Raw genomic sequence first — 111,858 nt, 5'->3', positions numbered from 1 at the left:
ACATTTTACACGTGTGACTCCGCACTGATCAGAGAGTGTACCAGCAACCTGAGAGAACTCGCTAGGAGCAATGATGTTACTCTATGGTGAGTTCTAGAGCACAGCAACATTGAGGGCAATGAGAAGGCGGACAAGTTGGCCAAAGAGACAGCGAACACGCCCTTCATCGAACCCAACCTGGCTGTGGAATACAAAAAAGCCACCTAAAACAAATAATCAACAATTAGGAGGTCTCAAAGGTAGCCTTACACTGGAAAGAACTTCCAGGTCACAGATGAGCGAAGAGTGTGATAACTCCGTCGCAAAACAAAACCAAAAAGGTTTTATTCCTCAGCAAAGGGGATCTAAGGACGCTCTAAGACCCAACATTTTCGGTAAAATTCTCTTGACACCTACCAACATAAAGGTTCAAGACCTCAGGGCAATATTAAAGTTTATCAAGGACCTACATTTACCCTAAACCTTTGGAGGGCTAAAGTTACAATAGTTCTTATAGGTCGCGGTAACAAGCCCGGATGCAATAATAATAATTAATGTCATTGGAAAGTTATACTTCAGAATCCTGGAGAGGCGTCTAAGCATTTGCATTGAAGAAGAACTGGATGAGAAGCAGGCTAGACACAACATCTTATTTTCGCCTTGCATTGCACAACTGATAACAAGATCAGCAGAGAGATCTGTATACCTTGCCTTTTTGGATATGCCCTCTGCGTTTGATGAGCTGCCAAGGCAAAATATCCGGAAAGCACTAGAGAGGAAAGGGACTCCCCCAGAACTGATGCAAGCCATAGACCAAGTCTATGTTCCAGTGAGTGGAGGGAGTTAGGCTTAAAGGGAAAACCTCTAGCGTGTTTCTCATGGAAAAAGGACAGTTTATCCCCATTGCTTGATGAAGTGGTGAAAACATGCAAGAGAACAACAAAAACTTCGGAGACATTAAAAAAAAAATGGAAGTATGCCCATATTGTAATAATAACTAGCTACAACTGATAACTCGTTAATATTCGTATATGCACGAATAATGTACTCCAATGCCTGCTTTCGTTTAGCTTCAAACAAGGACTCAACAAGCCATCAACTCCGGAGATTAGATATAGATATTTCTGGATATCATCCCATTCTGGATTAAGACTGTTTAAGAGTGGTTCCACTTCTAAAAATTCTTTCAGAAGTATATTCTACAATATAATTTATGTAACGAGTTTGACGTGGAGATTTTTCTGAATCGCCAAGAATCTTACATAACCAAAAATCTACAAAAAATCATCTTTAATACCATACTTCACCGTTGCTGACAAATCAAAACATTCAGGATTACTTTTTCTGCAAATCACGATTTAGAGGAAGTGTTCTGTCCCCAAAAGATGCAGGATTGCATTTGCGAATTGGAACCTGTCCTAACCCAACTCTATGATCAATATAGCCGAAGAGATCAAGATACACGAGATTGATAATTTTGTAATTTAGGAGATATGATCAACTCTATAGATGAATACAGAACGGGATAAACTTAATTATACTGTATCCATAATTTGAACAAAACCCAAGCTCAACCTCAAACCTAAACTTAATCTCAATCCCAAATTTAAGCTTTACTTAAACTTAAAGGGAAATGAACATATTAACAAGATGGTGCTTTTATAACAACTCGCACGACGAAGTCAACTGTAATTATTGTTAATTGTAAGGCAATCAGCTGACCTTGACATTTTCATTAGTGGAGAGAACTGACAGGTATTAAAACGTGCCATTGGGATAAAAAACAAAATATTAATATGCAAAGTCTCGGTGACACAGTTCATAGCACCAACTCGGCACAGTCATATTTATTGTTAATTATTAGATATAGATATATCTGTTTAGATTTAAAACTCAAGTACCTAAAAAACCTTTTTTGTATTTTCCCAACGCCCACGAGCCATGAGCTTCGTGTTTGCTCGGCTCAGCCCGTTTAGCGAGCGGCATGTCGGATCTCACAACAGCGCTTGACCTTGAGTGTGCATTTCCCGTGAACATGACTGTACCATTCCATCAATGTGTTCATCAAATAAAAGTGTCGTGTCAAACGTTGCACCAGAGGGGACCGGATTCGGAATAATATCAATTCACTGATATACTCTGTATCCTTTCGCTAAAATAGAAGGCTATCCAGCACAACAAATTACCACTAATTTCAAATTTAGCAAGTGTAGCCAAAAGATATATGCAGATGATGTAGTCCTCATTGCAGACTCTGCGAGGAAATTGTAACGGACGATGTTGAACAAGGTGTAGAGTCAAGTTATGGTAGTGACAAGGACAGAAAAACAAGTGGATAACATCCACATCGAATGTGATGACTAACATCTCACCTAGGTTCAGCAGGTATCAATATCTGAGCACCACACTCCACCTTACTGAAGAAGCCAGGAACAGAGTGAACAAGGCTTACTATGACAAGAATGGGTGTGGGTTTGGAAAGAATGAATTAAACTAGAAGGCCTAGACAAAGTTCATGAAGGGGTTAATGCGGTCCAAATGAAATGCCTCTGGAGGGTTGCAGAACAGACGCGATTCCAGAAGAGCTCAATATGCAGCCAGGACAGGCAGCTATCCTGGTTTGGCCACGTAAGACGTGGTGAGGAAATAACGAATGTAGATGGAGGGCAGAACGCAAAACAGGCGACCTATAGGGAGAACTAAAACAACATAATAATAATTAATTGTTATTAATACCGTTTTGAGCACTTCCACCAAACGACTTTGACTAAACGGAGTAATCCGTTGAGTTGAGATCCGGCAAATTGAGATCCCAAAAGCCAAAAATCGAAAATGGCGATGGTCGAATTGGCCGAATATGCTGAAGAATAAATTCTTCTTGATCGAAGTGTTCCAGAACGCTGTTGATAGCTGACGGGGTTGATCTTGGTCAGCCCAAACCATCACAAGCAAGGAAATGGATTTTTTGCAGCAGCCGATCCTTGTTGAGTAGTTAATGTTGAATTTTACAATCATTTCAGTTTCATTGTACCGTTGAGGAAGTGAAGATGACCAATATTGTTAAGCTTTCTTTTGACAAGTTCTACCAATATTGACACCAATCACAACCTTCGGAGTCATGGCAGTGATTAGATGTACTGCCAACCTCAATTAACGTCTAAAAAAAAGTATAGGAACTTTTTGAACATCCTCTATGTTTCAAGTTATTGAAGAAATCAAAAGACACATTATTTATTTATGCATTTCTTGGAAACAAATAATTCCTAATACCGCAACCAATCCTGATTAAATTAGCTTCGATTTCCTGACATTCCAGATTAATCCCTAAGGTGTTTTGTAGAACGAAAACCTTCCAAATAATAGACCTTAAAAGACATCTTTGGTTCTGCAACTTCTAAAGAAACTGAAATTATGGAAAATAATACAGAATAGTACATCAAAGGAACTACACCATGTAAAGATGTGACAAAATGACTTAAAAGAAATTGTAGTTTGCGGAAAATTGCATTCATTGATGAACATGACCTATTTTATATTACCTTTTTTTTAAGGATAAATCAAAAAATAAATCCCCATACATCATTCCTTTCTTATAATTCATCATTAAAGTATCAAACATAGGTGAAAAAGGTGATAAATAACGAAGATGAATGACACATAAACATATCTCCCCGAAGGATTTTTCCACTCGACGCCGACCAGAAAAATAAATAATAAGGGGAAAAAGTAATAGGAAACGAGTAAAAGGGAGCAAAAAGAAAAAGCGTCGTCGTGAGAAGGAGACGATCCGGAAATCCGTGAGATTAAAAAAGAAACTGCAAAAAGAAAGGTGAAATATCGCCGTAGGGCTTAAATCCACCACATCGTTGTAACCTTCATGTACTTACTTCGACCTACACTTTTATTTCAATGTTTTAAAGTTTTTATTTTAATTTTGCGCGAATTGATTTTTCAATTTTCTCGTTTCCTTTTCAAACGGGCCGCATTGGGGAACCTAATTCCCAGGAGGAAGTCGTCCGAATGTGTCTTACCGCAGGATGTAAAATCTGGGATTCCTTTCTTTGCGCGATGAACTCGTCCTCGCCCCCGTTGTGTTAGATGTTTTTTTTTATCTCAGTTGGAAATAACCTACGAACCGCATCGATCTCTATTCATCTGAACCATTTATCGGAAATTCAAATTAGATCCTATTCCTCTCCTTTTGAAGAAAAGAAAAAGAGTTTTTTTTTCTAAAAACACGTACTTCTTAACGTTTAATAAGAAAAAACTATAGAACCTATAAAAAACGTATTACTTATTTAAATAAAATATAGAAAATATATGTTAATTGAACTATAAACTAGAATAACTTGAATAATAAATAAAACTGCAAGCTGCTGTGCTAAACCTATGGTCACTAAAAACGGTGCATAATGATAGTTGCTAGAATAAAAGAAGAAGAAAAGGAAGAAGAAGTTCCCAGGAAGATACTTGGAGAGCAAATAAATGACGTTTTCGATGGTTTTTAAATGTCACAAAGTGAGGAATATTACGGATCTCAGTAGGCAGACTATTTCAAATGATTATCGCCTGCACAATAAACGATTTATGGTAAATCTCGATACTATGAGTCGGGAACATAAGCAAAGAATCTAACTAAGATCTAGTGGGTCAACCATGCGACGACAAGCGTGAAATATACAGTACAGATACTCTGGTGTTTGATTGTGAAGAACAGTATATAACATAGTTAATATACGAAACGATCTACGGTTCTGACAGCTTAATATCTGTAAATAATTACGGTATGGAGTTATGTGTTGAGATCTCTCGAGATCAAAGGTAAGATCAAGATATGCCGTGTCAGCATAATCTATATGGGGGAAAAACAGAGAAAAAGATTACTAGGCACAATGGGAGGAAGGAAGCAACAGAGACTTTTCAGCGAGTGGAAACAATGATAGACCTTTCTGCAAACGGATTGAATTTGAGATTTCCAGGACATTGTAGAATCCATAACCACCCCAATGATTCTAACTGTGTCTGACAGCTGAATAATGTCTCCGTCAATGGATGAAAAATCATTCAGCTTTGCCAGTAAAGGTCGACTGCCAAATGCAATTGCTTGAGTTTTAACAGTAGTTAATTAAAGGCCATAACGTTTAGACAAATCCAAAATATTAGAAAGATCATGATTAAGACGTGCAATTGCTTCCGGAAAATCATCAATAGTTGTCGTAGTGTAAATTTGGAGGTCATCAGCATACACATGATAATTAGAAGAAATGCAATAGGTGACGGCATTAATAAATACACAACAATCTAGAACTAGAACTAAGACCAGCACTAGAACTAACACTAGACCTAGAACTAGAATCATTCGGGTTTAGCCGTGTGTCTTTTGAACCCGAATTAATTATAAGGTAGTTGTTAATCATTTAGACAAGTATTAAGCGATGGCCAATAAGTTTTCTATGATTTTGAACAACATGAGATAGCTATACCCATTTCTAATCTTATTGGACAATTTTGCTACCTTATAAACCAATCTGAGCAAGTCGGACTTGCTATGAACTAGTCCTCATATGTGACCTGGACTACGGAAAGAGGGTTTATGTGCGAAAATTTTATTTTATTTCTACGAAAAAAAAATCTAAAATTAAATATTACATTTTGCGTTTCTAATTTAAAGACATTAAACTTTCGATGCAAATAACTCAGTCGCGAAGATAGTTGCTGAGGTTAAGTTCATTGAAAAGACCGCACTTTACACTATTAGAAGATTCAAAATCTCAAAATCGACCTCTTGACACCTAAACCCCCTTTCCATAGTCCAGGTCACATATATCTAGATAAGTTTTCAATTACTACCAACTAGTTCTCAGTCATTTTGAGCAACATGGATTGTTAACAAACTAGTTTTTGATCATTTAGACAAATATTAAACGATGCGCAATCAGTATTCTATGATTTTGAACAACATGAGATAGTTATGAACCCATTTCTAATCATTTTGGACAATTTTGCTACTTTATAAACCAATTTTGGACAATGTTGGTGTAGTTTTCGGTAGTTCTGAGCAACTTGAACTTGCTATGAACTAGTCTTTATATATTTAGACAAGTTTTCAATTATTACCATCTAGTTCTCAGTCATTTTGAGCAACATGGATTGTTAACAAACTAGTTTTTGATCATTTAGACAAGTATTAAACGATGCGCAAATAGTATTCTATGATTTTGAACAACATGAGATAGCTATGAACCCATTTTTAATCATTTTGGACAATTTTGCTGCTTTATAAACCAATTTTGGACAATGTTGGTGTAGTTTTCAGTAGTTCTGAGCAACTTGAACTTGCTATGAACTAGTCTATATATTTAGACAAGTTTCAATTATTATCAATCAGTTTTTAGTCATTTTTAGCAACATGCATTGTTTACAAACTAGTTGTTAATCATTTAGACAAGTATTAAACGATGCCTAATCAGTTTTCAATAATTTTGATCAACACGAAATAGCTGTAATCTCATTTTTAATCATTTTGGACAATTTTGCTTTCTTATAACCCAATTTTGGACAATGTTGGTGTAGTTTTCAGTAGTTCTGAGCAACTTGGTCTTGCTATGCACTAGTTGTTATATATTTAGACAAGTTTTCAATTGCTATCAACTAGTTTTTAGTCATTTTGGGCAACATGGATTGTTTACAAACTAGTTGGCAATCATTTAGACAAGTGTTAAACGATGCCCAATCACTTTTCTATGATTCTGAACAACATGAGATAGCTATGAACCCATTTCTAATCATTTTTAGCAATTTAGCTACCTTATAAATCAATTTTGGACAATGTTGGTGCAGTTTTCAGTAGTTCTGAGTATCTTGGACTTGCTATAAACTAGTCCTTATATATTTAAACCAGTTTTCAATGACTATCAACTAGTTTTCAGACATTTTGAGCAACATGAATCGTTTACAAACTAGTTGTTAATCATTTAGACAAGTATTAAACGATGCCTAATCAGTTTTCAATAATTTTGATCAACACGAGATAGCTATAAACCCATTTTTAATCATTTTGGACAATTTTGCTTTCTTATAACCCAATTTTGTACAATGTTGGTGTAGTTTTCAGTAGTTTTGAGCAACTTGGTCTTGCTATGAACTAGTCCTTATATATTTAGACAAGTTTTCAGTAACTATTAACTAGTTTTTAGTCATTTTGACCAACATGGATCGTTTATAAACTAGTTGTCAATCATTTAGACAAGTATTAAACGATGCCCAATCAGTTTTCTATGATTCTAAACAACATGAGATAGCTATGAACCCATTTCCAATCATTTTGGACAATACTGCTACCTTATAAATCAATTTTGGACAATATTGGTGCAGTTTTTAGTCATTTTAAGTAACTTCGACTTGCTATGAATTAGTCCTTATATATTTAGACAAGTTTGCAATGATTATCAACTAGTTTTCAGTCATTTTGAACATCATGCATTCTTTGCAAACTTGTTGTTAATGATTTAGACAAGTATTAAACGATGCCCAATTAATTTTCAATGATTTGGAACAACATGAGATAGCTGTGAACCCATTTTCAATCATTTTGGACAATTTTGCTACCTTTTAAATCAATTTTGGACAATGTTGGTTTAATTTTCAGTAATTCTGAGCATCTTAGGCTTGCTATGAAATAGTCCTTATATATTTAGACAAGTTTTCAATTACTATCAACTAGTTTTCAGTCATTTATAGCTACATGGATCGTTTAAAAACTAGTTGTTAATCATTTAGACAAGTATTAAACGATGCCCAATCAGATTTCTATGATTCTGAACAACATGAGATAGCTATGAACCCGTTTCTAATCATTTTTAACAATTTAGTTACCTTATAAATCAATTTTGGACAATGTTGGTGTAGTTTTCAGTAGTTCTGAGCATCTTGGACTTGCTATGAACTAGTCCTTATATATTTAGACAAGTTTTCAATTACTATCAGTTAGTTTTCAGTCATTTTGAACAACATGGGTCGTTTACAAACTAGTTGTTAATTATTTAGACAAGTATTAAACGATGCCTAATCAGTTTTTAATAATTTTGATCAACACGAGATAGCTATAAACCCATTTTTAATCATTTTGGACAATTTTGCTACCTTATAAACCAATTTTGGACAATCTTGGTGCAGTTTTCAGTAGTTCTGAGCATCTTGGACTTGCTATGAACTACATCTTATATATTTAGACAAGTTTTCAACGACTACCAACTAGGTTTTAGTCATTTTCCAAAAGTTATCATCCAATTTTGAATCATTCTGAACAATTTTGCGACGTTATAAATCTATTTTGTACATTTATGGGGGCAGTTTTAGGTCCAGTGTTAGTTCTTGTGCTAGTGTTAGATCTAGTTGTAGTTGTTATTCTGTTGTGCTCTTTATTAACTAAACAATGTGTATTGATCTAATCTGTATACTTTATTATTAATAGTATTGTATAAGTCGTGTTACCACTAGAACTGTTTGAGTGTTTCTTGTCAACCCAGGGTTGCCAACTTGTTAGTTAACTTCACCACTGTCTTTTTCAATGCTTGGATATCGTTATTATCAATAAACTTAAATCTTGGTTTCTTCTCTACTCTCTGTTATAGTCTCTTACAATGTAAGATCTAGGAATCTCAGCATTAGCAGTCACTTTTTGTGCAACCCATTCTTGTCAGTTCTTATAGTTATGTTGTCTTCAGGATTAAATCTTTTTTTAATCCTCTATCATAGGATTCTTTCATTTTTACGAGTCGGTTTTCTATTACTTTATTAATATCTTCATTTCAGATTTTCTAAATCTAATCGGTTGGAATGGTGATAAATTCAATTCTGGTATTGGCATCACTCTATAAAATTTTTTTACATATTCCTACAGCCTTCTCAGCAAGACCATTCGAGTTATGGTATCTAGAACTAGATATAATGTCATATATTCCATTTCTTAGTAAAACTTTTAAGTCCTAGAACCAGTATAAGTGTTAATTCTAGTATTAGTTGTTATTCAACACTACCTTACTTTTACTATTGAATCATAGATGTCGCTACTCAAAAATATTTGTCATTTCAATAATTTCAAAAGAAAATGAGACATTTTTATTTACAAATAAAATCAAATTACATATCTACAAATGAAAATTAAAGAATCTCAACGTATTATCTATTAACTTTTATATTTACATAGTAAACTATAACGTTATTTAGTAATACATAAATTATTTACAAATTAACATTATATATCTTCTCCATTTTAAATTTTCTTTTTGGATACAACAATATAATAATTAAAAAAAAAATCATATCACATTTTTACAAAAATATTTATTAATACCTAAACTCTTCTTCAATAAATCTTGTTAATTAAAATCAAGTTATTTTCTTGATCTCAATCTCTTCAAAACGAGTCGAAAGCTCCCCCAGTTAATTTTGTTGCGTATAAATTTATTACCTAAAAAACATTTCAAATGTTGTTTAAAAAAATTAATAAAATTGAAATCTTTTACTTTGTAAATGAATGAGTATTGGTCCTTGGTCTGGACGGAACTCGCCCTATCCCTTCGAATTTTATACACAATTTTAGGAATATCCACCTGTCTGGATTGCTCAAACTCTCTTATCGCTATATCACATGATATCACCGTTCCCGTTCGACCAGTTCCCGGGCTACAATGAACAATAACCGGGGGATTTCTTGGAATTGTTCCTTGTATAAAACTTGTATTTGCTTCTCTTGCCTAAAAAAAAATCAAAAATTAATATATCATTAATAAGATTTTGAAAAAATGTGATTACTTTAATTTCATTGGCTTTCATATAACTTCGAGCTTCAATTAAAAATCGAATTAGAGAGTTTGCTTCGTCTGGAACTCCTTTATGGGGCCATTCGATGTACCAAATATGAGTTACTTCCCTCCAACTATTTGAAACCATATTCTAAAAAAAAATATTTGTTGAATAAAAATATACAAGACCTTAGTGCTAGAACTAAGTAACTAAGCGATTTGAGAGAAACTAAAGAAAGTTGGTCTTTACAAAGGTACATAAGTGGGCGAGGCGCTGGATTTGATATATCAAGACAAAATTATCAACTTTGAAAGATTGTAGCGCCTCGCCCACAAGCGAGCTTGATGTTTCAAGAGTAAATGTATTCTTGTAAGAGATTTTGCCGCTTGCGGGCGAGGCGCTAGATTTGATGTATAAACACAAAATCGTCAGATTTGCAAGATTTGAGAGTAAATATCTTATAAGTGACTTTGTATCTTTACAAAGATATATAAGACACGATTTAGCCTCAAATCACCGACGTCGCTTGCGGGCGAGGCGCTGGAATTGATATATTAATTTTGAAAGATTGTAGCGCCTCGCCTGCTGCAAATGACCTTGACGACTCAAGAGCAAATATGTTCTTGTAAGAGACTTTCTATCTTTACAAAGATATATAAAACACGATTTAGTTTCAAATCGCCGAGGTCGCTTGCGAGCGAGGCGCTGGATTTGATATATAAACACAAAATCGTCAGATTTCTAGATTTAGCGCCTCGCCCGCAAGCGACCTCGGCGATTTCAGAGTAAATATCTTCTTATAAGGGACTTTATATCTTTACAAAGATATATAAAACACAATTTAGTCTCATATCGCCGAGGTCGCTTGCGGGCGAGGCGCTGGATTTGATATATTAATTTTGAAAGATTCTAGCGCCTCGCCTGCAAATGACCTTGACGATTTAAGAGTAAATATGTTCTTGTAAGATGATCTAGCACCATTCGATTTGTTCTCTTGGGGATTTCTGAAAAGTAGAGTGTATGCAACAAAACCAGAATCAATAAATGATTTGGAAAATCTCATATTTGAAAAAACCACCAATATCACTAGGGATATTCTCCTGATGGATGAGCGTTTGGGTCATTAGAAGAAGGTCGACAATTTGAACATTTGTTATAAAAATCGTAATAAACGTGTAAAAAAGCATGAAAACACTTTATTTTCCCATTTTGTAGTCAACCTCTCATATTTCTTGAAAGAATTAAGATATCGGGTTTTGGTTTATGGGGTTCTATTTCTTCTTTAATTACCTTTAAAATAAGGTAAAACTCGATAGGGGTTGCCATTTAAAAATGTAGGGGTGGTCATCCCCTAAAAAACTCCACATTGCATGGAAGTTCTAAACTATCTAGGAATGTAGTTTTTATGACTCTTTAGTGATCCCGAAATTTTCAAATTTTTTTTCTTCACTCGTTCAAAACTTATAGCTCCGTCCCGGGAGTTTTGGGAAACCCTTCTTGCCAAAATAAAAATGTGAGAATATTGATTTAAGTATTATCAATTGCGTTCTCTTCGACTAAAATATGTTCAAATTTCTAACACTTTCGGTTATACCGGAAGTCGCCACCAACTTTATTTTTTTAAATGGAACACCGTGTATATTTTTACAAGTTTGGATTTGTCTGTTTTCAAGACTTATGAATAACTTTACTTTTTGCAATTTGATTCAGCCGTTCTCGAGTTATTCGAATTTTTCTAGAAAAATCTGCTCCAGCAGACATTTGTTCAAAAAATCAGAAAACACTCGATTTTTGAGATATCAATTTAGAATTCAGAACATGCTTAAGCAACATGATGGAGTATGTTTTGGTGCCAAGAACTGCTGTCTAAATCGTTTGGTCACTTTACTATGGCACGTTAACGTTTCGAAATTTTGAAGTACCTTAACTTCATTTTTAAATGGCAGTGTCTCATATTACATCTTTTATACTTGATATGTCCAATACTTAACATTAATAGTTTGGGAAATAATTAGGGTTTTTTGACATGTGTGCATGTCATATCGATATTAACCTAGTGGCCATGGAAAACAAATGTTTAATGATCTATTGACAAACGTTAAAGTCTGATTTACGATGTCTAATGATTGTGAGTCTAAAGCCAATTAAAATGGATATTAATACCGTAAGTAATGTTTATACAACTGAAGAAATGAATTTATTTTTTATGCGCGGAAAATGTGACAAAGTTCTTAGTAGAACTTGCAGAATGTTTAATGAAAACTATCCACATTTACCTCCGATGACAAAATTTAGAAGAATAGACGGAATTATTTGCATTTTGGACGAATTAATCACGTGTTAAATTGACCAAAAAATGTAGTAGATAATGCAGCGAAAGAGTGAATACCTTGGCTTATTTCGCACCCAGTCTCAACGCCTCAATTCAAGCTGCCAAAGAAGATATGGGAATGATACTAAGAACTTTGCATGCATAAAAAATAAATCAAGAATTTCTTGATTTGTGTAACAGTTATTTAACCAACAAGTCTATTAATGAAGGCGATTAATTATTGAGATAATTAATCGCATTTTAATATACGAGTTAGTTACAATATTTTTCCGTTGACTGTCCTTTCAACAAAATAGAGAAAATCCATCGTTGAAAAATCTCCCAATTCTATCACTGGCAAAATAAAAACCTCACTCTTAATGTGTCAAAAGTCAAAACTTAATATTGTAGTCTTACCGAATAGATATAGTGGTCGATTGGGTAGGTATTACAGATTTCATTGGAGAAAAATTGACTACTATAGGTTCGTTCCAACCGCACAAATTTGACTCGTCGTGTACGCGTACACGACTAGTACAGGACTTTTTTCTGCGCATGTTCGTCTGTGGACACGTTCGTGTACGCGTACATTTCGTCAACGCTGTTGGAACGGTTTTCAATTTCTATGTACGTTTTATATCCAACCCTGCCGATAGTTAGCGCTGCAACCACAATTTACCTTAAATTTACCATTTCAAACAAAATCCATTTACTCATTTTTTTAACAATAATGAACTAAAGTAGCATTAATTAGAAATGTAAAAAAAACGTATTAACCCTTACTAGAAAAATGAAATAAAAATATGCATGTTTTTACACTTTTTTGATTAATTTGTCTATGAAACTTATCATAAAACATACATATGAAATAAAAGTTCTTAAAAATTTGTTAAACAAAACACCAGACACATGTAAAAAAGTAGAGAATAATCCGAATCCAAATGTACAGGGTGTCCAAATTTCGATGGGTTTGCAGGGTATTTCAGTTATTATGAAAGATAGAAAGTTGCGGTTTTCGCGAACCTGAGCTACTTTTTTGTGAAACTTACAATGTTGTTCAAAATCGTAAATTTTGAAACACTCCCTATATATCAAAAACGAAGAGAGCTATGAAAATTTGGTTTGCGCCATTGTAAGTTTCACAAAAAAGTAGCTCAGGTTCGCGAAAGCCGCAACTTTCTATCTTTCATAATAACTGAGATACCCTGCAAACCCATCGAAATTTGGACACCCTGTACAGGGTCTGTCACGACGAGCTGAGTCTTATATGTATATGACAAACTACTGGCACTATTTTTGTGAAAATTTGCATACGGGTTTACCTGAAGTGCTCGTTTCAGCTAAAATATTTTCAGATTTCTCCAACTTGCGGTTATACCGAAAATGGACCCCAACTTCGTTATTTTTTAACAATTTTTATTGAATTTTCGAGATCCCCGCCAAATTTTTAATATAATTTGATAAAGTCAGCACCATTTTTCAATTATTTCAGTCATTTCGAAAATTTGGGCAGATACAACCCTTCACAATAAAAATAACTTTTCGAAGTTACACTCGAGTCCGGCCAAACATTCCCAAAGTTTGCACAGAGACGACCCATAGCTTACATAATACTTCAAAAGCAACCCAGAAATTAGGGTTGCCATTTAAAAAAAAGAAGTTTTCGACTTTTCGAGATAGGGAAATTCGGGGAAAATTTCTGACCAATCTGTATAATTTTTTAAAAAACTTTTCTAGGGTTATCTAAACTATTGGTCCTCTCTGTGCAAACCCTGAGAATATTTGGCCGGACTCGAGTGTAATTTCGAAAAATTACTTTTATTGTGAAGGGTTGCATCTGCCATAATTTTCGAAAAAGCTGAAATAATCCATAAATGGTGCACTCTAGACATATGATGACTTATATTATTTAGTGGGGATCTCGAAAATTCAATAAAAATTGGTACATTCCATTTAAAATAATGAAGTTGGGGTCCATTTCCGGTATAACCGGAAGTTGGAGAACACTGAAAATATTTTAGCTGAAACGAGCACCTCGGATAAACGCTATATGCAAATTTTCAGAGAAATAGTGCCAGTAGTTTGCCACATAGATATAGACTCAGCTCGTCGTGACAAACCCGCTTGATGGTAAAGATACCCATAAGAGATACAAACAGACCGGCTGCACAATTGGAAATGAGTTATGCTCTGTTATGCGCAAGCGCTAAAGAACGTGACAAACCGTACATCGTCGAAACCAGGTACGCATTTGACTTGTCGCGGACGCGTACATGAACGCGTCCGACCAGTCCACGGCACGTCCACGGGTCCGATGGAACAGCACTTTTCAACTGCGCAGGCTGGTGACTGTCAATTGGCAGTCAAAAGTGCGGTTGGAACGAACCTTATATTAGTTCGGTCGGACTTTCTTAAAATCGTTTATTAATATAAGTTCGTTTTTTTTCTATAATACTTGTCAATGTAAATTATTTAGAGTTTCTGTTGGTATTATCTAGGACCCTTATAAAATTTATGTTGTTTTCCTGATTTTTAGTAACATTTTCAGTAACTAAATAGTTGAGGTTAAAATACTAATAAATTTTTAGATAAATACGATTTTAACGAAGTACATATTTGTTGTAAAAACGTGCTACAAAGTAATTAATAGAATAAAATACCTTTTCCAGGTAAATAAATGGCAAATAAACACCCCACAACACTTTTACTGCACCTTTTCTTTTTGAATAACGAAAGCTCAAACGTCAATGTGACATATTTACTTCAAAACATGATAAAACAAAACTCCCTGTTAATTTTGCCAACTTTACAACAAATTGACAGGTATTATAGAAAAAAAATGAACTATAGAAAATCATTTATTAATAGGTGTCATTAATGAATGATTTTGTATACATTTATAAATTATATAAATACACAGTCGACGGAAAATATTATTTTCGTTGAACTAAAATTAGAACTAAAACCAGAACTAACACTAGAAAGGTTTTGCCGTGCGTCTTTTAAGAAAAGATTTGACACTTCGAACCAGTTTCTGAAGAAGGTTGCAACATGGCACCCGAAACGTCAAAGTTTTTCTTAAAAGACGCACGGCAAAACCCGAAAGTTTCTAGTGTTAGTTCTAATTTTAGTTCAATCAACTCCGGCCGTGAAAGCCTTGGTACTTATATTATTTTCGTTATTGTTATCGATTTTAACTCTTTTTAGTACTAATATCAAGGGACCTAACACATAATTATTATACTCTGTTTTTAAACCAGGAGGAGCATTTTAAATTTGTCACCAGATTGACCTTGCATGTGATTGGTTGAATGCGAGGAAGGTTCACACACAGGCAATTTTGATTTTGAATTTGAAGGTTAGGTTATTGATCGTTCGACCGTTTCGTGTCATTATTGTAAATTTTGTGTTCTTAAACCCTTCTTTATTATATTTTAAAATAAATACACTCATAACTTCAATGTTAATTTGTATGTTTAGTGTTGACGATAACAAACGAAAATAAATACAATAATAAGTAATAAAATAAATAATAATAATTATTAATTTAAATTTACCGCCAAAATATCTAGTGATTTTTCCTAGCGCAAATCTGACTTTCACGTTTACTCCTCCTGGTTTAAAAACAGAGTATAGCTCACCTGCATCAAGTGACGTAAACAAGTGAGTCTTTGACAAGAACTCATTGAGAAGGCTTGTTTTCCATGGCACACCAGGCTAAAGGTGCCTTTAGTGCGAGGGAGATTTGGGTATTGGGAGATTTGAAGGAGGGAGAATGACACTGTCACGAAATCTATTTAACTGCGCAGGGTGTTTGGGTATTTGGTGATTCGGCGCAGATTCGGTGATCAGATCACGTGCCACAACGCGACCTAACCTAACAATAATTTGTAGTACAGTCATAGTACAGTCGAGTATTGTAGTATAGGTTTCCGATTTTTTTGCATCATATTAAATATGACAAACACACTACTGTTGTTAGCATTCTTGAAGAAACGACAAATTATTAGCAGTTATTACGCGTGCGCAAAATACATTTTACCTCCAAAACATAAACTTCAACCAACTTTCGGGTATTTGGAGAAACGGAGATTTACCCCCAACGTATTGGCGTCACGTGATCGTCATCAGCCAATCAGACGAATACCCAAATACCCTGCGCAGTAAATAGGCTTCGTGACAGTGTCATTCTCCCTCCTTCAAATCTCCCAATATCCAAATACCCAAATCTCCCTCGCACTAAAGGCACTTTAAATATCCATATGATGTGTGCATTTTTCAAAAAACCCTAATTATCTTCCAAACTATTAATGTTAGGTATGGTACATATGGGATATAAAAGATGACTAAATAATAATTGGTGCCATTTAAAAAAATGAAGTTATGGTACTTCCAAATTTCGAAAAGTTAACATGCCATAGTAAAGTGACCAAACGCTCCAGATAACCGTTCTCGGCACTAAAACATACTCCATCATGTTGCTTAAGCATTTTCTGAAATCTGAAAATATTGGCCAGAACTGCAGAAACATGTAATGATCGATCTCGCTGAGACACCCCTGTATAAAATACAATTGAGTCACAAATCGCCGAGGTCGCTTGCTGGCGAGGCGCTAGATTTGATATATTAAGTTTGAAAGATTCTAGCGCCTCGCTCGCAAACGACCTTGACGATTCAAGGGTAAATGTGTTTTTATAAAAGACCTTGTATCTTTACAAAGATACATAAGAAATAATTTCGTCTCAAATCGCCGAGGTTGCTTACAGGCGAGGCGCTCAATTTGATATAACAACACAAAATCGTCAGTTTTGGAAGATTTAGCGCAAGCGCCTCTCCCGCAAGCGACCTCGGCGATTTGAGAGTAAATATCTTCTTATAAGCGACTTTGTAACTTTATACTCTTCCACATCCAGATCGGTTTTTATGACAGTCATAAATAAAAGCCGGGGTTTTTTGCCCCCTCGAGTACCTGAAAAGACTTATGACAGTCATACAAGGACAGGGTAGATCTTAAATTTTTTTAAACTAAAATTTAATTAAAAACCAAAGTTTAGTTATAACAACTAAAATTTAATTATAAAAACTAGTATAAAAGTCTTAGAAAAAAATATTACTTTTAGGAATGTCTAAATAATAATAGAATAACAAAATTTTAAAGAATCTAATTATTCTCCGCCCTCTTTTGTAAGTAGACAATGCATGCCTTCTCAAAACATTTCTTAGAAAAAATATTTACTTATAATCTGTTTTTTATTTAAATCAATTGTCATTGCCAAATTTTTATAAAAAAACGGTCTGTACCACCCTAGATACCATGTTCTATGACCACGCTTTATAATATTTTCCACTAAATAATAAGTAAGGTTGTGTATATTCTAAACGAAGTTGTCACTTTAAAGACGAAGCCACTAATCTCTCGTCACTTGGCTAATATCTACGTTTTGAAATTAAAACTCGTGAGCAATATATTAAGATAACATAATTAAGTGCTATAATTAAAATTTGAATATTGTTTAAAAATCAGAATTACTGGAAGAATCTGAGTCTTCCGCTAGTTGGATGATGACAGGAGGTAAATCAGTTATTAATGAATTTCCCATTAATGTTGTCCAATCTTTTTTAATTAGTTCTTCACAGTGGCGAACACTATTTGCCCACATCTCCGGAGTGTAATGACCAAGAGCTTTTTGCCAAGTCTCCTTGACACGACAGATCTTTTTCTCCGAGCTGGACTGAACATGTTTATTGTAATAAGTTTTTAAGAACGCCCAACATAGTTCAATGGGATTATATTGGCAATTGTATGGAGGAAGGCGAAGAACAGTATGGCCATGGTCTCTTATTAATTTGTCAATTTCAAAGGATTTTTCAATTTGAGGCTTGTAATAACGGATTATTTCCCATAACGATTTTTTATTTAAGGTTGGTTCAAACTGTATATTATGTTCATTTTTTTTTGTGCAGAAACTTGGAGCTTTCTCGATTTGTTTTGAGTGATATGGAGCATTATCCATTACTACCGCACACTTCGCACCCAAATTATTTAATGCTGGAAGTAATTGATTTTTCACCCATTCCATAAAAATAATTGACGTCATATTTTTATGATAATCTCTGTGCTCCGTGTTGTCACTGAGCAAGAGATCGCAATTTGGCAAAAACCCTGACGAAGTGCCTGCGTGCAAGATTGTAAATCTTTTTCCTTCGCCTTCTGCTCTTTGCGGAATACCGAATTTTTCATTTTCATTTACCCATTGATAAACTTGGGTGCCATTTTCGTAAATCCAAGTTTCGTCAAGAAAAACAAAAGTATACTCTCCGGATTCTAGGTATTGCAAGTATGTCTTTAAAAATGTAATTCTTTTTGAAACTATATGTGGTTGTTCAATTAACACTTTTCTATTGCTAATCTTTTTATATCTATATCCCATAGATTTTATAATTTTATGTAATTTTGATCTACCATTAGTAAAATCACATTCATTTCTTGCAAAATTAAGTAAATCATTAAGATTAAAATACTGTTTCTTTTCATGCAATTTTTGTATTTGTCTTCCTAACTCTTCTTTAATAAAATATAAATTATTATCCGTTTTGTAGTTCATTTTACAACGCCCTTGTGTTTTTGGTTTTTTTACAGTTTGATATTTTTTGTAGGTTTGATTAATTGTAAAAACCGTCGTGCTGTGAACCTAATACAATTATGTTGAATATAAATTTAATTTTAAAACTCAAGTGCAATACACATAGATCAAAAATACGTGAGCTTTATCACATATATATTTTAAATTCGTATTTGGTGTCTCCGTCTGTACTTCTTCACAATACCTAATTATAGAGTTTTTTTCGCGTTTAGACAGTTGACATCCCGTTTCACCCTTTCTTAACATTTTTATGGTAGATTTAGCAGCAAAAAAATTATATGAAAATTGTTTTTTAATCAATCTTAACAAATTTGATAGACAGTGGTGGCACACAATTAAAGTAAAAGTCACGAAATGCGCTTTTACTTTCAATACCAACTTGACGACACTTTGACAATTGATTTAAATAAAAAACAGATTATACTTTTACTTTCAATACCAACTTGACGACACTTTGACAATTGATTTAAATAAAAAACAAATTATAATATTAAAAACACAACAAATAAGAGAATAATGAGTATTTATATATGACCTTATTATTTTTCTACAATTTGCCAGTAAAGTGTGGTCCTTAATGCCGCCCTGAGTGAGGAATCCCAGCATTTTACAATGGGGAACTACCTGTTACAACCCCGTCTTTGTTAGTTTTACAACTACAGTAGGAAAGTGACAGAGTCATAAAAACCGATCGCCGTGTGGAAGACTACAAAGATATATGAAACACGATTTAATCTCAAATCGCCGAGGTCGCTGGCGGGCGAGGCGCTGGATTTGATATATTAACATAAAATGTTAGTGTTGCAAGATTTAGCGCCTCGCCCGCAAGCGACCTCGGCAATTTGAAATTAAATATCTTCTTATAAGGGACTTTATATCTATACAAAAATACATAAAATACACTTTAGACTCAAATTTGTATCCTTACAAAGATATATAGAAAGCAATTTCGCCTCAAACAGCCGAGGCGCCGAATTTGATATATCAACACAGAATCTTCAGTTTTGGAAAATTTAGCGCCTCGCTCGCAAGCAACCTCGGCGATTTGATAATAAATATCTTCTTATAAGAGACTTTGTATCTTTACAATGATATATGACACGATTTAGCCTCAAATCGCCGAGGCGCTAGTTTTGATATATCAATTTTAAAGGATTCCAGCGCCTCGCCCGCAAATGACCTTGACAATTCAAGAGTAAATGCGTTCTTATAAGAGACTTTGCATCTTTACAAAGATATATAAGAACCGATTTAGCCTCAAATAAATTTGATATATCAACAACAAAATCATCAATCTTGGAAGATTTCATTCAGGTTTAGCCATCTTGAGAGACATAGGTCTAAACCCAAATATTTTTAGTTCTAAGTGATAATAAAAATCTTCATACTTATAACGATTTAAATATTTACCTTTAATTGTAAACTGGATATGATATATTTATCGCGAACTTCGCGTTTTTTTAATGTTACTTGGAAATCCCCGAAAAGTCGATTGCAATCTAAAACTTCTGAAGGTGGTAAATAATCTGAACATTTCTCCTAAAACAATCACATTGAACAAAAAAATTACTACTAAATTTTTTTTTCTTCATACAGCTCCTTGCTCATATAAATGAGTTAACATCAAAATAACTTTAGATTCTTGTTCCCAAATCATTCTCCAAAAATCGGCGATTGTTGATTGTAGAGGAGCTTGACAAGCGATGTAATATCTCCGTTCACTTTTAGCACCCTACCAAAAAAAATTTATTACACAATTTTTAATTTATTTATTTTTAAAATACTCACAGTGACATAATTTGCGTTAATATAATCGGAAGTTGGATCGCTTTCGAGAGTTTTCAAAAAAACTCGCGTTTCCGGTAAGGGAATAACGTTGGCGTATCTATTTTTTACTTCGCATCCTTCCGGTAATTCGCTGGTTTTTGCTTGAACTTGAGGGATCGTTTCAAATTCCGCGTGAATTTCTTCGGTATTGCTAGCAAATTTTACTAATTCGGAGAAGTTTAATGGATGTGATGGTGAATTCGGATCATCAAATGCAGCATTTCCATAAGCACGTTTTGAAGTCATCAGAACACCTTTTCTTCTAGTACTATTATGAATGGAGACGTTATCCATGCTGTAGGCGTCTAAACTTACTGGACGACATCTTTGGCCGTAATTAAATCGTTTTTGTCTTTTTCTCATAACAACCTAAAATATAAATTTCAAAGATTAGCAAAAAAGAAAATTATTTAAAAATAATAAACCTCGATATAACGAACTTCATTATAACGGACAAAAATTTTTAAGTCATACTATTAATTTTATAGCCATGCCGAGGCAGTGGTTCTAATACCTAAAATTAAGTAAAATTCGTTTTAATACAAATGCATTACTTAAAAGCCGAGGCAGCTATGCTGCCGAGGCAGTGGTTTTAGTAATTAAAATTAAGTAAAACTCCTTTTTAATACAAATGCATTACTTAAAAGCCGAGGCAGTGATTCTAGTACTTAAAATTTACTAACATTCTTTTTAATATTAATGTATTACTTAAAAGCCGAGGCAGCTATGCTGCCGAGGCAGTGGTTCTAGTAATTAAAATTAAGTAAAACTCCTTTTTAATACAAATGCATTACTTAAAAGCTGAGGCAGTGGTACTAGTACTTAAAATTTACTAACATTCTTTTTAATACAAATGTATTACTTAAAAGCCGAGGCAGCTATACTGCCGAGGCAGTGGTTCTAGTAATTAAAATAAAGTAAAACTCCTTTTTAATACAAATGCATTACTTAAAAGCCGAGGCAGTTGTACTAGTACTTAAAATTTACTAAAATTCTTTTTAATACAAGTGTATTACTTGAAAACTGAGGCAGCCTTGCTGCCGAGGCAGTGGTTCTAGTGATTAAAATTAAGTAAAACTCCTTTTTAATACAAATGCATTACTTAAAAGCCGAGGCAGTGGTACTAGTACTTAAAATTTACTAAAATTCTTTTTAATACAAATGTATTACTTAAAAGCCGAGGCAGCTATGCTGCCGAGGCAGTGGTTCTAGTAATTAAAATAAAGTAAAACTCCTTTTTAATACAAATGCATTACTTAAAAGCCGAGGCAGTTGTACTAGTACTTAAAATTTACTAAAATTCTTTTTAATACAAGTGTATTACTTGAAAACTGAGGCAGCCTTGCTGCCGAGGCTGTGGTTCTAGTGATTAAAATTAAGTAAAACTCCTTTTTAATACAAATGCATTACATAAAAGCCGAGGCAGTGGTACTAGTACTTAAAATTTACCAAAATTCTTTTTAATACAAGTGTATTACTTAAAAACCGAGGCAGCCTTGCTGCCGAGGCAGTGGTTCTAGTAATTAAAATTAAGTAAAACTCCTTTTTAATACAAATGCATTACTTAAAAGCCGAGGCAGTGGTACTAGTACTTAAAATTTACTAAAATTCTTTTTTGTACAAATGTATTACTTAAAAGCCGAGGTAGCTATGCTGCCGAGGCAGTGGTTCTAGTAATTAAAATTAAGTAAAACTCCTTTTTAATAGAAATGCATTACTTAAAAGCCGAGGCAGTGGTACTAGTACTTAAAATTTACTAAAATTCTTTTTAGTACAAATGTATTACTTAAAAGCCGAGGCAGTGGTTCTAGTAATTAAAATTAAGTAAAACTCCATTTTAATACAAATGCATTACTTAAAAGCCGAGGCAGTGGTACTAGTACTTAAAATTTACTAAAATTCTTTTTAATAGAAATGTATTACTTAAAAGCCGAGGCAGTGGTTCTAGTAATTAAAATTAAGTAAAACTCCTTTTTAATACAAATGCATTACTTTAAAGCCGAGGCAGTGGTACTAGTACTTAAAATTTACCAAAATTTTTTTTTAGTACAAATGTATTACTTAAAAGCCGAGGCAGTGGTTCTAGTAATTAAAATTAAGTAAAACTCCATTTTAATACAAATGCATTACTTAAAAGCCGAGGTAGTGGTACTAGTACTTAAAATTTACTAAAATTCTTTTTTATACAAATGTATTACTTAAAAGCCGAGGCAGTGGTTCTAGTAATTAAAATTAAGTAAAACTCCTTTTTAATACAAATGCATTGCTTAAAAGCCGAGGCAGTGGTACTAGTACTTAAAATTTACTAAAATTCTTTTTTGTACAAATGTATTACTTAAAAGCCGAGGTAGCTATGCTGCCGAGGCAGTGGTTCTAGTAATTAAAATTAAGTAAAACTCCTTTTTAATAGAAATGCATTACTTAAAAGCCGAGGCAGTGGTACTAGTACTTAAAATTTACTAAAATTCTTTTTAGTACAAATGTATTACTTAAAAGCCGAGGCAGTGGTTCTAGTAATTAAAATTAAGTAAAACTCCATTTTAATACAAATGCATTACTTAAAAGCCGAGGCAGTGGTACTAGTACTTAAAATTTACTAAAATTCTTTTTAATAGAAATGTATTACTTAAAAGCCGAGGCAGTGGTTCTAGTAATTAAAATTAAGTAAAACTCCTTTTTAATACAAATGCATTACTTTAAAGCCGAGGCAGTGGTACTAGTACTTAAAATTTACCAAAATTTTTTTTTAGTACAAATGTATTACTTAAAAGCCGAGGCAGTGGTTCTAGTAATTAAAATTAAGTAAAACTCCATTTTAATACAAATGCATTACTTAAAAGCCGAGGTAGTGGTACTAGTACTTAAAATTTACTAAAATTCTTTTTTATACAAATGTATTACTTAAAAGCCGAGGCAGTGGTTCTAGTAATTAAAATTAAGTAAAACTCCTTTTTAATACAAATGCATTGCTTAAAAGCCGAGGCAGTGGTACTAGTACTTAAAATTCACTAAAATTCTTTTTAATACAAATGTATTACTTAAAAGCCGAGGCAGCTATGCTGCCGAGGCAGTGGTTCTAGTAATTAAAATTAAATAAAACTCCTTTTTAATACAAATGCATTGCTTAAAAGCCGAGGCAGTTGTACTAGTACTTAAAATTTACTAAAATTCTTTTTAATACAAATGTATTACTTAAAAGCCGAGGAAGCCTTGCTGCCGAGGCAGTGGTTCTAGTACTTAAATTAAAGCAAAACGTCTTTGAATACAATTGTATTAATTAGAACTCGAGGCAGTGGTTCTAGTACTCAAAGTTAAGTAAAATTTCTTTTAATACAAATGTATCAGCTAGATGCCGAGGCAGCCATGCTACCGAGGCAGTGGTTCTAGTACTTAAAATAAAGTGAAGTTTTCTTTAATACAAATGCATTACTTAAAAGCCGAGGCAATGGTTCTAGTACTTAAAATAAAGCAAAACTTCTTTTAATACAATTGTATTAATTAGCTCGAGGCAATGGTTCTAGTACTTAAAGTTAAGTAAAACTCTTTTTAATAGAAATGTGTTGCTTAAAAGCCGAGGCAGTGGTTTTAGTACTTAAACTAAAGCAAAACGTCTTTGAATACAATTGTATTAATTAGAACTCGAGGCAGTGGTTCTAGTACTCAAAATTAAGTAAAATTTCTTTTAATACAAATGTATCAGCTAAAAGCCGAGGCAGCTATGCTGCCGAGGCAGTGGTTCTAGTACTTAAAGTTAAGTAAAACTCTTTTTAATAGAAATGTATTGCTTAAAAGCCGAGGCAGTGGTTCTAGTACTTTAAATAAAGTGATGTTTTCTTTAATACAAATGTATAACTTAAAAGCCGAGGCAGTGGTTCTAGTACTTAAAATAAAGCAAAAGTTCTTTTAATACAAATGGATCAGCTAGAAGCCGAGGCAGCTATGCTGCCGAGGTAGTGGTTCTAGTACTTAAAGTTATGTAAAACTCTTTTTAATAGAAATGTATTGCTTAAAAGCCGAGGCAGTGGTTCTAGTACTTAAAATAAAGTGATGTTTTCTTTAATACAAATGTATAACTTAAAAGCCGAGGCAGCTATGCTGCCGAGGCAGTGGTTCTAGTACTTAAAATGAAGCAAAACTTCTTTTAATACAATTGTATTACTTAGAACTCGAGGCAATGGTTCTAATACTTAAAATTAAGTAAAATTTCTTTTAATACAAATGTATCAGCTAGAAGCCGAGGCAGCTATGCTGCTGAGGCAGTGGTTCTAGTACTTAAAGTTAAGTAAAACTCTTTTTAATAGAAATGTATTGCTTAAAAGCCGAGGCAGTGGTTCTAGTACTTAAAATAAAGTGATGTTTTCTTTAATACAAATGCATTACTTAAAAGTCGAGGCAGCTATGCTGCCGAGGCAGTGGTTCTAGTACTTAAAATTAAGTAAAATTTCTTTTAATACAAATGTATCAGCTAGAAGCCGAGGCAGCTATGCTGCCGTGGCAGTGGTTCTAGTACTTAAAGTTAAGTAAAACTCTTTTTTAATAGAAATGTATTGCTTAAAAGCCGACGCAGTGGTTCTAGTACTTAAAATAAAGTGTTGTTTTCTTTAATACAAATGTATAACTTAAAAGCCGAGGCAGCTATGCTGCCGAGGCAGTGGTTCTAGTACTTAAAATAAAGCAAAACTTCTTTTAATACAATTGTATTACTTAGAACTCGAGGCAATGGTTCTAGTACTTAAAATTAAGTAAAATTTCTTTTAATACAAATGTATCAGCTAGAAGCCGAGGCAGTGGTTCTAGTACTTAAAGTTAAGTAAAACTCTTTTTAATAGAAATGTATTGCTTAAAAACCGAGGCAGTGGTTCTAGTACTTAAAATAAAGTGTTGTTTTCTTTAATACAAATGTATAACTTAAAAGCCGAGGCAGCTATGCTGCCAAGGCAGTGGTTCTAGTACTTAAAATAAAGCAAAACTTCTTTTAATAAAATTGTATTACTTAGAACTCGAGGCAATGGTTCTAGTACTTAAAATTAAGTAAAACTTCTTTTAATACAAATGTATCAGCTAGAAGCCAAGGCAGCTATGCTGCCGAGGCAATGGTTCTAGTACTTAAAGTTAAGTAAAACTCTTTTTAATAGAAATGTATTGCTTAAAAGCCGAGGCAGTGGTTCTAGTACTTAAAATAAAGTGATGTTTTCTTTAATACAAATGCATTACTTAAAAGTCGAGGCAGCTATGCTGCCGAGGCAGTGGTTCTAGTACTTAAAATTAAGTAAAATTTCTTTTAATACAAATGTATCAGCTAGAAGCCGAGGCAGCTATGCTGCCGTGGCAGTGGTTCTAGTACTTAAAGTTAAGTAAAACTCTTTTTTAATAGAAATGTATTGCTTAAAAGCCGACGCAGTGGTTCTAGTACTTAAAATAAAGTGTTGTTTTCTTTAATACAAATGTATAACTTAAAAGCCGAGGCAGCTATGCTGCCGAGGCAGTGGTTCTAGTACTTAAAATAAAGCAAAACTTCTTTTAATACAATTGTATTACTTAGAACTCGAGGCAATGGTTCTAGTACTTAAAATTAAGTAAAATTTCTTTTAATACAAATGTATCAGCTAGAAGCCGAGGCAGCTATGCTGCCGAGGCAGTGGTTCTAGTACTTAAAGTTAAGTAAAACTCTTTTTAATAGAAATGTATTGCTTAAAAACCGAGGCAGTGGTTCTAGTACTTAAAATAAAGTGTTGTTTTCTTTAATACAAATGTATAACTTAAAAGCCGAGGCAGCTATGCTGCCAAGGCAGTGGTTCTAGTACTTAAAATAAAGCAAAACTTCTTTTAATAAAATTGTATTACTTAGAACTCGAGGCAATGGTTCTAGTACTTAAAATTAAGTAAAACTTCTTTTAATACAAATGTATCAGCTAGAAGCCAAGGCAGCTATGCTGCCGAGGCAATGGTTCTAGTACTTAAAGTTAAGTAAAACTCTTTTTAATAGAAATGTATTGCTTAAAAGCCGAGGCAGTGGTTCTAGTACTTAAAATAAAGTGATGTTTTCTTTAATACAAATGCATTACTTAAAAGTCGAGGCAGCTATGCTGCCGAGGCAGTGATTCTAGTACTTAAAATTAAGTAAAATTTAAGTATTTTATGGAAATATAACATATGTTTTCGAAATTTTCCTCTCTATTTACTTCGATGTATCCTAATTTTTCAACACAAAATTGATATTATAAATATATCTATTATTTTGTTTCTTGTTTTCCGATTTTTGTAATGTAAAATAAAAATTAAAAAAAAAACGAAAGCAAATTTTACAAAATCATTGATAGTTTCATGAATTGTGAGCATAAATATATCCAAAATCAATCTTATATCTAGGGCAACAAAACCACTGTAGACCACCCTGTGTAACTAATCTCTGAATTAATTCACTTGAGCCTGTGTATTATTTTTTTTTTGGGATCAAACTAACAATTTTAGGAAAAAATGTCAAGAATCTCGCTATCTAAATCAAGTTTTTAAATAGTAAAAAATCACTCTTTAAAATCTTTCGCATCAATTTAGAAACACCTATATATATATCTCGGTAAATATTGACTTTATCAAAAAACTTTTTCTATGAAAGTTGTTTAACATTTTATTACAAATTAAGTTAAAAAGCTCGATATTTTCATAGAAATCGAAGAGAAGCTTAACACTTCAACTTGGATATATAGTTTAATGTTAAACACCTGTATATATATATATATCTCAGTAAATATTGACTTTATAAAAAAAATTTTTCTATAAAAGTTGTTTAACGTTTTATTACAAATTAAGTTAAAAAGCTCGATATTTTCATAGAAATCGAAGAGAAGCTAAACACTTCAACTTGGATATATAGTTTAATTTTAAACACCTGTATATATATATATCTCAGTAAATATTGACTTTATAAAAAAACTTATTCTATAAAAGTTGTTTAACATTTTATTACAAATTAAGTTAAAAAGCTCGATATTTTCATAGAAATCGAAGAGAAGCTAAACACTTCAACTTGGATATATAGTTTAATTTTAAACACCTGTATATATATATCTCAGTAAATATTGACTTTATAAAAAAACTTTTTTTATAAAAGTTGTTTAACATTTTATTACAAATTAAGTTAAAAAGCTCGATATTTTCATAGAAATCGAAGAGAAGCTAAACACTTCAACTTGGATATATAGTTTAATGTTAAACACCTGTATATATATATATATATATATCTCAGTAAATATTGACTTTATAAAAAAACTTTTTCTATAAAAGTTGTTTAACATTTTATTACAAATTAAGTTAAAAAGCTCGATATTTTCATAGAAATCGAAGAGAAGCTAAACACTTCAACTTGGATATATAGTTTAATTTTAAACACCTGTATATATATATCTCAGTAAATATTGACTTTATAAAAAAACTTTTTTTATAAAAGTTGTTTAACATTTTATTACAAATTAAGTTAAAAAGCTCGATATTTTCATAGAAATCGAAGAGAAGCTAAACACTTCAACTTGGATATATAGTTTAATGTTAAACCCCTGTATATATATATATATATATCTCAGTAAATATTGACTTTATAAAAAAACTTTTTCTATAAAAGTTGTTTAACATTTTATTACAAATTAAGTTAAAAAGCTCGATATTTTCATAGAAATCGAAGAGAAGCTAAACACTTCAACTTGGATATATAGTTTAATGTTAAACACCTATATATATATCTCAGTAAGCATTGACTTTATAAAAAAACTTTTCCTATAAAAGTGGTTTAACATTTTATTACAAATTAAGATAAAAAGTTCGATATTTTCATAGAAATCGAAGAGAAGCTAAACACTTCAACTTGGATATATAGTTTAATGTTAAACACCTGTATATATATATATATATATATATCTCAGTAAATATTGACTTTATAAAAAAACTTTTTCTATAAAACTTGTTTAACATTTTATTACAAATTAAATTAAAAAGCTCGATATTTTCATAGAAATCGAAGAGAAGCTTAACACTTCAACTTGGATATATAGTTTAATTTTAAACACCTGTATATATATATCTCAGTAAATATTGACTTTATAAAAAAACTTATTCTATAAAAGTTGTTTAACATTTTATTACAAATTAAGTTAAAAAGCTCGAAAAGTTTCATTCCTTAAATACCAAAACTTTCTTCTAAAACAATTTTTAAAGCTAATGACACAAAACTGATTGATTTTACGTTAAGTCGAGATTAAAACTTTGTATCTTCGGATTGAAAAGTGGTGGAGAATTCTAATTTTCACCAAAAGAAAGAGTAATTCTTGCTTTATAACCTCAAAAAGTTTCATTCCTTAAATACCAAAACTTTCTTCTAAAACAATTTTTGAAGCTAATGACACAAAACTGATTGATTTTAGGTTAACTCGAGATTAAAACTTTGTATCTTCGGATTGAAAAGTGGTGGAGAATTCTAATATTCACCAAAAGAAAGAGTAATTCTTGCTTTATAACCTCAAAAAGTTGCATTCCTTAAATACCAAAACTTTCTTCTAAAACAATTTTTAACGCTAATGACACAAAACTGATTAATTTTACGTTAAGTCGAGATTAAAACTTTGTATCTTCGGATTGAAAAGTGGTGGAGAGTTCAAATTTTCACCAAAAGGAAGAGTAATTCTTGCTTTATAACCTCAAAAAGTTTCATTCCTTAAATACCAAAACTTTCTTCTAAAACAATTTTTAAAGCTAATGACACAAAACTGATTGATTTTACGTTAAGTCGAGATTAAAACTTTGTATCTTCGGATTGAAAAGTGGTGGAGAGTTCTAATTTTCACCAAAAGAAAGAGTAATTCTTGCTTTATAACCTCAAAAAGTTTCATTCCTTAAATACCAAAACTTTCTTCTAAAACAATTTTTGAAGCTAATGACACAAAACTGATTGATTTTAGGTTAACTCGAGATTAAAACTTTGTATCTTCGGATTGAAAAGTGGTGGAGAATTCTAATATTCACCAAAAGAAAGAGTAATTCTTGCTTTATAACCTCAAAAAGTTGCATTCCTTAAATACCAAAACTTTCTTCTAAAACAATTTTTAAAGCTAATGACACAAAACTGATTGATTTTACGTTAAGTCGAGATTAAAACTTTGCATCTTCGGATTGAAAAGTGGTGGAGAGTTCTAATTTTCACCAAAAGAAAGAGTAATTCTTGCTTTATAACCTCAAAAAGTTTCATTCCTTAAATACCAAAACTTTCTTCTAAAACAATTTTTGAAGCTAATGACACAAAACTGATTGATTTTAGGTTAAGTCGAGATTAAAACTTTGTATCTTCGGATTGAAAAGTGGTGGAGAGTTCTAATTTTCACCAAAAGAAAGAGTAATTCTTGCTTTATAACCTCAAAAAGTTTCATTCCTTAAATACCAAAACTTTCTTCTAAAACAATTTTTAAAGCTAATGACACAAAACTGATTGATTTTAGGTTAAGTCGAGATTAAAACTTTGTATCTTCGGATTGAAAAGTGGTGGAGAGTTCAAATTTTCACCAAAAGAAAGAGTAATTCTTGCTTTATAACCTCAAAAAGTTTCATTCCTTAAATACCAAAACTTTCTTCTAAAACAATTTTTAAACCTAATGACACAAAACTGATTGATTTTAGGTTAAGTCGAGATTAAAACTTTGTATCTTCGGATTGAAAAGTGGTGGAGAGTTCTAATTTTCACCAAAAGAAAGAGTAATTTTTGCTTTAAAACTTTTTCTATAAAAGTTGTTTAACATTTTATTACAAATTAAGTTAAAAAGCTCGATATTTTCATAGAAATCGAAGAGAAGCTAAACACTTCAAATTGGATGTATAGTTTAATGTTAAACAACTTGTATATATATAAAAAGGTTTTTTTTATAAAGTCGATAATTACCACTATATTCACTATATAATAGGATTATTTATTTATTGAATACTCACCAACAATCCAACCAAAAGCAACAAACAAACCGCCCCAACCGTCGAAATAACAATAGCAGCAATTTTCCCCCCATTTCCTTCATCATCCTCCTCTTCACCACCAACTAACCCAGCCGGAGTTGTAGTAACCTCAACCTCAACCGGTTCTATCTCAGTCGTAACATTAACAAACCTCGGTTTACTCTCAACATTATTATTTTCATCAACCTCCCGCGAAATAGTCGTCGTCTTTAACACACTTTTCGTCGGCTTTACCGTTATTTTCGCATCAAGGGGAATCACCGCCGGTTTATCACCATCCTCCTCATGTTCATTATTATTTTCATCATCATCCGGATCCTCATAATCTTCAACCGGCGTCGATTTTATCTCATTTTGCTTGATTATATCAAAATTAAATCGCGACAAATTCTTTTCGGTCGAAATCGAATTCGTTTTAACCTCGTTACTTTCAGTCGAAGTTAAAGTTACATTTAAATTAGACGATTGAGTTGTTATCTTTAAAATTTCATTGGCAACATTTGAATTTGTCTCGTTCTTTTTAATTTCGTTCCGTTTCGGTTTTTCGGTCGCGTCGAAAAATTCGATTTTCGAAAAATCTTTTTCGATTAAATTTAATTTATCCGTTGTTACCTCGTAGAATGTGGTTGCGTTGTTTTCTTCGTAATCGTCGTCGTCGTATTTAATCGTTGTTGTTATGGTGGTGGTGGTGGTGCCTGGGGGAATTTCGGTTGAATTCGTTAATATGTCTATGTAAAGATCAACAATGTTCGTATTCGTTTCATCAAAACTACCGAATGTTGTTGTTTCGATTAAATCGTTTTGAGTTGATTCTTCTTGAGTTAATTTATTAATTTCTTGGGTTGTTGTTTCTTGGGGAATCGTTTCTTGATCGTTCAAAGTTGTTTCATCAATTTTTAATACATCATTTGTTGTTTCTTCTTGATTTATAGTCTCAGTTGTTGATTTTTCATTCATTTCTGTTGTTGAATCTTCACCGATTGTCGTTAAATCATCAATTTTTTTTGATTCATCATGGATGATCGTAGAATCATTTGCTGTTGCAGTGCCATCTATTAGTAAAATAATAAAATGAAAAAAAAGAAATCAATAGTACCGATATAATATATTATAGTTGTTATAAGAGGTTATGTCGAATTGTAGGTGTAAAATAAAGCGGTTAAAGTATGTGGTGCATAAGTAGATAAAGTTGAATCGAAGAAAAGTGTTATTAAAACAAAAAAGTGATTAAAATGGATAAAAAAAGGTTCGTATCGAACACAGACGGTGGAAAGGAAGGTGAAGAGGTTACGTTGGACGCAACTGGTGAATTTAATATTAACATCCAGTGAGAAAAACTACTTTTGCAGCAGGAACGTGAATTTGTTGAAGAAGGAAAGAGAATTATTTCAAAGAGAACGAAGATTAGACAATGCAGACGGCGCTAGAACTTCGGTACATTACCATAACACAATGCAGCAGGTTATTTCGGATTTTAATCCAGGTAAATATTAGCGATTTGTGAAAGGATTATAATAAAGAGTTGTTTAGTCATTCAGAGGAGTATGTTTAAATAGTTAACATATCAGAAGTGGGATAGGGAAAAGTTCTACTGTGAAGTGTCCAAAAGTCTGGATCTACTGTGAAGTGAAGTGCCCAAAAGTCTGGATCTACTATGAAGTGCCCAAAAGTCTGGATCTACTGTGAAGTGATGTGCCCAAATATCTGGATTTACAGTGAAGTGCCCAAAAGTCTGGATCTATTGTGAAGTGTCCAAAAGTCTGGAACTACTGTGAAGTGAAGTACCAAAATGTCTAGATCTACTGTGAAGTGATTTATTAACTATTTTGAGTTGCTGCCAAACAACACCGAACCAAATAAAGCAGAAACAGGAGGTTTTCGTTTTAATTTAAACGAAGCAGAAATTTCGACCATGACGGAAAGTCCAACTAGAGAAGACGGCGGAAATATGCAGAACGTGTTGATCGCACTGACCGAATGTTTGCGAGAAATGCGAGCAGAAACTAATATCACAAAGGCCGAACTTGTAAGTAATAAGCCAGAACAGTTCCAAATAACGCCTGACTTAAATAAAACCATTTCAACGTGTGATGGAGATGTTGATTTGCTGTGCGCCGCAGAATGGATACAAGGTATCGAAAATAGTGCTTCGATGTATAAGCGGCCGTTATCTATTAAAATCGAAACGGCGAGAAACACATACTGGTGGTCGTGGACGCGTTGACTAAAGACGTTTCGACAATTCGCGTATTGAAAAAGTTCATTGATCAATTCGGGATTCCGGATCAAATTATTACGAGAAAACGAACAAGCTTTAAGAAAACTTATTCAAGATTATGAGAGTTGCTTTGCAAGTTGTTTTGGTGAAATAGGACTAATCAACAAACTGGATATTGACATAGAATTAACGTCAAATGATGTGGTGAGATCTAGACCGTATAGACTACCATATGCTCAACGAGAAATTGTGAAAAAGACTGTAAATGAACTAATTGATGCCGAAATAGTATACGAATCGCAATCGGAGTATGCGAGTCCAGTCGTATTAGTTAGTAAGCGAGCCAGAGGTGAGAGAACATGTATTGACTATAGACGGTACCAAAAAGGAGTGTGTACCGTACATATTTTTAGACGAACAGTTCCGATGGACAATATGAATTTAATCGTATGCCGATTAATGAAAACTGTATTGGATGATTGGGAGTAATACAATCAATGACGGGCTTGAAAAACTAAAACGAGTGTTAAATGTACTGCGCGAAGAAGGACTTACGTTGAACTTGAAAAAGTGTCGATTTCTTTTAAAACGTGTAGAATGTCTTGGTTTCGAGATAGATGAAAATGGTGTGAGACCAGGTAAACGGAAAGTGGAAGCGGTTCAAGACTTTGGACAGCCAATGAATGCACGTCGATTCTTGGGATTGGCTGGTTTCTTCCGCAAATTCATAAAGAAGTACTCTTTGATTGTTAATTAAACTTTAAGAAAAGTTAACTTTACTGACGAGAAAGGATGCTATATGGACTTGGAGCGGAGACCAAGAGAGTGCATTTTAGCAAGTGAAAAGAGAGTTGTCTATATATTAACCTATATTAACGATATAGAACTCTGAAGGAAGTCTAGAAATTCATACGGATGCTTGTAAAATTGGCATCGCAGGAATATTATTTCAGAAACTACCAGGTGAAGACATGAAACCATTAGCTTACTTCAGTCGTCAGATAACTGATTTAGAAAGCCGTTATCATAGTTATGAATTTGAAGTTTTAGCCGTTACTGAGACATTAGAACGTTTCCGAATGTATCTACTAGGACGTAAATTTAAAATAGTGAGTGAAAGACTTGATACCTCGAATTGGACGATGGGTGTTAAAATTGCAAGAATTTGACTTTGATATTAAGTATAAGTGTTGACTCACATAATGAAAATGTTGACTCAGAATATCAAGAATTTCAACCGAAGAGCGACAAAGACCACTCTTCTCATGGACTTCTCACCATTTTATGCTAAGCATTCATCCTTTTGATGCATCGCATTGGGGCATTGACATTATAAACTTAATAGTGCAAGGAACAAATGCATACTATACAAAAGTTGTAGAAAGTGGTAGACTTAAACCGAATTCGCGACTTCAAAACTGGAATAATGTAAATGAAAACGAGGTGTACTTATTCATAACAGTGTCAATGCTGATGACAAGGATGAAGAAACTGAAAATAAGTGAATATTGGAGTCGTACTGCCCTTATACCCATTTCAATATTTGCCATATTGATGTCGAGAAATCGTTATATGTGCATTTTATCGATGTTGCACTTTTGCATGCCAGCCGAAGAGAAGAAGGCCAACAAACTTACAAAAATTCAATCATTTCTCGACAATATAAGAAGAAACTGTAAAGAAACTTTTTACCCGTTTGAAAAACTGTGTATTGAAGAATCTGTAGTTGAGTTCAAAGGTAGACTAAGCTTCAAGCAATATATCACTAGCAAACGCCATAGGTTTGGTATAAAACTTTTATTGTTGTGTTGTTCCGAAACGGACTATGTTTCAGATATCCACGAAATTCCCGATTTAGGAATATCTGAAAGTGTGGTCACAACACTTTTGGAACCATATAGAAAAAGGCCATAAATTATACGTTGACAACTGGTACACTAGTCCAATATTATTTGACACACTCCACCAACAAAAAACCAATGCTTGTGGTACAGTAAAAAAGAACAGGAAAGGAATGCCAACATTTCGAAAGAAAAAAATAAAAAAAGGCGAAACTGAGAGCTTCTGTACGGAAACTATGCTGAGCATCAAATAGAAAGACAAGCGGGAAGTACTAATGCTGACGACAATGCATGAGGACACTATGGTTGATACGGGGAAAGTTGATAGGATCACGAACCAGAAAAAACCATCTTGTATTGTCGATTATAACCATAACATGGGGCTGGTTGACAAATCAGACATGATGCTGAGCAAACTAAAGAGCATGAGAAAAAATGTTAAGTAGTACAAAAAACTAGCATTCCATTTCTTTGACATTATGTTGCTAAATGCTCATGTGTTATATCTTACGAAAACTGGAAAGAAACCTTACTTGGCTGATTTCCAGTCAACAGTAATAAGACAAATGTTACTGACCATGCAACTTCAGGACGAAACATTGAAAAAGATAAAGACAATTTTAGAACAAACGACAACGAAGCAAAACAGATTCACAGAGATCTATCAAAACAGAATTTACCGAAAAAGGCCGATAGGTCGAAGATGAGTGGTACCAAAAGCTATCATTTGGAAAATAATCAAAGGAAGTCATGATGACATGGGTCTGAAAACGAGGAGTGGAGAAAACACTAGATCTGAAGCGTTATTTTTGGTTTATAAAAATGCGAAAACGAGTCACGACTTATATTAACTCTTGTGTTGAGTGTGCATATTACAAAATATCTTGAAGGAAAGAAATTGATTTATACAACATAGAACGAATTCCTATCCCTTTTAATACAGTAAGCGACGAAATACTCATTTTTTGGTTGGTATGGATAATTTCACCAAGTACGTCTTTATCCGAGCAGTGAAGAGTTCGAAACCAACTATTGAGATATTACGAGAGATAACTGGTATATCTCAGGTAGGGCTCGGTAAAAGCCTCGGTAAAACTGTAAGGTAAATAAGCACCTTCAAAACATGAAGCTTACTGACGCCCCTCTCTGACCGATCTCAGAATGAGAACTTTCGGAGAGGAATGGCTAACCACAGATGACATCAGGAATGCACCTCTAGGAGCTGTCCTAGTCTTTGGCAAATGCTTAGGCTGGTTGATGTGACCAGAGTGTGTAATGGGAGGATGCACAAGGGGCCTAATGAGGCCTAAGTGTGGCGTGCGGTTTTGCATGCACTCTAGACCACATCTAGCAAGTTTTCACCGAATGGTTCTCTCACTGACATCAACAACATGCACCATTTGAAGACGACGCCGAGCTTCTACAGCTGTCGTTCTACGATAACTTAGAACAATAAAACGGTCATCAGCTACTATTGTCAATCGTCTTGTTTTCACAGGCATTCGCTTTAAAACACTGCATCTTCGTTAGTAACAGAGATAATAGAGTGAATAAAAAAACAAGATGTTCAGAAAAGATTGGGCTATCATTTAATTCCAGTTAACACCATCTGCTGTAGCAGCTGCACCCTACAGGGTTCTTGCAGCCCGTATATGCTCAAAATAAAATCTGAATGAAAATGTCTATCACAGGATTATTACCGGAGAATCAACCTTTCGATCAAAAAAGAATCATCAAAATAGATTAGAAAGTCAGCTTTGAAGTTTTAGCTAATTTATAGTGGAGGGTTTTTTTTGCCGGTCAGTTTACATACAACTGCTATATTTGGATGTCCGACAAGACTACTTACTAATCGAGGAATAGCGTTTACGTCACAAGATTTTGAAGATTTTTATAAAGAAATCAACACATAAAGAACGCCATAGCTACACCTAGAGCAAATGGACAGGTGGAAAGATTTAACCAAACGATCATGACAGCGATGAAAACAATGCATCATGATAATGAACGGGCTTGGGACACAAAATTGAGAGAAATTCAGTTTGCATTAAATAATCAAACGAATAAAACTACAAAGAAGACCCCGCATGAGTTACTGTTTGGTTTTCAACCGAGAAACATTCTACAGAATTATGTTATTATGGCCTTAGGCCCACTTTTACCATGTGTTACTCGAGTGAGTCAGTACTCAGTACGCTGCGATACTTCGAGTTAAGTAGCCGCATTTTTATCGTCAGTTTTAGCTGCATACTTGACAAAAATATCATGATTAAAAGACCAAGAACTTACTATTTTAATAAAGAGTGGGAAGGACAGTTCTTTTTTATTGAGTTTAGCGGAAAAAGTATTTGTTTATTATGCAACGCATAAAAAAAGTAACATTGAAAGATACTTCAATACCCTGCATGTGTCGTGTAACAGTAGTTTTCCCCCAAATACTGAAATCCGGAAGAAACGTGTCGGCGAATTGAAGACAAATTTAACAAAACAACAAAGTGTTTCCACCAGACTAGTTCAAATTTCGAAAAGTGCTACTATTGCATCTTTGAAGGTTTCTCATTTGTTGGCTAAGAAGGAAAAGCCTTTTGTAGATGGGTAAATAATAAAGGAATCCTTCTTATTAGCTGCTGATTCTGTCTTTCAGAATTTTATAAATAAAACTGTAAATATTGAAGCGATACCATTGTCAGCCAGAACAGTGTCGAGAAGAATCGAAGTTATCGCTACTGATATGAAATCGGAGTTGGAAAGTGATATTAAAAAGTGCAAGTTTTTTTCTTTTCAACTTAACGAGTCTACCGACATTTCCAACACTGCCAAGCTATGTGTTATTATTAAAATGGTATTTTATGATTTTACCACAAAGGGGGAATTTTTAAAATTGTTGCCGCTGAAGGGTCGCACACAAGATAAAGATATTTACGATGCATTTATAAACTTTGCTGAAGAAAGTCAGTTATCATTAAAAAAGTTAGCTGCCATAGTGATTGATGGTGCGCCTACAATGATAGCTAATAAAAATGGCTTCGTTGCACTTTGTATGGCAAATGATGTGTTTCCTCAATTCACCACTGCATCATCCACCAAGAGGCGTTGTGTGCCAAAAGTATTCGTTTTGGACACGTCATGAAAATTGTCGTAAAGATAATCAACTCTATTGGGGCTGCGGCAATGCAACACCGTTTATTTCGGCAGCTTTTGCAAGATGAAGATGCTGAGTACGCGGACTTGATATTGCATACAGAAGTTCGATGGCTGAGCAGAAGCAAAGTACGCTTTCTTAGTTTGATAAACGAAATCAAACAGTTCTTGTCAACGAGAAACGACGATTATCCACAGCTGAGTTATCCCTCATGGCTTGCAGATTTGGGGTTTCTCACTGAATGAATCGTCATGTTGCGAAAATGGTTGGATCGGTGAATACATTCAAAGCCAAATTAACACTATGGAAATCCCATTTACCGAGAAATTCAATTTCACACTTCCCAAACTTAAAGAAAATGTTCGATCACATGAATGTATGTGAAAAAAATATTAATACCAGTTCGCTTGCCCCACAATTAAATACACTTTTGGACGAATTTAATTCTCGTTTCCAACAATTTAAGAACCTTGAACCTATCTTGGAGTTCATAATTAACCCATTCGCAGAAGGTGATGTTTCGGAGAAGATCAAAAACTATTTTGACTTAAGAACGACTTGATCATACATGAGGAACGAAAACTTTTGGAATATTGTTGATGGAAATAAATATCCCATTTTAAGAGCATTATCTCTTAAGATACCCGCATATAGTGCTTTAACATACGCATGCGAATCCATAATTTCAACAATGAAGCACTTGAAATCAAAATATAGAAGCAGAATGGCAAATATCAATTTGGACCATTGATTGAGGACAGGTACGTCAAATTATGAGCCAGATTTCAACAAGATGTCGGAAGAAATGCAAGGTCAAGGATCACACTAACTGTTGAAATAACTGGCAACTGCTACTAACTTATGTATTATCTATACCTCATGTAGGTGCCTAATAATAATAATAATAATAATAATAATAATAATAATATTTATTGATCACAATGTACTACACTTCAGAATAAACAACTAAAAATGGTTTCCAATAAACAACTGATCAATCTTATGGTGAGATTCAATATATATTGTTCTTCCACCTCACCATAAAGTATATAAAGAGAAAAAAAAACAGTATAGCGTGTTAAATATAAAAAAAAAGAATCGCGACAACGGTATAAAGCTATAAACAAAACAAGAGTTTTAACTGCTAAGTTTTAACATATAATACTTAGGTGAATACTACCAAAGGCCACAACAAGTCGTTATCGATACCATGTCAGTACTCAAAAGGGTTCCCCAGAAATTAAGAACAAATTTAGGTAGAACAAAAAGATTACAAAAACATTCAAACGCAAAAGTAAGATCTGTGACTATTAAGAGATTTACAGGTATTGCGAACACTGCTGCCCAAACAGAAAATCAGCATAGCGCCTCCTGGCGGTGGCGACAGACCCACACTCTGTCAATGCGCAACCAGAAGGGAGCTCATTAATTACTTTGCATATCTGGTATGAGAAGCATTTTTTAAAACTCATAGTGTGGAATATTGGTGGAGATAGCCTTCCCTTAAACCTCACATTAACCGAGTGCACGTCACCCCGAAAAGACAACTTTTTTACAAGATACGCTGGTTTATGTAGAGTGAGTAATTTATGGCAAAAACCTACAGCATGCAACATTCTTCTCACCTGCATGTTCAACCACTTTAAAACCGGCAGCTTACAACTGACGTGATCTCTGCGTTTCAACCCAAAAATTAGTCTGATACAGGTGTTTTGTACCTTTTGAATTTTCCTCTTCAATGCATAGGACAGAAAGCGTGCATACAATGCATCGCCATAACTAAACATTGATAGTACTAAACTTTCGCATAGGCGCACTTTTGCACTATGATTAACAAAGGCTCTGTTAGTATAAATAATTCTAAGGCTACTGTAAGCTCTTTGAACGCATTTATTGACGTGTTCATTAAAAGTAAGGCCCTCATCGATTAAAATGCCTAAGTTTTTTACTGTTTTTTGAATAGGTAGTAATTCGTTATTTACACAAATTTGTAAGTCATTAATGACTTTTTGTTTTTGTTTCTGAGGACCAAACATAATAACGTTTGATTTTTTCTGATTAATTTTAAGTCCATGTCGGTTTGAGGTGATACGCAAATATTCTAGATCATTATTAATTCGCACACAAGCCTGTTTTATATCATGAGCCGGAAAAGAATAGTATATTTGCGTGTCGTCGGCGTAAAAATGGGTCTTGCAATGCATAACCCCTTGGTTAAAGTTTGATGTATATAAAGCATAAAGCAAAGGCGAGAGTATAGAACCCTGAGGAACGCCCGAACTAGTGTATTGATATTCAGATTGTTCATCACCCATAAATACGGCTTGTTGTCTATGTGTTAGAAAATCATATAATAAGCGGGTAGACTTATCATCAAAACCGGAATACCTCAAAATTGATGCCATTGTCTCATGATTGACCGTATCGAACGCCTTTGAATAATCTAGTAGGCAAAGAAACCGATAGAGGTAATTTAACAGTTACCTCTATCGGTTTCGCGAATTATATCATCAATGATATGTATCAATGCTGTCGTGCAACTGTAACCCCGTCTGAAACCCGATTGGTTCTGTGGTAGTACGTCATTCTCCTCCACAAAGGAGACCATTTGTTCATAAAGAATTTTTTCTGCAACCTTTGCTAATACTGGCAGAATACTAATGGGTCTCAGGTCGCTAAGTACCGTAGGTTTAGAGATTTTGGAAAGCGGTTTTATTACGGCTTTCTTCCATGTCATTGGAAAAACACATGTTTCGATGCACGCATTTATAGTATCGCGAATATAAGGTAATATATGTGGACAGCACAATTTTAAGCATTTCATATTGAGACGATCATGACCAAGCGCATTGCTCTTAATTGAATTAATTGCACGCTCCACATCCATATCCTCCACCACGCGAAAGCCAAAAGACAAGTTATTCCGTTTGTTGGAATTATAAAAGTTGACCAGTTCTAAGTCAGGAACACCTCCCCCCGATACCGCTGCAATAAAGTAATTATTGATATCATTGGGTGACCCAAGGTGAGGGACATCTTTTTTATCCTTGTCTAACATTTTATTTGATTCAATCATTCAGGAGTAAATTATTTTAGAATGAGCCCTTAGGCTGGATAAGGTTGACGACCGCTGATCTAGAGGATAGTTGCCATGGTTACGGCGGTTTTAAGCGCTCTCATTGGCTAAGAGCTGGATTTATCTATCGGATAAATATATCAAGAGGTGAGAAAAGTGGGCCTTAGGAGAAGATAATAGATTAGAAGACGATCAGTTATTTAAAGTACGAGAAATACAAAACATCGAAAAGATGCAGTAGATTCAAAAAGATATAAGAAACCACGAAGATATCAAGAAGGCGATCTAGCACTGATAAAACGCGAAGCTTCAGCTACAGGGCAATCACGAAAGATGATGCCACTCTACAAAGGACCCTACCTAGTTAATGAAGTGACGCAGCGTACTCAAAGGAAGTTTAACTCAATATTTGCAACAAACCTGATGAAACCTTGGTGTCAACTTCCGGAGGATTTTAAAGAGCGACGATTCAAACTGTAGCGAGGCCGAATGTAGTGCCATCTATTAGTAAAATAATAAAATGGAAAAAAAGAAATCAATATAACGGGCGCGAAAGGGTTATGTTATGTTATAAGAGGTTATGTCGAGTTGTAGGTGTGAAATAAAGAACTTTAATTAAATTACCATCAATTTTTGTTGAATCATCATCAATTTTCTTTGATTCCACAATTTTCGTCGAATCATCACCAATAATAGTTGATACCTCATCATTACTTCTCGTCGTTTCTTCATCTTGATCAAAAAATTGAGTACTTTTAATTGGTGATGTTAAATCTTCATCAACAATTCGTTTATTAATAAGAATATCATTATTCAAATTAACCGAATTAAAAACTTGTTGATTAGCACTCAAATCTTGGTCTAAATCGCCACTTTTAACCGTTTTTGCATCAATATCTTTAACTTCATTTTGTATATTCGTTTTATTATCATCAACAATTTTAGTTTGATTATAAATTTGAATACTTTCGCTCTTTTTTAAGCTCTCAACGCTGTGCTCCCACCGAGTTTTGTTGTTATTTTTATCGTTAAACTCGTTTACATCAACGTTTTTCATCTCTTCCATTCGAAATTGATCTTTTCCTTCAACGTCGTCTAAAAAGGGATTTTTCGGTGCTTCTCTTCCGTGGTTTAGGTAATAAATTCTTCTATCCTCCTCCATTTCTCCCGCGATAATCTTGCTTTTTTCGTCGATCTCTTTTAAAACGTCTTCTTGAATCTGCTTAAATCGGGAATCGCTTTCTGGTGTTGTTAAATCGTAAGTAAAATTTCTTTCGTAATCTCGTGTTCTACTCGCTTGTTCTTTTGCGTAATCATCGGAAAAAACGTTATTTTCGATTTGAAAATCAGCCAAAATATCTAAAGATCTCCCACCTTTCATGTCAATAGATCGAGAATCATCGTTTTTAAATTTTTCGTTTGGAATTTCTGTCGATGTCGTCCCCGAATGGAGATTGTAATCGTGTATTTCGGGTTTTGAAGTTGTTCTTGTACGATTTATTGTTGAAGTCGTTATTGTTGTATTTATATTTGTTGTTGAATTTGTTAACGACCATGTTGAAGAAATTAAGAGGACCAATCCTACAAAAATAAATAAACATTAATATCTAAAAGTAAGAAATGCTCTTTAAACTTAAGAATTGAAACCCAACAAAAAGAGAAATCCGGTCAATGAGCGCGTTTGCGGCCTCGCTTTGAGTTTTAATATGACTCATCTCAATGGCACTGCGGATTATTTTAAACAAAACAATCTTTTTTATCTTAATGAACCTCGTAAAATTATTGCGGCTTTATTTTCTGTTTAAAGTTTGTATTTTTTTTTAAGTTATTACGTTACTTAAATGTTTAATGGAGTCGTTGAGAAAGAGTTTCACTTTTCAAATTGGCGGTTAGTAACCGTTAGTTGTGGAACTGTGAGTCATGACGGGCAACTTTCAACGGTTCGTTTGACGACCGACGGGGATCTTGATGGAAGAAATCCAAGAAACCGTGAAGAAAACGGTGGTCTTGTTCTTTGAGCCTTCCTTAAAAGACATCAAACCGTGACCTAACTTAAAAGTCTTATTAAAATGTTATTTTTCCACTCTTTTTTTTGCATTAGTCATAATAGATTTCAACAGATGGCGCTTTATTTAGATTGAGATAAATTTATTTTAAAAATTCTCCGGATGATTTTTAAAGAAGCCAAAAGTCAATTGTCTCTGATGTAGTAGACTCAATTGACTACTTAAAAATTGGCATAAATACTTTACGAGGTATAATTGGGTTAACTTGACAATGAAAGATGATTTATTTAATCGATTGATTTTATCTTACCTAAAAATAGTCGGTTAATCAAAACCATACTAGCATTATCCCGATCAACATTGAGTTGGTATCTGCAAAAAAAGAAAATAAAACAATAAAAAATCGGTTCGTTTAAAGTTTGTTTTTATCTAAATTCCTTTTTATTGTTAATAGACGTTTAAAAAAAACAATGCCTTGTTAAGTTGTTAATTAAGTTATTAAAAACAAAAATAAATAACAAACGTAATAATACGTAGTTTAGGGTTTTATAACGTTGTATAACGTAGTTGGGTCAAGTAATTTTCTCCACTATGATCCAATCAGTGATAACAATCGTTTTAAATTTGCATTTGTATGATCCCAATTGGTCTTTGCCAATTAAGAAATTGTTGGACGACCTTCACTTAAAATAAAAGTAAGAAAAAAATCATAAACAACAATGATACCTACAGTAAAACCTCGATATAATGGATTATAATACTTTAAAGTGTTTCAAAATGACTCAAATTAATTTCAATTATTTCACCTACATTAAATACCCAACCTCGATTATTCCCTAGCTTTTTTTGAGATTGTTCGAAATCATTAAAAGCTTCCAGGTTGTTTAAAATTGGTTAATACTTATTGAAATCTTGTTTAAACGATTAAGAACAAGCTTATAAGCAACCTAGGTTGCTCAAAATGACTGAAAACTGCACCCATAAGTGAACAAAATTGATTTATAAAGTTGCAAAATTGTTCAGAATGATTCAAAATTGGATGGTAACTTTTGGAAATTTGTCTCAATGATTAAAAACAAGTTTATAAGCAACCTAGGTTGCTCAAAATGACTGAAAACTGCACCCATAAGTGAACAAAATAGATTTATAAAGTTGCAAAATTGTTCAGAATTATTCCAAATTGAATGGTATCTTTTGGAAATTTGTCTAAATGATTAATAACAGGTTTACAGCCATTACATGTTGTTCGAAATCATTGAAATCTGATTGGGCATCGTTTAATACTTGTCTAAAAGATTAAAAACTAGTTTTTAAACAATACATGTGCTCAAAATTACTGAAATGTAGATGATAGTCATTAAAAATTTGTCTAAATATATAAGGATTGGTTTATAGCAAGTCCAAATTGCTCAAAATGACTGAAAACTGCACCAACATTGTCCAAAATTATCTCGATATATTAGATTAATACTTTAAAGTGTTTCAAAGATGCCAAAAAAATTGAAACGGTGATTGGAACATGTCAAAATGACTCAAATTATTTCGCCTACATTAAATACCCAACCTCGATTATTCCCTAGCTTTTTTTGAGATTGTTCGAAATCATTAAAAGCTTCCAGGTTGTTTAAAATTGGTTAATACTTATTGAAATCTTGTTTAAACGATTAAGAACAAGCTTATAAGCAACCTAGGTTGCTCAAAATGACTGAAAACTGCACCCATAAGTGAACAAAATTGATTTATAAAGTTGCAAAATTGTTCAGAATGATTCAAAATTGGATGGTAACTTTTGGAAATTTGTCTCAATGATTAAAAACAAGTTTATAAGCAACCTAGGTTGCTCAAAATGACTGAAAACTGCACCCATAAGTGAACAAAATAGATTTATAAAGTTGCAAAATTGTTCAGAATTATTCCAAATTGAATGGTATCTTTTGGAAATTTGTCTAAATGATTAATAACAGGTTTACAGCCATTACATGTTGTTCGAAATCATTGAAATCTGATTGGGCATCGTTTAATACTTGTCTAAAAGATTAAAAACTAGTTTTTAAACAATACATGTGCTCAAAATTACTGAAATGTAGATGATAGTCATTAAAAATTTGTCTAAATATATAAGGATTGGTTTATAGCAAGTCCAAATTGCTCAAAATGACTGAAAACTGCACCAACATTGTCCAAAATTATCTCGATATATTAGATTAATACTTTAAAGTGTTTCAAAGATGCCAAAAAAATTGAAACGGTGATTGGAACATGTCAAAATGACTCAAATTATTTCGCCTACATTAAATACCCAACCTCGATTATTCCCTAGCTTTTTTTGAGATTGTTCGAAATCATTAAAAGCTTCCAGGTTGTTTAAAATTGGTTAATACTTATTGAAATCTTGTTTAAACGATTAAGAACAAGTTTATAAGCAACCTAGGTTGCTCAAAATGACTGAAAACTGCACTCATAAGTGAACAAAATAGATTTATAAAGTTGCTAAATTGTTCAGAATGATTCAAAATTGGATGGTAACTTTTGGAAATTTGTCTAAATGATTAAGAACAAGTTTATAAGCAACCTAGGTTGCTCAAAATGACTGAAAACTGCACCCATAAGTGAACAAAATTGATTTATAAAGTTGCAAAATTGTTCAGAATTATTCCAAATTGAATGGTATCTTTTGGAAATTTGTCTAAATAATTAATAACAGGTTTACAGCCAATCTATGTTGTTCGAAATCATTAAAAACCGATTGGGCATCGTTTAATACTTGTCTAAATGATTAGGAACTAGTTTTTAAACAATACATGTGCTCAAAATTACTGAAATCTAGATGATAGTCATTAAAAATTTGTCTAAATATACAGTGTGTCCCCGGATAGGTGAAACGACTCTTATAAAATGTAAATTTTTTTCGATATTAACTGTCATCTTTTGGGGTTCAGGCCTGCTTGATTAAAGACTAATTTTGAACATATTTTCAAATTTTAAAAAACAAGTGAGTGTTGATACTGAAGCTAAAACTTCTTGTGTGTCAGGTAAAGTACCTTTTCTGTTTACAGTATGGTAAAATGTTACTAAGAAATTTTATTCAGAATGAAAAGTTATGGCCATATGCAAATTTTCATCAGCCTACTTTGATAAAACCTATTGTTTATTATTTTCGTCAATAGTACCTTATTACGACTTTTTGTTTTGAGATTCAGATTATTAGGGAGAAATAAACAAACCGTTCTGAAAATGTTCACAAGAAATTAAGTGTGTGTTCGCCCACAAAGGAAAACAGTTGATCATAGTTAATCAGTTTCATCATAATTTTTTTTTCTTAGAGTGAATACTTCCCGCTGTAAGAAATCTTTTGATTAAACGCCAACAAGTACTTCTTTTAATTGCAGTATTTGGAAATTTTTCACAAAATAAAGCAATAATCGGTTTTTTCCCGGTTCCATAACACTGAATCACGTAAACTTTTTCCTCTAATGTTAACATTCTGTTTAAAAAACACTTTAAGTTTACTAAATTACAGTTTGAGAGATTAACAGTGACAGGAAAGCAATTTTGTTTTTCCATGGCAGTCTTTGTTAGAAATAAAATTGTTTGATATGGATTTTTTCAAAGTAGGCCGATCAATCCGAAAATTTGCATATGCCCATAGTTTTTCATTCTGAACAAAACTTCTTAGTAACACTTTCACGTACTGTAAACAGAAATGGTACTTTACCTGCCACAAAAAGAGTTTCTCTTTCACTGTCAAGGCTCACTTGTTTTTTAATAATTGATAATATGTTCAAAATTAGTCGTTAATCAAGCAGGGCTAAACCCCAAAAGATGACAATTAATATCGAAAAAATTTTACCTTTTATAAGAGTCGTTTCACCTATCCGGGGACACACTGTATAAGGACTGGTTTATAGCAAGTCCAAATTGCTCAAAATGATTGAAAACTGCACCAACATTGTCCAAAATTTTCTCGATATATTAGATTAATACTTTAAAGTGTTTCAAAGATGCCAAAAAAATTGAAACGGTGATTGGAGCATGTCAAAATGACTCAAATTATTTCGCCTACATTAAATACCCAACCTCGATTATTCCCTAGCTTTTTTTGAGATTGTTCGAAATCATTAAAAGCTTCCAGGTTGTTCAAAATTGGTTAATACTTATTGAAATCTTGTTTAAACGATTAAGAACAAGTTTATAAGCAACCTAGGTTGCTCAAAATGACTGAAAACTGCACCCATAAGTGAACAAAATTGATTTATAAAGTTGCAAAATTGTTCAGAATTATTCCAAATTGAATGGTATCTTTTGGAAATTTGTCTAAATAATTAATAACAGGTTTACAGCCAATCTATGTTGTTCGAAATCATTAAAAACCGATTGGGCATCGTTTAATACTTGTCTAAATGATTAGGAACTAGTTTTTAAACAATACATGTGCTCAAAATTACTGAAATCTAGATGATAGTCATTAAAAATTTGTCTAAATATATAAGGACTGGTTTATAGCAAGTCCAAGTTGCTCAAAATGATTGAAATCTGCACCAATATTGTTCAAAATTAGGTTACAAGGTAACAAAATTGTCCAAAATGATTGAAAATAGGTTTATAGCTATTTCATATTGTTCAAAATCATTGAAAACCGATTGGGCAACGTTTAATACTTGTCTAAATGATTAAGAACTAGTTTTTAAACAATCCATGTTACTCAAAATAACTGAAAACTAGTTGATTTTCATTAAAAACTTGTCTAAATATATAAGGACTGGTTTATAGCAAGTCCAAATTGCTTAAAATGACTGAAAACTGCACCAACATTGTCCAAAATTAGGTTATAAGGTAACAAAATTGTCCAAAATGATTGAAAATGGGTTTATAGCTATTTCATATTATTCAAAATCATTGAAAACCGATTGAGCAACGTTTAATACTTGTCTAAATGATTAAGAACTAGTTTTTAAACAATCCATGTTACTCAAAATAACTGAAAACTAGTTGATTTTCATTGAAAACTTGTCTAAATATATAAGGACTAGTTCATAGTAAGCCCAAGTTGCTCAGAATTACTGAAATCTAGATGATAGTAATTAAAAACTTGTCTAAATATATAAGGACTGGTTTATAGCAAGTCCAAATTGCTCAAAATGACTGAAAACTGCACCAACATTGTCCAAAATTAGGTTACAAGGTAACAAAATTGTCCAAAATGATTGAAAATGGGTTTATAGCTATTTCATATTGTTCAAAATCATTGAAAACCGATTGGACAACGTTTAATACTTGTCTAAATGATTAAGAACTAGTTTTTAAACAATACATGTGCTCAAAATTACTGAAATCTAGATGATAGTCTTTAAAAATTTGTCTAAATATATAAGGACTGGTTTATAGCAAGTCCAAGTTGCTCAAAATGATTGAAATCTGCACCAATATTGTCCAAAATTAGGTTATAAGGTAACAAAATTGTCCAAAATGATTGGAAATGGGTTTATAGCTATTTCATATTGTTCAAAATCATTGAAAACCGACTGGGCAACGTTTAATACGTGACTAAATGATTAACAACTAATTTACAAACAATCCATGTTGCTCAAAATAACTGAAAACTAGTTGATTTTCATTGAAAACTTGTCTAAATATATAAGGACTAGTTCATAGTAAGTCCAAGTTGCTCAGAATTACTGAAAATTGTATGAAATATGGTTTTTAAGAAAGTAAAATTATCCAAAATGATTAGAAATGAGTTTATAGCTATCTCATGTTGTTCAAAATCATTGAAAACCGATTGAATATCGTTTAATACTTGTCTAAATGATTAACAACTAGTTTGTATACAATCCATGTTGCTCAAAATAACAATAATAATAATAACCTTTATTTTTCTTTCTCTCTCTCCAATCTAATACAAGCTCAATCTAAATACAATTGTTACAAATCAATACATTCTATCGTGAACAAATAAAGACGACCACCAGGCTTGAGTGGATACACCACATAGCACAAAGTGCTGTGCGTGGCGTTAAATTTAAGTTAAGATCATGAACGACCCGTGCAGGAAAAAGTGATTAATTGAAAGTGAGATTATGACAAGTCTAAATGACTCTCAGTGTGAAACGATGTAACAGAAGGAAGACAAAAAAACCCAAAGTAAACAAAGCAGAGCGTGCAGAATGAAGAGCGAAAAGGGTATAGCAAAAGAAAAAGGGGAAGATATGAGTGCTAGGAGACCACTTGATACAAGGCAGACAATTGCTTATTGTTGAGAGATTTCAGCAACAATTTAATAAACTTATTTATGTTAGGTTAGTTAGTTGTTATGCCGTTTAACGAAAGAAATTCCATAAAACTATGGGATTTATGAAAATGAAATGAATGAAAAAATGATTAAGAACTAGTTGAGATAATCATTGAAAACTTGTCTAAATATATAAGGACTAGTTCATAGCAAGTTCAAGTTACTCAAAATGACTGAAAACTGCATCAACCTTGTCCAAAACGATTAAAAATGGGTTCATACTTATCTCATGTTGTTCAAAATCATACATAGTTTGTAAACAATCTATGTTGGTGAAAATGACTGAAAATTAGTTGATAGTCATTGAAAATTTGTCTAAACATATAAGGACTAGTTCATAGCAAGTCCAAGTTACTCAGAACTACAGAAAACTTCCAAAACATTGTTCAAAATTGGTTTATAAGGAACTAAAATTGTCCAAAATGATTGAACATGGGTTCATAGCTATCTCATTTTGATCAAAATCATTGAAAACTAATTGGGCAACGTTTAATACTTGTCTAAATCATTAACAACTAGTTTGTTAACGATCCATGTTGCTCAAAATGACTGAAAGCTAGTTGATAGTCATTGAAAAACTGTCTAAATGTATAAGAACTAGTTCATCGTAAGTCCAAGTTGCTCAGAATTACTGAAATCTAGATGATAGTCATTAAAAACTTGTCTAAATATATAAGGACTGGTTTATAGCAAGTCCAAATTGCTCAAAATGACTGAAAACTGCACCAACATTGTTCAAAATTGATTTATAAGGTAGCTAAATTGTTCAAAATGATTAGAAATGGGTTCATAGATATCTCATGTTGTTCAGACTCATAGAAAACTGATTGGGCACCATTTAATACTTGACTAAATGATTAACAACTAGTTTACAAACAATCCATGTTGCTCAAAATTACTGAAAACTAGTTGATTTTCATTGAAAACTTGTCTAAATATATAAGGATTAGTTCATAGCAAGTCCAAGTTACTCAGAACTACAGAAAACTTCCAAAACATTGTCCAAAATTGGTTTATAAGGAACTAAAATTGTCCAAAATGATTGAACATGGGTTCATAGCTATCTCATTTTGTTCAAAATCATTGAAAACTGATTGGGCAACGTTTAATACTTGTCTAAATCATTAACAACTAGTTTGTAAACGATCCATGTTGCTCAAAATGACTGAAAGCTAGTTGATAGTCATTGAAAAACTGTCTAAATGTATAAGGACTAGTTCATAGCAAGTACTAGATGCTCAGAACTCACCTTCCCTTTGTAAATATCGATAGAATGTGGCTACATTTAAAAACTGTTAACTGTAGTTACCCCTACAGAGAAACACTTTCTAAAAAGAACCCACTGGTAGAACACCGAAGTTAAATTAGAAATATCTAAGAAGAAAAAGCTGTGGAAAATATGTATTAGAACCCCAACAACAAGTAATCTCAATAATTATGAACAACAATGCAAACAAGCCAAGTCAACAGTGCTGCAACCAAAGAGAAACGGCTGGGATAAATTCGGAAAAACGCTGGAGAAAAACCAAAAAGAAAATCAAAAACTATTTTATAAAGCAATAAATGAAATAAAAAATAAAAAGGAACACTGCTTTATTAACAATAAAAATGGTAGACTATTAACAGATGGTAATGATATTATAGCAAAGGTGGAAGGAATACTACGATTATCTGCTACAAGCTAAAACAGATTTAAGAAATGAAGACAGAAGCTACAACCTAGAAACGACATCGAGAACTATGCAAGAGCTGGAAAAGGTGATACAAAAAATTAAATTGGGAAAGTCTGCTGGGTAAAATATATCGGTGTAAACGCTAAACAATATCTATTACAAATCTACAACACGGCATGGACTTCTAAAATGATTCCGGAGGAATAGGAAATTGCTCTCAAACTGCCTATCCACAAAAAGGTAGCACTGCACATTGTGAAAATTATAGGAGTATATCTTTGTTTTGCGTGGCAGTCAAAATTTATGAAAAAATACTGGAGGCTAGACTAAGATCCGAAATTGAACACAAACATTGTACGCAAGATTACTTCATCACTCTGCATCAAATAATAGAAAAAGGGCTATGTAAAAACAAAGTAATATACCTTGCGTTTATTGATACGGAAAAAGCTTTCGATACCATTAACAGAGAAACGATATGGCAGTCCGCTACAGGGAGAGAAGCTACAGTTCAATCTGAAAATTTGGAACGAGACTGTACGTCAAGCAGGATTGCAAATTAATATGGGCAAAACGGAAGTACTGATGATCACGCCTACAGATGACATTACCCGGGATATGGATGTCCACATAAACGAACAAAAATTAAAGCAAGTTGCTCAGTATAGGTACCTCGGTACCATTATAAATCACAGAGGAAACAATGAAGATGAAATAAGCAACAGAATCAAATTAGCCAACAGATAGTATTATGTCGTAAACAACAACAGGTTTTTACACAGCAAATTTATATCTAAAGAAACAAAAGTGAATGTATACAAGTGAACATATCTTCCGGTGGTTTTGTATGGAAACACAGAATCGAAGCAATTCAAATGAAGTACTTAAGAAGCGTCGAAAAGTCAAACGAACCGAAAGAATACGGAACTCCATTATTAATAACAGACATTATAACACGAAATGGCACTTAAATAGAATGGGACCATCAAAACCCGCAAAAGTGGTTTGGCACACCCGACCACAGGGTAAGAATTGCAGAGGAAGACTATGGAACGACAGCATAGTAGATTTTCGCTGAAAAAAATATTTCTGGAACGATGCAAGTTTACTAATCCAAGATCGTGATGCATGGAAAGAATTCGCAAGAGTTTAGTTAATTAATATTTATTTTATTTTTATTATATTAGAATTGAATATGTTATTTATTAATTACACCTCGACACCTCTGTGAGTAAAGAGGATTATTGATTATAAATAGTTCATAGCAAGTCCAACTTACTCAGAATTATTGAAAACTGCACCAACATTGTTCAAAATTAGTTTATAAGGTAGCAAAATTGTCCAAAATGATTGGAAATGGATTCATAGCTATCTCATGTTCAAAATCATTAAAAACCGATTGGCTATCGTTTGATACTTGTCTAAGTGATTAACTGCTACTTAGTATTAATTCCAGTTTTAGTTATGAGTCTCAAGAAGCTCAATTTTATCGTACAAGAAATGTTGTAGAAATCATCACGTACACTATTTTTTTATTCTTTGTAATCTTTCGATTTATTTATTATGAAAATTGATATTGAAGACGTTGAATATGTCAATCTAAAGAAAGGCTCGTGATCTGCACGTTTTGCTATTTACTGTTACTCCAACCGATTGACCTTTGAAGCCAAACCTCTATCTGCTACGTTTTAAACACAGCAAGAGAGTTTTAGAAGCCTTTCCAATAACCTTACTATAACAATCAACTAAAAAAAATGCGTTCCAACCTTTAATATCCATTTAAAACTAATCTCGCTAAAACTAACTCAAATATTTACATCTAATTTTTGTTGTCGTCATCAAGGTTTTAATATTTATTATCGCGATTTTTTTTGTGTTGAAACGAATTATCTTTTTGAGTGTGTTAACCACTTTCGGTTATCTAAAACCTTAACAAGTTTATCATAAAATCTTTTAAAATTTAAATAAAATTATTTCGCGGAATAATAATGAAATGATGGAAATGGTAAATACATTTTTTGCATATTATAATAAAACCTGTATGAATACAAGGTGAATAGACGAGGTCAAATTTGTAAAAAATAATGATTAGGTACTTCCTCGTAGCGAGAAATTTTTAATTTATTTTCTAATCGTTATTTATCGATAAACATTTTTAAATCAAATAATCTCGATATAATTCGTTTATTTATCTATTGATTCATAACTTTATTTAAGTGGATTATCATTTTTTTCTTTGTTAAGTGACCTTTCATTTATTTTATGCTTTTATCGACGTCGATTAAGATCATAACACAGTGTACTAAATACACTGTGTTAATTAACTATCGTACCCGACGTCATCATTGCAAATATGCAACCAATATCACAGTATACGTATTGAAATACGCGATTTGCGATGTTGGTTGCATATCTGCAATGATGATGTAGGGTACGATAATTATTTAACACACTGTAAGTACTAGGTGGTGCAAAATACGAATAAGTGGTGCTAAAATGTTTGTATTCTAGCATAAATAAGCAGTTTTGATGTATTTCGGATCCAAGATAAGATACAATAGAAATGTTTGATTTTTGTGATTTTAATATAACACAATTTCATTAAAATTTTCTTATAAACAATCTAATTTGAAACAAAGAAAACGGTTACTTAATTCAAATCTGGGTTAAATCGCTAAACCAATCTGTTCCTTTCACTCCTCAATAGTAATTGAATCGAACATATCGACGAGTTAAAATCTCGAAAGAAACAAAAAGTTGTAAATGAACGTAGCAACATTTATTTATGTAGTTCGTGCTGTTATGTATTGAACCGTTGCCGGTAAAAACCCTACGGGGAAAGTCGTTTCCGTCAATTTGATTTTAACAAGCCTCTACTCTGTAGGGCAGTGAACTGTAATCACGCAAACGATGATAGTTAAAATATTTTCACTTTAAACACAAAGTGTTGTGGAAAAATTTGTCTCACAAATAGCAAGAAATTTATTGAGGTTTTCTAAGAAGATTTTGTTTACGAAATTAATTAAAACTAATCGGAGGCGATTAAAACGTTGTGTTTAAAATTTATGCAGAATTTAATGGCGTTCATCTTGTGGTGAATTTTCAAGTGGTTATTATCCACATTACATAACGAGCACAATACCAAAACCAGTTTTATTATACACCAACGTTTACGGAGTGAGTTGTACGGTTTTCTAAACACGTGCTTATTCTTTAGATGGATGATATCTTGATGCGAATTCAGTTCCGCGATGTCAATTTCAAAAACAAACTCTTAGCAATGAAATACGTCAATACATACTTTCATATTTAACTATGCAAAGAATCGTAAATGTGAGCGATAAGAAAAAACTACTTATTCGAAAAAATGTTGCGTTTTACTATTCAATAAAAAACACATCAAAAATGTTTTGATTTCGTTTCGATTTCACCTTTGTTTTCGACTCTTAATATTCTTTAAAGTATTTTTGTTCTCTTTCACAACTAAGCGTTTTCCAACGAAGAATTTATTTAGGTTTACTATAAATTTTGCGCAATAAAACCATCCGCGTTTTCTAATTAAAAAATTATCCATCGTTATAAAAACCCATCACGTAATTCGAAACATCTTGATATGGATTAATGTGTAACAAAGAAAATAAAACATAATTAAACGTAGGTGCGAATGCGACTTGAATAATTTCATTAGCATTTTTATTTTAAATCGATTTTAAATTCATTAATGATGAATCTTTAATGTGTTTTTAATCGTATTTGTAACATTCTTTGTTACAGTAAAACCTCGGATATAACGACGTAATATTTCTAAGTTAATTATTATTATTATTTGTTTAAGACATCATCAGTATATTTAAATATAAATGTTAGCATAGATAGAATCCCACTCGGGGTATTCCCCTAGTTGTTCTAGTCTATGTTCATAGATAAACTTGAGGAATTCCCCGAGGAGCAACAGAGTCTAGACAAACTTGCTGCCATACATGGGTGCATATGTGACCTTAGACGAAAAATGAAAATCTAATAGCATTCGGTAATGATTCTGCGATCATCCATGATGAATCGAAAAAAATTGAAGAATTAACAACAATCGGTGAAGATTCAACAACTGAGTCTATAAATCACGAAAAAATAACAAATGATGCATCAAAAATTGATGAAACATTATGAACGATCATTGAGTATGAAGTTATTAATGATATTTACCGAGATATATATATACAGGGTGTTTCTAAATTGATGCGAAAGATATCAACGATTCCAAAGTGAAGATACTTTGTATCAGAACTTTTTAATGCGTTTACATTTTTCTATTTAAAAACTTGATTTAAATAGAGGAATTCAATACGTAACTTTTTTGTCTCTTGACATTTTCTCTTAAAATTGTTAGTTTGATCACAAAAAAATAACACACAAGCTCAAGTGAATTAATTCAGAGATTGATGAATTGATCTCAGCATTATTTTATTTTTGTGATCAAACTCACAATTTGTTAGTTGTAAAATGTCAAGAGATAAGAAAGTTGTAGATTTTTTCCCTTAAGTTTAGTGGGTTATAACTTGGAGAAGAAGCTGAAAAATCACCCCTTGAAATCTTTCGCATCAATTTAGAAACATCCTGTATATACTATATTCCATACCTAATGGTCATTAATAGTCAGTAAAATTTCGAAACCTCGATATAACGGATTAAACTGTTTGAATTAATAATTTTAATGCACAAAAATTCGAACAGCGATTAAGATCCACACCGTTGTTCAGTCTACCTGTCTTTATACAGGGTGATTCACTACCTATATGCATAAACTGAGGGATTTATTCCTCAGAACAAATAATGACTAATAGATGAAAAAAATTGCAGTAAAAGTTTTTTGGTTTCCTAGATATCCAATATAATCAGCGATCGAATCACTTCAATCCTCTTGATTTTGTCTTTTCAGTTCACTTAAAAAGCATAGTGTACGCTACGGAAGTTAATACTGAGCAAATATTGCAATATCAGATATTTGCTGCTGCCTTGACAATCTGCCAACACCTTGGTTTAGGCCGCGCTAGTGGAAGATCGTGGATTCGGGGAGCCCAATTGATAGAAAATATGAAAAATAACTTCGAACACTTGTTGTGATGTTACTTTAAAATGTTCTTTGTATTCTTGATTTGAAAGTAAATATCACGGATATTTATGAAACAGAAAATCTTTATTACAAATTTTTTCGCACATTAGTCATTATTCGTCATGAGGAGTAAATCCCCAAGTTTATGCGTATAGGTTCAGAATCACCCTGTATTTATATCAAGGACTAGAATCTAAGAGGACCGTTCGTGACGTCAGCGCGGAATAACAATTAAAACTACGGACATTTGGATTTAGCTTAGCAGCTTAGGACGGCTAAACCCGCATGTTTCTAGTTCTAGGTCTAAGTTGTAGCTTCCTTCTTCGAATCATTAGAACTAATACTCGTCGTTGAATTAGAAAGAGTCGGGTTTAGCAGTCTTTTGAGACGTACGGCTAAACCCGACTGTTTCTAATTCTAGGCCGAGTGTTAGATATAGTGACAGTGCTAAGTAGCGTTGATTAGCACTAGATAGCGCTAAATTATATATTATTATTGAGTTAAAACTAGAACTAACACTAGATCTAGTGTTAGTTCTAGTTTTACTTGTTATTTAGTGCTAGATTGTTGTATATTTTTAGAACTAGAATGTTTCTAGTTCTAGGTCTAGTGTTAGTTGTAGATTTAGTTGTTATTCAGCGCTAGATTGTAGATTTAGTTGTTGTTCAGCGCTAGATTGTAGAACCACTGCCTCGGCAGCATGGCTGCCTCGACTTCTAAGTAATGCATTTGTATTAAAAGAAGTTTTACTTCATTTTAAGTACTAGAACCATTGCCTCGACAGCATAGCTGCCTCGGCTTTTAAGTAATGCATTTGTATTAAAAAGAGTTTTACTTAATTTTAAGTACTAAAACCACTGCCTCGGCAGCATAGCTGCCTCGACTTCTAAGTAATGCATTTGTATTAAAAGAAGTTTTACTTCATTTTAAGTACTAGAACCATTGCCTCGACAGCATAGCTGCCTCGGCTTTTAAGTAATGCATTTGTATTAAAAAGAGTTTTACTTAATTTTAAGTACTAAAACCACTGCCTCGGCAGCATAGCTGCCTCGGCTTTTAAGTAATACATTTGTATTAAAACGAGTTTTACGTAATTTTAAGTATTAGGGTGTTTCTAAATTGATGCGAAAGATTTCAAGGAGTGATTTTTTCAGCAAGAATTAACTCCTATAATACTTTGCATCAAAACTTTTTAATGCGTCTACATTTTTCTATTTAAAAACTTGATTTAAATAGAGGGATTCAATACGTAACTTTTTTGTCTCTTGACATTGTTAGTTTAATCACAAAAACATAAAATAACACACACGCTCAAGTGAATTAATTCAGAGATTGATTATTATTAAGTGAAAGAAAAGATTTGATCTCATCATTATTTTATTTTTTGTGATCAAACTAACAATAACTTTGCAGGGCTATAACTTGGAGGAGAAGAGGTTTTGACCAAAAAGTTATATGAAAGACACCCCTTGAAATCTTTCGCATCAATTTAGAAACACCTGTATATCAAAATTATATATTTTTTGTGTTTATTGAACATTTTACTTTACGTTTACGCAAATATTTTTGTTATATTGTTTTCAATTTTTTTTTTATTTACAATTTTTTATGTAAAGTACGATAATGTAATATTTTTTCTAATAAACAATAACTCTTATTGTGTTATTATGGAAGGACTAAGCATCAAAGTTTGGGTCTGAGATACCTAATGTTAGTTCTAGTTTTAATTCAATAAAAGTATACAACAATCTAACGCTGAATAAGAACTAAGACCAGCACTAGAACTAACACTACACCTAGAAACATTTGGGTTTAACTCTGCGTCTTTTGAGGAACCTGGATTTGTTATAAAGTAGTTGTTAATTATTTAGACAAATATTAAACGATACCCAATTACTGTTTTTAATGATTTTGAACACCATGAGATAGCTATAAATCCATTTCCAATCATTTTGGACAATTTTTGCTACTTATAAACCAATTTTGGACAATGTTGGTACAGTTTTCAGTAGTTCTAAGTAATTTCGAGTAGATATAAACTACTGTTTATACATTTAGACAAGTTTTCAATGACTATCAATTAGTTTTCAGTCATTTTGAACAACATGAATAGCTTCAAATCTAGTTGTTAATCATTTAGACAAGTATTAAACGATACCCAATCGGTTTTTAATGATTTTGAACAACATAAGATAGCTATAAATCCATTTCCAATCATTTTGGACAATTTTGCTACTTATAAACCAATTTTGGACAATGTTGGTGCAGTTTTCAGTAGTTCTAAGTAATTTCGAGTAGATATGAACTAGTGTTTATACATTTAGACAAGTTTTCAATGACCATCAATTAGTTTTCAGTCATTTTGATCAACATGAATAGCTTCAAATCTAGTTATTAATCATTTAGACAAGTATTAAACGATACCCAATCGGTTTTCAATGATTTTGAACAACATAAGATAGCTATAAATCCATTTCCAATCATTTTGGACAATTTTGCTACTTATAAACCAATTTTGGACAATGTTGGTGCAGTTTTCAGTAGTTCTAAGTAATTTCGAGTAGATATGAACTAGTGTTTATACATTTAGACAAGTTTTCAATGACCATCAATTAGTTTTCAGTCATTTTGATCAACATGAATAGCTTCAAATCTAGTTATTAATCATTTAGACAAGTATTAAATGATACCCAATCGGTTTTCAATGATTTTGAACAACATAAGATAGCTATAAATCCATTTCCAATCATTTTGGACAATTTTGCTACTTATAAACCAATTTTGGACAATGTTGGTGCAGTTTTCAGTAGTTCTAAGTAATTTCGAGTAGATATGAACTAGTGTTTATACATTTAGACAAGTTTTCAATGACCATCAATTAGTTTTCAGTCATTTTGATCAACATGAATAGCTTCAAATCTAGTTATTAATCATTTAGACAAGTATTAAATGATACCCAATCGGTTTTCAATGATTTTGAACAACATAAGATAGCTATAAATCCATTTCCAATCATTTTGGACAATTTTGCTACTTATAAACCAATTTTGGACAATGTTGGTGCAGTTTTCAGTAGTTCTAAGTAATTTCGAGTAGATATGAACTAGTGTTTATACATTTAGACAAGTTTTCAATGACCATCAATTAGTTTTCAGTCATTTTGATCAACATGAATAGCTTCAAATCTAGTTATTAATCATTTAGACAAGTATTAAACGATACCCAATCGGTTTTCAATGATTTTGAACAACATAAGATAGCTATAAATCCATTTCCAATCATTTTGGACAATTTTGCTACTTATAAACCAATTTTGGACAATGTTGGTGCAGTTTTCAGTAGTTCTAAGTAATTTCGAGTAGATATGAACTAGTGTTTATACATTTAGACAAGTTTTCAATGACCATCAATTAATTTTCAGTCATTTTGATCAACATGAATAGCTTCAAATCTAGTTATTAATCATTTAGACAAGTATTAAACGATACCCAATCGGTTTTCAATGATTTTGAACAACATAAGATAGCTATAAATCCATTTCCAATCATTTTGGACAATTTTGCTACTTATAAACCAATTTTGGACAATGTTGGTGTAGTTTTCAGTAATTCTATGTAATTTCGACTAGCTATGAACTAGTGTTTATACATTTAGACAAGTTTTCAATGACTATCAATTAGTTTTCAGTCATTTTGAACAACATGAATAGCTTCAAATCTAGTTGTTAATCATTTAGACAAGTATTAAACGATACCCAATCGGTTTTCAATGATTTTGAACAACATAAGATAGCTATAAATCCATTTCCAACCATTTTGGACAATTTAGCTACTTATAAACCAATTTTGGACAATGTTGGTGCAATTTTCAGTAGTTCTAAGTAATTTGGACTTGCTATGAACTAGTCTTTATACCTTTAGACAAGTTTTCAATGACTATAACTAGTTTTCAAACTTTTTGAGCAACATGGATTGTTTACAAGCTAGTTGGTAATCATTTAGACAAGTATTAAATGATGCCTAATCGGTTTTCAATGATTTTGAACAACACGAGATAGCTATGAATCCATTTCTAATCATTTTGGACAATTTAGCTACCTTATCTATATTATGAAGAATGTTGGTGCAGTTAAATAATAAAAATATACAACAACCTAGCACTGAATAACAACTAAAGCCAGAATTAACACTAACACTACCACTACAATTAATACTAAACCTAGAACTAGAAACATTTGTTATTCAGCGCTAGATTGTTGTATAGTTTTATTGGACCAATACTAGATCAAGAACTAGAAACATTCAGGTTTAGCTGTACGTCTCTTAAAACAGCTAAACCTAAATGATTCTAGTTCTAGGTATAGTGTTAGTTCTAATTTTACACTAGTACTGTTACTATGTATGTAGAACTAACACTATACCTAGAACTAGAATCATTTGGGTTTAGCCACACGTCTTTTAAGACGGCTAAACCCAAATGATTCTAGTTTTAACCATAATGTTATTTCCAGTGCTAGTGTTAGTTCTAGTTTTAGTTCAATTAACACCGACCGCGAAAGTCTTTGAATTTATAGAGTAAGTAACGATTTCTAACCGGAAATCTTAGGAAGAAGATTTCTTGTACAATAAAATTAAGCTTCTTGAGACTCACTCAAGACTTCTTCTTTGTAGAAAGTGTAAAACCGGATCGATTGTATCTTGTATTTTTTTTTTTTAATTTCCTTATTTTTTCCTTTTTAATCAAGTAGAAAAAGCTATCTAGGATATCCGCTTATTAAAAACGAAATCGCAAAGCGCAATAATTTATTGCTAGATTCAAGAACGAATTAGAATTAAACAAGAAATTAGTTTCATTAAATTATTAAAATTAATGGAAATTTATAAATTGTTTTGAAATCGTTTTTGTTTTATTTTTTTTGTTTACTTCTCGCCCTAGATTCTTAAAATGAGTTAACGGTACAAAAACACACCAGTTTTATTATTATTAACCCAAGAAAAGAAAATTAAACAAAATTGCTAAAAAAAAAAAGTAAAGATTTAAAAATTAATGTCATTTTTAAATTGAACAAAGAAAGATTTAGAGCGAGTAATGAAACTTTCAAATCGTCACGGTTTCATTTTAACTCATCAATTATTTTTTTTTAATTTAATTAGTCTGTCTCCAAAACACTAATTAATCAAAACTGTTCTTATTTATTTATTTATGAAAATCGATTTATTTTCTAACTGCATCTCATTTTCATTTTGCCATTAAACATCGTTCCAATTTCATTTCACTCTTTAAATCCAATGAATACTAGATTTCACCTTTAAATGTAATGATTCAAATCATTACAATAATTTAACGATTTCACTTTGTTAGATTCACTTTTTAAAGAAAACAACTTAAAACATAATTTGTTTAAAAAAAAAAAGTCTTTCTTAGAATCTCGTCGGAATCGTTCTTCGTGGAACGTGACGAGAACACGTGATTAGGTATGTGAAGGAGTGTCTTTGAGACACGCTGAGTTGGTAATATTAAAGTTTAAACGAAGAAGAATTCGAAGAAAATTGTGTCATAAAATTGTTTTTGTTTCTGTGGTGGATTAAATGTATTAAATATGTATGTATAGAGGACGGTTTCTTCTTTAAAACGATATTAACGTCATAACTTTCTAAAAAGAGCACCACATACGGAATGTTTAAATGTATGAAACTAGTTAAGTAGGACAATTTTAAACATAGTAAGAAAAAATGAACTAATTTTATACACTAAAATTGGCAGTAACAATAAAATGTTGCAAAAATTTGTGGTGAAACTCAAAGTTTTAACTCAAATTAAATTGGGAACTTTTGGAGTTTTTATTTAAAAAAGTGGTAACCGTGGAAATTTATAATTTGGAGTAACCTAATCTCAAACGTTGCTTTACAAGCTCAAAAAGTTTCATTTGATGATTTTAAAGTCTATATACAAAAAAAGTTGCAAGCCTGGAAGCTTATAATTTTGTGTAATTTAACACCTGACTATGTTCTAGTTCCAACAAGACAACGATCCAAAACATACGTCGTACCTTATGAAACAGTCTCCTGGTCGTGAACCTGATATGTGAACCCCATTGAAGATTTGTGGGGAGAAGTTAAATTTCAGTTAAAAAACAGCAACTGCCAAAACTAAAGCGAATTGAGAAATTAAATTTGTACAATTTGGGATAGAATCTCGCCAAACTGCACCAAAAAGTTAGTGGACTCAATGCCACGGCGAATGTAGGCGATAGTTGACGCCAATGGAGGACCTATTCACTTTTCCTTTACTGTACACTCAATTTTGTGACGTGAATTTCGTATCATTTGTCATTATTATTAATACTGTGATTATTTTATTTGGAAAACTGGATTATTTTGTATTCAAATTAGTTAATAAGATTGTTGTCAATATATATATATCACAAACTTTAAAATAAATTAATAATTATTTGAAATATTCACAATTATCTATCTTCCATTCTCCTGTATACTCAATTTTGTATGTTTTTGACTGTAACTTTTTGATTTTCTGTTTTATGACATGTGAGTTTTTATAAATAATTTTTTTCTGATGTGGCATAATGGTTATTTCACGAAACCATATAATAAAAGAAAAAATACAGCGGATAAAAAAATAATCTATGTTCATTTTGTCACATTTGTTCAAATCGGGCATTTTTGAAGTTTTTATATAAAAAAGTGGCAACCGTGGAAGCTTATAACCCAACCCAGCCCAACCCAACCTCAAGAAGTTTCATTTCTTAATTAGTAACCGTTTTGGACAAAAAATTTTTTTCTAAAACCATGTTTTTAACAAACGTCAAAATTTATGATTTTTAAGTCTTTCTATAAAACAAAGTTGCAACCCTGGAAGCTTATAATTTGGTGTAACTTAACCTCAAACGTTCCTTTATAACCTCAAAAAGTGTCATTTCTTAATTCGTAACCGGGCTGGAGAAAAATTTGTTTCCTTAAACCACGTTGTTATTAGACGCCAAATGAAACTAGGGATTTTTTAAGTTTTTATATAAAAAAGTGGCAACCGTGGAAGTTTATATTTTGGAGTAATCTAACCTCAAACGTTCCTTTATAACCTCAAGAAGTTTCATTTCTTAATTCGTAACCGTTTTGGAGAAAAAAGTTTTTCCTAAAACTACGCTTTTAACAAATGTCAAAATTGATGATTTTTAAGTCTTTCTATAAAAAAAAGTTGCAACCCTGGAAGCTTATAATTTGGTGTAACTTAACCTCAAACGTTCCTTTATAACCTCAAAAAGTATCATTTCTTAATTCGTAACTGGGTTAGAGGAAAAAATTTTTCCTTAAACCAGGTTGTTATTACATGCCAAATTAAATTGGGGATTTTTGAAGTTTTTATATAAAAAAGTGGCAACCGTGGAAGTTTATAATTTGGTGTAATCTAGCCTCAAACGTTTCTTTACAACCTCAAGAAATTTCACTTCTTAATTCGTAACCGTTTTGGAGAAAAAATTTTTTCCTAAAACCACGTTTTTAACAAACGTCATAATTGATGATTTTTAAGTCTTTATATAAAAGAAAGTTGCAACCCTGGAAGCTTATAATTTGGTGTAACTTAACCTCAAACGTTCCTTTACAACCTCAAAAAGTATAATTTGTTAATTTGTAACCGGGTTGGAGATAAAAATTTTTCTTTAAATCACGTTGTTATTAAACGCCAAATTAATTTGGGGATTTTTGAAGTTTTTATATAAAAAAGTGGCAACCGTGGAAGTTTATAATTTGGTGTAATTTAACCTCAAACGTTACTTTACAACCTTAAGAAGTTTCATTTCTTAATTAGTAACCGTTTTGGAGAAAAAATTTTTTCTTAGAACCATGTTTTTAACAAACGTCAAAATTGATGATTTTTAAGACATTATATAAAAGAAAGTTGCAACCCTGGAAGCTTATAATTTGGTGTAACTTAACCTCAAACGTTCCCTTATAACCTCAAAAAGTGTCATTTCTTAATTCGTAATCGGGTTGGAGAAAAAAAGCTTTCCTTAAACCACGTTATTATTAGATGCCAAATTAAATTGGGGATTTTTGAAGTTTTTATATAAAAAGGTGGCAACCGTGGAAGTTTATAATTTGGTGTAATCTAACCTAAAACGTTTCTTGACAACCTCGAGAAGTTTCATTTCTTAATTCGTAACCGTTTTGGAGAAAGAATTTTTTCCTTAAACCACGTTTTTAACAAACGTCAAAATTGATGATTTTTAAGTCTTTCTATAAAAGAAAGTTGCAACCCCGGAAGCTTATAATTTGGTGTAACTTAACCTCAAACGTTCCTTTATAACCTCAAAAAGTGTCATTTCTTAATTCGTAACCGGGCTGGAGAAAAATTTGTTTCGTTAAACTACGTTGTTATTAGACGTCAAATGAAACAGGGGATTTTTGAATTTTTTATATAAAAAAGTGGCAACCGTGGAAGTTTATAATTTGGTGTAATTTAACCTCAAACGTTACTTTACAACCTTAAGAAGTTTCATTTCTTAATTAGTAACCGTTTTGGAGAAAAAAATTTTTCTTAAAACCATGTTTTTAACAAACGTCAAAATTGATGATTTTTAAGACTTTATATAAAAGAAAGTTGCAACCCTGGAAGCTTATAATTTGGTGTAACTTAACCTCAAACGGTCCTTTATAACCTCAAAAAGTATCATTTCTTAATTCGTAACTGGGTGGGAGAAAAAAATTTTCCTTAAACCACGTTGTTATTAGATGCCAAATAAAACTGGGGACTTTTGAAGTTATTATATAAAAAAGTGGCAACCGTGGAAGTTTATAATTTGGTGTAACCTAACCTCAAACGTTTCTTTACAACCTCAAGAAGTTTCATTTCTTAATTAGTAACCGTTTTGGAGAAAAATTTTTTTCCTAAAACCACGTTTTTGACAAACGTCAAAATTGATGATTTTTAAGTCTTTATATAAAAGAAAGTTGCAACCCTGGAAGCTTATAATTTGGTGTAATTTAACCTCAAACGTTCCTTTATAACCTCAAAAAGTATCATTTCTTAATTCGTAACTGGGTTGGAGGAAAAAATTTTTCCTTAAACCACGTTGTTATTACATGCCAAATTAAATTGGGGATTTTTGAAGTTTTTATATAAAAAAGTGGCAACCGTGGAAGTTTATAATTTGGTGTAATCTAACCTCAAACGTTTCTTTACAACCTCAAAACGTTTATTTCTTAATTTATAACCGGGTTGGAGGTTAAAAATTTTAAATCTAAATCACGTTATTAAACGCCAAATTAATTTGGGGACTTTTGAAGTTTTTTATAAAAAAGTGGCAACCCTGGAAGTTTATAATTTGATGTAACTTAAACGTCAAACGTTGCTTTATAAGCTCAAGAAGATTCAGTTCTTAATTTATAACCGTTTTAGAGAAAGAATTTTTTCCTTAATCCCCAAATTGGGGATTTTTAAGTTTTTATATAAAATAAAGTGGCAACCATGGTAGCTTACAATTTTGTATAACCTAACCTCAAACTATCCTCTATTTTATAACATTAATAAGTTTATTAATATTATTACTTCCCATCTTGTTATAATAATTAGGTGAATAAAAAACTTTGTTTTTGAGATGGGTAAATTTTATTTTCGGCTCAACCGGTTTCAACTATTTTTAGTCATCTTCAGCAGCTTTAGCCACCTAATACATATTAAAAATTAATTTACAAACTACACATTAAAATTGTTTGTCTTTTGATAGAAAACACATGCTTTTTAGGTTATCTTACATAAATTAACTTACGTCAATTTTACTTTTAATTTTCAAAATCTGGATTCATCTTCTTATTTATAATCGTTTTCTTAAATTCTTTGTTGTTAATTAGTGTCAAAAATGTTCAAGGAGATCTATCAAGGACATTTGAAAGCCACGAAGGTCTACGACAGAGAGATGGGCTGTCATGTCTGCTTTTTAGCATTGTCCTTGAAAAGGTAGTATGAGATGCAAGAACAATACTCAACAAGTCAACGACATAAATATTAAAAACGGGGGCGGAGAAGATAAATTTTACAAAGACTAAGTATATGGTGGCAAAGGCTGGTGGTGGAAACATAAAAGAACATTTTGAAGTTGGAGATGACAAGATAGAAACGGTTAGGAGTTTCTTATACCTACTTGGGATCTCTGATGAATAATAAAAATTCGGCCAGCGAATCAGTCCAACCTAACAAATGCTTCCATGGGCTTAAAAACGACTTCACCTCTAAGTTATCAAGAAAAAACAAATTAGTCCTATACAAGAGCTTAATACAACCAGTATTTATGTATGGGACAAAAACATGGAGTTTAATGCAGAAAGAATACAAGAGCTTAATTCGACCAGTATTTATCTATGGGACAAAAACATGGACCTTAATGCAAAAAGAATACAAGAACTTAATTCGACCAGTATTTATCTATGGGATAAAAACATGGACCTTAATGCAGAAAGAATACAAGAGCTTAATTCGACCAGTACTTATCTATGGGATAGAAGCATGGACCATAATTCAGAAAAACCGCGTCTGACGTTGGCGTTATAATTTCTAGTTGTATTGAGAACCAGAGATAATAAACTTTATTAAAGTGCAAAGGTTAAGGTGGATAGGCTTGACGATTTGTGGACGATGTGGAGGAGGACAAAAGAAGGCTGAAGGGATGGAGAAAACACACGCAGAATGGAGACGTTTGGAAGGAACTGTTAAGGCAGATCAATATTCAAACCAACTATAGAGTCAAGCATGATCATGTAGAAAGCCATGTATTGGCTTATTTCATATATTATACAATTTTGCCAAAAAAAAAGAGTTATGAAACTCTACCTACAATACCATATGATATGAACGCAATTTTATGGCTTTGATCCTTACACTTAGAAGTTTATAATCTGGCATAATGCTGTAACGAACCGCAAACCTTCCTTTATAACTTTAACAAACTTTTAGTTCTTAATTCCTAATCGTTTTGATGTGCTACATGCTTATATGATTACATAAAGGAATAAAATCTTTCAATTTTGACATTGACAGGTAAAAATTTGACGTCTAAATGACATCTTAAATTTGAACGTACCCCAAAAAATCAAAAATTAATTTAAATTACAAGATATTATTTGGAACATTTACACATTTAGTAAATTCCATTGATTTACATTATAAAATTACATCGAAATGAGTTGTATTGTGATGAATCATGTGAAATTGCCTACATTTCAAACCCAACGTACAACAATAGAAACGCATTACATGCACGAATCGTATGCAAAAACCTATTATCTTAAAAGAATTATAAAATCGAAAGTGTTTCCCATGATGTAAAAGGATATAAAACGTAATCGTTACATCTAACTTATTTATTATCTAAAAAAAAATTAATTAATATAAAAATTAATCTCACCCAAATCAAATTAATTTCTTTCCTTTAAAACGATTAATTTTAAACTCTCAATGTATTATTAACAACAAAATTTGACAAACATTTTAAACCACAAAGTCATCACGCATCGATAATTCGAAAAAATAACAAAACTGAAGTGTCTTTAAACTTATTAAATCATCACTTAAACAAATTTAATTTTAATATCGTTTATTTAGAAAAATCGTTCGTTTACACTCGAGTTATTTAAACAATTGTGCGTATTAACGTAACAATTTTAAAACACAACGACGCGAACCCCACGATTTCTAAACCTCAAGTGAACCGACGACCGAGTTCGCGTTGGGTTTATAATAACACAACCAAGTGAACGAAGTCAGCTTCTACGTCACTAAAAGCAACTAAAGCCATCGTGGTCGTCGATACACGTTAATAGAAAGCATCTCTAATCGAGTAACCATAGCGACGATATTTTATATATAAAGCTACCTTGAAAATTTTTTTATCTACTCGAAAAATTATCATCTTATCAGATACGGTTAGATATTATACTTATTATTATTGTTTTTGCAGATTAAGGTGATTCATGGTTTCGACAATCCAAATTTAAAGTTGCGATACTTTGTTATTGATTTGTTTAATAATTCGTTAGATTTGGTTTATTATTACATTTCGAATTATTAGAACGGAAATATTATACGGTGGGTTTTGCTAATCGAAATGGGCGTTGAATTTAGAAATATTAAATTACTGAAATTATTGATTATGGGGCAATATGGTTCTTTTCTCTTGTAATTTGTTATTTTTAATTTTATTGGGATTGCATCAAAAGGAAATTGAATTTATTTAAAATAATATGTAATACAAGTAAATAAAATCTTATTAAGAAATTTAATAGTTAAATTAATACACTTGGAAGAAAAATGTGTAAAAGTGGTTGCCTATAAAGTATGAATGAGTTATTGCTTAATGAATTGGGGAAATAACACAAATTTTGATGAAATCGGAATTAATCATTTAAAAGAATTTTTTTTAATCAATTTATTTCTCAATTTTAATGAAATAATGAAATTAAAAAATCTTCACGATGTAAGAATTAATAATATAAATAAAAATGCAAAAATTTGAGATATATGGAAAGTTTGTGTGGAAATTGGTTCTGAATACCGAGAAGAAGTAATTAATTATACTGCTCAGACTCCAAAATTTTAGATAAACCCTTTAATTACAATATCTGCATTTTAGACTGCTGCAAAATATCTGAAATCACCTTAACCACAATGCAATACCAACACATTCTGAACTAAAAAAATGCCTTAGACGCACATCTCTCAGTATGGGTAAATCCGAAACTTTCTAGTTCAAGGTCTAGTGTTAGTTCTAGTTTTAGTTGAATAAAAATATACAACATGGTAATATCTTATGATAATTAGCGCTACCTACCACTATTACTAGAACTAACACTAGACCAAGAAATAGAAACATTCGGATTTAGTCGCACGTCTCTCAAGACGGCTAAATCCAACTGATTCTAGTTCTAGGTCTAGTGTTAGTTCTAGTGGTAGGGCTAGTGTAAAACTAGAACTAACACTAGACCGAGAACTAGAAACACTCGGATTTAGCCACACGTCTCTCAAGACGGCTAAACCCGAATGATTCTAGTTCTAGGTTTTGTGTTAGTTCAAGTGATAGTGCTAGTGTAAAACTAGAACTAACACTAGAACTAGAAAGTTTCGAGTTTAGTCGCACGTCTCTCAAGACGGCTAAACCCGAATGATTCTAGGTCTAGTGTTAGTTCTAGTGGTAGTGCTAGTGTAAAACTAGAACTAACACTAGACTGAGAACTAGAAACATTCGGGTTTAGCCGCACGTCTCTCAAGACGGCTAAATCCGACTGATTCTAGTTCTAGGTCTAGTGTTAGTTCTAGTGGTAGGGCTAGTGTAAAACTAGAACTAACACTAGAACGAGAACTAGAAACATTCGGATTTAACCACACGTCTCTCAAGACGGCTAAACCCGAATGATTCTAGTTCTAGGTTTTGTGTTAGTTCAAGTGTTAGTGCTAGTGTAAAACTAGAACTAACACTAGAACTAGAAAGTTTCGGGTTTAGCCGCTCGTCTCTCAAGACGGCTAAACCCTACTGATTCTAGTTCTAGGTTTTGTGTTAGTTCAAGTGATAGTGCTAGTGTAAAACTAGAACTAACACTAGAACTAGAAAGTTTCGGGTTTAGCCGCACGTCTCTCAAGACGGCTAAACCCGAATGATTCTAGGTCTAGTGTTAGTTCTAGTGGTAGTGCTAGTGTAAAACTAGAACTAACACTAGACTGAGAACTAGAAACATTCGGGTTTAGCCGCACGTCTTTCAAGACGGCTAAACCCGACTGATTCTAGTTCTAGGTCTAGTGTTAGTTCTAGTGGTAGGGCTAGTGTAAAACTAGAACTAACACTAGACCGAGAACTAGAAACACTCGGATTTAGCCACACGTCTCTCAAGACGGCTAAACCCGAATGATTCTAGTTCTAGGTTTTGTGTTAGTTCAAGTGATAGTGCTAGTGTAAAACTAGAACTAACACTAGAACTAGAAAGTTTCGGGTTTAGCCGCACGTCTCTCAATACGGCTAAACCCGAATGATTCTAGGTCTAGTGTTAGTTCTAGTGGTAGTGCTAGTGTAAAACTAGAACTAACACTAGACTGAGAACTAGAAACATTCGGGTTTAGCCGCACGTCTCTCAAGACGGCTAAACCCGAATGATTCTAGGTCTAGTGTTAGTTCTAGTGGTAGTGCTAGTGTAAAACTAGAACTAACACTAGACTGAGAACTAGAAACATTCGGGTTTAGCCGCACGTCTCTCAAGACGGCTAAATCCGACTGATTCTAGTTCTAGGTCTAGTGTTAGTTCTAGTGGTAGGGCTAGTGTAAAACTAGAACGAACACTAGACTGAGAACTAGAAACATTCGGATTTAGCCACACGTCTCTCAAGACGGCTAAACCCGACTGATTCTAGTTCTAGGTTTTGTGTTAGTTCAAGTGCTAGTGTAAAACTAGAACTAACACTAGAACTAGAATGTTTCGGGTTTAGCCGCTCGTCTCTCAAGACGGCTAAACCCGAATGATTCTAGTTCTAGGTTTTGTGTTAGTTCAAGTGATAGTGCTAGTGTAAAACTAGAACTAACACTAGAACTAGAATGTTTCGGGTTTAGCCGCACGTCTCTCAAGACGGCTAAACCCGAATGATTCTAGTTCTAGGTTTTGTGTTAGTTCAAGTGATAGTGCTAGTGTAAAACTAGAACTAACACTAGAACTAGAATGTTTCGGGTTTAGCCGCTCGTCTCTCAAGACGGCTAAACCCGAATGATTCTAGTTCTAGGTTTTGTGTTAGTTCAAGTGATAGTGCTAGTGTAAAACTAGAACTAACACTAGAACTAGAATGTTTCGGGTTTAGCCGCTCGTCTCTCAAGACGGCTAAACCCGAATGATTCTAGTTCTAGGTTTTGTGTTAGTTCAAGTGATAGTGCTAGTGTAAAACTAGAACTAACACTAGAACTAGAAAGTTTCGGGTTTAGCCGCACGTCTCTCAAGACGGCTAAACCCGAATGATTCTAGTTCTAGGTCTAGTGTTAATTCTAGTGATAGTGCTAGTGTAAAACTAGAACTAACACTAGACTGAGAACTAGAAACATTCGGGTTTAGCCACACGTCTCTCAAGACGGCTAAACCCGACTGATTCTAGTTCTAGGTTTTGTGTTAGTTCAAGTGATAGTGCTAGTGTAAAACTAGAACTAACACTAGAACTAGAAAGTTTCGGGTTTAGCCGCACGTCTCTCAAGACGGCTAAACCCGAATGATTCTAGGTCTAGTGTTAGTTCTAGTGGTAGTGCTAGTGTAGAACTAGAACTAACACTAGACTGAGAACTAGAAACATTCGGGTTTAGCCGCACGTCTCTCAAGACGGTTAAACTCGAATGATTCTAGTTCTAATTCTTGTGTTAGTTCAAGTGATAGTGCTAGTGTTAGTTCTAGTGGTAGTGCTAGTGTAAAACTAGAACTAACACTAGACCGAGAACTAGAAACATTCGGATGTAGCCGCACGTCTCTTAAGACGGCTAAACCCGAATGATTCTAGTTCTAGGTCTTATGTTAGTTCAAGTGATAGTGAAAATATCGGGTTTAGCCGTGCGTCTTCAGACGCACGCTAACCAAGAGACTTTAATTCAATAAAGATATGCAACACTGTGATATATGTATAATGCTAACCAGTGCTTTGATTTCAAGAAAAAGTTTGGAATTGCATCAGTCAGACTACAACTTTATTAACCGGAGCTGTATAATGGAAGGATTTGGATTCCTGTGGAAGACTGATTTACCTCCCCACCTAGCTTATCCCGATAGTATGAACTTCTATTTCATCATACAATTTCTATCATACTTATCAATTAAATCCTTTACTCCTTTTACCTTCAAACAAGTGTCCGTGAATTCTATTGAGCGATTTCTGCTTTTGATTAAGTGTACTAGTGTTGTATGCCCGTTACAAGATCTTTTTAAAAACTATGTAAAAATGACATTTTTGCCGATTTTGCCTTTAAACTATGTCAGATAATAGTCAAAACCAATACGTAGATGATATTATCCAAAGATGATAGACTATTACATACAGCGTGTTCATGAAACATTGTAAATTTTGATGTTTATTAAATGACTTTTTCATAAGTTCTTTAAATGGAACACCTGTATATTATGTTCTGATTGAATTAAAAATAATAATTAAATTAAAAAATCTTCACGATGTAAGAAATTAATAATATGACCAAAAATTTTAGATATATGGAAACTCTGTGTGGAAATTGGTTCTAAACTTCGAGAAGAAGTTTTAAATTACACTGCCCAGACTCCAGATTTTTAGATAAATCCTATAATTACAATATTTACATTTTAGACTGATGCAAAATATCTGAAATCATCTTAACCACAATGCAGTACCTACGCATTCTAAACTAAAAACATATTGGATTTTCTTTTGAAATGTCAATCATCCCAGGAAAAATGTTGGGTATTTTTTAATTAGGAGGTGTGTTTTCAAATTGAAGCGCCAAAAAGAAGGGTTGCTATTGGTCAGTTTTAAGCGAAAATTACACCAGGAAAAGTTATCTTGGACAAAGGACTAACTTGAACATCACACATTAGTTGCAAAACCAAAAAAGCAACGATTGTACTGAACCAGTGCCGAAGGGCTATTGGAAATACTTGGGGACTAAAACCGAAAGTTACAATGTGGATCTACACTTCTGTGATAAGACCCATGGTAGCTCACGAAGCCATAGTTTGGTGGTCAGCACTAAAACATGTATGTAAAGCTAAATTGCTGCATCAATTGCAACGACTGGCCTGCCCGCTAATCAAAGGCGCTATGAAATCTACACCTACGATTGCGATGGCGAATGTATATGCTGAACGTGCTGCCCCTCGATATTTTTATCAAGTAGCCGGGATGGCGTTGCTTCGATTGCAATCAGTAAATGATAAGCAGGTTGTTAAAATGGAAATAGTCCTTTCTGTTCTATATTAACGTTCATGAAAAGATTAGGCTGCTTTTCTGACCATTGTCACTAAGAAAACTGGAGATGTTGCCGGCCGCCTAGAAACATTCGGGTTTAGCCGCACGTCTCTCAGTATGGCTAAACCCGAATGATTCTAGTTCTAGGTCTTATGTTAGTTCTAGTTTTAGTTGAATAAAAATATACAACATAGTAATATGATATGCTAACTAACGCTACCTACCACTGCCACTAGAACTATCACTAGACCTAGAACTAGAAACATTTGGGTCTGAAGACGCACGGCTAAACCCGAAACGTTCTAGTTCTAGGTCAAGTGTTAGTTCTAGTTTTAATTCTATAAAAATATGCAACACAGTGATATATGTATAATGCCAACTAGCACTTTGATTTCAAGAAAAAGTTTGGAATTGCATTAGTCAGACTACAACTTTATTAACCGGAGCTGTATGATGGAAGGATCTGGTTTCATGTGGAACACTGATTTACCTCCCCACATAGCCGATCCTGATAGTATCAACTTATTTTTTTCATATCTATCAAAAAGAAGTGTCCGTGAATTCTATTCAGTGATTTCTACTCTTGATTCAGTGTACTAGTTTTGGTTCGGATGATATTTCTTTAAATATGGTTAGGTTGTGTTATCCTCGTATTTAATACGAGGATAACACGTATTTTGAGTATTCATTGTCATATTTTCAATTTTTATCTATCAAAAGTGATGTTGAAAGATTTTACCATCCTTCCGGTTTTGTCTAAAGTGTTAGAAAAGATTATGGCGAAGCAATTAACATCCTTTTTAGATACTTATAACATATTACTTGACAAACAATCTGGTTTCAGGAGTCAGTATAGCTGTGCCACAGCGCTTCTTGACTTAACTGATGATATACAGGGTGAGTTATTAGTATTCCGGCAGTCGATAGAAATCATTATACATGGTGTTGCATTTGGGCGTAGCGGCAAGTATGTAAATTTTTTTAAATGGAACGTCCTGTAAATTTAGTTATCCAACCGTATATGTTGCTAACTAACAGTGTTAATAGTTCCTGACATATTCAATTGTTTTTCCAAATATGCCCGTTACAGGATCTTTTTAAAAACTATATAAAAATGACATTTTTTCCGACTTTGCCTTTAAACTATGCCAGATAATAGTCAAAACCAGTACGTGGATGATAGTATTCAAAGATGTTAGAAACATTGTAAATTTTGATGCTTTTTAAATGACTTTTTCATAAGTTTTTTAAATAGAACATCCTGTATATTATATGCTGATTGAATTGCCCATCAACTTCTCTTTAATTTGTATTAAGTATATCACATGTCCAATTTTAGTAGATTTCGTGATATTGAAAGAAAATTTTTTCATTTTGTATATTTTTGTCAGTTTTTCTTGTTCTTTCTGTTTTTGTTTGATTAATATTTTATAATATAAAACATGAATATCATAAAATTATGAGATTTACTTTTACTCTGTATTTTTATCACTTTTTGATTATTTATTTATGAAAAATAATATTTGCATAAATTTCAACATTCAAATATTCGTTTTATGAAAACTTAATTAATATTTGAATAACTCATTGTGTTTTAAGTCGGTTTGCCTATTAAGTTAATTAATAACTATTTGTTGTGCAATGTTTAGTAAGTGTTTATAGTTTGTGCTTTATTATCTCGACTACATAATGTTATTTATGTACTTTGCCGCTTACGTGCCACATCTTGTATATTGTGAAAACGGCACCTAAAATGTCAAAAAAAAGTACTCCTTGGATGTGCCTTAGTTCTTGGAGCTTTGCTGTCGTATCTTTAAGTAGGCCTTTAGCTTTTAACACTTGCGATAATTCTTCAAAACCAGAGTACTCAACTTTATTTAGCCGAGATACACATTTTTTTAGAGAAAAGTTGTAGGAAATTTACCACACTATAAACGAAAATATTTTTATACATACAGGGTGTTTCATAACGACGCCGACATACCGAAATAATCATATGTTATTTTAAATGAAATGATATCGTTTTTATTGCGTGTTGGAAGAAATGTGTATCTCGGCTCTTTAATCATTTATGTACTTTGCCGCTTATGTGGGACACTCCTATGTAAGTAAACCTACAATCCTCCACGTTATAAATTCTTCTGTTCTATAGCTATGTAGTTTGCTCTTCGGTATAATTACACAATACTTCTTTTATTATCTAGAATATCTAGATAATAAAGAAGCCAGCTAGTGGCTAGTAAAATTGACCGGTCTTCAACTTTACTCACTTACATATTTACTAGTAAACTATCTACATAGTTTACACGCTACCATAATTACATAGAGCTAGTTTACTAGCAGCTAGTAGCATATAAATCCTTTAGATCAAAGTAAATATAACTTTTATGTTGTACGACACTCTTAGAATCTGTGTGCAAAGAGATGTAGATACGTCTGGATATCGTGTTCTACACTGTTCTGACCTCCCACAACATTTTTTCATTTTAACATTATCCTTAACAACTTCCAATATCGAACTTAGCCTCATCAAGATTGTCAACGGCTTTTCTTGGTATCTAGTCTATCATTTATTAACATTACCCTTGTTATCTCTCAACATTGTCCTTGAAATCTTTCAATATCGTCTTTTACTTTTTTTAACATCGTCTACAGTATCTTTCTCGATTATCCTAGATATACAGTGTGTTAATTAATTATCGTACCCGACGTCATCATTGTAAGTATGCAACCAATATCGCACTATTAGTATTGCAATACGCAAATTAAGTAGAAATCGCGTATACTGTGATATTGGTTGCATACTTGCAATAATGACGTCGGGTACGATAATTAATTAACACACTGTATTTCAACATCTTAGCCTTCCCATCATTTATCAATCGAAACGTGCTGTCTCAATGTCTCAATATTGTGTGTTTTTGTATGTTTTGTCTAAAATATTTTGTGATATTGTAGATATTCTCTAATATCGTCTATGATTGTCATTAATATTCTCTATATTTCTACATTTCGCAAGATATCTCTTAATATCACTCTTATTTTCTGTTAGCACCGTTTCTAACTCCATTATTGATATTTTTGGGCAACATAATTGATATGCTTCAAAATATATATAAATTATTGCATCTAAAAGTTGTATTTTAAAACTTAAAATTTGTTAGAGTTGATAACCCAATATACACCATACTAAAAAAAAAAATTTGACATTGTATACATTCCACAGGTAATATAAAATAAAATCGAGGGAGAAGGTGTTGCTGCGCATGCATTTCGAAAATTCTCATAGAGGAGAGTTAGGGATACGCCCCAGAAGATCGTAACAACCCCCAGCACCGCCTTTCTGGACTTTCGACGACCAGGCAAGCAGAATATTAATGGGAAAACCACATTCCAACGGACCGGCTTCAGTTTAATTCGACACGATTTCAATCTGCGCCAATTTCTGTTCGCCCGATACCAAGAACACCAAGTGTCGCTACGCTAGAGCCCTTCTGGCAACTCTTGCTACGCCGTGCTATGCTCTACCACCAAAGCCACTCGATTGTCATTAAAATATAATTTAAATATAACGAAAAAAAAAAAAATTTAAGAAAAAAATTAATGGAAAAAAAGGAATCTGTAATATTTGAAATTTACAACAATAATTTTCTGGTGTCTTGATACTTGGTTTAATTCGAGACTACTCTTTAATTTATTATATCTGATTGTTCTAACATTTACTCCTTCGTTTAATGGTACCCTGATTAAAACCAGTTGGTGATTCCACCAACTTCGGTTTGATTGGAAACAAAAAAATTAATTTAAAAACAAAAATAATTTTTATCAATTCCATCAAAATAATTAAATTAAACATTAATGAAACTTTAATTTTTGTTTCATCTTAATTTCTCTTCATTTTTAATATTTATCGTTATTAATAATAATAAAATAATCCGTAATCTTAAAACGCATTTTACAATAGTAATAAATAAAATCGTACTCACCGGTTAATTTTTGTGGGATTTCTGGATTTTCCTATGCGGAAGTTGGGTTCCTAGAGGATTTTCTCAGGTTTCTCAACAAATTCCAAACGCCGGTTTACTGATTCCCTGGTGATCTTCTGCTTCCCTGGTAGCTTATATAAAAATTTTCTGGAAAAAGCCAGAAAATAGAATCGGTGTTCGGGGAAACGGACCAATTTTATTAATAATATAACTAATATGGGCGGGTGGATACTATAAAAATGTTCCACAACACATCAATGGATCCTTATATTACAAATGAGACGAAGATGGCGCTATTTTAAATGTACCAAGTTAAAAGGAGATGGAGATACGAATCTTTAGGATTAAAAAAGGGGATTAAAAACTCCTAGTTTTAATTAAAATTGTTTAAATAATGAATTATTTAGGATTAAAATCATTATTTAGTTATTATTAATCAATTAAATAATAAAAATTTAATTTTAAACGAAATTTCTACATAAAATCAATAGGTTACACATATTTCTCTTGTTATATTCTGATCTCCTGGTTTCCTTGCTCGAAATACTGCAACCATGTGTAACTTACATCATATGTGAGAGGATTTGATAAACTCACATGTTCTCTGTCTGTTTCACTTCGTTCATCTATTTCATCTCTCATTACGAAATTTTAATTTAAAGAAATAAGTATTGTGTATAAAGCAAAAAGGAGAAAAAAAATTAAAACACCTCCTGATGGTTCTTGATTTCCTGTTAGAAAAAAATAAAACTTTCTGAGTAAGAAAAAAAAGTTTTATATCAACTTGGAAAAAAAAATCTTTTAACCTTGACCATTTAGTTCTAAGCGACTGGTTTTCTTTAGAAATCTTTAATTTTAGGAAGTTGACCCTCAAAGTTGTCTCAAACATCTCGTCTTCATTCGTTTGTGTTGTTATAAAATTATAAAGGTTTTAAAAGTTATAAAAAATGTTTCGTGGAATATTTGGTGGAAAATTTCGTGGAAATCGACTTGAAAAACGATTTTATTCAATCGCACCAATTTTGGAACCAAAATTACCTCAATTAGGAGTAAGTAAAAATTTAATTCTCTCCTCGCTTCAGAGAGAGAGAGAAAATAACTTTTTTCAGCTATCGACCGTTATAGGGTTTTTCCGCTTACATTAATTATGAAATAACAGTATATTTATTTATTATTTTGAAGAAATTTTCTTTCAGTATTTTATACCTCACTGAGATTGGTTTTATTTCCGTTTTTGAATATAAATCCTCATTGTTTATATTGTGGAGTGGATGTTCAAGTGTTTAATTTTTGTCAAAATTCGTAAACATTTTCTTTCTGCTTTCCTGATTACTTCCTTTGTCGACTCCGGGGAACATATAGTCGTGAGATGTCCATAATCGAGGAGTGGTCGACATATACTTCTATCAATCTGTGTCGCCGATTTTACAGAAATACCCCTGTCTTTGTAGGTCAATGATCTAAAATGTTTTGCTCGTCTTGTTACCTCTGTTTGTATTTTTTTGTAGTGTGCTTTGAATTACAATTTATTATCCAGGGTTATGCCCAAATATTTGACCAAGTTTGTAGGTTTTGTAATTGATGTGCCTGTTGTGTTGTGCTGGGATTGATCGGTGATTCTGGAGTGTGGGATCAATAGTTGAAATTTGTCCGGATTGGGGGTGACTCTCCATTTGTGGAACCATGATGATATCTTGTTGCATAGCCTCTGGAATGATTCTATTGCTATTTGAAGGTTTTTTCCATGCGATATTAGTCTTGTGTCATCTACATATTGAAGTATGTAGCTATTCGGATCAATATAATTGGTGCCTGGATAGGTTGGATGGCATACAGTGTGTTAATTAATTATCGTACCCCACGTCATCATTGCAAGTATGCAACCAATATCACAGTATTTTTATTGCAATACGCGATTTGCGTATGATGCGTATTGCACTGTGATATTGGTTGCATACTTGCAATGATGACGTCGGGTACGATAATTAATTAACACTTTCGTGACCGATCACCTATTTTTACATTTTATATTGCCATCAGTGAGGACCCGCTCACGTATTTTTACGTTTTTATATTGTCTATAGTCAGGCGCCGCTAACGTATTTTTACGTTTATATGACATTATTTGCGGCTCCTGGCGTAACAATACGTAGTGAAGATGCCTGCCATTGACGTTACCCTAATTGTATATTGAACGGACACGAAAGTGTTAACACACTGTATATCATAGCAGTAGCCGTTTTACAGGGTAGGTGAGATAGGGGATCCTTGATGTACTCCTTGGAGAGGGGAGAAAGGGAAGGATGTAGCATTATATAGGGTGTAGGTATTCCTAATTTATCCATCTTGTATAGAAGGCCCTGGTGCCAGACTGTGTCGAAGGCTTTATTTATGTCAAGAAATAAAATCGCGGTTTTTCGGTGATGTAGATTCGTTACTTCTTTGTTATTTGTGAGAATAATGAGCGGATGAATTGTTCATTGTTTCTATTTGCAGCCGAATATGATACTTTCGTAGATTTTTTCAATTACAGGGAGTAGGGTGATAGGGCGGTAGCGTGGTGGAAGAGAATGCTTTGTTCCAGGTTTGGGGATTGTTATAATTGTAGCTTTTTTCCATGTTGATGGGAATATAAGGTTTCGTATGCAGAAATTGAAAATTTTACGGATTAAGTTATGTACAGGTGTCCAAATTTCGATGGGTTTGCAGGGTATCTGTTATTATGAAAGATAGAAAGTTGCAGCTTTCGCGAACCTGAGCTACTTTTTTCTGAAACTTACGATTTTCAGACACCTCCTGTATCTCGGCTATCCGGAAACGTAAAAACGGGTTCTAATAGATTTTTTCACGTGGAATCCAATGGTGCACGTAAATACTGAATACTCAACTTCTAAAATACTTAACTCTTTATAACTCAAAAACCGTGATGACTAGAAAAATTCTACGTGGGTTGGCATAGTTAGAATTCTTGTGTACCATTCGTTAATATATTCTTGGTGATGATTGTCGTAATCGTGGTTTGGTTTGGGGGTGAACGCACTTTGAAAGTGTTGGGCAAGTATATCGCATTTCTGTTGATCTGTTCTATATTCTATATTGATGTACGTTATTGTCGGAATGTAACAAAATACAAGAAGACCAGCGTTCTTGTATTTTGTCACTTTTTTGAATTTCTGCCAATATGTTCTGCCGCGATCCGTTTCTATTTCTTTGCATGTTTCTAACTAACGATCCAGTTGGTATTCCTGGATTAATTTTTCAATTTTTTTTGTTTTCTTTGTTTAGTTAATTTTTTAGTATTCTGTTGTTTATTAACACCCTGTATATGGAGAGTATCTTATTTTCGGTGAGTGGCGTATTATAGCCTGTGTAAGGGAGTTGTGAAAGTCTTGTATGAAGTTCTCGTTTATTTGTGTTGTTCTGGATTTGTTTATAAAGGTTGTCATATTTTCATTTCCTTTTTGTACGTTGGTTCTGGTTAGGTTATATTTTGACCTTTCGGACTGGGTTGGTGGGGTTTGATTTGTGCAGATTTTGAACATTATTTAGTGTAGATTAATATATCCGGGGTTATGTCGTTGTTTGCCGGCATCAGGAATGTAGGGTCTGTATGTATTTTTGCAATTGTTTGCGGTTAGATGGGTTAAGATTGAAATCGCCTATTATTATGACGTATTTGTATTGTGCTGTTTTAGAGAAAATGTTCTTTTCAAGAGACTGATGTAGATATATATACACAAGAAAGATGTGAATTTGTTCTTTATCGAAAGGGATGGTGAAGTGGAGACATTCATTGAGAGGTCTGTTAATCGATGGCGGGTTTGCTTTATCTAGAGTATTCTAGAGGTATTGTTGGCTTTAGCAATATGAGAGATCCGCCTCTTGTCTTATTAGTATATCTTGTTTTACTTTCTACAAATAGCATCTTCTCTATGTCATTGTTTGTAATAGTTGTAAATTATTTGCATATATGACTTTTATAAATTCTTTGGGAGCTGAGTAGTTGTTGATTTCCTCTCCGTTCGTCTCAATTTCTGATAATTGCTATATGTACCCAGGTTCTCTTGGTTCTGTCTCTGTTATTTCCATCGTATTTTGAATATCGCGGATTGAAGTCTTCATTCAACTGAATTAGTGTCTTCCATCTCCGGAGATGTTACTCTGTTGTAAGTGAGTGGGAATTGTTGTTGGTGGTGCGTTATTATCTAGGCGGTCCAACATTACTATATAAGCAGGGTTGCCAGATATATTGACAAAGGTATCTATCTGGAATTAGTCCGCGAAACTAATGAAGACTTCTGTTCCGATTTTCTGGTTTATTCAATTCGTATATGTATGTGTCAATTATGTAGTTATGGATTGACATCGGTTTATGAATTCTTGAAATTTTGACTACTTTTTCATTAATTTCCTCAGTTTTTTTGTTAGCGGATTTTATTTTAATTGTGGGGAGCCCTTAGACAGTCTATAGTACAGTTAGTAGTTTTGTGGTTTTCTTTGCATTTACCACATCGCTGTGATTATTTTGTAAAGTTTGTGTCTATAGTTCTTCTTGCACAAGTTTTTAGAAAGCGTTGACTTCATCTGTTATGATTCTTATTTTTCTCGTTGGATTGTTGGTGGCGCGTGATATTATTCGTTTACAATATCTATGAAAGATACGTTTGTCATTGAGGAAGTTACTAATATCTTCATCTAGAATATCTAGTTCCACATCACTTACAGTTTTGGATTAATTTTGAAAATCGTAATGAATTCTTTGTTTAGTTGTTTCATTTTGTCATTAAATGAGTAAGTAATATTTATTTGTATTTTCGTTTACTTTTTGCGTGTTATTTTATAAAATCCAGTTTTTGTGGTTTTCTGAATAACTCGCTTTGTCTTTGAGATGACATCCCTGGAACGCCATGTTGCAAATTTCTCATTGGTGTTGTTTTCAGATCAAGTCTTTTAGTTTGTGTTGATGTACAGTGTGTTAATTAATTATCGTACCCGACGTCATCGTTGCAAGTATGCAACCAACCTCGCAAATCGCGTATTGCAATACCAGCACTGTAATATTGGTTGCATACTCGCAACGATGACGTCCGTATTGGGTCAATTCCAATATCTGCTCCTCGCTTCATTATCTTTCTTTTAGATATTCATCAACAACGAGTACCTCCAATCGATTTCTGGGAAAACTTTCAAAACGATCAACCCATCAAGCGGAGAAATTATAGCGGAAATTCCAAGAAGCTCCAAAGAAGACGTCGATTTAGCGGTAAACGCAGCTTTTGAAGCTTTCAAACTAAACTCACCATGGCGAAAAATCGATGCTTCTCAACGAGGGTATTTATTAAATAAACTCGCCGATTTAATCGAAAGGGATTTCATCAATTTAGCCGTAAAATTTTTTATTTCATTTTTGTATTTATAATTTAATTTCGAATTTTTTGTTTATTAGTCTTTAGAAACTTTAGACATGGGGAGTCCGTTTCCAACAACATCGGCTTTTATTAACGTAGGAATAAAAAGTCTTCGTTATATGGCAGGATGGGCCGACAAAAATCACGGAAAAACCATCCCAATGGACGGGAATTATTTCGCGTATACAAAATTAGAACCGATTGGAGTTTGTGGACAAATCACCCCATGGAATGGTCCCTTACTAACATTTTGTTGGAAAATCGCTCCAGCTTTAGCAATGGGGAACACCGTTGTAATAAAACCAGCCGAACAAACCCCATTAACCGCTTTATACATGGGGCAATTAATAAAAGAAGCTGGATTTCCACCTGGTGTGGTTAATATAGTTCCGGGATACGGAGATGCTGGTGAAGCTTTGTGTAAAAATCAAAAAGTCGATAAAATCGCATTCACCGGCTCAACTGAAGTGGGGAAAAAAATTCAACAATCATCCGGAATTGGAAATCTAAAAAGAACAACTTTAGAATTAGGCGGGAAAAGCCCCAATATAATTTTAGACGACGTCGACTTACCAACAGCTGTAGAATGGGCCCATCAAGCCGTTTATATGAACCAAGGTCAAGTTTGTTGCGCTGGATCAAGAACTTTCGTACAATCAAAAATTTACGACGAATTTGTTGAAAAGTAAACAATTAAATCATTAATTAATCATAAAATCAATATTATTTTAATTCCAGATCTGTAGAACGCGCTAAAAACCGCGTTGTTGGAAACCCATTCGATATCAAAACAGAACAAGGCCCACAAATTGATCAAACCCAAATGGAAAAAATTTTAAATTTGATTCAAAGCGGAGTTAAAGACGGAGCTTGTTTAGCAACTGGAGGTGCAAGATTCGGTGATAAAGGATATTTCGTCCAACCAACCGTTTTCGCAGGCGTTCAAGACCACCACAAAATCGCCCAAGAAGAAATTTTCGGGCCAGTTCAAAACATTCTAAAATTCGACACATTAGAGGAATTAATCGAAAGAGCCAACAACACCAATTACGGCTTAGCGGCGGGAATTTTCAGCAAAGATGTTGATAAAATAAATTATTTAACCCAAGGAATTAGAGCTGGAACAGTTTGGGTTAATTGTTACAATGTGTTAAGTGCTCAAACTCCGTTTGGAGGGTTTAAAGATTCGGGATTGGGGAGAGAAATGGGGGAGGATGGGTTGCATCAATACAGCGAGGTTAAAAGTGTTATTGTTGGATTGGCACAAAAAAATTCTTAATAAGAAAATCTTTATAATTGTATTCTTTTTGAATATACTCTATATTCTATATTATTTAGATTTATTTCCAAAAGCATGAAACTAATTCAAAACATTTTTTGAAATCAATCAAAAGTATTAAGTTAGATCTCCATGACATCCTCGTAAATTTCGATGGGAAATCTCTATTTACCATCCATATTCCAGGGCTAGTGGTAATTCTACGAGCAATGCGTTGTCATCGATAACCTAAGCTATTTTGGCTTAGTTTGGTGATATCTTTATGATTAGGCAGCATGAAAAAGATCGCCTCCAAAAGAATACCATGATTAAATTTACCATGGAAATGGTAGCTGCAAATCAGGTACCTTTCCTAAAGTTTCTGTCATTAGGAAAACAGATCCAAACCTTGTTCCAACGAGCAGAAACGATATGCGATGGAAAGAATTTGAAAAAAGAAAAGTTTTTGAAAGCTGTACTCCAGAAGAACGGCTACGCTCTAAGACGTTTTTCTTTTTGTGGCTGTCAGGACTTCTAATCAAAATACAAATAACATTAGCTGCTTGGTGCTAGCTCAACATGTCTTAGTAACCAGATCTTGTACAAAACGAACTTTAGCTAGCTCAGTTACTGTACAGTGCATAACAGACTGGCATATTGAGTATGCCAAAGGTGCAGAGTCTGCGTATGATATGATAGAATTATTGAAGTCTGTTGCTGAGAGAATGAACAGAATTATTTTAGACGAAACGTACGTTGGAAAGCTTTGAATGGAGGTACACCTGCTATGAAACATTATGGTAGACTCGATTTAAATAAGTTAATGGTATTTCGAGCAAAAACTTGGGCATTGAGATTACCAAAAAAAGAAAAAATGAAAAAAAGAGCTTTGGAAATGAGATTGATAGGATATTTTGGAGAAATAGTAATATCTATAGATGCCACATTCGATGAAAATGATATTAAATATGTACAGGAAAGTAATGAACAAATAAGAATTCAAAATGTTACAAACAATGAAGAAAATGATGGAGAGAAGAAAATTAATCAAGAAATTGAACTAGACACAAATGAAAAAGAGAAAGAAAACGCAACAAACGAGATCAGGAAGAATATTGAAGATGGCAAAATACTTAGATGATTATGAAACACACATAGCATACTGTTTGTTAAGAAGTAATGAAGAACCACAAACATACAATGAAGCAAAAGAAGATAACGGCTGGAAGTTAGCTATAGAAAACGAATTAAATTCATTGAATCAATTTAATACATAGGTAGTCAATAATAAGAAAAAATTAATTGAAACAAAAGGGTATTTAAAATAAAACACAATGGTGTAAAGAAGGCGAGATTAGTATAGTAGAAACCACGAGAGCTGGCAGTGACTTGACCTTTAAAAATGGTATGAATCAAGATATGGACGTATGACTTAGATTATTTCACCACATACATTTAAATGTAGGTTATGTTAGTAATGGAGCTTATATGTCAAACATTGTCAAAGATACATAGGAGAGGTTAACCAGTGAAAAAGCGTTAATATTAATTTATAATAACTTAAAACGTTCCTTGCAAAGAAAACATCTTCGGCTTCTGAAAACACTAACAGATTCACGACAACGCTCACAAGACGTTTCGATTTGAGGTTAGAATTACGGTAGACGTACTTTTTCGACGTGGCTATTTGAATTGTACAGCAGACATATTAATCTAGTGCTATCTCTTTCTAACACACATTACTTTCTAGCGGTTTGTGAGTTTTAATTTACTACGTATGGCATTTGTAAGAGCAGAAAACGACGATTTACTGCCACCTCTCGTGGTTTCTACTATACAACTGTACCTCTGTTCATAGTGATATAGCATAAATCCCTAAAATATCAAAATTAGACGATTTTTCTTAATGAAATTTATTATTATGTAAGTGCTAAAACTGACTGAAGACGTTATGAATGAAAATGTTTCTAATCCATCAAGAAATCATAATCCATAATTATTTCATATTTACTTATCATCAGTTTCTAGTGATACAGCATAAATCACAAAATATCAAAATTGGACGACTCTTAATAAAATCAACTATAACGTAGGTACTAATACTGATGGAGAAAGACGTTATGAATAAAAAATATTCCTAATGTATCAAGAAATTATAGTCCATACTTATTTCATATTTATCTATCACCAGTTTCTAGTGATATGGCAAAAATCCGAAAAATGTCAAAATAGGATTTTTTCCTTCATAAAATCAACCATAACCTAAGTACTAAAACTGATGGAGAAAGACGTTATGAATAAAAAATATTCCTAATGTATCAAGAAATTATAGTGCATACTTATTTCATATTTATCTATCACCAGTTTCTAGTGATATGGAAAAAATCCCAAAAATGTCAAAATAGGACTTTTTTCTTCATAAAATCAACTATAACCTAAGTACTAAAACTGATGGAGAAAGACGTTATGAATAAAAAATATTCCTAATGTATCAAGAAATTATAGTCCATACTTATTTCATATTTATCTATCACCAGTTTCTAGTGATATGGCAAAAATCCCAAAAATGTCAAAATAGGACTTTTTTCTTAATAAAATCAACTATAACCTAAGTACTAAAACTGATGGAGAAAGACGTTATGAATAAAAAATATTCCTAATGTATCAAGAAATTATAGACCATACTTATTTCATATTTATATATCACCAGTTTCTAGTGATATGGCATAAATCCCAAAAATGTCAAAATAGGACTTTTTTCTTAATAAAATCAACTATAACCTAAGTACTAAAACTGATGGAGAAAGACGTTATGAATAAAAAATATTCCTAATGTATCAAGAAATTATAGTCCATACTTATTTCATATTTATCTATCACCAGTTTCTAGTGATATGGCATAAATCCCAAAAATGTCAAAATAGGACTTTTTCCTTAATAAAATCAATCATAACCTAAGTACTAAAACTGATGGAGAATGACGTTAGGAATAAAAAATATTCCTAATGTATCAAGAAATTATAGTCCATACTTATTTCATATTTATCTATCACCAGTTTCTAGTGATATGGCATAAATCCCAAAAATGTCAAAATAGGACTTTTTTCTTAATAAAATCAACCATAACCTAAGTACTAAAACTGATGGAGAAAGACGTTATGAATAAAAAATATTCCTAATGCATCAAGAAATTATAGTCCATACTTATTTCATATTTATCTATCACCAGTTTCTAGTGATATGGCATAAATCCCAAAAATGTCAAAATAGGACTTTTTCATTAATAAAATCAACCATAACCTAAGTACTAAAACTGATGGAGAAAGACGTTATGAATAAAAAATATTCCTAATGTATCAAGAAATTATAGTCCATACTTATTTCATATTTATCTATCACCAGTTTCTAGTGATATGGCATAAATCCCAAAAATGTCAAAATAGGACTTTTTCCTTAATAAAATCAATCATAACCTAAGTACTAAAACTGATGGAGAAAGACGTTAGGAATAAAAAATATTCCTAATGTATCAAGAAATTATAGTCCATACTTATTTCATATTTATCTATCACCAGTTTCTAGTGATATGGCAAAAATCCCAAAAATGTCAAAATAGGACTTTTTTCTTAATAAAATCAACTATAACCTAAGTACTAAAACTGATGGAGAAAGACGTTATGAATAAAAAATATTCCTAATGTATGAAGAAATTATAGACCATACTTATTTCATATTTATATATCACCAGTTTCTAGTGATATGGCATAAATCCCAAAAATGTCAAAATAGGACTTTTTTCTTAATAAAATCAACTATAACCTAAGTACTAAAACTGATGGAGAAAGACGTTATGAATAAAAAATATTCCTAATGTATCAAGAAATTATAGTCCATACTTATTTCATATTTATCTATCACCAGTTTCTAGTGATATGGCATAAATCCCAAAAATGTCAAAATAGGACTTTTTCCTTAATAAAATCAATCATAACCTAAGTACTAAAACTGATGGAGAAAGACGTTAGGAATAAAAAATATTCCTAATGTATCAAGAAATTATAGTCCATACTTATTTCATATTTATCTATCACCAGTTTCTAGTGATATGGCATAAATCCCAAAAATGTCAAAATAGGACTTTTTTCTTAATAAAATCAACCATAACCTAAGTACTAAAACTGATGGAGAAAGACGTTATGAATAAAAAATATTCCTAATGCATCAAGAAATTATAGTCCATACTTATTTCATATTTATCTATCACCAGTTTCTAGTGATATGGCATAAATCCCAAAAATGTCAAAATAGGACTTTTTCATTAATAAAATCAACCATAACCTAAGTACTAAAACTGATGGAGAAAGACGTTATGAATAAAAAATATTCCTAATGTATCAAGAAATTATAGTCCATACTTATTTCATATTTATCTATCACCAGTTTCTAGTGATATGGCATAAATCCCAAAAATGTCAAAATAGGACTTTTTCCTTAATAAAATCAATCATAACCTAAGTACTAAAACTGATGGAGAAAGACGTTAGGAATAAAAAATATTCCTAATGTATCAAGAAATTATAGTCCATACTTATTTCATATTTATCTATCACCAGTTTCTAGTGATATGGCATAAATCCCAAAAATGTCAAAATAGGACTTTTTCATTAATAAAATCAACCATAACCTAAGTACTAAAACTGATGGAGAAAGACGTTAGGAATAAAAAATATTCCTAATGTATCAAGAAATTATAGTCCATACTTATTTCATATTTATCTATCACCAGTTTCTAGTGATATGGCATAAATCCCAAAAATGTCAAAATAGGACTTTTTCCTTAATAAAATCAATCATAACCTAAGTACTAAAACTGATGGAGAAAGACGTTAGGAATAAAAAATATTCCTAATGTATCAAGAAATTATAGTCCATACTTATTTCATATTTATCTATCACCAGTTTCTAGTGATATGGCATAAATCCCAAAAATGTCAAAATAGGACTTTTTCATTAATAAAATCAACCATAACCTAAGTACTAAAACTGATGGAGAAAGACGTTATGAATAAAAAATATTCCTAATGTATCAAGAAATTATAGTCCATACTTATTTCATATTTATCTATCACCAGTTTCTAGTGATATGGCATAAATCCCAAAAATGTCAAAATAGGACTTTTTCATTAATAAAATCAACCATAACCTAAGTACTAAAACTGATGGAGAAAGACGTTAGGAATAAAAAATATTCCTAATGTATCAAGAAATTATAGTCCATACTTATTTCATATTTATCTATCACCAGTTTCTAGTGATATGGCATAAATCCCAAAAATGTCAAAATAGGACTTTTTCATTAATAAAATCAACCATAACCTAAGTACTAAAACTGATGGAGAAAGACGTTAGGAATAAAAAATATTCCTAATGTATCAAGAAATTATAGTCCATACTTATTTCATATTTATCTATCACCAGTTTCTAGTGATATGGCATAAATCCCAAAAATGTCAAAATAGGACTTTTTCATTAATAAAATCAACCATAACCTAAGTACTAAAACTGATGGAGAAAGACGTTAGGAATAAAAAATATTCCTAATGTATCAAGAAATTATAGTCCATACTTATTTCATATTTATCTATCACCAGTTTCTAGTGATATGGCATAAATCCCAAAAATGTCAAAATAGGACTTTTTCCTTAATAAAATCAATCATAACCTAAGTACTAAAACTGATGGAGAAAGACGTTAGGAATAAAAAATATTCCTAATGTATCAAGAAATTATAGTCCATACTTATTTCATATTTATCTATCACCAGTTTCTAGTGATATGGCATAAATCCCAAAAATGTCAAAATAGGACTTTTTTCTTAATAAAATCAACCATAACCTAAGTACTAAAACTGATGGAGAAAGACGTTATGAATAAAAAATATTCCTAATGCATCAAGAAATTATAGTCCATACTTATTTCATATTTATCTATCACCAGTTTCTAGTGATATGGCATAAATCCCAAAAATGTCAAAATAGGACTTTTTCATTAATAAAATCAACCATAACCTAAGTACTAAAACTGATGGAGAAAGACGTTATGAATAAAAAATATTCCTAATGTATCAAGAAATTATAGTCCATACTTATTTCATATTTATCTATCACCAGTTTCTAGTGATATGGCATAAATCCCAAAAATGTCAAAATAGGACTTTTTCCTTAATAAAATCAATCATAACCTAAGTACTAAAACTGATGGAGAAAGACGTTAGGAATAAAAAATATTCCTAATGTATCAAGAAATTATAGTCCATACTTATTTCATATTTATCTATCACCAGTTTCTAGTGATATGGCATAAATCCCAAAAATGTCAAAATAGGACTTTTTTCTTAATAAAATCAACCATAACCTAAGTACTAAAACTGATGGAGAAAGACGTTATGAATAAAAAATATTCCTAATGCATCAAGAAATTATAGTCCATACTTATTTCATATTTATCTATCACCAGTTTCTAGTGATATGGCATAAATCCCAAAAATGTCAAAATAGGACTTTTTCATTAATAAAATCAACCATAACCTAAGTACTAAAACTGATGGAGAAAGACGTTATGAATAAAAAATATTCCTAATGTATCAAGAAATTATAGTCCATACTTATTTCATATTTATCTATCACCAGTTTCTAGTGATATGGCATAAATCCCAAAAATGTCAAAATAGGACTTTTTCATTAATAAAATCAACCATAACCTAAGTACTAAAACTGATGGAGAAAGACGTTAGGAATAAAAAATATTCCTAATGTATCAAGAAATTATAGTCCATACTTATTTCATATTTATCTATCACCAGTTTCTAGTGATATGGCATAAATCCCAAAAATGTCAAAATAGGACTTTTTCATTAATCAAATCAACCATAACCTAAGTACTAAAACTGATGGAGAAAGACGTTAGGAATAAAAAATATTCCTAATGTATCAAGAAATTATAGTCCATACTTATTTCATATTTATCTATCACCAGTTTCTAGTGATATGGCATAAATCCCAAAAATGTCAAAATAGGACTTTTTCATTAATAAAATCAACCATAACCTAAGTACTAAAACTGATGGAGAAAGACGTTAGGAATAAAAAATATTCCTAATGTATCAAGAAATTATAGTCCATACTTATTTCATATTTATCTATCACCAGTTTCTAGTGATATGGCATAAATCCCAAAAATGTCAAAATAGGACTTTTTCCTTAATAAAATCAATCATAACCTAAGTACTAAAACTGATGGAGAAAGACGTTAGGAATAAAAAATATTCCTAATGTATCAAGAAATTATAGTCCATACTTATTTCATATTTATCTATCACCAGTTTCTAGTGATATGGCATAAATCCCAAAAATGTCAAAATAGGACTTTTTTCTTAATAAAATCAACCATAACCTAAGTACTAAAACTGATGGAGAAAGACGTTATGAATAAAAAATATTCCTAATGCATCAAGAAATTATAGTCCATACTTATTTCATATTTATCTATCACCAGTTTCTAGTGATATGGCATAAATCCCAAAAATGTCAAAATAGGACTTTTTCATTAATAAAATCAACCATAACCTAAGTACTAAAACTGATGGAGAAAGACGTTATGAATAAAAAATATTCCTAATGTATCAAGAAATTATAGTCCATACTTATTTCATATTTATCTATCACCAGTTTCTAGTGATATGGCATAAATCCGAAAAATGTCAAAATAGGACTTTTTTCTTAATAAAATCAACCATAACCTAAGTACTAAAACTGATGGAGAAAGACGTTATGTATAAAAAATATTCCTAATGTATCAAGAAATTATAGTCCATACTTATTTCATATTTATCTATCACCAGTTTCTAGTGATATGGCATAAATCCCAAAAATGTCAAAATAGGACTTTTTTCCTTCATAAAATCAACCATAACCTAAGTACTAAAACTGATGGAGAAAGACGTTAGGAATAAAAAATATTCCTAATGTATCAAGAAATTATAGTGCATACTTATTTCATATTTATCTATCACCAGTTTCTAGTGATATGGAAAAAATCCCAAAAATGTCAAAATAGGACTTTTTTCTTCATAAAATCAACTATAACCTAAGTACTAAAACTGATGGAGAAAGACGTTATGAATAAAAAATATTCCTAATGTATCAAGAAATTATAGTCCATACTTATTTCATATTTATCTATCACCAGTTTCTAGTGATATGGCATAAATCCCAAAAATGTCAAAATAGGACTTTTTCCTTAATAAAATCAATCATAACCTAAGTACTAAAACTGATGGAGAAAGACGTTAGGAATAAAAAATATTCCTAATGTATCAAGAAATTATAGTCCATACTTATTTCATATTTATCTATCACCAGTTTCTAGTGATATGGCATAAATCCCAAAAATGTCAAAATAGGACTTTTTCCTTAATAAAATCAATCATAACCTAAGTACTAAAACTGATGGAGAATGACGTTAGGAATAAAAAATATTCCTAATGTATCAAGAAATTATAGTCCATACTTATTTCATATTTATCTATCACCAGTTTCTAGTGATATGGCATAAATCCCAAAAATGTCAAAATAGGACTTTTTTCTTAATAAAATCAACCATAACCTAAGTACTAAAACTGATGGAGAAAGACGTTATGAATAAAAAATATTCCTAATGCATCAAGAAATTATAGTCCATACTTATTTCATATTTATCTATCACCAGTTTCTAGTGATATGGCATAAATCCCAAAAATGTCAAAATAGGACTTTTTCATTAATAAAATCAACCATAACCTAAGTACTAAAACTGATGGAGAAAGACGTTAGGAATAAAAAATATTCCTAATGTATCAAGAAATTATAGTGCATACTTATTTCATATTTATCTATCACCAGTTTCTAGTGATATGGAAAAAATCCCAAAAATGTCAAAATAGGACTTTTTTCTTCATAAAATCAACTATAACCTAAGTACTAAAACTGATGGAGAAAGACGTTATGAATAAAAAATATTCCTAATGTATCAAGAAATTATAGTCCATACTTATTTCATATTTATCTATCACCAGTTTCTAGTGATATGGCATAAATCCCAAAAATGTCAAAATAGGACTTTTTCCTTAATAAAATCAATCATAACCTAAGTACTAAAACTGATGGAGAAAGACGTTAGGAATAAAAAATATTCCTAATGTATCAAGAAATTATAGTCCATACTTATTTCATATTTATCTATCACCAGTTTCTAGTGATATGGCATAAATCCCAAAAATGTCAAAATAGGACTTTTTCCTTAATAAAATCAATCATAACCTAAGTACTAAAACTGATGGAGAATGACGTTAGGAATAAAAAATATTCCTAATGTATCAAGAAATTATAGTCCATACTTATTTCATATTTATCTATCACCAGTTTCTAGTGATATGGCATAAATCCCAAAAATGTCAAAATAGGACTTTTTTCTTAATAAAATCAACCATAACCTAAGTACTAAAACTGATGGAGAAAGACGTTATGAATAAAAAATATTCCTAATGCATCAAGAAATTATAGTCCATACTTATTTCATATTTATCTATCACCAGTTTCTAGTGATATGGCATAAATCCCAAAAATGTCAAAATAGGACTTTTTCATTAATAAAATCAACCATAACCTAAGTACTAAAACTGATGGAGAAAGACGTTATGAATAAAAAATATTCCTAATGTATCAAGAAATTATAGTCCATACTTATTTCATATTTATCTATCACCAGTTTCTAGTGATATGGCATAAATCCGAAAAATGTCAAAATAGGACTTTTTTCTTAATAAAATCAACCATAACCTAAGTACTAAAACTGATGGAGAAAGACGTTATGTATAAAAAATATTCCTAATGTATCAAGAAATTATAGTCCATACTTATTTCATATTTATCTATCACCAGTTTCTAGTGATATGGCATAAATCCCAAAAATGTCAAAATAGGACTTTTTTCCTTCATAAAATCAACCATAACCTAAGTACTAAAACTGATGGAGAAAGACGTTAGGAATAAAAAATATTCCTAATGTATCAAGAAATTATAGTGCATACTTATTTCATATTTATCTATCACCAGTTTCTAGTGATATGGAAAAAATCCCAAAAATGTCAAAATAGGACTTTTTTCTTCATAAAATCAACTATAACCTAAGTACTAAAACTGATGGAGAAAGACGTTATGAATAAAAAATATTCCTAATGTATCAAGAAATTATAGTCCATACTTATTTCATATTTATCTATCACCAGTTTCTAGTGATATGGCATAAATCCCAAAAATGTCAAAATAGGACTTTTTCCTTAATAAAATCAATCATAACCTAAGTACTAAAACTGATGGAGAAAGACGTTAGGAATAAAAAATATTCCTAATGTATCAAGAAATTATAGTCCATACTTATTTCATATTTATCTATCACCAGTTTCTAGTGATATGGCATAAATCCCAAAAATGTCAAAATAGGACTTTTTTCTTAATAAAATCAACCATAACCTAAGTACTAAAACTGATGGAGAAAGACGTTATGAATAAAAAATATTCCTAATGCATCAAGAAATTATAGTCCATACTTATTTCATATTTATCTATCACCAGTTTCTAGTGATATGGCATAAATCCCAAAAATGTCAAAATAGGACTTTTTCATTAATAAAATCAACCATAACCTAAGTACTAAAACTGATGGAGAAAGACGTTATGAATAAAAAATATTCCTAATGTATCAAGAAATTATAGTCCATACTTATTTCATATTTATCTATCACCAGTTTCTAGTGATATGGCATAAATCCCAAAAATGTCAAAATAGGACTTTTTCCTTAATAAAATCAATCATAACCTAAGTACTAAAACTGATGGAGAAAGACGTTAGGAATAAAAAATATTCCTAATGTATCAAGAAATTATAGTCCATACTTATTTCATATTTATCTATCACCAGTTTCTAGTGATATGGCATAAATCCCAAAAATGTCAAAATAGGACTTTTTCATTAATAAAATCAACCATAACCTAAGTACTAAAACTGATGGAGAAAGACGTTAGGAATAAAAAATATTCCTAATGTATCAAGAAATTATAGTCCATACTTATTTCATATTTATCTATCACCAGTTTCTAGTGATATGGCATAAATCCCAAAAATGTCAAAATAGGACTTTTTCCTTAATAAAATCAATCATAACCTAAGTACTAAAACTGATGGAGAAAGACGTTAGGAATAAAAAATATTCCTAATGTATCAAGAAATTATAGTCCATACTTATTTCATATTTATCTATCACCAGTTTCTAGTGATATGGCATAAATCCCAAAAATGTCAAAATAGGACTTTTTCATTAATAAAATCAACCATAACCTAAGTACTAAAACTGATGGAGAAAGACGTTATGAATAAAAAATATTCCTAATGTATCAAGAAATTATAGTCCATACTTATTTCATATTTATCTATCACCAGTTTCTAGTGATATGGCATAAATCCCAAAAATGTCAAAATAGGACTTTTTCATTAATAAAATCAACCATAACCTAAGTACTAAAACTGATGGAGAAAGACGTTAGGAATAAAAAATATTCCTAATGTATCAAGAAATTATAGTCCATACTTATTTCATATTTATCTATCACCAGTTTCTAGTGATATGGCATAAATCCCAAAAATGTCAAAATAGGACTTTTTCATTAATAAAATCAACCATAACCTAAGTACTAAAACTGATGGAGAAAGACGTTAGGAATAAAAAATATTCCTAATGTATCAAGAAATTATAGTCCATACTTATTTCATATTTATCTATCACCAGTTTCTAGTGATATGGCATAAATCCCAAAAATGTCAAAATAGGACTTTTTCATTAATAAAATCAACCATAACCTAAGTACTAAAACTGATGGAGAAAGACGTTAGGAATAAAAAATATTCCTAATGTATCAAGAAATTATAGTCCATACTTATTTCATATTTATCTATCACCAGTTTCTAGTGATATGGCATAAATCCCAAAAATGTCAAAATAGGACTTTTTCCTTAATAAAATCAATCATAACCTAAGTACTAAAACTGATGGAGAAAGACGTTAGGAATAAAAAATATTCCTAATGTATCAAGAAATTATAGTCCATACTTATTTCATATTTATCTATCACCAGTTTCTAGTGATATGGCATAAATCCCAAAAATGTCAAAATAGGACTTTTTTCTTAATAAAATCAACCATAACCTAAGTACTAAAACTGATGGAGAAAGACGTTATGAATAAAAAATATTCCTAATGCATCAAGAAATTATAGTCCATACTTATTTCATATTTATCTATCACCAGTTTCTAGTGATATGGCATAAATCCCAAAAATGTCAAAATAGGACTTTTTCATTAATAAAATCAATCATAACCTAAGTACTAAAACTGATGGAGAAAGACGTTAGGAATAAAAAATATTCCTAATGTATCAAGAAATTATAGTCCATACTTATTTCATATTTATCTATCACCAGTTTCTAGTGATATGGCATAAATCCCAAAAATGTCAAAATAGGACTTTTTTCTTAATAAAATCAACCATAACCTAAGTACTAAAACTGATGGAGAAAGACGTTATGAATAAAAAATATTCCTAATGCATCAAGAAATTATAGTCCATACTTATTTCATATTTATCTATCACCAGTTTCTAGTGATATGGCATAAATCCCAAAAATGTCAAAATAGGACTTTTTCATTAATAAAATCAACCATAACCTAAGTACTAAAACTGATGGAGAAAGACGTTATGAATAAAAAATATTCCTAATGTATCAAGAAATTATAGTCCATACTTATTTCATATTTATCTATCACCAGTTTCTAGTGATATGGCATAAATCCCAAAAATGTCAAAATAGGACTTTTTCCTTAATAAAATCAATCATAACCTAAGTACTAAAACTGATGGAGAAAGACGTTAGGAATAAAAAATATTCCTAATGTATCAAGAAATTATAGTCCATACTTATTTCATATTTATCTATCACCAGTTTCTAGTGATATGGCATAAATCCCAAAAATGTCAAAATAGGACTTTTTTCTTAATAAAATCAACCATAACCTAAGTACTAAAACTGATGGAGAAAGACGTTATGAATAAAAAATATTCCTAATGCATCAAGAAATTATAGTCCATACTTATTTCATATTTATCTATCACCAGTTTCTAGTGATATGGCATAAATCCCAAAAATGTCAAAATAGGACTTTTTCATTAATAAAATCAACCATAACCTAAGTACTAAAACTGATGGAGAAAGACGTTATGAATAAAAAATATTCCTAATGCATCAAGAAATTATAGTCCATACTTATTTCATATTTATCTATCACCAGTTTCTAGTGATATGGCATAAATCCCAAAAATGTCAAAATAGGACTTTTTCATTAATAAAATCAATCATAACCTAAGTACTAAAACTGATGGAGAAAGACGTTAGGAATAAAAAATATTCCTAATGTATCAAGAAATTATAGTCCATACTTATTTCATATTTATCTATCACCAGTTTCTAGTGATATGGCATAAATCCCAAAAATGTCAAAATAGGACTTTTTTCTTAATAAAATCAACCATAACCTAAGTACTAAAACTGATGGAGAAAGACGTTATGAATAAAAAATATTCCTAATGCATCAAGAAATTATAGTCCATACTTATTTCATATTTATCTATCACCAGTTTCTAGTGATATGGCATAAATCCCAAAAATGTCAAAATAGGACTTTTTCCTTAATAAAATCAATCATAACCTAAGTACTAAAACTGATGGAGAAAGACGTTAGGAATAAAAAATATTCCTAATGTATCAAGAAATTATAGTCCATACTTATTTCATATTTATCTATCACCAGTTTCTAGTGATATGGCATAAATCCCAAAAATGTCAAAATAGGACTTTTTCATTAATAAAATCAACCATAACCTAAGTACTAAAACTGATGGAGAAAGACGTTATGAATAAAAAATATTCCTAATGTATCAAGAAATTATAGTCCATACTTATTTCATATTTATCTATCACCAGTTTCTAGTGATATGGCATAAATCCCAAAAATGTCAAAATAGGACTTTTTCATTAATAAAATCAACCATAACCTAAGTACTAAAACTGATGGAGAAAGACGTTAGGAATAAAAAATATTCCTAATGTATCAAGAAATTATAGTCCATACTTATTTCATATTTATCTATCACCAGTTTCTAGTGATATGGCATAAATCCCAAAAATGTCAAAATAGGACTTTTTCATTAATAAAATCAACCATAACCTAAGTACTAAAACTGATGGAGAAAGACGTTAGGAATAAAAAATATTCCTAATGTATCAAGAAATTATAGTCCATACTTATTTCATATTTATCTATCACCAGTTTCTAGTGATATGGCATAAATCCCAAAAATGTCAAAATAGGACTTTTTCATTAATAAAATCAACCATAACCTAAGTACTAAAACTGATGGAGAAAGACGTTAGGAATAAAAAATATTCCTAATGTATCAAGAAATTATAGTCCATACTTATTTCATATTTATCTATCACCAGTTTCTAGTGATATGGCATAAATCCCAAAAATGTCAAAATAGGACTTTTTCATTAATAAAATCAACCATAACCTAAGTACTAAAACTGATGGAGAAAGACGTTAGGAATAAAAAATATTCCTAATGTATCAAGAAATTATAGTCCATACTTATTTCATATTTATCTATCACCAGTTTCTAGTGATATGGCATAAATCCCAAAAATGTCAAAATAGGACTTTTTCATTAATAAAATCAACCATAACCTAAGTACTAAAACTGATGGAGAAAGACGTTAGGAATAAAAAATATTCCTAATGTATCAAGAAATTATAGTCCATACTTATTTCATATTTATCTATCACCAGTTTCTAGTGATATGGCATAAATCCCAAAAATGTCAAAATAGGACTTTTTCATTAATAAAATCAACCATAACCTAAGTACTAAAACTGATGGAGAAAGACGTTAGGAATAAAAAATATTCCTAATGTATCAAGAAATTATAGTCCATACTTATTTCATATTTATCTATCACCAGTTTCTAGTGATATGGCATAAATCCCAAAAATGTCAAAATAGGACTTTTTCCTTAATAAAATCAATCATAACCTAAGTACTAAAACTGATGGAGAAAGACGTTAGGAATAAAAAATATTCCTAATGTATCAAGAAATTATAGTCCATACTTATTTCATATTTATCTATCACCAGTTTCTAGTGATATGGCATAAATCCCAAAAATGTCAAAATAGGACTTTTTTCTTAATAAAATCAACCATAACCTAAGTACTAAAACTGATGGAGAAAGACGTTATGAATAAAAAATATTCCTAATGCATCAAGAAATTATAGTCCATACTTATTTCATATTTATCTATCACCAGTTTCTAGTGATATGGCATAAATCCCAAAAATGTCAAAATAGGACTTTTTCATTAATAAAATCAACCATAACCTAAGTACTAAAACTGATGGAGAAAGACGTTATGAATAAAAAATATTCCTAATGTATCAAGAAATTATAGTCCATACTTATTTCATATTTATCTATCACCAGTTTCTAGTGATATGGCATAAATCCGAAAAATGTCAAAATAGGACTTTTTTCTTAATAAAATCAACCATAACCTAAGTACTAAAACTGATGGAGAAAGACGTTATGTATAAAAAATATTCCTAATGTATCAAGAAATTATAGTCCATACTTATTTCATATTTATCTATCACCAGTTTCTAGTGATATGGCATAAATCCCAAAAATGTCAAAATAGGACTTTTTTCCTTCATAAAATCAACCATAACCTAAGTACTAAAACTGATGGAGAAAGACGTTATGAATAAAAAATATTCCTAATGTATCAAGAAATTATAGTCCATACTTATTTCATATTTATCTATCACCAGTTTCTAGTGATATGGCATAAATCCCAAAAATGTCAAAATAGGACTTTTTTCCTTCATAAAATCAACCATAACCTAAGTACTAAAACTGATGGAGAAAGACGTTATGAATAAAAAATATTCCTAATGTATCAAGAAATTATAGTCCATACTTATTTCATATTTATCTATCACCAGTTTCTAGTGATATGGCATAAATCCCAAAAATGTCAAAATAGGACTTTTTTTCTTAATAAAATCAACTCCTAAGTACTAAAACTGATGGAGAAAGACGTTATGAATAAAAAATATTCCTAATGTATCAAGAAATTATAGTCCATACTTATTTCATATTTATCTATCACCAGTTTCTAGTGATATGGCAAAAATCCCAAAAATGTCAAAATAGGACTTTTTTCTTAATAAAATCAACTATAACGTAAGTACTAAAACTGATGGAGAAAGACGTTATGAATAAAAAATATTCCTAATGTATCAAGAAATTATAGTCCATACTTATTTCATATTTATCTATCACCAGTTTCTAGTGATATGGCATAAATCCGAAAAATGTCAAAATAGGACTTTTTTCTTAATAAAATCAACTATAACCTAAGTACTAAAACTGACGGAGAAAGACGTTATGAATAAAAAATATTCCTAATGCACCAAGAAATCATAATCCATAATTATATCATGTTTATCTATCACCAGTTTCTAGTGATATAGCATAAATCGCAAAATGTCAAAATTGGACGATTTTTCTCGTCTACTATAGCAAAAGGCTATAAGGAAAATGTTGTTAATAATGTTCATGCACCTGTAGAAAAGATGTCTACGATAAGAATGCTGTTAGCTTTGCATTATGGATACAAAGTACATCAACTTGATATACCAAGTGCCTTGCTAAATGGTTATCTGCATTCAGAAATTTATTTCAAAATACCAGAAGGATTCAAGACTGATGATACGAATTATGCATGGAAATTAAACAGGCAATTTACGGTTTACGAGAATCACCGAAATGCTGGAACGATACATTTAATAAGTTCACACAAAGGAACAATTTGAAAAGATTTGGATCGTTAATGATATCATTATCAATGGAGAAGAAAAATGCTACGAGTACTTAACTAAAGAATTTAATGCTAAATATTTAGGAGAAATAAAAATGTTTTGAAGTTCTGACATCGAAATGAGAAATTAGGAAATTATGTAAGTGACCAAAACGATAATATGGTAAACGTTCAGAGAATTAATTGGATGTTTGAGTTATTTGGCAGCAATATCTAGTCTTAATATATCATTTGCAACATCCTTTTTTGGGAAGATTTTTGGATAAACCAACCATGGGTACATGGAAGGCAGCAAAGAGAGTGCTAAAATATGTCAAAAATACGAAGAGTTTCTGTTTAACATATAGAAGACATGATTTCAACGGAAAAATCGAAGCGTACTCTGATCGTAAGAGTGTAAGTGGCGAATTACTATCATGGAAATTTCATGGTCATCAAAGAAACAGCAAACCGTTGCATGATGAACAGTCGAATCTGAGTATGTAGCAGCTACAAAGTGTTGTGCAGAAAATGTGGGCTGGCTAAAGATTTTGACAAAATCATTTTGATGGGATCAAGGTGCTATCCCAAGCCGGAAATTGCTCTCAAAGAATGACAAAAGAGGCCATAGACATCCATCGGCATAGGAACAACATGAATAGAGAAAACAGCTGGAGACTTAGATTATAATCTATTTCGTCACTTTCAACTAGTTTCTGAAGAAAGCTAAACCCAAAAGTTTCTAGTTCTACATTTACTATTATTTCTGGATATATAGCCAAAGTGCTGCATCATCAGTTATTTCTTAGATTTGTCGATGACGTTTCATTTAATTTAATCGAATTTCAAGTTTTTGTAATCTTAATCAAATCGTTATCTGAAATTAAAAGTGTTCAAACATTACCCTTCCAAGTAACATCAATTTTTTATCACAAATTTTATAATTTAAATATTTTTAGTACTCTAATTAACTTTTTAATGATTAAAATTTATCTTTTTATCAAATTTGTTTCGTAACATAACGAAATTTCTACAAAAACCGAAATATAAAATTTATTTTTTCATCTTGTTATGTTTCATGTCCACAATAATTGCAAACAAAGTTCAGTTCAAGGCCGGAACTCAACAATTTACAACTCATGACTTTTAAATTTGGGTCCTAACAGTATCATTATTTTGCAAATCACGTTTTCTCATCCATCCAGTTGGATAGTGATACAGCAACATCTCTACTTTGAGTAATTCTTAATTTTAAAGCGCATGCGTGAGTTTATCTACAAAAATAACTCAAACCGGCGTTTTAAACGTAGTCTTGTTTTTGCCGTCGAATTAATACTATCAAAATGATGCGTTTAACTCGTGGTTTAAGAAAACTTCAACGGAACTTCTCCACGATGGGTCTTCCAGAACCTATCTTAAAACCAAATTTACCACCTTTAGGAGTAAGTATTAAAAACAATTAATTAATTTTTTGTTTGTGGAAATTGTATAAAAATCGTCGCTATTTTAAACATTTCTTATCAACGCAGCTGATAAATCGAATATCTTTAACTCTACCCACTATGTCTTATTAAAAAATAATTTTATCAAAAGCAATTTGAAACCATGACACGCATTACAATTTAAATTATTCCACTAATATGAACTATTCCATGTTCATAGATAAACTCGGGATATATTCCGAGTTACCAATACGATGTATAAACCAAGGACGGTACTTCTAGGTTTAATTGCTGGTCAGCGTTAATTTGTTGCATGTTTTTATTGAACACAAAATAGAACTAACACTAGACCTAGAACTAGAAAAGAATCAAAAATGCTTTAATTTGATACCAAACACGATGTATTTGGGTTAAAAAATAAAAAAGTTAGGTTAGAAACTGTTAAATGTCAAAATTGAAAATAACGATTTTTTGATAAATATTGAAATGATCTTAATAAGAATCAAAAATGCTTTAATTTAATACCAAACACCATATTTTTGGGTTAAAAAATCAAAAGTTATGTTAAAAACTGTCAAATGTCAAAATTAAATATAACGATTTTTGATAAATATTGAAATCATCTTAATAAGAATCAAAAATGCTTTAATTTGATACCAAACACGATGTATTTGGGTTAAAAAATAAAAAAGTTAGGTTAGTAAATATCAAAATTGAAAATGATTTTTTTGATAAATATTGAAATGATCTTAATAAGAATCAAAAATGCTTTCATTTGATACCAAACACGATGTATTTGGGTTAAAAAATAAAAAAGTTAGGTTAAAAACTGTCAAATGTCAAAATTAAATATAACGATTTTTTGATAAATATTGAAATGATCTTAATAAGAATCAAAAATGCTTTCATTTGATACCAAACACGATGTATTTGGGTTAAAAAATAAAAAAGTTTGGTTAGAAACTGTCAAATGTCAAAATTAAATATAACGATTTTTCGATAAATATTGAAATGACCTTAATAAGAATCCAAAATGCTTTAATTTGATACCAAAGACGATATAGTTGGGTGAAAACATAAAAAAGTTAGGTTAAAAACTGTCAAATAATCGCCATTTTTTTTTTGGTAAAGATTAAAATATCTCGATAACGGTTGGAGATAAATAAGTCGAGTTTGGGTTCATTTTGAAGGATTTTTTATTTTCTATCCATTAATGTTAAGAAAAGAACAGCTTTATAACTAAAAAAATTTTCTGAATTGATCCTTATTAAGAAACAAATACATCATCCGACTAATCCATTAGTAGACTGAACTCAACGGTGAGGATAGCTTTCCGAATTTGTGCGCATTAAAATTATTCATTCAAACAGTTAAAGTGCAAATGAAGGCAAATGGTTTTAAAATAAAAAAATTACGTTAAAAACTGTCAAATGCCAAAATTAAATATAATGATTTTTTGATAAATATTGAAATGATCTTAATAAGAATCAAAAATTCTTTCATTTGATACCAAACACAATAGGTATATTTTCGGTTAAAAAATAAAAAAGTTAGGTTAGAAACTCTCAAATGTCAAAATTAAATGTAACTTTTTTTGATAAATATTGAAATGATCGTAATAAGAATCCAAAATGCTTTAATTTGATACCAAACACGATGTATTTGGGTTAAAAAATAAAAAAGTTAGGTTAGAAACTGTCAAATGTCAAAATTAAATATAACGATTTCTTGATAAATATTGAAATGATCTTAATAAGAGTAAAAAATGCTTTAATTTGATACCAAACACGATGTAATTGAGTGAAAAAATAAAAAAGTTAGGTTAGAAGCTGTCAAATGTCAAAATTAAATAAAACCTTTTTTGATAAATATTGAAATGATCGTAATAAGAACCAAAAATGCTTTAATTTAATACTAAACACGATGTATTTGGGTTAGAAAATAAAAAAGTGGGATTAGAAACTGTCAAATGTCAAAATTAAATATAACGATTTTTTGATAAATATTGAAATGATCCTAATAAGAATCAAAAATGCTTTGATTTGATACCAAACACGATGTATTTGGGTTAAAAAATAAAAAAGTTAGGTTAGAAACTGTCAAATGTCAAAATTGAAAATAACGATTTTTTGATAAATATTGAAGTGATCTTAATAAGAATCAAAAATGCTTTAATTTGATACCAAACACGATGTAGTTGGGTGAAAAAATAAAAAAGTTAGGTTAAAAAACTGTCAAATGTCAAATAATCGCCATTTTTTTTTTGGTAAAGATTAAAATATCTCGATAACGGTTGGAGATAAATAAGTCGAGTTTGGGCACATTTTAAAGGATTTTTTATTTTCTATCCATTAATGTTAAGAAACGAACAGCTTTATAACTAAAAACAATTTCTGAATTGATCCTTATTAAGAAACAAATACATCATCGTATAATGTTTTAATCAATTAATTTTTTAGATATTTATAAACAACGAATTTCGCCCATCTAAATCTGGAAAAACATTCGAAACCATCAACCCATCAACAGGAGAAGCTATCACGCAGATTCCAAGAGGATCCAAAGAAGATATCGATGACGCAGTTAACGCCGCGGTTGATGCCTTTAAATTAGGATCACCATGGAGGACTATGGATGCGTCTGAACGTGGCAGATTACTTTTTAAATTGGCTAGTTTAATGGAAAGAGACATAGCCATTTTAGGAGTAAGTCAATTAATTTTTAAAGATATAAAAATAATTAATGTTAATTTTAGAGTTTAGAAACAACCGATATGGGGAGTCCTTACACAATCACAACAGCTTTTTCTGGAATGGCAATGAATACATTAAAATATTACGCAGGATGGGCCGATAAAAACCACGGAAAAACCATCCCAATGGATGGAAATTACTTTGCTTACACCCGCCACGAACCAGTTGGAGTTTGCGGCCAAATCATTCCATGGAACGGACCTTTAGCCATGTTTTGTTGGAAAATCGGTCCAGCTTTAGCAATGGGAAACACCGTTGTGGTAAAACCAGCCGAACAATCCCCATTAACCGCTTTATACATGGGGCAATTAATAAAAGAAGCTGGAATTCCACCTGGTGTGGTTAATATAGTTCCGGGATACGGAGATGCTGGTGAAGCTTTGTGCAAAAATCAAAAAGTCGATAAAATCGCTTTTACCGGCTCAACTGAAGTGGGAAAAAAAATTCAACAATCATCCGGAATTGGAAATCTAAAAAGAACAACTTTAGAATTAGGTGGAAAAAGCCCTAATATCATTTTGGACGACGTCGACTTACCAACAGCTGTAGAATGGGCCCATCAAGCCGTTTATATGAATCAAGGTCAAGTTTGTTGTTCTGGATCAAGAACTTTCGTACAATCAAAAATTTACGACGAATTTGTTGAAAGGTAATAGTATATTAAAAAACAAGTAAGACACGCTTGAAATGCACGAATTCAAGTTCAAAAACGAGTGGCGAAGCCACAAATTTTTAATGAATGAGTGCTTTAAGTTTATGCTTTTTTTTGTAATTCGCGTTTTTATCCTGTTTTTTTAACCTCTTAAGCGCTTATGTCTCATATAATCGTCATCACGAAAGTCGCTGCGAAGTGGGTATGCCGGATATATTCGATTTATCTTAGAAATTAAAGTGATATTCAATAGGCAAGACGATTTTCGCCACGTAAATTCTATTTTAGGCTAGTATAGACTTCGGTCTAACACATGTTTGAACTGGTTTCACGTTTTAATTCGCTGTTGTTGACATTCCTTGGAGCGATTCTGGTCTTCCTCGACCACATTTCATTATATACACTGGTGAAGATACATGACGATTTTAAAAATAAAGATGTAAAAAAATAAAAAGTTAGGTCAAAAACTGTCATATGTCAAAATTAAATATAATGATTTTTGATAAATATTGAAATCATCTTAATAAGAATCAAAAATGCTTTCATTTGATACCAAACACGATGTATTTGGGTTAAAAAATAAAAAAGTTGGGTTGAAAACTGTCAAATGTCAAAATTAAATATAACGATTTTTAATAAATATTGAAATCATCTTAATAAGAATCAAAACTACTTGAATTTGATACCAAACACAATGTATTTGGTTTAAAAAATAAAAAAGTTAGGTTAGAAACTGTCAAATGTCAAAATTAAATAGAATGATTTTTGATAAACATTGAAATGATCTTAATAAGAATCAAGAATGCTTTCATTTGATACCAAACACGATGTATTTGGGTTAAAAATAAAAAACTTAGGTTAGAAACTGTCAAATGTCAAAATTAAATGTAAGTTTTTTAGAAAAATATTGAAATGATCGTATTAAGAATCAAAAATGCTTTCATTTGATACCAAACACGATGTATTTGGGTTAAAAAATAAAAAGGTTATGTTAGAAACTGTCAAATGTCAAAATTAAATGTAACTTTTTTTGATAAATATTGAAATGATCCTAATAAGAATCAAGAATGCTTTAATTTGATGCCAAACACGATATATTTGGGTTAAAAAATAAAAAAAAAATAGGTTAGGAACTGTCAAATGTCAAAATTAAATATAGCAATTTTTAATAAATATTGAAATCATCTTAATAAGAATCAAAAATACTTGAATTTGATACTAAACACGATGTATTTGGTTTAAAAAATAAAAAACTTAGGTTAGAAACTGTCAAATGTAAAAATTGAAAATAACGACTTTTTGATAAATATTGAAATGACCTTAATAAGCGTCAAAAATGCTTTAATTTAATACCAAACATGATATATTTGGGTTAAAAAATAAAAAAGTTAAGTTAGAAACGGTCAAATGTCAAAATTAAATGTAGGTTTTTTAGATAAATATTGAAATGATCGTATTAAGAATCAAAAATGCTTTCATTTGATACCAAACGCGATGTATTTGGGTTAAAAAATAAGAAAGTTAGGTTAGAAACTGTCAAATGTCAAAATTAAATGTAAGTTTTTTTGATAAATATTGAAATGACCATAATAAGCGTCAAAAATGCTTTAATTTAACACCAAACATGATATATTTGGGTGAAAAAATAAAAAGTTAGGTTAAAAACTGTCAAATGTCAGAATTGAAAATAACGATTTTTTGATAAATATTGAAATGATCTTAATAAGAATCAAGAATGCTTTCATTTGATACCAAACACGATGTATTTGGGTTCAAAATAAAAAACTTAGGTTAGAAACTGTCAAATGTCAAAATTGAAAATAACGATTTTTTGATAAATATTGAAATGATTTTAATACGAATCAAAAATGCTTTAATTTGATGCCAAACACGATATATTTGGGTTAAAAAATAAAAAAGTTAGGTTAGGAACTGTCAAATGTCAAAATTAAATATAGCGATTTTTTGATAAATATTGAAATGATCCTAATAAGAATCAAGAATGCTTTCATTTGATACCAAACACGATGTGTTTGGGTTAAAAAATAAAAAAAAATAGGTTAGGAACTGTCAAATGTCAAAATTAAATATAGTGATTTTTTGATAAATATTGAAATGATCGTAATAAGAATCAAAAATGCTTTCATTTGATACCAAACACGATGTATTTGGGTTAAAAAATAAAAAAGTTAGGTTAAAAAACTGTCAAATGTCAAATAATCGCCATTTTTTTTTGGTAAAGATTGAAATATCTCGATAACGGTTGGAGATAAATAAGTCGAGTTTGGGTTCATTTTAAAGAATTTTCTATTTTCTATCCATTAATGTTAAAAAAAGAACAGCTTTATGACTAAAAGAAATTTCTGAATTGATCCTTATTAAGAAACAAATACGACTTCATCCGACTACTTAATCCACTAGTAAAAATTATTCATTCAAACAGTTCAAGGACATTCCCTTCGCGTATTATATTCGCCACTTTTTGGACATAACTACCATAAATTGTTACCAAATTCATCGAACACTTGGCGATAAAAAATAACGGCTACATTTTTTGATGGAGCTGGGTGAAATGCTTGTCGAAAAATATGCTAATCTTTCAGAAGACCGATTAAGGACACCAAGGCCTTCTTGGCTACTAGAGCGACATTTCTCAGATTTCATTCCACCTACAACAAAACAAAAACCGACAAAACGATGCGTCCTTTGTTATGAAAACAAAATTAGAAAGGAATGACGATACTGGTGCAACCGAAACGTCAAACATTTTTTCAATAGACGCACTACTTAACTCGAAAATTTCTAGTTCTAAGTCCTGTGTTAGGTCTATGTTGTTTTAATAATGAAATAAACCTAATAAGCAGAAACTGTAATAAATTTTGTTGGGTGTGACACATACGCTCGACGTAAAAAGCGCTTAAGAGGTTAACAAAAATAAAATAAAATTTTGACAATGTAGGGAAATAGGTATGTAGCAGTTGGTAACACCGTAACACTTGAAAATAGAAATTTGAATTGACAATTAGAAACTGTCAAAACACAAAATGTATTTACCTGAAAAAAATGTTTCATGTACACCTCTCAAAATAAGAGAAATTCCTCAGTGTTGATCATTGTGGACCTTGTATTCGATGTTAAGAACGTGTTTAAACATCCATAGACAAAAATTGTCACATTGACAACTAGAAAAATTAATGACCCAATGTTACCAACTTGAACTGGTTCCATCAAATGTTACTAAAATCTCATTACAGCACTCGTTTGAGTACTTCGTTACCGCAGCGAATTACAAAAACAACTAAATCATTAATTAATCATAAAATCAATATTATTTTATTTCCAGATCTGTAGAACGCGCTAGAAACCGCGTTGTTGGAAACCCATTCGATATCAAAACAGAACAAGGCCCACAAATTGATCAAACCCAAATGGAAAAAATTTTAGGTTTGATTCAAAGCGGAGTTAAAGACGGAGCTTGTTTAGCAACTGGAGGTGCAAGATTCGGTGATAAAGGATATTTCGTCCAACCAACGGTTTTCTCAGGCGTTCAAGACCACCACAAAATCGCCCAAGAAGAAATTTTCGGTCCAGTTCAAAACATTCTAAAATTCGACACATTAGAGGAATTAATTGAACGAGCCAACAACACCAATTACGGATTAGCAGCGGGGATTTTCAGCAAAGACATCGACAAAATAAATTATTTAACACAAGGAATAAGAGCTGGAACAGTTTGGGTTAATTGTTATAATGTGATAAGTGCTCAAGCACCGTTTGGAGGATTTAAAGATTCGGGGTTGGGGAGAGAAATGGGCGAATATGGGTTACATCAATATAGTGAAGTTAAAAATGTTGTTATTGCTTTACCACAAAAGAATTCGTAATAAATATTTAAAATAATAAAAAATTTTTTTGATATAGCGCCATCTTTGAAGAAAACAAAGAACTAAATTAGACATTTAATGAAATAAATTTACCTCCTCGATATTCGGAATTTTCCTCCATCTCCTAAAACCTCCTGCTCTCCGAATACAAAACGTGGTCGTGTGACGTTCACTGCCAAAGATGATAGACGGCTGACAGCTGGAGGCGGCCCCATATCCCTCCCCTCGATCGCCCCTGTTAAACTTAACTTGAGAGGGGCCCTACGTTTTTTCAACGAAATCGGCCCCGTCTTCTGGGGGCTTCGCGCGCACTCTTGAAGAACCACGTCGTGACTCCTCCGCTCTCCGGAGGTGGAAAAGGAAGCTCGGAAGGCAGATCGAGAGCAACATCTTCCCCATTTTGATCAGGAACACAGAAAACGCGGTAGGTGTCAAATTATAGTTCTTAATAAAGCGGCGCCATCTAGGTTTGGATAGTCAAACTAACAACATTAATTGAAAATTTAATAAACAATTTATTAAAAATAATGAATTAAAATCAAATTAAGGATAAAATTCAAAATAATAAATTGAGATTCAAATTAAACATAAATTTAAATTGAAATAATATGAATTACAAATTTAACATCGTCAAGGTTAACTCAATAAAGATATGGTAGATGTCGCGACTGTTTCTAACCTCCATTTAAATTAATGAAGTTTATAATAAAAATAAATGGGAATTAACGGTATAAAGAAAGAAAATCAAGATTATTATTAATTAGAAAAAGCAGATCATGTTAATTTTATGTTTATAAATAGATTAAGGGTCTATTAACCCTCAATCATAAATGTTTTAGGTAAGATCTATGAAAAGAAGATGTTTAAATTTCCTCTTAATCCTAAATTCCTAGACTACATCACACCTATTTTCTTAAACAGGGCACACTTTGGCATTGAAATGATACCCCAAAGCAACTTTAGCAGAGGTAATATACTATACTGATGGTTTAAAGAAGGCAGGAGAAGGCTGGTAAGTGACAAAGCTGCATAAATTTCGCCCTTAAAACATAGAATTTTGCAAAACTATGACCGAAATGATCATTACGAATCCAAATTTAGTAAAAAACATTTGGTTCAGTGATTAGTGCACTTTTTACTTACATAGTCATGTGAAGAAGCTTAATGTACGATATTGGAGCGACGAAAATCCCCATATGATTAGAGAAGAACATACCCAGAGACCTCAAAAGCATTAATCTTTTGGGCAGGAATACCAGGTGATGCAATAATTGGACCCATACTCATTAATGGAACGCTAAATGGTGACGTCTCCTTGAATATGTTGGAGAACTCATCGATCTTCTAATAAAACCAGCTTGTCTAATCACCTCCACAATCACCAGACCTCACAAGTCCTGACTTCTTCCTTTGGGGTAATTTAAAGTCAATGAATCGTCAACGAATTATCAACGAGTGCCGAAACTTTCCATGAGAATTTTTTCAGAAAGTAAGGCAAGAATTTGAAATCCGGTTTTATTACTGCATGGAGGAATAAAATTAACTTCGTTTTCTTTGGGTTAATGCAAAGATCATCAAGTCCTCATTGATTTTGGCACATGCAACATCTACCTCCAACTCAGAGGAGGAATAATATATTTGTGTGTCATCAATGCCTCATTATATTCTTGAATTGACTTGTGTATATGCTATATAAGATCGGAGATAATGTAGATCTCTGTGGACATCCAATTTTGAACAGTGCCGGATCAGAATAACAACTGTGTACTGCAATCTGCTGTACTCTGTTTGATGAATAGTCAATCAGGAGACATACTGCTGTTTGACTTAATCCAATATGGATTAAAATTGAAGATAAAAGTTTATGATTCATTCTGACAAAAGCTTTAGAGTAATCAAGTAAATATATCATCTACGATATTCTGCAATGTAAAACCAAATTGAGCCACAGGCAACAATTGGTTTTTATAAATATATTCTTTTAATTGTCCACAAATAATTTTTTTCAATATTGTTTCAACTGTCAAACTAATGATAGAAATGGAGGAAAATGACGATAATCTTAGAGTTGATGATGATTCAGAATCAGAAGAGGAAGATGTATTAGAAGAAAGATCAGAAGATACCGATAATGAACAAGAACTAGAAAGTGATCATAAAGTCGAATATGATGGGGTCTTTTGTATTGGTAAAGATAATGTTACAAAGTGTAATAAGCATATTATAACAACTAAAAGACGCAACAGAGGTGTAAATATATTACGAGAATTTCTTGGCAAAAAACTTTATTTTTAAAAATTTTACTCGAGATAGAAATTGGCAATCAAAAACCAATAGTATTGAATGAAAGTACTTGTATATTGCTGCTGTAAGAAAAAGCAACCACGTCAATGCTGATGATTTTATGGATTAACTGATGGAACATCTATGGAAATATTTCGACTCACTCTGCCACTAAGTAGATTCAGTTTTCTCCTAAACCAGATTCGATTTGACATTAAAAATACCCGAAAAGAGAGAGGAAAGCTTGATAAACTTGCAGCA

The 111,858-nt window shown here is 31.8% G+C and overlaps 3 protein-coding genes across 4 annotated transcripts; 2 read left to right on the top strand and 1 right to left on the bottom strand.

Annotated features, from left to right (window-relative positions):
• Nucleotides 1-9,304: 9,304 nt before the first annotated feature.
• On the bottom strand, nt 9,305-109,470 carry LOC111422666 (tyrosine-protein phosphatase 3). 2 transcript variants are annotated; one of them, XM_071195409.1, is made up of 11 exons: nt 109,408-109,470; nt 76,853-76,999; nt 43,149-43,210; nt 41,457-42,413; nt 30,535-31,607; nt 20,530-20,937; nt 20,336-20,473; nt 20,152-20,280; nt 9,796-9,936; nt 9,507-9,737; nt 9,305-9,451 (listed from the first exon to the last, which is right to left on the bottom strand). In XM_071195409.1, the coding sequence occupies exons 3-11, from the start codon at nt 43,174-43,176 to the stop codon at nt 9,398-9,400; spliced, it is 3,159 nt and encodes a 1,052-aa protein (XP_071051510.1). In that variant the 5' UTR covers nt 43,177-43,210; nt 76,853-76,999; nt 109,408-109,470; the 3' UTR covers nt 9,305-9,397. The 2 variants fall into 2 exon arrangements, with proteins under 2 accessions (XP_071051510.1, XP_071051509.1); XM_071195408.1 differs by lacking the exons at nt 76,853-76,999; nt 109,408-109,470 and adding an exon at nt 67,327-67,631.
• On the top strand, nt 77,704-83,575 carry LOC111416186 (aldehyde dehydrogenase, mitochondrial-like). The gene is made up of 4 exons (XM_023048145.2): nt 77,704-77,901; nt 81,993-82,238; nt 82,299-82,945; nt 82,999-83,575. The coding sequence occupies exons 1-4, from the start codon at nt 77,800-77,802 to the stop codon at nt 83,537-83,539; spliced, it is 1,536 nt and encodes a 511-aa protein (XP_022903913.2). The 5' UTR covers nt 77,704-77,799; the 3' UTR covers nt 83,540-83,575.
• LOC111416185 (aldehyde dehydrogenase, mitochondrial-like) lies at nt 101,887-109,337 on the top strand. The gene is made up of 4 exons (XM_023048144.2): nt 101,887-102,025; nt 104,485-104,730; nt 104,781-105,427; nt 108,774-109,337. The coding sequence occupies exons 1-4, from the start codon at nt 101,927-101,929 to the stop codon at nt 109,312-109,314; spliced, it is 1,533 nt and encodes a 510-aa protein (XP_022903912.2). The 5' UTR covers nt 101,887-101,926; the 3' UTR covers nt 109,315-109,337.
• Nucleotides 109,471-111,858: the final 2,388 nt, after the last annotated feature.

Source organism: Onthophagus taurus, chromosome 3 (assembly GCF_036711975.1).
Source record: "Onthophagus taurus isolate NC chromosome 3, IU_Otau_3.0, whole genome shotgun sequence".
Taxonomy (NCBI): domain Eukaryota; kingdom Metazoa; phylum Arthropoda; class Insecta; order Coleoptera; family Scarabaeidae; genus Onthophagus; species Onthophagus taurus.
This window is presented reverse-complemented; position numbering and strand designations above follow the sequence as displayed.

Bases quoted from the DNA above. Each gene is read 5' to 3' on its own strand.
- LOC111416185 (XM_023048144.2), top strand. From the start codon at position 101,927: ATGATGCGTTTAACTCGTGGTTTAAGAAAACTTCAACGGAACTTCTCC. The intron at 104,731-104,780 runs GTAAGTCAATTA...TGTTAATTTTAG, and splicing joins GAGACATAGCCATTTTAGGA to AGTTTAGAAACAACCGATAT. The intron at 105,428-108,773 runs GTAATAGTATAT...TTTTATTTCCAG, and splicing joins TACGACGAATTTGTTGAAAG to ATCTGTAGAACGCGCTAGAA.
- LOC111422666 (XM_071195409.1), bottom strand. From the start codon at position 43,176: ATGGTTTTGATTAACCGACTATTTTTAG. The intron at 20,281-20,335 runs GTATGAAGAAAA...TGATTGTTTTAG, and splicing joins ATTTATATGAGCAAGGAGCT to GAGAAATGTTCAGATTATTT. The intron at 9,738-9,795 runs GTAATCACATTT...ATTTTTTTTTAG, and splicing joins TGAAAGCCAATGAAATTAAA to GCAAGAGAAGCAAATACAAG.
- LOC111416186 (XM_023048145.2), top strand. From the start codon at position 77,800: ATGTTTCGTGGAATATTTGGTGGAAAATTTCGTGGAAATCGACTTGAA. The intron at 77,902-81,992 runs GTAAGTAAAAAT...TCTTTCTTTTAG, and splicing joins CAAAATTACCTCAATTAGGA to ATATTCATCAACAACGAGTA. The intron at 82,946-82,998 runs GTAAACAATTAA...TTTTAATTCCAG, and splicing joins TACGACGAATTTGTTGAAAA to ATCTGTAGAACGCGCTAAAA.